General features: G+C 37.0%; 1 protein-coding gene across 1 annotated transcript; it reads left to right on the forward strand.

The window, feature by feature from the left end:
* Positions 1–125429: 125429 nt before the first annotated feature.
* FKBP1C (FKBP prolyl isomerase family member 1C) lies at positions 125430–126541 on the forward strand. Its single transcript, XM_054557060.2, is given in 1 exon segment — positions 125430–126541. A coding segment is annotated over 1 exon segment (435 nt). The 3' UTR covers positions 125865–126541.
* Positions 126542–144179: the final 17638 nt, after the last annotated feature.

Below are 144179 nucleotides of genomic sequence, written 5' to 3' on the forward strand. Positions count from 1 at the left end.
ATCTATTGAGATAATCATGTGGTTTTTGTCTTTGGTTCTGTTTATATACTGGATTACATTTATTGATTTGCGTATATTGAACCAGCCTTGCATCCCAGGGATGAAGCCCACTTGATCATGGTGGATAAGCTTTTTGATGTGCTGCTGGATTCTGTTTGCCAGTATTTTATTGAGAATTTTTGCATCAATGTTCATCAAGGATATTGGTCTAAAATTCTCTTTTTTTGGTTGTGTCTCTGCCTGGCTTTGGTATCAGGATGATGCTGGCCTCATAAAATGAGTTAGGGAGGATTCCCTCTTTTTCTATTGATTGGAATAGTTTCAGAAGGAATGGTACCAGTTCCTCCTTGTACCTCTGGTAGAATTCGGCTGTGAATCCGTGTGGTCCTGGACTCTTTTTGGTTGGTAAACTATTGATTATTGCCACAATTTCAGAGCCTGTTATTGGTCTATTCAGAGATTCAAATTCTTCCTGGTTTAGTCTTGGGAGGGTGTATGTGTTGAGGAATTTATCCATTTCTTCTAGATTTTCTAGTTTATTTGCGTAGAGGTGTTTGTAGTATTCTCTGATGGTAGTTTGTATTTCTGTGGGATTGGTGGTGATATCCCCTTTATCATTTTTTATTGCGTCTATTTGATTCTTCTCTCTTTTTTTCTTTATTAATCTTGCTAGCAGTCTATCAATTTTGTCAATCCTTTCAAAAAACCAGCTCCTGGATTCAGTAATTTTTTGAAGGGTTTTTTGTATCTCTATTTCCTTCAGTTCTGCTCTGATTTTAGGTATTCCTTGCCTTCTGCTAGCATTTGACTGTGTTTGCTCTTGCTTTTCTAGTTCTTTTAATTGTGATGTTAGGGTGTCAACTTTGGATCTCTCCTGCTTTCTCTTGTGGGCATTTAGTGCTATAAATTTCCCTCTACACACTGCTTTGAATGTGTCCCAGAGATTCTGGTATGTTGTGTCTTTGTTCTCATTGGTATCAAAGAACATCTTTATTTCGGCCTTCATTTCTTTATGTACCCAGTAGTCATTCAGGAGCAGGTTGTTCAGTTTCAATGTAGTTGAGCAGTTTTGAGTTTCTTAATCCTGAGTTCTAGTTTGATTGCACTGTGGTCTGAGAGAGAGTTTGTTATAATTTCTGTTCTTTTACATTTACTGAGGAGGGCTTTACTTCCAAGTATGTGGTCAATTTTGGAATAGGTGTGGTGTGGTGCTGAAAAAAATGTACATTCTATTGATTTGAGGTGGAGAGTTCTGTAGATGTCTATTAGGTCTGCTTGGTGCAGAGCTGAGTTCAATTCCTGGGTATCCTTGTGAACTTTCTGTCTCATTGATCTTTCTAATGTTGACAGTGGGGTGTTAAAGTCTCCCATTATTATTGTGTGGGAGTCTAAGTCTCTTTGTAGGTCACTCAGAACTTGCTTTATGAATCTGGGTGCTCCTGTATTGGGTGCATATATATTTAGGATAGTTAGCTCTTCTTGTTGAATTGATTCCTTTACCATTATGTAATGGCCTTCTTTGTCTCTTTTGATCTTTGTTGGTTTAAAGTCTGTTTTATCAGAGACTAGGATTGCAACCCCTGCCTTTTTTTTTTGTTTTCCATTTGCTTGGTAGATCTTCCTCCATTCTTTTATTTTGAGCCTATGTGTGTCTCTGCACTTGAGATAGGTTTCCTGAATACAGCACACTGATGGGTCTTGACTCTTTACCCAATTTGCCAGTCTGTGGTCAGCCCAAAATCTCCTTAAGCTGATAAGCAACTTCAGCAAAGTCTCACAATACAAAATCAATGTACAAAAATCACAAGCATACTTATACACCAATAACAGACAAACAGAGAGCCAAATCATGAGTGAACTCCCATTCACAATTGCTTCAAAGAGAATAAAATACCTAGGAATCAAACTTACAAGGGATGTGAAGGACCTCTTCAAGGAGAACTACAAACCACTGCTCAATGAAATAAAAGAGGATACAAACAAATGGAAGAACATTCCTTGCTCATGGATAGGAAGAATCAATATCGTGAAAATGGCCATACTCCCCAAGGTAATTTATAGATTCAATGCCATCCCCATGAAGCTACCAATGACTTTCTTCACAGAATTGGAAAAAAACTACTTTAAAGTTCATATGGAACCAAAAAAGAGCCCTCATCACCAAGTCAATCCTAAGCCAAAAGAACAAAGCTGGAGGCATCACACTACCTGACTTCAAACTATACTAAAAGGCTACAGTAACCAAAACAGCATGGTACTGGTACCAAAACAGAGATGTAGATCAATGGAAAAGAACAGAGCCCTCAGAAATAATGCCACATATCTGCAACTAACTGATCTTTGACAAACCTGAGAAAAACAAGCAATGGGGAAAGGATTCCCTATTTAATCAATGGTGATGGGAAAACTGGCTAGCCATATGTAGAAAGCTGAAACTGGATCCCTTCCTTACACCTTATACAAAAATTAATTCAAGATGGATTAAAGACTTAAACGTTAGACCTAAAACCATAAAAACCCTAGAAGAAAACCTAGGCATTGCCATTCAGGACATAGGCATGGGCAAGGACTTCATGTCTAAAACACCAAAAGCAATGGCAACAAAAGCCAAAATTGACAAATGGAATCTAATTAAACTAAAGAGCTTCTGCACAGCAAAAGAAACTACCATCAGAGTGAACAGGCAACCTACAGAATGGGAGAAAATTTTTGCAACCTACTCACCTGACAAAGGGCTAATACCCAGAATCTACAATGAACTCAAACAAATTTACAAGAAAAAAACAACCCCATCAAAAAGTGGGCAAAGGACATGAGCAGACACTTCTCAAAAGAAGACATTTATGCAGGCAAAAAACACATGAAAAAATGCTCACCGTCACTGGCTATCAGAGAAATGCAAATCAAAATCACAATGAGATACCATCTCACACCAGTTAGAATGGTGATCATTAAAAAGTCAGGAAACAACAGGCTCTGGAGAGGATGTGGAGAAATAGGAACACTTTTACACTGTTTGTGGGACTGTAAACTAGTTCAACCATTGTGGAAGTCAGTGTGGTGATTCCTCAGGGATCTAGAACTAGAAATACCATTTGACCCAGTCATCCCATTACCGGGTATATATCCAAAGGACTATAAATCATGCTGCTCTAAAGACACATGCACACGTATGTTTATTGTGGCACTATTCACAATAGCAAAGACTTGGAACCAACCCAAATGTCCAACAATGATAGACTGGATTAAGAAAATGTGGCACATATACACCATGGAATACTATGCAGCCATGAAAAATGATGAGTTCATGTCCTTTGTAGGGACATGGATGAAATTGGAAATCATCGTTCTCAGTAAACTATCACAAGAATGAAAAACCAAACACCGCATATTCTCACTCATAGGTGGTAACTGAACAATGAGAACACATGGACACAGGAAGGGGAACATCACACTTTGGGGACTGTTGTGGGGTGAGGGAAGGGGGGAGGGATAGCATTGGGAGATATATCTAATGCTAGATGAAGAGTTATTGGGTGCAGTGCACCAGCATGACACATGTATACATATGTAACTAACCTGCACATTGTGCACATGTACCCTAAAACTTAAAGTATAATAATAATAAAAAAAGAACTTTTATTTTATTACATGGCCATTTGGATTAAAATAAAAACTATCTAACCTGTTTGTTATGATTCATACTGTATTATAATTTTTCAGTAAGTGGTAAAATTCTTGTGGTCAGAGTTGAAAACCACTGAAATATATTTTACATGCAGGTGGTTTCCTTCAATAGTCAGAATTTGAGCATGGTCATCTTTGTTTTCCTTCTGAGATGAAAGGAGATTTTGACTCCACATAAAGGAAATAGTTTTCTAACTGACAAATTATTAATTATTGGTTTATATTATCTCTATTGGAGCATCCTAAACTGGAGAGAAATACAACTTAAGTGCTACCTTTTATTTATTTCTACTTTTACCTCACTTTTACAACTTTCTCTATGCCTGTAAGAACACTCTTCCCCAAAGGTCTCAAAATAAGTACTTGAATAAAACTACATTCTAAGCATAGCTATAAAGAATGCATTTAATTTCAAGTGCTGCTATAAAAAATTTTACAAATGGCATGACAGGGTCCTTTTACTGTCCTCAATTTCATTACATAGCCTTCCTAACAGCCCTCCTGAGAGCAAAGCTAGTCTAGTGTCAATCTTTTTTATCAATTCACTCAGTTACCAAAGACGAACTTTATCCTGACATTATGGGTATTGTTCTACTTATTTTCAGTGTCCCTATTGTTACTTTCTCTGAAATATAGTGCTGAACACAGATGCAGTTTCTGAAGAACCTGCAAGTATTGTCAGCATTAATGATGTAAGTTCAAATTTTGTCCAAGTAAGCTAAAAGAAAACAACCCATTAGCTAAAATCAAATGTGTTCTGGAATCAGCACCAGTTCTCAGACAAGTTAGAAAGTGGTATTGCTTCCCTTCTTCTGAAAAAGTTTCTTAATGAAAGGCCCTTAGCAGGGCTTTTACTCATATACATTTGTCAATGCTAATTCAATTAGGTATTAGACAATTTCTTCTTTTAAGTCAATATATTCCAAACTGGGGTTTTCAGATTTCACATATCCACAGATGATTTATAATCATTAGAAAATTTTTAATTTTGTACTTTTGTGATGATTATAATCTAAAATTTAGACAAAAATGGTGGAAGAATTGCACAATAACAAGGCAAATGTTAATCTAGGAATGACAAATGCAACAAAGAATTGGCCTTTGTCATCAGTCTTGTGCTCATCTTTCCAGCAAACAAATGCATCTTAACAAAAACAAATAATTTGTTATATTACCAAAATATGGTTTGGGAGAATCTCAAAGAATATATACAGAGGGAAATAAAGAAGACACAAAAGCATGAACTACTCCATTTATATGAATTTCAGGAAGAAGCAAAGTTAATCTCCAACTGTCAGAGGTGTTTAAACCAGAGTGACTCCATCCTGAATACATGCTGGGTAAAATAAGGCTGAGACCTACTGCACTGCATTCCCAGAAGGTTAAGGCACTTTTAATCACAAGCTGAGATAGGAGGTCGACACAGGATGCCAGTCATAAAGACCTTGCTGATAAAACATCATGCGGTAAAGAAGCCAGCCAAATCCCACCAAAACTAATATGGCAACAAAAGTGACTTCCGGTCATCCTCATTGCTGATTACAAGCTAATTATAATGCATTAGCATGCTAAAAGACACTCCCACCAATGCCATGACAGTTCACAAATACCAAGGCAATGTCAGGAATACCTTATGTGGTCAAAAAGGGGGAGAAAACCTCAGTTCCAGGAATTGTCCACACCTTTCCCAGAAAACTCATGAATAACGCATCCCTTGTTTAGCATACAGTCAAGAAATAACTGTAAATATCTTTAGTCTAGCAGCCTCGGTTACTGCTCTGATTATGAAGTAGCCATTCTTTTATTCCTTTACTTTTTTTAAATTAATTAATTAATTTTTTTAATAAAACGGAGAATTAGTTATGAGTCCTGTAGCAATATATCATGGTTTGTCTAGATCAAATATAGAAAAAACCTACATTATTTGCATGTAATTTAAATAAAAATCAACCTTTTGATAGAACAGAGATAATATAAGTTGGTTATAAGATTTAAACCTTAAACACCACACACACATGCAATGTTTAGGTTACTTTGCACAAATGAATCTTTTTTTTTTTTTTTTGAGATGGAATAAGGTACACACACATACACACATACGATGTTTAGGTTACTTTGCATAGATAAATCTTTTTTTTATTTTTTATTTTTTGAGATGGAGTTTCACTCTTTTTGCCCAGGCTGCAGTGCAGTGGTGTGGTCTTGGCTCACTGCAACCTCCGCCTCCCGGGTTCAAGCGATTTTCCTGCCTCAGCCTTCTGAATAGCTGGGATTACAGGCTCAGCCACCATGCCCAGCTAATTTTTTGTATTTTTAGTAGAGGTGGGGTTTCACCATGTTGGCCAGGATGGTCTCCATCTCTTGACCTCATGATCCACCCACGTTGGCCTCCCAAAGTGTTGGGATTACAGGCATGAGCCACCATACCCAATCTTTTTTTCTTTTTCTTTTCTTTTCTTTTTTTTGAGATGAAGTCTCACTCTGTTGCTCAGACTGGGCTGCAGTGGTGCCATCTCGGCTCACTGCAACCTCTACTTCCCAGGTTCAAACAACTCTCCCGCCTCAGCCTCCTGAGTAGCTGGGTCTACAGGCACACACTGCCATGCCCAGCTAATTTATTTTGTATTTCAGTAGATACAGGGTTTCGCCGTGTTTCCCAGGCTAGTCTTGAACTCTTGAGCTCAGGCAAACCACCCACCTCTGCCTCCTAAAATGCTAGGATTACAGGCATGAGCCACTGCTCCCGGCCTATTCCTTTACTTTCTTAATAAGCTTGCTTTCACTTTACTGTATGGATTCACTTCAAATTCTTTCTTGCGTGAGATCCAGGAACCCTCTTTTGGGGTCTGGATTGTGAGCCATTTTCAGTAATAAAACTAGTGGTTACATCTGTGGCAAGGAGGTGGGTGGTGGACTGTGCAGACTGAGAAAGGGAATGAGGGAGTCATCAGGGGTTTTATATAGGCATGCCTCAGAGATATTGCCGGCTCAATTCCAGGCAACTGCAATTAAACAAAGTGAATCACACAAATTGTTTGCTTTCTAAATGCATATAAAAGTTTAGTCTAGTAAGTGTGTAATAACATTATATCTAAAAAGTACATATGTTAATTTTGAAATACTAGCAATCATCTGAGCCTTCAGCCCGTTGTAATGTTTTTACCTGTGGAAGGTCTCGTCTCAGTGTTGATGGCTGCTGACTCATAAGGGTGGTAGTCACTGACGGTTAGAGCATCTGTAGCAATTTCTGAAAAAATACACTGAGGTTTATGGCATCTATTGACTCTTCCTTTCAGAAAAGATTTCTCTGTAGCATGTGAAGCTATTTTATCCAGAGAAGAACGTGTTTCAAAATTGGAGTAAATCCTCTCAAACCCTGTTGCTGCTTTATGAACTAAGTTAACATAATACTCTAAATCCTTTGTTTTCATTGCAACAAGTTCACACATCTTCACCTGGAAGAGGTTCCATCTCAAGAAACTACTTTTTTGCTTATCCATAGTTAGCAAGTTTTCATTCACTCAAGTTTGATGATGAGATTGCAGCAATTCAGTCACATCTTCATGCTCCACTTCTCACTCTGCTTCTCTTGCTATTTCTATCACATTTGCAGTGATATCCACTGCTGAAATCTTGAACTCCTCAAAGTCATCTGTAAAGGTTACAATTAACTTATTCCAAATTCCTGTGCATGTGGGCATTTTGACCTCCTCTCATGAATCACTAATATTCTTAATGGCATGTAGAATGGTGAACAATTTCCAGGAGGTTTCAATTGACTTTCCCCAGACCCATCAGAGGAATCACCATCTATGGCAACTTACAGCCTTATGAAATGTATTTCTTAAATAATGAGACTTGAAAGTCAAAATTATGTTTTGATTCATGGGCTACAGAATGGATGTTTTTTCAGCAGACATAAAAACAACATTAAACTTCTTGTACATCCAAATTAAAGCCCTTAGGGCACCAGGTGCATTGTCAAAGCGCGGTAATATTGTAAAATGATTTTTTTCTCTGAGTAATGGGTCTCAACAGTGGGCTTAAAATATTTAGTAAACTATGCTTTAAACAGAAGTGCTGTCATCAAGACTTTATTGATCCACTTATAGGGTACAGGTAGAGTAGACTTATAATTATTAAGGGCCCTGCAATTTTTGGAATGGTAAATGAACATTGGCTTCAGCTTAGTCACCATCTAGCCCCTGAAAAGATTCAGCATGTCTTTTGAAGTTTTGAAGCCAGGCATTGACTTCTCCTCTCTAGTGTTAAAAGTACTCAATGGCATCTTTTTCCAATAGAAGGCTGTTTTGTTCACCTTGAATATCTGTTGTTTAGTGTAGCTACCTTCATCAATGATTTTAGCTAGATATTCTGGATAACTTGTTGCAGCTCCTCCTACATTAGCACTTCCTGCTGCTTCACTTTGCACTTTTATGTTATGGAGACGGCTTATTTCCTTAAACTTCATAGACCAACCTCTGCTAGCTTCGAACTTTTCTTCTGCAGCTTCTTCACTTCTATCAGCCTTCATGAATTAAAGAGAGTTATGACCTTGCTCTAAATTAGGCTTTGGCTTAAGGGAATATTGTCACTAGTTTGATCATCTACCCAAACTACTCAAACTTTCTCCAAATCAGCAATAAGGCTGTTTTGTTTTCTTATCATTTGTGTGTTCACTGGAGTAGCACTTTTAATTTCCTTTAAGAAATTTCCCCTTGAATTTATAACTTGACTAACTTTTTGACACAGGGCCTAGATTTCAACCTTTCTCAGTTTTCAACATGTCTTCCTCGCTAAGCTTAATCATTTCTAGCCTTTGATTTTAAGTGAGAGACATGCAACTCTTCATTTTGCTTGAGCACTTAGAGGTCATTGTAAGATTTTTGGGTGGGCTAATTTTAACATTGTATCTCAGGGAATAGAAAGGCTCCAAGAAGGAGAGAGATGGGAAAATGACTGGACAGTTGAGCAGTCAGAACACACACAATATTTCTTAAGTTTGCCATCTTACATGTGCATAGTCGTAGTACCTCAAAACAATTGCAATAGTAACATCAGAAATCACTGATCACAGATCACTATAACAGATATAATAATGAAAAGGTTTTAAATATTGTAAGAATTACTAAAATGTAACACAGAGACAAAGTAAACACATGCTCTTGGAAAAGTGGGACCAATAGATTTGCTTGATGCAGGGTTGCCACAAACTTTCAATTTGTAAAGAATTTTATATCTGCTAAGTGCAATAAAGTGAAGCACAATAAAACAAGGTATTTGTGTAAATATTTTGCATATTGACCCATGAGGTTATTACTCAGGTGAATATAAATATAAATAAGTGTGTATAAAATTTATATAACTTTACACATGATTTATATACATTATTGTATGTCTGTTGTCCTTCAATAAAACATTTTATTTTTTTATTTTTTTATTATACTTTAAGTTTTAGGGTACATGTGCACAACGTGCAGGTTAGTTACATATGTATACATGTGCCATGTTGGTGTGCTGCACCCATTAACTCATCATTTAACATTAGGTATATCTCCTAATGCTATCCCTCCCTGCTCCCCTCACCCCACAACAGGCCCCAGTGTGTGATGTTCCCCTTCCTGTGTCCATGTGTTCTCATTGTTCAATTCCCACCTGTGAGTGAGAACATGCGGTGTTTGGTTTTTTGTCCTTGCAATAGTTTGCTGACAGAATTTAAAAATATATGTTTACTGCATGAATTTTGTATAATCAGATATGCTAAACATTATAATATTGGGTTAAATAAAAATCCAAATTTGAGGACTTTGTTTTAGATAGCCTTTATATCAAATGCTTTTTTGACATCTATTGAAATAATTATATGGATTTTGTTCTTCACTCTGTTGGTATGATTTAGCACATTGATTGATTTGGAAATGTTGAACCATCCTTGCAACCCTAGTACAAATCTCACTTTATCACGATGAATAATCTTTTTTAAGTGTTGTTGAATTCAGTTTGCTAGTATTTTATGGAGGATTTTTGCATCCACGTTCATCAGAGATAGGGCTGTGTGGTTTTAAATTTTTGTTGTGTCTTTGGTATTGGTATCAAGGTAATACTGGCTTTGTAAATTGGGTCTGAAAATATTCTCTACTCTTTAATTTTTTGAAATAATACCTGGAGTAGGATTGGTATTTGGTTCTTTAAATATTTGCAGAATTCATAGGAACATCATCAGGTTCTGGGCTTTTGTTTGATAGGAGACTTTTTATTACTGCTTCTATCTTCTACTTGTTATTGGTCTGTTTATGTTTCAGATTTTTTCATGGTTCAATCTTCATAAGTTGTGTGTGTCTAGGAATTTATCCATCTCTTCTAGGTTTTCCAATTTATTAGCACACACTTGCTAATAATAGTTTCCAATGATCCTTTGAATTTCTTCTAACAGTTGTAATGTCTCCTTTTTCATGGTTTTTTAAGCTAGTCTGGCTGAAGTTTTGGCTATTATATCATTTCAAAAAAACAACCTTTTGTTTTATAGATATTTTGTATTTCTTTTCAGGCTCAATTTTATTTCTTCTCTGATCTTTTATTTCTTTTCTACTGATTTTGTGATTGCCTTGCTCTTGCTTTTCTGTTCATTAAGATGCATCATTAGGTTGTTTATTTACAGCTTTTTAATGTGCTTCCATTTTTATGGGTACATAGTAAGTGTATATATTTATGGGGTATATGAGATATTTTGATACAGGCATACTACATGAAATAATCACATCAGGGTAAATGGGGTATCCATCACCTGAAGCATTTGCTACTTCGCTGTGTTACAAACATCCCAATTATATTATATTGGTTATTTTAAAATATACAATAAATTATTGTTTATTGTAATTACCCTGTTGATATCAAATAATAGATCTTATTCATCTTATTTTTGTACCTACTAACTATCCGCACTCCCCTGCTACCATTCCCAGCCTCTGCTATCCATCATTTGACTCTCTATCTCCATGAGTTTAATTGTTTTAATTTTTAGCTCCCACAAATGAATGAGAACATGTGAAGTTTGTTTTTCTGTGCCTGGCTTATTTCACTTAACAGAATGACCTCCAGTTCCATCCACGTTGTTGCAAATGAGAGGATTTCATTCTTTTTATGGCTGAATAGTATTCCATTGTGTATATGTACCATATTTTTCTTCTTTTATTTTCTTTTTTTGGAAACAGGGTTTCTTTTTGTCACTCAGGCTGGAGTGCAGTGGTGAGATCACTGCTCGCTGTAGCCTCGACCTCTTAGACTCAATTGATCCACTTGCCTCAGCTTCCTGAGTAGCTGGGACAAGAGGCATGTGCCACTAACCTGGCTACTTTTTTTTAGAGGTGGGGTTTTTCCATGCTGCCCAGGGTGGTTTTGAACTCCTGGACTCAAGAAATCCACCTGCTTTGGCCTCCCAAAGTGTTGGGATTACAGGCATAAGCCACTGTCCCTGGCCACCATGTTTCCTTTATCCTTTGATCTATTGATGAACATTTAGGTGGCTTCCACATCCGGGCTATTGTGAACAGTGCTATATTAAACATGGAAATGCAGATATCTCTTCCATATACTGACTTCCTTTCTTTTGGGTATATGTCCAGGAATGGGATTGCTGGATGATGTTATAGCTCTATTTTTAGTTTTTTGAGGAACTTCCATAGTGTTCTCCATAGTGGATGTACTAATTTACATTCCCACCAACAGTGTACAAGGGTTCCTTTTCTCCACACCCTCACCAGCATTCATTATTGCCTACCTTTTAGATAAAAGCCATTTTAACTAGGGTGAGATGATATTTCATTGTAGTTTTGATTTGCATTTCTCAGATGATCGGTGATGTTGATCACCTTTTCATATATCTTTTTGACATTTGTATGTCTTCTTTTGAGAAATATCTATTCCAATCTTTTGCTTATTTTTTAGTCAGATTATTAGATTTTTTTTTCTACTGAGTTGTTTAAGCTTTTTATATATTCTGGTATATGTTAATTCCCTGTAAGACAAATAACGTGCAAATATTTTCACCCATTCTGTGGGTTGCATCTTCACTTTGTTGATTGTTTCCCTTGCCGTGCAGAAGCTTTTTAACTTGTGATAGCATTTGTCCATTTTTGCCTGTGCTTTTGGGGTATTACTCAAGAAATCTTTGCCCAGACCAATTTCCTGGAGAATTTTTCAAAGGTTTTCCTTTAGTGGTTTCATAGCTTCAAGTCTTATATTTCAGATTTTAGTCGATTTTCATTTAATTATTGTATATGGTGAGAGATAGGGGTCTACTTTCATTCTCCTGCATATGGATAGCCCATTTTCCCAGGGTCATTTATTGATGAGATTGTCCTTTAACCAATATATTTTCTTGGGTTAGTTATTGAAAATGGCTTTGCTGTAGATGTATGGATTTATTTCTGAGCTCTGTATTCTGTTCCACTGGTCTATGTGTCTGTTTTTATGCCAGTACAATGCCATTTTTGTTACTATAGCTTTGTAGTATAATTTTAAGTAAGGTAATGTGATTCCTTCAGTTTTGTTCCTTTTGCTCAGGATGACTTTCATTATTCTGTTTCTTTTGTGGTTCCATATAAATTTAAGATAATTTCTTTCCATTTTTTTGAAGAATGTTATTGGTAACTTAATAGAAATTGCATTGAATCTGCACCTTGCTTTATGTAGTACTTTAACAATTTTGATTCTTCCAATCCATGAACATAAAATATTTTTCCATTTTCTTATGTCTTCTTCAATATCTTGCATCAGTGTTTTATAGTTTTCATTGTAGAGATCTTTCACTTCTTTTGTTAAGTTTAGTCCTAAGTATTTTATTTTATTTGCATCTATTATAAATAGGATTGTTTTCTTAATTTTTTAAACAGATTGTTCACTGTTGCATATAGAAATGCTATTGATTTTTGTATATTGATTTTGCATCCTGCAACTTTACTGAATTTATCAGTTCCAGTAGTTTTTTGGTGGAGTCTTTAGTTATTTCCAAATATAAGATAGTATCCATCTGCAAACTAAGATAATTTGACTTCTTTCCTTCCAATTTGGATGCTTTTTATTTCTTTCTCTTGTCTGATTGCTCTACCTAAGACTTCCAATACTAGGTTGAATAAAAGTAGTGAAAGTGGGCATCCTTCTGTTCCAGATCTTACAGGAAAAGCTTTCAATTTTTACCCATTCAGTGTGATACTAGCTGCGAATCTGTTATATATTGCTTTTATTGTGTTGAGGTATGTTCCTTCTACATCAGTTTTTTTTTGGAGGGTTTTGTCATGAAGGGATGTTAAATTTTATCAAATGCTTTTTCAACATCAATTAAAATGATCGTATAATTTTCCTCCTTCATGCTGATGATATGATGTATTATGTTGATTGAATTGCATATGTTGAACCATCCTTGCATCCCTGAGATAAATCCCACTTGGTCATCATGAATGATCTTTTTTTAAAAAAATTTTACTTGAAGTTCTGGGATACATGTGCAGAATGTGCAGGTTTGTTACACAGGTATACATGTGCCATGGTGGTTTGCTGCTCCCATCAACCCGTTATCTAGGTTTTAAGCCTCTCATGCATTAGGTATTTGTCCTAATGCTCTCCCTCCCCTTGCCCCCCACCTGCCATCTGGCCCGAGTGTGTGATGTTCCCCTCCCAGTGTCCATGTGTTCTCATTTTTCAACTCCTACTTATGAGTGAGAACATGCAGTGTTTGGTCTCCTGTTCCTGTTTTAGTTTGCTGAGAATGATGGTTTCCACCTTCATCCATGTCCCTGCAAAGAATATGAACTCATTCTTTTTTATGGCTGCATAGTATTCCATGGTGTATATGGGCCACATTTTCTTTATCCAGCCTATCATTGATGGACTTTTCAGTTGGTTCCAAGTCTTTGCTATTGTGAATAGTGCTGCAGTAAACATACGTTTGCATGTGTCTTTATAGTAGAATGATTTATAATCTTTTGGTTAAATACCCAGTAATGGGATTGCTGGGTCAAATGGTATTTCTGGTTCTAGATCCTTGAGTAATCACCACACTGTCTTACACAGTGGTTGAACTAATTTACACTCCCACCAACAGTGTAAAAGCATTCCTATTTCTGCACAGTCTCACCAGCATCTGTTGTTTCCTGTCTTTTTAATAATCTCCATGATAAATGATCTTTTTAATGTACTGTTGAATTTGATTTGCTAGTACTTTGTTGCAGATTTTTTAATCAATGTTCATTAAATATATTGGTCTGTAGTTTTCTTTTTTTTCATGTGTCTTTTTCTGGTTTTGCTATCAAAATATACTCATAGAATGAGTTTGGAAGTATTTCCTCCTTCTCTATATTTTTGAATAATTTGAGTAGAATTTGCTATTAGTTCTTCTTTAAATGTTTGATAGAATTCAGCGGTGAAGCCATTGGGTCCCAGACTTTTCCTTGCTGGGAAACTTTTTATTACAGCTTCCATCTGGTTATTAGTGTAGTCAAGTTATGGATTTCTTCATTTTCAATGTCATAAGTTGTATGAGTCTAAGAATTTATCCATTTTTTCTAAATTTTTTATTTATTGGCATATAGTTGCTCATAGTAGTCTCTAATGATCTTTTGGATTTCTTTGGTATCAGTTGTAATGTCTCCTTTTTCATCCTTGATTTTATTTACTTGAGTCTTCTCTCTCTTTTCTTAGTCTAGCAAAATTACTGTTCGTTTTGCTTATCTTTTCAAAAAACCAACTTTTCATTTTATTGACTTTTTAGTTGTTTTTTATTGTCTCATTTTTAAAATTTTTATTCTAATATTTATTATAACTTTTCCTCTACTACTTTTGCCTCATTTGCTCTTGCTTTTCTAGTTCTTTAAGATGCATCAATAGGTTACTTATTGGCGAATTTCCTACTTTTTAAATGGAGGTGCTTATTGCTATTAACTTTTCTGTTAATACCGCTTTCTCCATGACCTATACATTTTTGATATGTGTGTTACCATTAACATTTATTTCAAAAAATTGTTTAGATTTCTTCTTAATTTCTTCACTTGTCATTCAAGAGCAAATTGTTTAATTTCCATGTGTCTGTATAGTTTTCAAAGTTTTTTCTGTTACTGATTTCTAGTTTTATTCCACTGTGGTCAGAAAAGATATGTGATATTATTTTAATTTTTATAATTTTTAGAACTTGTTTTTGGCCTAACATATGGTCTATCTTTGAGAATGATCCATATGCTGACAAAAAGAATATGTATTCTTGAGCCATTGAATGAAATGTTCTTAGATGAGGTAGTTGGATGAAATATCTATTGGGTTCATTAGAACTAGAGTGCCAACTACATTTTATGTTTCTTTGTTGATTTTCTGTCTAGATGATCTTTCCAATGCTGAAAATGGGGTTTTGAAGTCTCCAGTTATTATTGTATTGGGGTATATCTCTCTCTTTAGCTCTAATAATTTTTGCTTTATATATCTGGGTCCTCTAGTGCTGGGTGCATATATATTTACAAATGTTATATCCTCTTGCTGAATTTACCCCTTTTATCATGATATAACAACCTCTTTGTCTCTTTTTACACTTTTTCTCTTAAAATCTATTTTGTCTGATAAGTATAATTACTCCTGTTCTTTTTCAGTTTCCATTTGTGTGGAATATCTTTCTCCATCCCTTTGTTTTTAGCTTATGTGTGTCTTTATAGATGAGGTGTGTTTCTTATAGCAGCAGATTGCTGGGTCCTGTTTTTATACCCATTCAGTCCCTCTATGTCTTTTGATTGGAGTGTTCAGTTCATTCACATTCAAATTTTTTTTTTTTTTTTAGTAGAGACAGGGTTTTACTATGTTAGCCAGGATGGTCTCGATCTCCTGACCTCATGATCCACCCGCCTTGGCTTCCCAAAGTGCTGGGATTACAGGCTTGAGCCCAGCCCAGTGTTATTAGTAAGGACTTACTCCTGCCATTTTGTTGTTTTCTGGATTGTTTTGTTGTATTTTTTTCCTTCCTTCTTTCCTTCCTTTTTCCTTCCTTCCTTTCTGTCTTCCTTTTTATAAAAGTGATTTTCTCTAGTCATATGTTTTAATTTCTTTCTTTGTATCTGTTGTAGGTTTTTTGTTTTGAGGTTATCATGAGACTTGCAAGTAACATCTTATAGCCCATTATTTTAAACTGATTACAACATAGCACTAATTGTAACAAAAACAAACTAACAAAGAGAAAAACTAATAAAAATTCTACACTTAACTTCATCCTCCTTCTCACTTTTTACCTTTTGTTGTATCTGTTTATATTGTACGATACTCCCTATGTCTTAAAAAGTTATTGTAGTTACTATTTTTGGTAGGTTCTTCTTTTAGTCTTTCTACTTAATATATGAGTAGTTTACAAACACCACAATTATGGTATCATAATGTTCTGTATATCTCTGTGGACTATTACCAATAAGTTTTGCATCTTCAAATGATTTCTTACTGCTCATTAACATCCTTTTATTTCAGATTGAATAACTCCAGTTAGCATTTCTTTTAGGACAGCTTCAGTGTTAATAAAATCCATCATCTTTTGTTTGTCTGGAAAATTATTTATTTCTCCCTCATGTTTGAAGGATATTTTCTCTGGATATACTATTTTAGGATAAAAGAATTTTTCTTCAGCACTTTAAATATGTCATGACTCTCTCTCAGCCTGTAAATTTCCCACTGAGAAGTCTGCTGCCAAATATATTGGAGCTACTTTGTATGTTAGTTGCTTCTTTTCTCTTACTGCTTTTAGGATCCTTTCCTTATCCTTGACATCTGGAATTTTGATTATTAAATGTCCTGCATAGTCTTAATGGGGTCAAATCTGCTTTGTATCCTGTAGCTTTTTTGTACTCAAATATTGATATCTTTCTCTAAATTGGGAAAGTTTTCTTTTATTATCCCTTTAAATAAAATTTTTAACCCTATCTGTCTCTCTACCTTGTCTGTAAGGCCAATAACTGGTAGATTAGTCATTTTGAGCCTATTTTCTAGGTTTTGTAGTTATCTTTCATTCTTGTTTAGCCTTTTTTCTTTTGCTCCTCTGTGTATGCTCAAATAGCTTGTCTTCAAGTTCACTGATTCTTTCTTCTGCTTGATCAATTCTGCTAATGACAGTCCCTAATGCATTCTTCTATATGTCAATTAAATTTTTCAGCTCTAGCATATCTGCTTGATATTTTTTAAATTATTTACATCTCTTTGTTAAATTTCTGTGATAGAATTTTGAATTTCTCCTTTAGGTTACCTTGAATTTTGTTGAGCTGCCTCAAAACAGCTATTTTGCATTCCCTGTCTGAAAGGTTATGTATCTTTGTCACTCTAGGATTGGTTGCTTCTGCCTTATTTAGTTCATTTGGTGAGGTCATATTTTCCTGGATTATCTTGATGCTTGTTGATGTTCATGGCATCTGGGTATTGAAGAGATGGGTATTCATTGTCATCTCTGCAGTCTGGACTTGTTTGTACCCATCTTTCTTGGGAAGGCTTTCCAAGCACTCAAAGGAAATTGAGTGTCGCGATGTAAGGCTTTGGTTACTGCACACATATCTGCCTTAGGGGGTACCCCAAGCCCAGTGACACTGTGACTCTTACAGACTACTAAAGGTACCATCTTGGTGGTCTTAGGTGAGATTGGAGAGAATTCCTGGATTACCAAGCATAGTCTCTTGTTCTCATCCATTACTTTTCCCCAAATGAACAGCCTTTTTCTCTATCCTAAGCTGCCTGAGACTAAGGAAGGGATGACACAAACACCCTGGTGGCAACCACCACTGAGACTGTGCTGGGTCAGTCCTGAAACAACCGCAATATTGAGTTTTGCATAGGGATTGTGGTGACTGCAGCCTGGCTGCCAATGCTGTTCACTCAAGGTCCAAGGGCTCTTCAGGCAACAGGTAGTTGTGGTAAATTCAGCTAGATTTGTGTCCTTCCCTTCAGGACAGCAAGCTCCCCTCCCAAGCTCATATCAAGTCTAGAAATTCTGTCTGGGAGCCATGACCTGGAGTCAGCAACCTTAGGACTCTACTTGGTGCTCTATTCCACTGAAGCTGATCTGGTACCCAACCTACAAGACAAGATACTTGCCTCTCTTTGCTCCCCTTTCCACAAGCAGAGGATTGTCTCCCCAGGGTCACTACAACTCCAGGTTCGTGGAGAGTACTACCTGGCTACCGCTGATGTTCACTCAAGGCCCAAGGGCTCTTCAGTTAGTTGTCAGTTGCTGCCAGGTCTTCAGAAAGTTACTAGCATGTCTGAGCCTCTCCCTTCAGGAAAGTGGGTTCCCCCCGGCACAGGGCAAGTCCAGAAATGCCATACAGGGGTCAATGCCTGGTGTCAAGGACCCCAAAAGCCTATGTGGTGCTCTATTGCACTGTGGCAGAGCTGGTACCCAAGCACAGGGCAAAGTCCCCTTTAAGTCTTCTCTCTCCTTTCCTTGAGCAGAAGGAGTCTCCCTGTAGCCACCACCATTTGGAATGTGCTAGGTCATGCCTTAAGTCAGCATGGCACTGGATCTTACCCAAGTCCTGTGGCAAGTGCTGCCTGGCTATCATTGATATTTATTCAAGGCCCAAGGTCTCTTTATTCAGCAAATTATGAATCCTGCAGGAACTGGGTTCTTCCCTTCAAGGCAGTGGGCTCCCTTCTGTCACAAGGTGTGTCTATAAATGTCATCTGGGAGCTAGAGCAGAGAACACAGGTCTCAGGACTCTCCCTGGTGCCCTATTCTACTGTAGGGCTGAGCTGGTACCCAAGTTGCAAGACAAAGTCCTCTTTATTTAACCCCCTCTCCTCCTCAATCAGAAGAAAGGAGTGTCTCCTTGGGCTTCATGAAGGAAGTGACCCTTTAAGATTTTCCTTTTAGTGTGAGTAAGACATTGACAGGGGGAGAATAACAAACAAAAAATACATTGATGGAAACATGCAATGTATATTTAGGGAACGGTCAGCAGGCCTACCTCACTGTAGCAGAGTAGAGTTAGATTCAATAAAATATTTTGGAAAATGGATTAGAGCATAAAGGGACTAGAACTAGAACTATTTATTCATAATCCAGATCAAGAACACTGCAGAAGAATATGGCAATGGAATGGAAGCCTAAAGTCAGATCTAGAGACATTACAAAAGGAGAATTACAAAATTTGGTCACTAGTTAGTCATAGGCATGGATGATAAAGAATTAAAGATGAGGCCACGGTTTTGAACTTCAGTGACCAGCAAAATTGTAGTATCATTAACAAAAATAAGAAACTGCAAATTTTGAAAGTCAAAGAGAATTTAAACATCACTTATTTGAGAACTTTGTCTTCATTTGTGTGTTATTATGTGGTCCTGCAACAGTTTAAGATACAGGGATTGGGCCGAGCACGGTGGCTCATGCCTGTAATCCTAGCACTTTGGGAGGCTGAGATGGGTTGATTGCCTGAGCTCAGGAGTTCAAGACCAGCCTGGGCAACATAGTGAAACCCCATCTCTACTAAAATACAAAAAAAAAAAAAAAAAAATCAGCCGGGAGTGGTGGCGGGCGCCTATAATCCCAGCTACATGGGAGGCTGAGCACGAGAATTGCTTGAACCCAGGAGGCGGAGGTTGCAGTGAGCCGATACCGTGCCACTGCACTCCAACCTAGGCAACAAAGTGAAATTCTGTCTCAAAAAAAAAAAAAAAAGATACAGAGATTGGAGAAAGAGTATTCAAATTGTAATCCTGTTTCTGCCATTTGGTAGCTGTGTCACCTTGGGCAAATTATATAAACTCTCTTGTTTCAGCTCTATCATCTGTAAAAATGAATAATAATAATAACCTTCCCTACTTCAGAGGGCTGTAAAGTACATTGTCTGACACATCCTTGTCAAGTGGTCAATAAGTGTTACCTAGCATTATTATTACTACTTTAGCAAAAATTTATAATACAGTGTTTGACAGATATTTGAGATATGCATTCCATAGACATGGACTATAAGGTGAGACGATACTACTGCCCCCCAAAGTAAGTATTCCACCTTTCAAAGAGACTACAGCCCAAACAATGAAAACCATGACAACTTTCAGTTGAGAAATTACAGTCACATAGACAATCAGTCAAATGTTTAAAATGGCATATGAAGAATCAGGAGTTGAATCTAAGTGTATTTTAAATAAGTAGAAGAGATTCAAAGGGTAAAAGGAAGCAATTTCACAAGTATAAGAAATAAGTATTCTTTCATCTCAGTAAATTCACATATCAACCCTTTAAATCCTGCTGCTGGAAGCTGGTTCCAATTAAATACACCTGTGGTTTTTCAGATTTTCAAGATTAATTCTTCTATCTGAACCCTGCATAACTTTTATATTCTTTGCTCATGGTCTGCATCATACTATACACTAAAGTGTTTTTCCATCAGTTTACTGTTCTCCAAGAATATCAACAGTTTTTGTCATTGAATATCATATTAGTAGTGCTACTGAAGGAGAAGTGATGTTCTAGAGACTGTCATTCTATGTTATCAAGGATTTTGTATTATTAAAAATAAATTCAATGGTCTTTTTATTTTTGTTCATAATCAGTGTCTTGGGGAATGGTCACATTTTCAAAAGCTGTGGAATAGATAATCCTCTTTCATGGTAACTATGCCACACATCTTAACAAATTCCATGGCTGTGTGCTTTGTACTGATTCATCAGACCATGGAGATGTAGACACAACTCAGTTGTAATTTAGTGCCAACAAAATTCTTCTACTCTTTGGAAAAATTTTTTTTGAAATCAGTTCTCTCCTGATTTGTACACTTTTCATTAGCTTTGAAAATACCTACTCCTCTGTGTTCACCAATATGAACATCTGGAATATTGAATTAGTGATGCATTTAGTTTCTTTTAAAAATAAAAACTTTTCAGATACATGAAAATTATTATAACTTACGAAAGCATAAGTAAAAGTGTAATGTTCAGTATAAGCATCCAGATGGACATGACTTTAACAATTTGGGACTTTGGCAGTGACTACCAATGGGTAGTTTCCTTTGAAAAAATGATGGTAAACACTCCATTTCCCCTTCATTAAGTAAAAAGTGGTTGAGTCAAAGTCACTTCTCATCAATTTCTACAACTCGATATTGAACTAAGCAAGAAAAAAATTAGAAATTTAAGATGTTTGCTGTTCTTTGAATTAGAATCATACAAGCCTCTACTTGAAGTCTGGGAATTTGGTTTACAAAAATAATATAAGTAGTCAAAATGGATAATTCAGAAAAAAAATTCTTTTTTCCTAAATATTTCCACACCCATTACTCTTAGCTTTCATTTCCTCCCCCAGACTCTCCTGATTTGTAATCAGAAAAAGTAATTGGACAATAAAATATTATTGACAAAGATTTATGCATCTCTCTAGGCATTTACTGTGTTAAAAGCAGAATAATCTTGGACAAAGAAATATTTTATCTAAACAATTATTTCAGTTTAGTTTGAGTTTATAGAGAACATAAATTTTTCCATGGATTAGATGAATATATGCAAGTCATGTAAAAATAAATTAAAATGGACTACAAAATATTATCTGCAATTCATTAATGCTATAGGTTTAAAAAAAACAAGAAGTTAAAAATTTCTAAAAACACAAGTTGGCTATTATCACTAAAATGAACACTTTATTTGTGGGTCATACAGTCACCCTGTGAATTATAAATGAGGCACTGGCCTGAGAATTGAAAGGTTATTTGAATGTGTGTTATCTTGCTGAACATGATGATGTTTAAACCGGTTTCCACTGAATTGTAATCTGCTCCCAGCAAAAAAAAAAAAAAAAAAAAAAAAAAAAAGATCCTTTTTCTGTAGAAAAGGGGCATCCATTTACACTGTGCTTTTTAGTTGGAGAGAGGGGAAGAGGTCAGTGGCCCATCATGTTTTAGTGTGCCTGGGTGTACGGGTAATGTAATGGAGCTGTCAACAAACATTGCTTGGGGAACATACTGTGTGTTCATTTTCATGCCTTGTATGAGATAAAAATTCCTGTACTCTTATAAGAAAGATATAAATTTCCCAGTGATTTTATAAACTCAATGATGAGATGATAGACTGTCTGAGCTCACTGCAATACAATGTCTATAAACATTTTTTAAATGTCTGTTTTGTAAGAGGCTGAACTACACGAAGATGAAATAGCAATAACAAATTTTAGTACATGTAAAAATATTGTATTTATTTATATATTATTTCACATAATAAATATAAATAGTGCTATTCTAGGTATTTAGTATCTGAAATTTACATATCTTTATGTCAGGGACTCTGTAAATTAGGTTAACTAATTTCATTTGCCTTAATTGCTTCTATAATATAACAGTCTCTTGATAAAGGTTAAGGCTTGGTCTTGACTATTAAGTGCTCTTAGACTGGTTAATTGAGCCTACATTTGAAGTATATATAAATGTAGGATATTTCCCTCTAATGCTTATGGTGACTTGAGCAATCCAAAAGACTTTAGAATCTGACTGGAGATCCCTAGAGTATACTCACTGGTGTGGAATGGTATTAAATGTCTACAAACCTTATCTCCAGTGAGAGCAAGGGAGGCAGAGAAGATGAGTGGTAGCATTTGCTTATTTCTGTGATATAAATACTCCCAACATGGACAACTTTATGCCGCTAACATTACGTCATGGAACCCAGAATTGAGAGATCATGCCAATGTGAGCTGACCTCACTGACCTCTCTTATTTTGTAACCTCAATGCCTGATGGTAATGACATGCAGTTGATGTTTGCAGGGGAGGACACTGAAAGCAGGATCTCACCTATTCTCTAACAGAAATATTCAAAGTTAGCCAGGCACAGTGGCTCACACCTGTAATCCCAACACGTTGGGAGGCCAAGGCTAGTGAATTACTTGAGGTCAGGAATTCAAGACCAACCTGGCCAACATGGTGAAACACCTTCTCTGCTAAAAATACAAAAATTAGCCGGGCGTCATGGCACGCGCCTGTAATTCCAGCTATTCCCAAGGCTGAGGCAGGAGAATCGCTTGAACCCCAGAGGAGGAGGTTGCAGTGAGTCGAGATGGCACCACTGCACTCCAGACTGGGTGACAGAGCAAGACTCCGATTCAAAAATAAATAAATAAATAAATATAATATTACAAAATTGTTAATATGTTTCGTCTCCCAAGACAGAGAGTAAGAGATATAAGAAATTCTATAGAACCCTTCATACATTTCTTTCTTTTGTTATTGCCTTACACTATCATATTCTAGGAATGCCGGTGACACTTTATGAAGCTCATCTTCCTCCAGATGAAGAAAAGGTTGCTATTTGACCAATGGTGATAGGCGTCCCCTCACCACCAGCATTAGCATACAATATTGAATTTTCCAAAGGTTTTCTCACATAGGAGTTACTCTTGGCCTCGTGAAAATCAAGAAAAAGCATTGGTAAAACTAGATAATTTACCCAAAGCTTCAAGTTCAGATATACCTGACTGAAAATCTGGAGCTTTTGACCCTTATGTAATTGAGAAACCTGCACTGGGGTCTACACTGGCCACACTGTTATCATTTTGACCTGGAATTTGATTTAACTCTGGCTTAAAATTGATTCTGGTATCACTAGATCTTAGCTATTTATGCTTTCTTGATAAAGTGTTAAGACTGTCCACCTTTTATATAAATAATTGTATAGCTATTACTTTTCCCCAAAAGGTTTTATTGTCACCAAGTGTTTTTTACCTCCTGAAATTATTCAATTTGTTAAGGAGAATGCCTCTACAAACAAAGAATCATGGCAGTAAACACCTTGTGCTTGCATAGATATCAGTAACTTCTGTACTAAAAGTGTTATTATCTAAGGCCATTATTTAATAGTATGTATTTTTCTTTGTTATCTCTTCTAAGAAAACTTTGAATAAAATAAAATATCAAGAAACCAGTAAGTGATTCAACAAATGGGAGAGAGACGATTTCTAGTGGATGTTCTAGAGTTCATTCAGATTAAGAATCTCATTTCTAAGACACTGATACTAATAATGATAATTCTGGTGTATGACAGAATCTTGATTTATCAAATAAGATGCTTACACTCAGAAATTACCAAGGCAGGTATATAATATTAAAACTTCTAGAAGTATTTTCAGCTCCATACACTGAAACAAAAATTTTTTTTCTGGTTAATTATATGATAATCAGTAAATATTATCAACTAAAAATTTCCTGTCCTTAGGAGCACTAAAGTTTACATTTTTTTGTAAATCATTTAGAACAGGCATGACAAATATGTGGCATGCCTGCAAGTACTCTCCTGTCTTACATCCACTTCAGGCATCACTAATCAATCAACTTCCTGCTGAGCCTAGATGTAGTCTCAGAAAACAATTTTTCAGAAAGTACCAGAGAGCTTCAGCCATTGATGAAAACTTACTTGCTATTCCTAGTCATAATTCAATATTAAGAGTTTATGTAACATCCAGTCAGTTTCTGATCATTAAAGTATTTCTCTGAATATATTAAAGAAGGAAAAATTATATTACTAATCAGGGAATCTCTAAGCATTTTAGTTGCTAAAAAATAAAGTATGTCAATACTTAATAGTATTTAATGCACACACAAGTTATTTTTAAAATATAATAATTACATATCAGAATATATAAAAGAAAAAAACTCTAAAAATAGCACAGAAAGAAAAACTTGTCAATAGTGCTAGTAAAAAATAGAGGTAAAATATGTTAGAAGAAGTGAGAGTCAAAAACTTATGGCATCGTTGTGTAAAATACATTATGTTAACAAAATAAGCATTTTACATTTAGAAATGTATTTTTTCTATATGTAAACATTATTTGCTTATTAAATATATGTATATTTCTTTTTATCATATAATGGCAAAGAAAAATGTAACTTTATTTTTTAATTTATAAGTTATCAATTCTCAATAAACTAATTTTTTAAAATATTTTTTACTGATACAAAAAAAGGAATTGCAATTAGAAGCTATATCATTATTTTAATATTCTCTATTATATTAGAAGGCTTAAATAACTTCCCCAACTTTAATAATCATCTTACTTAAATGTCATCAGAATTTTTGGAATGAATTGTCCTTGGTTTTTGAATTTAATCTCCATTAGGTAGAATATTACATGGAATGCTCCCTCAATTAGGAGTCAGAAGATCTGGGTTTTAAACCAAGCTCTACCATAAATTACTTATATGAACAAGGAGAGGCTAGTCCTCTGTAAAATGTATGGGTTGGGCTAGAAAATCTCTAAGACCCTTTCAAGTTCTAAAATGCCTTTTTATTATACTTAATTTATCTATACATTTTCAGTATTTTAACCATCAAGGAAAATTGACATTGTATTCTGTAGTATCTGTATGGACCTAGTTGTTTTGGGTTTTTAAAAATAAGATGTATTTTTATGTGGTGATGTGTAAACAAAAAAAAATTTAATTGAAATGATTTAATGCTACTTTAATTTTGTTTAATTATTGAGGATCATAACATAGTATTGTTGGACTAAAAGTCAATGATACACTTCAGGAACAGCATGTGTGAGTCTGCTGAAATCGTTAGCAAAATTATTTGCATGTTTGTTCACATAGTGTTCATTAAGTAATTAATAGGGCCCATGATCCAGAAAAAGTATAAATGCTATCTGGGTCAGACTGTCATGCTTTGAAGGCATAGTATCAAATCTATAGATTGTCCTGACTTCAAGAATATATAGGTCAGTAGACTTAGATTCAGAATATATACCCCTGCAGTTAGCAGAAAAATGCCCCTGAACACATGAACATCATCTGTCTAATAGAATAATTAGCCATTCTGAGCACTTCATTACTATTAGTGATCCACATGAATGGAACAATGCAGCTTCCTGTTGATCAACAGGCATTTAAAAAAACATTACCTGATTTGGAATCCGGAAGGTAAGGATTTGAATTTTTACCCTATTGCTTGCTTGTTGTGTGATCATAGGCAAATTAATCTTTCTGAGTCTCAGTTATGTCTCTTCTAAAATGTAGCAATACAAATTTTATCACCTGCTATTAATTTTTAATCTCCCAAACATTTCTACATTTCTCAAATTACACTCTACCCACCAATGCCCACCCACTCTTTGATCACTATCACCTCTTGCTTCACTGCAGCCCTTTCACTGGTCTCCCTGCTTCCACTGTGGTGTGTAGCTTCTCTCTAACCATTAGTGTGCTAGCAAATAGCTTACACACAAAAAGTTAATAAAATGAAATTAAAATTAAAATCCTCATTTCTAGCGTTTGCCAGTTTCAGCAATATAAATACTCCTGCTATGGCTACCAATGTGATGTCGCTGAACATAGAGTTAAGAAGAAATGCACTCAACTGGCTCTGAAGACATAGTATAAGTGGATTCCTCATGCTACCAACCAGGAAAAGCACCTCATCTCTCTCCTCATGTATTAATAAGCTTAGTATCAAGAGACATGACTGTGCATAAAACTCAGTCAGCCCTTCCAATTCTTGAGACAAAAGAAAGAAACCTCACCAACAGAAGACACAAAAACCAACATAAGAAATATCAGATTCTTACTTAATGTTATCTTTGATAGAAAATAAATGCAATTACTTAGAAAATCCTATTGCCTGATTTCAGTCAGTTGGAAGTTATGAATATTTTAGCTCAGTGCCCTATTTTTAAAAAGAATAAATTAATTAATTGACTGAGGCCAAACACAATGCTTTCTAATATTATTATAAGCAATTAGAGAAATAGAATGCATTACAATGTTTAACAAATTATCTAGTACATAAGGAGAAATCAATAAATGATTTTAGTGATTATAATTCTTATATTCTCTGTAAAGTTTCCCACAAACAAAAAACAAGTTCTCCAAAATAAAATAGACAAGTGGAAAGTGGACCAGGGGTGAAAAAAAAAAAAAACAAAAACAAAAAAAAACATGCTCATTACACATCTTGGCTTTGCTTCATTAAATATAGCCTAACTTTTTTAACAAAGATAGAATAAACTATCCATTTTCCACAATATCTATGTCCTGACTTAGCAAAACAGGGCCTGTATAAACCTGAAAATAGGAAAACACATCTCTCTAAATTCTAGGTGGTGATTTGTGAGTCAAAGAATACCTTTCCCATAAATATGCCTTCACCCTTCTACCTCTTACAGAAAAAGATTTATATATCAAAGCATGAGCTTAAAACCCTAGAAAAACAGGCCGGGCATGGTGGCTCATGCCTGTAATCCCAACACTTTGGGAGGCCAAGTCGGGTGGATCACTTGATGTCAGGAGTTCGAGACCAGCCTGACCAAAATGGTGAAACCCTGTCTCTACTAAAAAAAAAGAAAAAATTAGCGGGGGGTGGTGGCGTGCACCTGTAATCCCAGCTACTCAGGAGCCCAAGGCAGATTGCTTGAATCTGGGAGGCAGAGGTTGCAGTGAGGTGAGATCGTGCCACTGCACTCCAGCCTGGGCGACAGACTAAGACTACATCTCAAAAACAAACAGCAACAACAACAAAACCCTAGAAAAACAAGAGGAATGTTTAAAAAACAAGGTTAAGGAGAAAGAGAAAAGAGCACATTGCATTCTTGTTCATTGAGCAGTCCCCTTCTCACAGCCCCAGAAAACTTCATCCTGTGTATTACCATCACAGTATATTTTTTAATGTTTTATTTCTTCAATTACATTGGGACAAAAAATGAAATGTTAATGTAAGCAACAACATTTTTTATCTCTGTCTTTTAATTTGGGAACCAATATTAGGAATTTGATGCATGTGCTGGATTTCTCCATATGTTCCATGATGTAAACTCTGATACTTCTCTGGTCTGCATCAATGAGCTCCCTTGTAGTTCAGCATTTGGGTGGGTTTGGCCAGGGAAACATGAAGGAGAGATTGGAAAGCAAGAGGAAAGATGTATATTTCTCTATCTGGCTCCCTCCCTGACTCTCCATGTGCTTATATTCAAAAGTCACAGTTACTGTCCAGCAACCTTCCTCTGTAGCTACACATGAGACATCTGGTAAGAAAAGATGACCACTGAAATAGAGTAAGTAATAAGAGTATATGAAGGAATGATATATAAGGAGGTATACAAATTTAAAGGAAACTAACAAAGGATGATGAAACACCCTAAAGATAGCAATAGTGAGGAGCCTTTACCCCCCTTGGCCTGGAAGCACGAAGAGAGAGAGCAGTTACATGTGCATACCCCTAGATGTAGCTGTAGCTGTGACTGTAGGACAGGGGCATATGAAGTCATTGCCAATCCATAGCCAGGTAAGTGGAGTGCTAATGAAATAAATACCCCAACCTCACACTTTAGTAATTATTCTTCCACCATGTAATTCTTAAAGATATCATATTATAATGACATTATATAAGAAATGATAGGTATTCTTCAATAACAGAGAATGGTCGCAGTATATTGTTAAATAAAATAAGCCCTTCAAAAGGGTGACAGTGTTGGGTACAGGAATTTGATAAACATTCTTTAAGTTTCTAATAAATTGTCCTTCCTCTCTCTTTTTCTTTGTTTTTCCAAAGTCTACAAAGTCCAAAGAATTAGAGACCAATTATAGAAAGTAATTTTTTAAATTTTCTAAGAAAATAGGCAGAAGCAGTGGCTCATGCCTGTAATCCCAGCACTGTGGAAAGCAAAGGCAGACAGATGGTTTGACTCCAGGAGTTTGAGACCAACCTGGGCAGCATGGTGAAACTCCATCTCTACAAAAACTACAAAAATTAGCTGGGCATGGTGGTGCATGTCTGTTGTCCCAGCTAGCCAGGAGGCTGAGGCAGGAGGTTCAGCTGAGCCCAGGAGGTTGAGGCTGTAGTAAGCCATGATTGTACCACTGTATGCCAACCTGGGTGACAGAATGAGACTCTGTCTCACAAAAGAAAAGAAAAGAAAAGAAAAAAATATACAGAACAACTTTGTAACCTTAGGCAGAAGAAGAAAATCTGTAAATCATATTTTTAAATGTTAATAAATTAGACTATATTAAAATTTTAAATTAGATACAAAATATACATAGAGGGTTAAAAGACGAGTCACAATCTAGAAGAAAGTGTTGGTGATGTATGTTATTGATAAGGTAACTAAAATGCATATAAAACTCCCACAGTCAAACAAATAATGCAATACAAAATGAGATGCCATTAACAGTAACAACTAAAATTATACTAAAAAGTAGCAAAAATTTTAAAAAGTGGAACTATTTCATTTAGCACAGTGGTTAAAGTATACATTCTGGATACAAAGGGTCTGAGTTTGAATCCCAGTCATATCAATTATTAACTGAGTAACTTTGGTCAAACTATTTACTTTTTCTGTACCTTTATTTGTTCATCTGAAACAATATCAGATAATAAAAGCATTTGATTGGTAAAGTTTTTGTGATGGGGAAGGGAATTAATAATTTATGTAAAAATGCTTAGAAAAATCACTAGCTCATAGAGCCATATAAGTGCTAGTTTTTAACTTTTCTATTATTTTTATGATTGAACCTTCCTTTGGGGATCTCAAAAATTATTCTAAAAGGTATATGAAAGACTAAAAGTCCACAGATTCCTAAGCCAAATATGAAAAGAAAAAAAAGAGTGAGAATTGACCTCCTAAATGCTAAAACATACTGCAAAGAAATTATAATCAAAATATTATACAGAAAAAAATACAAATGAGCCAATGAAAAAGTTGATGTGTAATTTTTCAAAGACACAGGGAAATGAACCACTTAGGGGCATCAGGAACTATACAGACATCAGTGTTCGTGTGGCCAAACTATGCAATAAGTTTTCCAAAACCTTTAATCAGGGAACTCTTGTGTGAGAGTGTAGGATTTCACCACAATCCCTAGTCTATAGAAAATGGTGTAGGGCCCCTGACCTGGATGCAACTGTCAAGAAATTAAACTCTAGCAATGTTCCCAACCTTGTGCTAAAACATGCCATCTTAGAGGAATATCAATAAACTTTTTCACACATATTGGGGCACTAAATCATCTATCTTCCTTCATATAATTCATGTAGACCAATATTTCTAAAATGAAGACAATTTTCCTCCCTGGTTTCTCTTACATAAAAAGAGGGATTAGTAGTTCTAAACAAAAGGACATATTCTATAACCAACTGCAAATCTGTAACTATTGTAAAAGAAATCATTGATAGATTGCTCTGCCAATAGGTTGAACTACCATGTCAGCTATCCCTAAACATTCCTTCTCTATCACAAAAAAAGCAAAGTAAAAATTCTCCTTTGAGGTGCCCTCAGTTTTTAGCTGTATTATAATGGAAATGTGGTTTGCCAAAATGTATTGGGTCTCTGACATTACATCAAAAACATAGCAATCCAAAGGGATCTGCTGCTAAATTTACTTTATATATATCCCAAACTATAACTCATAAAGACTGCTGATGGAACCATGGCTGTTTCTCGCTTGTCTACAAGTAAAGGGCTCATGTTTACTGTGATTATGAATAGTGTCACCAGTAGGGCATAGATGGCTACAAAACAGTGGCAGAGGTGCGCTTATGCACTCAGGGGATAGTGGTGAACATTATCTCCAGTTATTTATTCTCTCTGCCAAATGGCATGAAGAGATACAAGATATGCAAGAAAATCAACGTGTAGAAACATGTTCCTAACAAGTCTCTGCCAGCTAGACAAATTGCCTTACCTTTTTTGGTGGGAAATAATGAAGAGTGATAAACCAAACAAGTTTCTCCAGATACAGGGAATATCCCTGTTCATTAGCACTAAGTGGATAGGTATCTACATTTATCATGCAATCCCAGAAAAGCAAAATCTTGAGGAGCAATAATTTTCTTAATTAAGGCAAGCAGTGGTAGAAAGGACAATCTTGAATTTTGTATCTGAATTAAATCAACCACCACAGATCCTTGCTGGATGTGTACAATAGTGAATTAATGCATGGATTAAAGAGCTAAAGAAAGTAAAGAAAAAGTGGTGTAACATTGTCTCCTGGTGCACATCAAATATCCCTATGATCCTCCATATTGTGGAACCTCACATCTAGTTAGGTATGGGTCATGTGATCATCTCTGTCTAACCAAGTGTGAACAGAAATAGCTTATGTCATTTCTAGGCCAAGATAGTAAAGGATCTACATCCTTCCTCTATTTACCTCTTCCTTTTTTGTAGTAGTTTGTAAGCCCTGTGTTCCAAATGGCACACTTACAAGATTGAGAACTGCCTCACCCACATCAGATCTTGTTTGAAGAAAATGTAAACTTTTACTCTACTAATTTACTAGGATACTGAAGTCTATTTGTTTCTGCAGCACGACATAGTCTGCCTTTACTAATACAATGGGTACTAGCCTTATAACCTGTCCATGGGAAAGAACCTTGTAACTATGAACCTGAAGACAGAAGCTATTAAAAGAGAGATTTGATTACATAAAATCTGTTACTATTGTATGTCAAAAGTACTAAGAACAAAATTGAAAGATAAAACTGAGAAAAATATTTCATTCCTCTTGCTTTTTCTATCTCTCTATATATACATATATACATATATATACATGCACACATATATGTAACAAATCTATACATGTAGCAAAAAAGTATTGCTATCTTTAACATGTGAAGAATTCCTAATGATCAATAAAAATTACAAAAAGGAATATAGGCAATGAAGATTAATAGATGTATCACAGATTTCATCTTATTGCTAATAACAGAGACCAAGATTAAGCAAATTAGAATTTCATCCTTTATGTAAAAGAAATCTGGAGATAAGAGATCCAGGACTGTTAAGGCATTTGGGTACAGATATGGCTTGTCTATGTGTCCCACTTAAATTTCATGTTGAATTGTAATTTCTAGTGTTGGAGGTGAGGCCTTGTGGAAGGTGATTGGGCCATAGTGGTGGTTTCTAATGGTTTAGCACTGTCCCCCTAGTTCTGTCTTACAATAGAGTTCTCAAAAGATCTGGTTGTTTATAAAAGTGTATAGTACCTCCCCCTTCTCTCTCTTTCTTTCACTCTCTCTCTCTCTCTCTCTCCTGCCAGCCATGTGAAGATCATGCCTGCTTCCCCTTCCCCTTCTGCCATGATTGTAAGTTTCCTGAGGCCTCTCCAGAAGCAGAAGCCTGTACAGCCCACAGAACCATTAGCCAATTCAACCTCCTTTCTTTATAAATTACACAGGCTCAGGTACATCTTTATAGCCATGTGATAACTGACATACAAGTATTATCACGGACCCAAGCTCTTTCTTTCTGTTTTTCCGTTCTTAGTATGTGGCTTCCATTCACAAGGTCAATATTGATTTAATTTAGCTACTAGAGCTTAAACCATCTTGTCTACATTTCAAGTAACTGTACCAAGAATTTTCCAAAGCTTATATGTACATCTCATTGGCCACCTCTATATCCAGGGCTGATGAAAAATTTCCAGTGTTATGTTAGTAATGAAGGAAAGAACAGACATGGTATAGATAAAGTTCCCCCTTTGTCCAACCAAGCACTCATGCCCTCTTTTCCTATAAGAAGAACACACACTTTCTCCTTCCTTAAACAAGTAGCCCCAATGTTATATTCAGTTGCAGCATCCATACCAATACCCAGAACCTCTAGTCAACCCTCAGTCTCTTCCATTGGGTCCCAAGGGGTTGTTTTATGGTCAGGCAACCTGTAGACTAAAATATGTTACCTATACTCAAGACTGACAAACAATGGTTATGAAGGAATAAGATACCCTGAAGGACACACACACACACACACACACACACACACACAAAAAAAAAAAAACACCTTCTTAACATAAAGAGTGAGAGTAGGGAAACATGGTAATCTCTGGTCCTGTTGGGCAGGAGTAAGAAAAGGTCCCAGTCCTGGCATGAAGGGAGTGCCTAATTAGCCAGTGGGAAACTCCTGGTAATTCCTCTAAGAGGATCTCCTTGGTTCATTGTTCTCCATGGCCTCTGGTTTGGGGGGGACACAGGTGGGTTCCTGGGAGTACTTTCTTTCTGGTGCTTACACAATTTCTAGCCCTTGTTGGAACTTATTGCACAAACCACAGATTGTTTTAGAAGGTAAGACACTGGCTGTTGCAGGAAAAATTTTTGGGTTTTCTGGCAAGACAGTTCTCTAAAAATATATTAGGCTTCTTATCCCTTAGCTTCTAATTGGTTCCATGTGTTTGGCCATAGTTTTTATATTTGAAGATTCTGACTTTTAATTTTCAAACTCTGTGCTTGGCTTCAGTGGGAACACATTATCATTCATTCTTAATTTTAACGCAGGTTTATGGTAAGTGCCTTGCAAAAATTCAGACTGCCAAAAGTAAAGGATAAGATAAATGAAAAGTTTAGACAAATGATAAATGAAAAGTTTAGATAAATGATAAATGACAACAAAAATGATAAAAATTAGACAAATGATAAATATCTAGGCAGTGGGTTCATGGAGGTTTTTTAAATTATTTTGTCTACTAATGTATGTATTTGACATTTTTCATGATAAAAGGTTTTTTTTTTTAACAAAACAAAAATAAAGAGGAAAGAAGATACTCATTTATTCTCCTAAAAAAAATAATGCAGGCTCAGGACCTGTACAAGACCAACTGAATAAAAATCTCTGGGTGAGCATTTTTAATAAGTGTCTCTGCTGAGTCTTCTGCACCCTAAAATTGAAAAATACTACATTAAAAAGGTAAGGAGAAACCATTTACAGTTTTATTCCTCATTTAACAATGTGTCACACATATTTTACAAAACTCTAGAGTATTTACATTTATCACTTTATTTTATTTGCCTCTTCTTTTTTCCATAAGTTATTGGGGTACAGGTGGTATTTGGTTACATGAGTAAGTTCTTTAGTGGTTATTTGTGAGATTTTGGTGCACCCATCACCTGAGCAATATACACTGCACCACATTTGTAGTCTTTTATCCCTTGTCCCCCTCCCACTCTTCCCCCCAAGTCCCCAAAGTCTATTGTATCATTCTTATGCCTTTGCGTTCTCATAGCTTAGCATCTGTGTTCATCAGGGATACTGGTCTGTAGTTTTCTTTTTTTGTTATGTCTTCCCTGGTTCTGGTATTAGGGTGACACTGGCTTCAAAGAATTATTTAGGGAGGATTCCTCCTTTCACTCTCCCGTGGAATAGTGTCAATAAAATTGGTACCAATTCTTTGAATGTCTGATAGAATTCAGCTGTGAATCTATCTGGTCCTGGCCTTCTATTTTTGGCAATTTTATTGTTACCATTTTGATCTTGTGACCTTTATTATTGGTCTCTTCAGAGTTTCTATATTTTCTTGGTTTCATCTAGGAGGCTGTTATATTTCCAGAAATTTATCCATCTCCTCTCAGTTTTCTAGTTTATGCATGTAAAGGTGTTCTTAGTAGCCTTGAACAATCTTTTGTATTTCTGCAGTATTAGTAGTAATATCTCCCATTTCATTTCTAATTGAGCTTATTTGGATCTTCTTTTTTCTTTTCTTTGTTAGTGTCACTAATGGCCTACCAATTTTATTTATCTTTTCAAAGAACCAGCACTATGTTTCATTTATCTGTTGTAATTTTTTTTGTTGTTGTTGTTGTTGCTGTTTCAATTTCATTTAGTTTTGCTCTGATTTTTGTTATTTCTTTTATTCAGGAGGCTTGGGCTTGGATTGTTCTTCTTTCTCCAGTTTCATGAAGTGTGACCTTAGATTGTCTTCTTGTGCTCTTGCAGACTTTTTGAAGTAGGCATTTAATGCTACGAACTTTCGTCTTACCACCACTTTTGTTGTATCCCTGAGGTTTTGATAGATTGTGTCACTATTATCATTCAGTTCAAATAACTTTTTAATTTCCATCTTGATTTCACTGTGTACCCAATGATCGTTCAGGAATAGGTTATTTAATTTTCATGTATCTGCAAGGTTTGAGGGTTCCTTTTCAAGTTGATTTCCAATTTTATTCTGCTGTGCTCAGAGAGAGTACTTGATATAATTTTTGATTTTCTTAAATTTACTGAGACCTCTTTTGTGGCCTATCATATGGTCTATCTTGAAGAATGTTCCACGTGCTGATGAATAGAATGTATATTCTGCAGTTGTTGGGTAGAATGTTCTGTAAATATCTGTTAATCCATTTGTTCTAGGGTATAGATTAAGTCCATTGTTTCCTCATTGACTTTCTGTCTTGATGAGTGTCTAGTGCTGTCAGTGGAGCATTAAAGTTCCCCACCATTATTGTGTTGCCATCTATCTCATTTCTTAGGCCTAGTAGTAATTGTCTTATAAATTTGGGTGCTCCAGTGTTAGGTGCATATATATGTAGAACTGTGATATTTTCCTGTTGGACTAGTCATGTTATCACTATATAATGTCCCTCTTTGTCTTGTTTAATTGCTGTTGCTTTAAAGTGTATTTTGTCTGATATAAGAATAGCTCCTCTGGCTCACTTTTGGTGTCCATTTGCACAGAATATCTTTTTCCATCCCCTTAACTTACGTTTATGTGAGTCCTATGTCTCAGGTGGGTCTCCTAAATCAGCAGAAAGTTGATTGGTAAATTCTCATTTAACATTAGCATTGAGATATGAGATAATATTCTATTCATCATGCTATTGGTTGCCTGAATACCTTGTTTATTCTGTTGTGTTATTGTTTTATAGGTCCTGTGAGATTTATTCTTTAAGAAGATTCTACTTTTGTATATATTGAGAATTTATTTGTAAATCTAGAGCTCCTCTTAGCAGTTCTTTTTTTATTTTATTATTATTATACTTTAAGTTTTAGGGTACATGTGCACAATGTGCAGGTTAGTTACATATGTATACATGTGCCATGATGGTGTGCTGCACCCATTAACTCATCATTCAGGATTAGGTATATCTCCTAATGCTATCCCTCCCCCATCCCCTCACCCCACAACAGTCCCCAGAGTGTGATGTTCCCCTTCCTGTGTCCATGTGTTCTCATTGTTCAATACCCACCTATGAGTGAGAATATGTGGTGCTTGGTTTTTTGTTCTTGTGATAGTTTACTGGGAATGATGATTTCCAATTTCATCCATGTCCCTACAAAGACATGAACTCATCATTTTTTATGGCTGCATAGTATTCCATGGTGTATATATGCCACATTTTCTTCATCCAGTCTATCATTGTTGGACATTTGGCTTGGTTTCAAGTCTTTGCTATTGTGAATAAAGCCACAATAAAAACACGTGTGCATGTGTCTTTATAGCAGCATGATTTATAGTCCTTTGGGTATATACCCAGTAATGGAATGGCTGGGTCAAATGGTATTTCTAGTTCTAGATCCCTGAGAAATCACCACACTGACTTCCAAAATGGTTGAACTAGTTTACAGTCCCACCAACAGTGTAAAAGTGTTCCCATTTCTCCACATCCTCTCCAGCACCTGTTGTTTCCTGACTTTTTAATGACTGTCATTCTAACTGGTGTGAGATGGTATCTCATTGTGGTTTTGATTTGCATTTCTCTGATCGCCAGTGATCAGTCACCATTAGAAAAAATGGTGAGCATTTTTTCATGTATTTTTTGGCTGCATAAATGTCTTCTTTTGAGAAGGGTCTGTTCATGTCCTTCGCCCACTTTTTGATGGGGTTGTTTTTCTCTTGTAAATTTGTTGGAGTTCATTGTAGAGTTTGGATATTAGCCCTTTGTCAGATGAGTAGGTTGTGAAAATTTTCTCCCATTTTGTAGGTTGCCTGCTCACTCTGATGGTAGTTTCTTTTGCTGTGCAGAACCTTTTTAGTTTAATTAGATCCCATTTGTCAATTATGGCTTTTGTTGCCATTACTTTTGGTGTTTTAGACATAAAGTCCTTGCCCATGCCTATGTCCTGAATGGTAATGCCTAGGTTTTCTTCTAGGGTTTTTATGGTTTTAGGTCTAATGTGGTCTTTAATTTAGGTCAAGATGGTCTTTAATCCATCTTGAATTAATTTTTGTATAAGGTGTAAGGAAGGGATCCAGTTTCAGCTTTCTACATATGGCTAGCCAGTTTTCCCAGCACCATTTATTAAATAGGGAATCCTTTCCCCATTGCTTGTTTTTCTCAGGTTTGTCAAAGATCAGATAGTTGTAGATATGCGGCATTATTTCTGAGGGCTCTGTTCTGTTCCATTGATCTATATCTCTGTTTTGGTAACAGAACCATGCTGTTTAGGTTACTGTAGCCTTGTAGTATAGTTTGAAGTCAGGTAGTGTGAGGCCTCCAGCTTTGTTCTTTTGGCTTAAGATTGACTTGGCGATGAGGGCTCTTTTTTGGTTCCATATGAACTTTAAAGTAGTTTTTTCCAATTCCGTGAAGAAAGTCATTGGTAGCTTGATGGGGATGGCATTGACTCTGTAAATTACGTTGGGCAGTATGTCCATTTTCACGATATTGATTCTTCCTACCCATGAGCATGGAATGTTCTTCCATTTGTTTGTATCCTCTTTTATTTCACTGAGCAGTGGTTTGTAGTTCTCCTAGAAGAGGACCTTCACGTCCCTTGTAAGTTGGATTCCTAGGTATTTTATTCTCTTTGAAGCAATTGTCAATGGGGGTTCACTCATGATTTGGCTCTCTGTTTGTCTCTTATTGGTGTATAAGAATGGTTGTGATTTTTGTACATTGATTTTGTATCCTGAGACTTTGCTGAAGTTGCTTATCAGCTTAAGGAGATTTTGGGCTGAGATGATGGGGTGTTCTAGATATACAATCATGTCATCTGCAAACAGGGACAATTTGGCTTCCTCTTTTCCTAATTGAATACCCTTTATTTCCTTCTCCTGCCTAATTGCCCTGGTGAGATCTTCCAACACTATGTTGAATAGGAGTGGTGAGAGAGGGCATCCCTGTCTTGTTCCAGTTTTCAATGGTAATGCTTCCAGTTTTTGCCCATTCAGTATGATCTTGGCTGTGGGTTTGTCATAGATAGCTCTTATTATTTTGAGATACATCCCATCAATACCTAATTTATTGAGAGCTTTTAGCATGAAGCGTTGTAGAATTTTGTCAAAGGCCTTTTCTGCATCTATTGAGATAATCATGTAGTTTTTGTCTTTGGTTCTGTTTATATGCTGGATTACATTTATTGATTTGCGTATGTTGAACCAACCTTGCATCCCAGGGATGAAGCCCACTTGATCATGGTGGATAAGCTTTTTGATGTGCTACTGGATTTGGTTTGCCAGTATTTTATTGAGGATTATTGCATCAATGTTCATCAAGGATATTGGTCTAAAGTTCTCTTTTTTTGTTGTGTCTCTGCCAGGCTTTGGTATCAGGATGATGCTGGCCTCATAAAATGAGTTAGGGAGGATTCCCTCTTTTTCTATTGATTGGAATAGTTTCAGAAGGAATGGTACCAGTTCCTCCTTGTACCTGTGGTAGAATTCGGCTATGAATCCATGTGGTCCTGGACTCTTGTTGGTTGGTAAGCTATTGATTATTGCCACAATTTCAGAGCCTGTTATTGGTCTATTCAGAGATTCAACTTCTTCCTGGTTTAATCTTGGGAGAGTGTATGCATCGAGGAATTTATCCATTTCTTCTAGATTTTCTAGTTTATTTGCATAGAGGTGTTTATAGTATTCTCTGATGGTAGTTTGTATTTCTGTGGGATCGGTGGTGATATCCCCTTTAACATTTTTTATTGCATTTATTTGATTCTTCTCTCTTTTTTTCTTTGTTAGTCTTGCTAGCAGTCTATCAATTTTGTTGATCCTTTCAAAAAACCAGCTCCTGGATTCATTAATTTTTTGAAGGGTTTTTTGTGTCTCTATTTCCTTCAGTTCTGCTCTGATTTTAGTTATTTCTTGCCTTCTGCTAGCATTTGAATGTGTTTGCTCTAGCTTTTCTAGTTCTTTTAATTGTGATATTAGGGTGTCAATTTTGGATCTTTCCTGCTTTCTCTTGTGGGCATTTAGTGCTATAAATTTCCCTCTACACACTGCTTTAAATGTGTCCCAGAGATTCTGGTATGTTATGTCTTTGTTCTCGTTGGTTTCAAAGAAAATCTTTAATTCTGCCTTCATTTCTTTATGTACCCAGTAGTCATTCAGGAGCAGGTTGTTCAGTTTCCATGTAGTTGAGCGGTTTTGAGTGAGTTTCTTAATCCTGAGTTCTAGTTTGATTGCACTGTGGTCTGAGAGAGAGTTTGTTGTTCTTTTACATTTACTGAGGAGGACTTTACTTCCAAGTATGTGGTCAATTTTGGAATAGGTGTGGTGTGCTGCTGAAAAAAATGTATATTCTTTTGATTTGGGGTGGAGAGTTCTGTAGTTGTCTATTAGGTCCCCTTGGTGCAGAGCTGTGTTCAATTCCTGGGTATCTTTGTTAACTTTCTGTCTCGTTGATCTGTCTAATGTTGACAGTGGGGTGTTAACATATCCCATTATTATTGTGTGGGAGTCTACGTCTCTTTGTAGGTGACTCAGGACTTGCTTTATGAATCTGGGTGCTCCTATATTGAGTGCATATATATTTAGGATAGTTAGCTCTACTTGTTGAATTGATTCCTTTACCATTATGTAATGGCCTTCTTTGTCTCTTTTGGTCTTTTTTGGTTTAAAGTCTGTTTTATCAGAGACTAGGATTGCAACCCCTGCCTTTTTTTGTTTTCCATTTGCTTGGCAGATCTTCCTCCATCCTTTTATTTTGAGCCTATGTGTGTCTCTGCACGTGAGATGGGTTTCCTGAATACAGCACACTGATGGGTCTTGACTCTTTATCCAAACTGCCAGTCTGTGTCTTTTAATTGGAGCATTTAGTCCATTTACATTTAAAGTTAATATTGTTATGTTTGAATTTCATCCTGTCCTTATGATGTTAGCCAGTTATTTTGTGCGTTAGTTGACGCAGTTTCTTCCTAGCCTTGATGGTCTTTACAATTTACCATGATTTTGCAGTGGCTGGTACCAGTTTTTCCTTTCCATGTTTAGTGCTTCCTTCAGGAGCTCTTTTAGGGCAGGCCTGGTGGTGACAAAATCTCTCAGCATTTGCTTGTCTGTAAAGGATTTTATTTCTCCTTCACTTATGAAGCTTAGTTTGGCTGGATATGAAATTCTGGGTTGAAAATTCTTGTCTTTAAGAATGTTGAATATTGGCCCCCACTCTCTTCTGGCTTGTAGAGTTTCTGCTGGGAGATCCGCTGTTAGTCTGATGGGCTTCCCTTTGTGGGTAACCCGACCTTTCTCTCTGGCTGCCCTTAATATTTTTTCCTTCATTTCAACTTTGGTGAATCTGACAATTATGTGTCTTGGAGTTGCTCTTCTTGAGGAGTATCTTTGTGGCGTTCTCTTTATTTCCTGAATCTGAATGTTGGCCTGCCTTGCTAGATTGGGGAAGTTCTCCTGGATAATATCTTGCAGAGTGTTTTCCAACTTGGTTCCATTCTCCACGTCACTTTCAGGTACACCAATCAGACATAGATTTGGTCTTTTCACATAGTCCCATATTTCTTGGAGGCTTTGTTCATTTCTTTTTATTCTTTTTTCTCTAAACTTTCCCTCTCACTTCATTTCATTCATTTCATCTTCCATCACTGATACCCTTTCTTCCAGTTGATTGCATCGACTCCTCAGGCTTCTGCATTATTCACGTAGTTCTCGAGCCTTGGCTTTCAGCTCCATCAGTTCCTTTAAGCACTTCTCTGTATTGGTTATTCTAGTTATACATTCGTCTAAATTTTTTCAAAGTTTTTAACTTCTTTGCCTTTGGTTTGAATTTCCTCCTGTAGCTCGGAGTAGTTTGATCATCTGAAGCCTTCTTCTCTCAACTCGTCAAAGTCATTCTCCATCCATCTTTGTTCCATTGCTGGTGAGGAACTGCGTTCCTTTGGAGAAGAAGAGGTGCTCTGCTTTTTAGAGTTTCCAGTTTTTCTGCTCTGTTTTTTCCCCATCTTTGTGGTTTTATCTACTTTTGGTCTTTGATGATGGTGATGTACAGATGGGTTTTTGGTGTGGATGTCCTTTCTGTTTGTTAGTTTTCCTTCTAACAGACAGGACCCTCAGCTGCAGGTCTGTTGGAGTGCTAGAGATCCACTCCAGACCCTGTTTGCCTGGGTATCTGCAGTGGTGGCTGCAGAACAGTGGATTTTCGTGAACCGTGAATGCTGCTGTCTGATCATTCCTCTGGAAGTTTTGTCTCAGAGGAGTACCCGGCCGTGTGAAGTGTCAGTCTACCCCTACTGGGAGGTGCCTCCCAGTTAGGCTGCTTGGGGGTCAGGGGTCTGGGACCCACTTGAGGAGGCAGTCTGCCCATTCTCAGATCTCCAGCTGTGTGCTGGGAGAACCACTGCTCTCTTCAAAGCTGTCAGACAGGGACATTTAAGTCTGCAGAGGTTACTGCTGTCTTTATGTTTGTCTGTGCCCTCCCCCGAGAGGTGGAGCCTACAGAGGCAGGCAGGCCTCCTTGAGCTGTGGTGGGCTCCACCCAGTTCGAGCTTCCTGGCTGCTTTCTTTACCTAAGCAAGCCTAGGCAATTGCTGGCACCCCTCTCCCAGCCTCGCTGCTGCCTTGCAGTTTGATCTCAGACTGCTGTGCTAGCAATCAGTGAGATTCCATGGGCGTAGGACCATCAGAGCCAGGTGTGGGATATAATCTGGTGTGCCGTTTTTTAAGCCCGTCGGAAAAGCGCAGTATTAAGGTGGGAGTGACCTGATTTTCCAGGTGCCATCTGTCACCCTTTTCTTTGACTAGGAAAGGGAACTCCCTGATCTCTTGTGCTTCCTGAGTGAGGCAATGCCTCGCCCTGCTTCGGCTCGCTCACGGTGTGCTGCACCCACTGTCCTGTGCCCACTGTCTGGCACTCCCTATTGAGATGAACCCGGTACCTCAGATGGAAATGCAGAAATCACCTGTCTTCTGCGTCGCTCACACTGGGAGCTGTAGACCAGAGCTGTTCCTATTCAGCCATCTTGGCTGCCCTCTGATAGTATATCAGCCATTCTTATAGTGCTGGCTTGGTAGTGGCAAATTCTCTCAGCATTCATTTGTTTGGAAAAGACTGTATTTTTTCTTCTTTTGTGAATCTTAGTTTCATTGGAAACAAAATCCTTAGCTGATCATTGTTTTGCTTGAGGGGGCTAAAAATAGAGCCCCAATCCCTTCCAGCTGGTAGGATTTCTGCTGAGAAATCTGCAGTTAATCTGATAGGTTTTTCTTTATAGGTTTCCTGATGCTTTTTCCTCACAGCTCTTAAGATTATTTCCTTTGTCTTGACTTTAGATAACCTAATGACTATGAGCCTAGGTGATGATCTTATGATGAATTTCCCAGGTGTTCTTTGAGCTTCTTGTATTCAGATGTCTAGATTTCTAGCAAGAATGGGGAAGTTTTCCTTCCTTATTCTCTTATATATGTTATCCAAACTTTCAGATTTATCTTCTTGCTTGGGAGCACCAATTATTCTTAGGTTTGGATGTTTCACATAGTTCCAAACTTCTTGGAAGATTTGTTCATTTTTTTTAATATTTTTTATTTTGTTTGATGGATTGGGTTAATTCAAAAGCCTTGTCTTTGAGTTCTGAAGTTCTTTCTTCTGCTTGTTTGATTCTATTGCTGAGAATTTCCAGTGCATTTTGCATTTCTCCATGTCCTTGATTTCCAGACATTGTGATTTTTTTATTTATGCTCTCTATTTCACTGAATAATTTTTCTTCTGTATCCTATATCATGTTTTTTATTTATTTAAGTTGAACTTCACTTTCTCTTGTGCCTCCTTGATCAGCATAATAATCAACCTTCTGAAATCCTTTTCTGTCAATTCAGTGATTTTGTCTTGGCTTAGATCCATTGCTGGTGTGATCTTTTGGGGGTGTTAAATAACCTTGTTTTGTCATATTACCAGAATTGTTTTTCTGGTTTCTTCTCATTTGGGTAGACTAGGTCACAAGGAAGAGCTGGGACTCAAGGGCTGCTGTTCAAATTCTTTTGTCCCGTGGGGTGCTCCCTTGATGTGTTCTCCCTCTTCCCCTAAGGATGGAGCTTCCTGAGAGCCAAACTCCAGTGATTGTTTTTCCTCCTCTAGCCACCCAGCAGAGCTACTGGCCTCCAGGCTGGTACTGGAAATTATCTGCAAAGAGTCCCGTGATGTGATCTATCTTCAAATCTTGCAGCCATGGATACCAGCACCTGCTCCAGTGGAAGCAGCTGGGTAGTAAAGTGGAATCAGTGAGGGTCTTTGGTTGTATTTTTTGGTTTAGTATGCTGGTTTTGTGTTCATTGGTCACTAGCCAGGAGGTGGCGTTTTGAAGAGCCCATCAGGTGTGGTACTATAGGGAGGATGCAAACTTGCCTTAGGGTCACCTGGTTAAGTATTCAGATTTCTCCGGTGGTGGGAAGAGCCACAGACCTCCCAAGAAATTATGTCTTTTGTCTTCAGCCAACAGGATGGGTGGAGAAAGACTACCAGGTGGAGGCAGAGATAGGCATGCCTGAGCCCAGACTTTCCTTGGGCAGGGCTTGCTGCAGCTGCTGTGGGGGTGGGGGTATAATTCCCAAGGGAATGGTATAATACCCATGGGAATGGAGTTATATTCCCATGGGTATTACATTTTCAATAAAGTTCATTTATCTTACATAAGGCCAAAGTTATATATTTATAAAATTAGTTCTTACCAAAAAATATCAACCCAGTAGGGTATGAAGATTCATAATTTTTCAAAGTAGTAACTATAAAAGCTAATGGTTTGTGAGAGAGAAACTGCAGGAACACTTGTTTAGAAGGTCAACTATTCTTAAGACACAACTATTTTTACATTCAGAAAACTAAGGTATTAATTCACATTATATACATTTTTTCAGTATAATTTTAAAATAATTACTTCAAATTAGCCGTATCTAAGCAACTGTCTCTTTCTTCGTCTCATAACTCTAAATATTACCAAATAAAACTACATTTTTCATTAATAGTGGCATTAAAGTATGATATTAACAATGTGATAAACACAACCATGATTGTTTCCAATTTCTTCATGGCCATTTGGGCATGCCCAGTTTTACACCTTTAATAAGGCACACAATACATGTTTATTTCAATTAAAGAATTTAATATCTATTCCAACTTTATGTCTTGAGACAAAAAATAACGAAATAAAATTATGGAAAATATGATATGAAGTAGTTTGTTTTTAAATGATCAATCTTTTTTCACAGATTATGTCAATAGGAGAGTAAATTCATTATATTGACTTAAATCATTATTTTTTCAGTGAAATCAGCCAAATTGAGTTGTTTTGATATGGCCATGAAATAAAATTTTCACGCTAAAGTTTAAAAAGCACTGCATTAATTTTCTCTAATTTAAAGGGAAATAAACAATAATACATAAAACAAGCTTAGTTTATATAAAATATATAAATACATGCTGTATTATTTTGCTAGAGCTGCCACAACAAACTGTCACAAACTGGTTGGCCTCAACAACAGAGATATATTGTATCACAATTGTGGAGGATAGAAGTTCAAGATTAAAATATGTCAGCAGGGTGGGTTCCCTCTGGGTACTGTGAGGGAAAATCTGTTCCATGTCTCTCTCTTAACTTATGATAGTTTTCTGATCATTTTTGTCATTCCATAGCTTAAAGATTTATTACTCTGTTCTCTGCTTTTATTTCACATGTTGGTTTCCTTCTGTTTATATTTATGAGTACAAATTTCCTAGGGAAACCAGTTGTTTTAAATGAGATCCCACTCTAATGACCTCATTTTAACTTGATAACCTCGTTTAACTTGATTGCCTCTGTAAAGTCCCTATTTTCAAATAAGGTGCCTTAGGGCTCTCTAGAGGGACAGAACTAATATATATATTATATGTGTGTTTGTGTATGTATATAATATACTATTATACTAATAGTGTATACATATAGTTTATATATACACAGAGTATATATATAATGTGTTTGTGTATATATGTGTATATATATTTATGGGGGAGTTTATTAAATATTAACACACATGTTCACAAGGTCCCACAATAGGCAGTCTGCGAGCTGAGAAAGAAGTAGAGCCAATCCGAGTCCCAGAACTGAAGAACTTAAAGTCTGATGTTCGAAGGCAGGAAGCATCCAGCATGGGACAAAGATGTAGGCTGGAAGGCTAGGCCAGTCTAGACCTTTCACTTTTTTCTTCCTGCTTTTTATATTCTAACCACATTGTCAGCTGATTAGATGGTGCCCAGCCAGATTAAGGGTGGGTCTTCCTTTCCCAGCTCACTGACTCAAATGTTAATCTCCTTTGGCAACACCCTCACAGACACACCCAGGAGCAATACTTTGCACCCTTCAATCTAACAAGTTGACACTCAGTATTAACCATCACAAGTCCACCCCTTGTCAACTTGAACCCATACACATCTCGGGAGATCATACATAATCTTCAAATAAAGACAATAATAAGGTTATAATTATGCCTAACATAATGCAGCTATCCTTGGTACAACCAGAAATGCATCAATCCCCAACCAAAATACTATTACATAAAGTTAACAACACTTAAGTATTGATATGAAGTTAATAAATCTTATGTCATATCATAAAGAAAAAAGAAAATAAAACGAAGATATTTTCTTAGTACAAGTGTATGTATTCACAACCATGTTTTTAACAAAAGAAGGAGGAAATACGCATGACAATTACAGTCCTCATTTTTGTAGCTGGTCAGGTGGTCATAGCTGGTATTGATGACTACCTTATTCTACTACCCATTCTGTATTGCCTTTGCCTTCAGAAAGCACCTCAGCAGGTCATGTTTTTTACTGGGTGGAGTGACCCAAACCTTCATTCTTGAAGAGTCTGGGCCATTTGTAATCCTGCCTGGATTGGGCTGTTGTAGTTTCCCATTGACCTTAATCACAAAGTATGATTAATACTAAGAAACACTCTAATGGGTCTCCTGTATCCCATGCATACTCTTCCTTACTTCCATTGTGGAGTAGTAGACTGATTTTGTCATGATAGCTGTGGTCAATCACCCTAGCCAACACTGTAACTCCTTTCTTAGCCTGTTGACTTAAAGGTAAGAGGAGCCCAAAGTGTCCGGGTGGCAACCTTTACTTCCAGTTTAATTGAATAATTGTGTCTCCTGGTGGCAGCATTCCTTCCTCTGTAACTAAGACTTCTAGGTGAGCAGAATGTAATGTCATGGAAACAGGAAGCAAAAATTTTGCTAGTGGTTCACTAGAGGTTATAGTGTGTGGTTCCACTTCCACCTCCACCTCTTGATTCCTGGACCCATAAATCCTAGCTATGAGAGAAAGAGTACCATATATTGGACACTGATACAGAACATACAAGGCCTTCTGGAGAACTTCGACTCAGCCCTGCAAAGTATTGTCACCTAGTTGGTGTGTAATTGTGACTTCAAAGAGCATTGCACCATTCTATCAATTCAGCTACTTCAGGATGATGGAGAACATGGTAAGACCAGTGAAGCTCATGCTTCCATAAGCATGAGCCCACTGCCACATGTCTTTAGCTGTAAAGTAAGTGCCTTCATCAAAGACAATGCTATATGAAACAGCATGATGGTGGATAAGGCATTCCGTGATTCCATAGATGGTAGTCTTGGCAGAAGCATTGTGTGCAGGATAGGCAAACCCATATTCGGAGTGTCTATTCTAGTGAGGACAAACCTTTGCCCTTTCCATGATGGAAGAGTTCCAATATTATCAACCTGCTACCAGGTCACTGGCTGATCACCACGAGGAATGGTGTCATATCGAGAGCTCAGTGTTGGTCTCTGCTGCTGGCAAATTGGGCACTCAGCAGTGGCCATAGCCAGGTGAGACTTGGTGAGTGGACGTTCACGTTGCTGAGCCCATGCATAACCTCCATCCCTGCCACCATGGCCACTTTGTTCATGGGACCATTGGGCAATGACAGGGATAGCTGGGGAAAGAGGCTGAGTGGTATCCATAGAACCGGTCATCCTATCCACATGATAATTAAAATCCTCCTCTGCTGAGGTCACCTGTTGCTGAGCATTCACATGGGATACAAATGTCTTCACAGTGTTTGAACACTCAGAGAGGTCCATCCCCATACCATTTCCCCAAATTTCTTTGTCACCAATTTTCCAATCATGGGTTCTTCTAAGTCCCGGCCATCCAGCCAAACCGTTGGCTACAGCCCATGAATCAGTATATAATCACACATCTGGGCATTTCTCCTTCTATACAAAGTGCACAACTAGGTGCACTGCTCAAAGTTCTGCCCATTGGGAAGATTTTCCTTCACTGCTTCCCTTCAGGAATGTCCTAGAAAGGGGTTGTAGTGCCAAAGCTCTCCACTTCTGGGTGGTGCTTGCATATTGTACAGAAACACCTGTGAACTAGGCCCTAGTCCTCTCTTCCTCTGTCAACTGATCATAGGGAATTCCCCATGAGACCATCAGTGCAGGCTGGGGGAGAGAAGGCAGGGTGGCAAGAGTGGACACCATGGGCATTTGAGCCACTTTCTCATCTAACTTAATTGTGCCTTCAGGACCTGCTCAAGCCCAGTCACATATATACCACTTCCATTTAATGATGGAATGCTTCTGTGCATGACCCACTTTATGACTAGATGGGTCAGAAAGCACCCAGTTCATGACAGGCGGTTCAGGTCACAAGGTGACTTAATGACCCATAGTCAAATGTTCAGTCTCCACCAAAGCCCAGTAACAGGCCAAAAGCTGTCTCTCAAAACAAGGGTAGTTATCTGCAGAAGATGACAGGGCCTTGATCCAAATTCCTATGGGCCTCCACTTTGATTTTCCTAAGGGGACTTGCCAAAGGCCCCAAACAGCATCCCTATCTGTCACTGACACCTCAAGCACCATTGGATTTGCTGGGTCATATGGCCCAAGTGGCAGAACAGCTTGCACAGCAGCCTGGACCTGTTGCAGAACCTTCTCCTGTTCTGGGCACCACTCAAAACTGGCAGCGTTACAGGTCACTCAATAAATAGGCTGGAGTAACACACCCAAATGAGGATTGTGTTGCCTCCAAAATCCAAATAGACCCACTAGACATTGTGCTTCTTTCTTGCTTGTAGAAAGGGCCAAATACAGCCACTTATCCTTCACCTTAGAAGGAATATCTCAACAGGCCCCACCCCACTGGACCCCTAGAAATTTTACTAAAGTAGAAAGTCCCTGAATTTTAGACAGATTTATTTCCCATCCTCTGGCATGCAAATGTCTCACCAATAAGTCCAGTGTGTTTGCTACTCCTTGCTCACTGGATCCAATCAGCATAACGTAATCAATGTAATGGACCAGTGTGATCTCTTACAGAAATGAAAAGTAATCAAGATCTCCCTGAATAAGATTATGACACAAAGCCCAGAAAGTTGATATACCCCTGAGGTAGGACAATAAAGATATATTGCTGGCCTTACCAGCTGAAGGCAAGTTGCTTCTGATAGGCCTTATGGACAGGAATGGAGAAAAAGTCATTTGCTAAGTCATTGGCTGCATAGCAGGTACTAGGGGATGTGTTAATCTGCTCAAGCAATAAAACCACATCTGGGACAGCAGCTGCAATTGGAGTCACCACTTTGTTAAGCTTACAATAATCCACTGTTATTCTTCGAGATCCATCTGTCTTTTGCACAGAGCAAATGGGAGAGTTGAATGGAGATGTAGTGAGAATCACCACCCTGCATCTTTTAAGTCCTTGATGGTGGCAGTAATCTCTCCAATCCCTCCAGGGATGTGATATTGTTTTTGATTTACTATTTTTCTAGATAGAAGCAGCTCTAATGGCTTTCATTTGGCCTTTCCCACAATAATAGCCCTTACGCTACCAGTCAGGGAGCCAATGTAAGGGTTCTGCCAGCTACTAAGTATGTCTATGCCAATTATGCATTCTGGCACTGGGGAAATGACTACAGGATGAGTCTGAGGACCCACTGGACCCATTATAAGTCTAATGAGCTAAAACTCCATTAATTACCTGACCTCCATAAGCCCCTCCTTTAATTGGAAGACAACAATGATGTTTTGGGTCCCCTGGAATCAACATCAGCTAAGAACCAATGTCCAGTAGTCCCCAAAATGTCTGATTATTTCCCTTTTCCCAATGCACAGTTACCCTGGTGAAAGGCTGGAGGTCTCCTTGGGGTGGCGGGGGTTGGGGGGAATGGGAGAAAGATTAACAGCATAAATTGTCAGTAGTGTAGTGGGGTTCTTCCTCCAGGGGACACGGCCTCCTCTTCATTCAAGGGATTCTGGGCCTACAAACTGGCTCAAGTCTGGAAATTAATTGAAGAGCCATGATTCTCTGCTTTTATAATTCAAATTAGTCTTTTGCCCATTCAACCTAGCAATTTTCTGCTTATATAAATTAAGCAGGAATTCAGCAGGCTTTCCATCAATTTTGCTTCTAGGAACACCATATTAATTGTCCAGTGGCAGAGCTCTACACAAGTCAGACTATTCTGATCGCTGCTTTAACTTTTCTGTCCATTAGAGTAGCTATGCCAACCTTGCCTTTGATGGTTGAGTGCCTCCACTTGGCCCCTGCCACCTCAGGATCCAATTATTCCCACTCTATTTAAATTCTGTTGTTGAGTGACTGTGTTAGATTTGACACACAGAGGAGAGAAATTACAAGGCACTTCAAAGATGCAGGTGCTGCCCTCACAAATCTATTTTGCAAGGCATTGGTCAAGGGTATATCATCTGGACCCTCCTAGCTGGGATGAGTAGGTCTAAAGTGACTAATCCACTTCACCATCCCAATCTCTCTAAGCCTTTGGATCCCTTCCTCTACATTAAACCAAGGAAGACCAGCTCACTCACAGTTGGCCATCTTTTCATCCATATTTCAGTTAACCAAACAAGTAAACTATTAGAACCTTTTTAACTCCCTGAGCTGCAACATTAAAGGCAGAGTCCCTACTTAATGGGCCCAAATCAATAAATTCACCCTATCCAACTCTGTGTTTCTTCCACCATTATCCCACACTCTGTATACCCATTCCCATGCCTGTTCTTCAGATATCTGTTTATATAAATTTAAAAACTCAAGCAGGTCTTTTTGAGTGTAGCACACCCTCCTCGTGGGTCACACTCTCCACCTGGGACTTCAGTCTATTTATAGGTCTAGAAGCAAACAGGAACTTTGGGGGTGGCTCCTGGGGAGAATCAACATTATCTTGCCTGACAACTGTCTTGGGGAGGCCGTCATTGTTGCCTCAGGCAGTGCAGGGTTCATCTCCTCAGACAAAGGTGGAAAGGCTGATGGCAGCATGGGTCAGGGAGGGATGTTGTCACTACTGGGGATGGGGAAGCTTTTTCTTCTGGCAAAAATTTCATCAGAGTTTACAAACTCAGTGTCTCCAGCTTCATCAGTGTTCTCCCACACATCCCCATTCCAAGTTTTAGGGTCCCATTCTTTTCCAATCAATATCTTCATTTTAACAGTAGGTACCTGGTGAGGCTGTGCATGCACCTTTTATTTCAGGTCAGCCACTGTCATGATAAAGGCTTCTGTCTGTTTTTTCACAATTTCAGCTCTTTCTCTACAGGAGATAATACTCTCACTCAGGGCAACCTTAGTAGATTTGAGGCTCAGTATCTACCTCTGAATCCAGTTAGAATCCCTGAGTTCATTATTTTCTTTTATTGCTTTGTCCAGTGAACTTAGGAGCAACCAACCAGCCTCATTATGTTCCTTGGTTCTCCACATGTAGTCAAAGGTATTATGTATAGAGTCACTAAACTTGCCTCTCACAAGCAGTGGATCAGCAGTGTCAAATATGTTTATTTTGCATGACTCTGTAAACAGTTCACACCAAGAACTAACAATGTTCTCCATACTATTAGAAGTAGAGTCCTTAGAATTTGAGGTCTAATTATGTTAAGCAGCCAACTCCAGAAACCCCAAAACCAATGAAAGAACTCCATCCTTAATATTCTGTTCTTCTAGAGCCACACCTGGTACCAAAATCTGCATAGTCAGAGTTCTCTAGAGGGACAGAACTAATGGAATATATATATATATATACACACATATATGTACGTATATGTATATACATATATGTATATATATACACACACACATATAATATATATACACACATATTATATATATACACACACATATAATATATATATATATAAAGTGAAGTTTATTAAGTATTAACACATGATCACAATGTCCCACAATAGGCCATCTGCAAGCTGAGGAGCAAGAAGAGCCAGTCCAAGTCCCAAAACTAAAGAATTTAGAGTCTGATGTTTGAGGGCAAGAAGCATCCAGCACAGGAGAAAGATGTAGTCTGGGAAGCTAAGCCAGTCTAGTCTTTTCACATTTTTTCTGCCTGCTTTTTATATTCTAGCCATGCTGGAAGCTGATTTGATTGTGTCCACCCCCCAGATTAAATGTGGTTCTGCCTTTCCCAGCTCACTACCTGAAATGTTAATCTCCTTTGGCAACACCATCACAGACACACCCGGGATCAATTCTTTGCATCCTTCAATCAAATCAAATTGACAGTCAGTATTAGCCATCACATAAACTGACATTCTGAAGTACTGAGGGTTAGAACATTAACATATCCCTTTTAGAGGAACACAATTCAACTGATAACATATGCATATACTTATAAAATATTAAATATAGGTGCACTATAAAAATTAGTCCCATAGAGTATATGATTTCCTCATGGACATATCTCCTGAGTTCTTTAATCTACTAAAAATAAATACTGGAGAAAGAATAGCCACTGAGGAATCTGAATTCAGCTTCTCTGCACTCACTTACTCTATGATAGGGAAAAATTATAACTTCCTTGAACCTGTTTCCTTATTTTTAAAAAGGAAGAGATTGGCATAGATAATTTCCAAGATGTTATAAATATATATACTTCTAGGTTATTTTTTCAATTTAAAAACTAATATACAGATGTGGTTTTATATAATAAGTTAAACATCATAAAAGGCTTTGTTATGAAATACAAGATTTTTTCCCATTCAAAATTCTTCAGAAGAGGCAGAGAAAGACGGTGGAATAGAAGGCTCCACAAATTATTCCCTTGGCAAGGACACCAACTTAACAACTATCTACACAGGATAAAAACACCTTTAAAAGAATCAAAAATCAGGTGAGCCCCATAGTACCTTGCTTTACCTTTGCATCACTGAAAGAGGCACTGAAGAAATAGGAAAAAAAGTCTGAAATCACCAATGCCATCCAACCACCATCTCCCCCACCCACCCCAGCCACAGTGGTGTGAAGTGAAGTGGTGTGATGTGAAGTGGTGTGATGAAGTGGTGTGATGTGAAGAGTGTCTGTGCAGAGTGATGTGAAGAGTGTGATGTGAAGAGACACTCTGGGCACTGTGGGAGGCAGAACACAGCAATTGTGAGGCATTGGACTCAGTGCAGTCCTGTTAGAGCATAAAGAAAACCTAGACAAAACTCAGTTGACACCCGCCCATGAAGGGAACATTTAAACCATCCCTAGCCAGAGGAAAATTGCTGATCCCAGCAGTCCAAACCTTGCCATGGAGGGATAAATTGCTCTGGGTCTCTAAGTAATCCTGAAATCACTCTAGGCCACAAAGACTGCAATTCTTAGGCAAGTCCTGGTGCTGAACTGGGCCCAGAGACAGTGGACTTGGGGTGGGGTGAGGGGAAGCATGTGACCTACTGAGACAGCAGCTGGGGCAGCTAAGAGAGTACTGGCATCACCTCTCCCTTAACTCCTGGCTACACAGCTTATGGCTCCAAAAGAGATCCCTTCCTTCTGCTTGAGGAGAGAAGAGATAAAAATAGGGAGGACTTTGTTTTGCATCTCAGATACCATCTCAACCACAGCAGGATACAGCACTGGTCAGAGCAACGAGGCCCCCATTGCAGCCCCTAGCTCCTGGATGACATTTCTTGATATAACTTGGGCCAGAAGGGAACCCATTGCCTTAAAGGGAAAGACCCAGTCCTGGCAGCATTCATTTCCTGCTAACTGAAGAGCCCTTTGGCCATGAATAACCAGCAGTGATAACCAGGTCAATGGCCTTGGGTGAACCTCTGAGATGTACTGTCTTCAGGTAGCAGCACAGCCACAGAGAAGTAGAGCACCAACCAGGTTTTTGGGGTCCTCAATTCCAAGACTTGACTCTTGGATGGCATTTCTGAACCTGCTTTACATCACAGATGATCCCACTGCCCTGAAATGGCAAGGGTGTTCGCAGGCCAAGTAACATTCATCAGAAGCTGACTTAAGAGTTTATGGGCTCTAAAGGAACATCAGTGATAGTCTGGCAGTATTCTCTATGGCCTGTGGTGGCAGTAGCTACAGGACAAGGTATTTGTCCCTTTGGAAAGAGAAGGGAAGAGGGGAAGGACTGTATCTTGTAATTTGAATGTCAGCTCAGCTCAGCTGCAGTATAGTAGAACACCAGGTAGATTTCCAAGGTTTTTTACTCTAGTCCTTGATTCCCAGAAAGCACTTCCAGACTCACTTCAGGCCTGATATAACTCAGCATCTTTAATGGAAAGACATTGGCCTGGCTGGCGTTGCCACTTGTTGATTGCAGAGAAAGCCTTGTGGCCTTGAGCAAACATAGGCAGTGGATGGAGAGTGCTTATAGCAGGCCTTGGGTGAGACCCAGTGCTGTGGTGGCTTCAGGTATGATCTAGCATTGTCATAGTGGTGGTGGCCACAAGGGTACTTGCATCACTCAGCTCCCAGCTTTATGTGCCTCAGAACAGAGAGAGAGAAAGACTCTGTTTGCCTGAAAGAAAGGAAGAGAAGAGAACAAGAGTCTCTGCCCAGTAATTCAGAGAATTATCCTGGATCTTGTCCAAGACAATCAAGAAAGTACCTCCACAAGCCTGCAAGAACCACAGCATTACTGGGCTTGGAGTGGCCTCTAGAGCAGCTCCAGTTTAGATCACAATACCCAAGTTGGTTAAATATCTGGAAAGTCTTTTCAAGAAGGACAGGTACCAATAAGCCTAGATAGTGAAGACTACAACATATACAAAACACTTTAATACCCAGACACTGAAGAACATTTATTAATATCAACACCATCCAGGAAAACATGACAGAGAAAAATTAAATAAGGCACCAGGGACCAATCCTGGAGAAACAGATATAGGCAACCTTTCAGACAGGAAACTCAAAATAGCTATTTGAGGAAATCCAAAGAAATTCAAGATAAAACAGACAGGTCAGGTAATTCAGAATTCCATCAGATAATATTTTTAAAGATTTAAATAATTAAGAGGAATAAAGCAGAAATTCTGGAGCTGAAAAATGCAAGGGGCATACTGAAGAATACATCAGAATCTTTTAATAGCAGAATTGATCAAGCAGAAGAAAGAACAAGTGAGCTTGAAGACAGTCTATTTGGAAATACACTGTCAGAGAAGAAAAAAGAAAAAAATAAAAAACAATGAAGCACTGAGCCATGACCTAGAAAATAGCCTTGAAAGAACAAATCTAGGTGATATTGGCCTTGAAGAGGAAGTACAAAAAGAGATGGGGTAGAAAGTTTATTCAAATGGATAATAACAGGCTGGGCACAGTGGCTCATGCCTGTAATCCCAGCACTTTGAGAGGTCGAGGCGGGCAGATCATGAGGTCAGGAGATCAAGACTGTCCTGGCTAACATGGTGAAACCCCATCTTTACTAAAAATACAAAAAGTTAGCCAGACATGGTGGCAGGCACCTGTAGTCCCAGCTACTCAGGAGGCTGAGGCAGGAGAATGGTGGGAGGCAGAGCTTGCAGTGAGCTGAGATCACACCACTGTACTCCAGCCTAGGCAACAGAGCAAGACTCCATCTCAAAAAAAAAAAAAAAAAAAAAAAAAAAAAAGGATAACACAGAACTTCTCAAACCTGCAGAAAACTATCAGTGGCTAAGTAAAACAGGGTTATAGAACACTAAGCAGATTTAGTCCAAAGAAGACTACCTCAAGGCATTAAATAAACTCCCAAAGATCAAGAATAAAGAAAAGATTCTTAAAGCAGCAAGAGAAAAGAAGTAAATAACTTACAATGAAGCTGCAATACATCTGGCAGCAGACTTTTCAGTGGGAACCTTACAAACCAGGAGAGATTGGAATAACATATTTAAACAGCTAAGGGAAAAAAACTTTTACCCTAAAATAGTATAGCTAGTGAAAATATTCTTCAAACATGAAAAAGAAATAAACACTTTCCCAGAAAAACAAAAGCTGAGAGATTTCACCAACACCAGACCTGTCCTGCAAGAAATGCTAAAGAGAGCACTTCAATCAGAAAGAAAGGACATTAATGAGCAATAAGAAATCAAATGAAGGAAAAAAAATTCTCACTAGTAATGGTAAGTATACAGAAAAACACAGAATATTATAATACTGTAACTGTGGTGTGTAAACTACTCATCTTTTGTAGAAAGACTAAATGATGAACATATCAAAAATAATAACTAAAACAAGTTTTCAAGACATAGACAGTACAGTAAGATATAAATAGAAACAACATAAAGTTAAAAAGCAAAGGAAAAAAGTTAAAGCGTACAATTTTTATTTTCTTTTTGCTTTTCTGTTTGTTTATGCAATCAGTGAAGTTTTTATCAGGTTAAAATTATAAGTTATAAGCTAGTATTCATAAGTCACATGGTAATCTGAAACCAAAAAATATAAAATGAATACACAAAAATATAAAAAGCAAGAAATTAAATCATCTCACCAGAAAAATATCACCTTCACTAGAGGAAGTCAGGAAGAAAAGAAAGAAGGAAGAGAAGACCACAAAACAACCAGAAAACAAGTAACAAAATGGCAGGAGTAAGTTTGTATTTATCAATAATAACATTAAATGCAAATGAACTAAACTCTCCAATCAAAAGACATAGACTGGCTGGAATGATGAAAAAACAAGACTTGTTGATCTGTTGCCTATAAGGAAAAAAACTTCACCTACGAAGACACACATAAATTGATAATAAAGAGATTGAAAAAGGTATTCCATGCCAATGGAAATGAAAATAAAAGATCAGGAGTCATTATACTTATATCAAACAAATAGATTTTCAGGCAAAAACTATAAGAAGAGAAAAAGGATGTCACTATATAATGATAAAGTGGTCAATTCAACAATAGGATACAATAATTTTAAATATATATGCACCCAAAACTGGAACACCCAGATATATAAAATAAATATTATTAAAGCTAAAGAGATAGGCCCCACTACAATAATAGCTGGAGACTTCAATACCCTACTTTTAGCATTGAACTACACTTCCAGACAGAAAATCAACAAAGAAACATCAGATTTAATCTACACTGTGGACCAACTGGATCTAATTGATATTTATAAAACATTGCATTCAATAGCTGAGGAACACACATCCTTTTCCTCAGCACATGGATGATGTTCAAGGATATACCTTACATTAGGTAACAAAACAAGTCTTAAAACATTTTTAAAAATTGAAATAACATCAAGCATCTTCTTTGACCACAATGGACTAAAACTAGAAATCAATAACTAGGGAAACTATAGAAACTATACAAATATGTGGAAATCAAACAATATGCTCCTGAAGAACCAGTGGATCAATAAAGAAATTAAAAAGAAAATCAAAAAATGTATTGAAACAAGTGATAAGGGAAACACATCATACCAAAACCCATGGGATACAGCAAAAGTAATACTAACAGGGAGGTCTATAGCTGTAAGTACCTACCTCAAAAAAGAGGAAAAACTTGAAATTAATATCTAATGATGAATCTTAAAGAACTAGAAAAGTGATAGTAAACTGAACCAAAAATTAGTATAAAGAAAGAAATAATAAAGATTAGAGCAGAAACACATGAGTGAAGAAAGCAATTCAAAGGCTCAATGAAACAAAAGGGTGGTATTTAGAAAGGTTAAATAAAATTGACAAAGCTTTAGCCAGACTAAGATAAAAGCAAAGAAGATCCAAATAAATACAATCAAAAATTTTAAAAAAGAGATATTACAGCTGATACTGCAGATGTAATGACTTCCAGGTGTTAAAAATATTTTTTTAAATTAGTAACTGTTACTGCAGAAATTCAAAGGATTATCAGTGGCTACTTTGAGTAATTATATGCCAATAAATTGGAAAATCTAAAAGAAATGGAAAAATTTCTAAAAACATACAACCTACCAAGATTGAACTAGGAAGAAATCTGAAACCCCTAAATAGACTGATAACAAGTAATGAAGTAAAAGCCATAGTAAAAAGCCTCCTAGGAAAAAAAAAAAAAAAAAAAAAAAAGCCCAGGACCTGATGGCTTAATTGCTGAATTCTACCAAACATTTAATGAAAAACAATTAATACCAATTAATATGGTTAGGCTTTATGTTCCATCTCTCATCATAATCTTCATAATCCCCACGTGTCAATGGAGAAACCAGGTGCAGGTAGTTGAATCATGAGGACAGTTGCCTCCGTGATGTTCTCATGATAGTGAGTTCTCAAAAGATCTGATGGTTTCATAAGGGGCTCCTCCCCCTTCACTCAGCATTTCTCCTTCCTGCCACCTTGTGAAGAAGGTGCCTTGCTTCCCCTTTGCCTTCACTATGATATTAAGTTTCCTGAGGCCTCCCCAGCCATGCTGAACTGTGAGTCAATTAAACCTCTTTCCTTCAGGAAATTACCCAAATTTGGGCAGTTCTTTAAACCAGTGTGAAAATTGACTAATACAGTAAATTGGTACAGAAGTAGTGGGGCACTACTATAAAGATATCAAAAAAGCAGTTTTGGAACTGGGTAACAAGCAGATGTTGGAACAGTTTGGAGGGCTCAGAAGAAGACAAGATGTGGCTGAGGTGGTCTCAGATGGAGATGAGGAACTTGTTGAGAACTAGAATAATGGTGACTCTCACTATGCTTTAGCAAAGAGACTGGTGGCATTTTGCCCTGCCCTAGAGATCTGTGGAACTTTGGACTTGAGAGAGATGATTTAGGGTGTCTGGTAGAAGAAATTTCTAAGCAGCAAAGCATTCAAGATTTAACTTGTGTGCTCTTAAAAGCATTCAGTTCTATGCACTCTCAAAGAGATGGTTTGGAATTGGAACTTATATTTGAAAGTGAAGCAGAGCATAAAAGTTTAAAATGTGCAGCCTGATGATGCAATAGAAAAAAAAAAAACATTTTCTGGGGAGAAATTTAGGCTGGTGGCAGAAATTTGCATAAGTAGAGAGGTAATGCAATTGTAAATTGCCAAGACAACGGGGAAAATTTCTTCAAAGCATGTCAGAGGTCTGCACAACATCCACGCCCATCAAGTCTGGGAGGCCTAGGAGAAAAAAATAGTTTGATGGACAAAGCTTTGTGCAGTCTCAGGACTTGGTGTTCTGCATCTTAGCCATAGCTAAAAGGGGCCAATGTACAGCTCAAGCTGTTGCATCAGAGGGAACATGGCCCAAGCCTTGCTGGTTTATTCATGTGTTAGGCCTTTCAGTGCACAAAAGTCAAGAACTGAGGTTTGGGAACCTCCAACTAGATTTCAGAGGATGTATGGAAAGGCCTGGATGTTCAGGCAGAGGTGTGCTGCAGTGACAGAGTCCTCATGGAGAACCTCTGCTAGGGCAGTACAGGAGGGAAATATGAGGTGAGAGGCCTCACACAGAGACCCCACTGAGCACTACCTAATGAAGCTGTGAGAAGAGGGCTACCATCGTCCAGACCCCAGAATGGTAGAGTCACTGACAGCTTGCACCACACACCTGGAAAAGCTGCAGACACTCCAGACACTCAACAACAGTGAGGGAAAGCAGCCAGGACTAGGGGTTGTATTCTGCAAAGCCACAGGAGCAGAGCTGCCCAAGACCATGGGAGTCTACCTCTTACATCAGCATGACCTGGATATGAGACATGGAGTCGAAGGAGGTTATTTTGGAGCTTTAAGATTTGACTGCCCTGCTGGATTTTGGACTTGCCTGGGTCCTGTAGCCCCTTCATTTTGGCCAGTTTCTCCCATTTGGAATGAATATACTTATTCAATGCCTGTAACCACATTGTATCTGTGAAGTAACTAACTTGCTTTCGATTTTACTGGTTCATAAGTGGAAGAGACTTGCCTTGTCTCAGATGAGACTTTGAACTTGGACTTTTGGGTTAATGCTGGAATGAATTAAGACTTTGGTGGACTGTTGGGAAGGCACTGATTGGTTTTGAAACATAAAAGGGACATGAGATTTGGGAGGAGCCAGGGTGGAATGATATGGCTAGACATTATGTTCCCACTCAAATCTAATCTTGAATTGTGATCCCCATAATCCCCACGTGTCAATGGAGAAACCAGGTGGAGGTAATTGAAAAATGGGGCGGTTTCCCCTATGCTGTTATCATGATAGTGAGTGAGTTCTCACAAGATCTGATGGTTTTATAAGGGTCTCTTCCCCCTTCACTTGCTCACTCTTCTTCTTGCCACCTTGTGAAGAAGGTGCCTTTCTTCCCCTTTGACTTCTGCCATGATGTTAAGTTTCCCGAGGCCTCTCTAGCCATGCAGAACTGTGAGTCAATTAAACCTCTTTCCTTTATAAATTAACCAGTCTCAGAAAGTTCTTTATAGGAGTATGAAAACACACTAATATAGCAATCTATAGACGCAATGAAATCCTTGTTAAGATACCAATGACACTCTTCACACACAAAAAATTATAAACTTTATATAGAACCACAAGAGATCCAGAATAGCCATAGCCACCCTAAGCAAAAAGAACAAAACTAGAGGAATCACATTAACTGACTTCAAATTATGCTACAGAGGTATGGTAACCAAAACAGCATGGTTCTGGCATAGAAACGGACACATAGACCAATGAAACAGAATAGAGAATCCAGAAACAAATCCACACAATTACAGAGACCTCATTTTCGACAAAGGTGCCAAGAACATACATTTGGGAACAGTCTCTTCAATAAACAGCACTGAGAAAACTGGATATCCACATACAGAAAAATGAAACTATATCCCTATCTCTCACCATATACAAAAAAAAAATCAAAATGGATTAAAGACTTTAATCTAAGACCTCAAACTATGAAACTACTTCAAAAAACCACTGGGGAAAATCTCCAGGACATTGGTCTGGGAAAAAAAATCTCTTGAGCAATACCCCACAAGCACCGGCAACCAAAGCAAAAATTGATCAATTGGATCACATTACATTAAAAAGCTTCTGCACAACAAAGGAAACAATCAGCAAAGTAAACAGACAACCTATGGAATGGGAGAAAATATTTGCAAACTATCCATATTACAAGGAATTAATAACCAGTATGTGCAAGCAGCTCAAATAGCTCTGCAGGAAAAAAATGTACTAATTCAATCAAAAACTAGGCAAAAGGTTTGAATAGATATTTCTCAAAAGAAGACATGCAAATGGCAAACAGGCATATGAAAATGTGCTCAACATCATTTATCACCAGAAAAATGCAAATCAAAACTACAGTGAGATATGGCCTATATCCAAAAGATAGGAAATTTAAAATGGCTTATATCCAAAAGATAGGCAATAATAAATGCTGGTGAGGATGTAGAGAAAAGGGAACCTCCTTATACACTGTTGGTGGGGATGTACCAGATGGTTCAGCAATCCCCCTGCTGGATATATACCCAAAAGAAGGGAAATCAGTATATCAAAGAGATATCTGCACTCCCAAGTTTGTTGCAACACTGTTCACAATAGCTAATATTTAGAAACAATCTAAGTCTTCATCAACAGATGAATGAATTAAAATTAGTGGTAAACACAATGGAATACTATTCTACCATTAAAAAAAATAGGATCCTGTTATTTGCAACAATATGGATGGAACTGAAGATGATTATGTTAAGCCAGACACAGAAAGACAAACATCGCATGTTCTCACTTATTTGTGGGATCTAAAATTCAAAACAATTGAACTCATGGACATAGAGTAGAATGACGGTTACCAGAGGCTGGGAAGGGTAGAGGGAGGGCTTGAAGGAAGGTAGGAATAGTTAATGTGTAGAAAAATATAGTTATAAAGAATGAATAAGACCTACTATTTGATAGCACAACAGGGTGACTATAATCAATAACAACTTAACTGTACATTTTAAAATAACTAAAACAGTATAACTGGGTTGTTTGTAATTCAAAGGATAAATGTTTGAGGGGATGGATACCCCATTCTCCATGATATGATTATTTCACATTTCATGCCTGTATCCAAACGTAACCACAAAAGTTAAAAAACTCTCAGCACCGCACAGTCACTATGAAGAGTTTTATGGATCACTTTAAAAACATCAGCCTGGTGCAGTGGCTCATGACTATAATCCCAGCACTGTGGGAGGCCTAGGCAGGTGGGTGGCTTGGGCCCAGGAGTTTGAGACCAGCCTGGGCAACATGGAAAAACCCCATCTCTACAAAAAATACAAAAATTAGCCGGGTGCAGTGGTGCATGCCTGTAGTTTCAGCTACTTAGGAGGCTGAGGTGAAAAGATCACTTCAGCCCAGGAAGCAGAGCTTGCAGTTAGCTTGCCACTGCACTCAAGCCTGGACAACAGAGCAAGACCTGTCTCAGAAAAAAAAAAGGACAAACAAAAAACATTCTGTGTATACATAGGTACATATAAGTACATATTTCCTTTCCACAAATGATAGTATAGTAGTCACACTATTCTGAGCCTTGCTTCTTTGAGTCTTTCTTGCAGCAGCAGAACAATTATCTATTGCATTTAAGTATATTTAGACAAAAACATCCTTAGAATATTCTGGAATAGCTTACACCTATAATCTCAGCCTTTTAGGAGGTCAAGGCAAGAGGATTGCTTGAGGCTAAAAGTGCAAGGTCAACCTGAGCAACATAGCGACACCTAATCTCTACAAAATTTTTAAAAATAGTCTGGTGTGGTGGCATGTAGCTCCAGTCCTAGCTGCTTGGGAGGATGGAGCAGGAAGAATACCTTGAGCACAGGAGCTTTAGATTACAGTGAGTTATGATCACACCACTGAACTCCAACCTATGTGACAGAGTGAGAAACTGTCTCTTAAGAAAGAAAAGAGAAGAATATTCTGGAATAGTTGTGTAAAAGGACAGTAATCTTCCATGTTTCTTTAAAGGATTAAAAATTATGATCACCTTAATGTGTATTTTTATTTTAAAAAATGATGAAGGATATAATTTTGCTCCAAAGTCATAATAGATGAGTGATAATTAGTTTTGTGATAATAGTTTTGTAATAATTTGCTTCAAAGAGTTTTTTGAATTATAATAGTGTATAAGAAAGGATTCTTCAGTGATATTTTTACACAAAAACTGATTTTCCTGTCATCCAAAAGGCAAAGGGGTTTAAGCCAGTAGACTTCAGTCAATAAACTAAAGCAAGAAACAGTCAAGCATGAGGTTGAGGTAGGATGTGAAACTTAAATAGCTTGGGAATAAAGACTTGACCACCTAACCTAATGCAATTAGCTTAGAGAAGACTTAAGCTGAGGCCTAATCAGTAGGTGATAAGAAGCAGGGGGTTAGGGATATGGAGAGTTGATTCCCCATGATCCTGATTGTTTAAAAAGACTTTTCTAAATCCTCAAAATCTTCCTCAGAAGTCTTTTACCTCTAGTGCTCCTAACCCTGTCAGTTACACAAAACCATGGGCTCTGGGATAGGGCATCTACTATCATGTTTGCTTATATAATAGACATCTGGTTAATATATGTTGGCCACATGAATGAACAAATGGAAAACACTGGTATCTGCATACTCGACAGCAATTTTAATAAAGTTGAACATTGTCCTCACTGTTAATGTTTAATACAATCTCATGCACTTGATTTTATGGGCCTTCTGGGAGAAACAGGCCTAATATGTTGTTAACTCAGATGAATAGCTGCCTAAAGAAGGCTATTAGACTCATAATAAAGAATTTTCAGTGTGGTTTGGAGCTAAGAAACAGAGGCATAATGGGATTTTCCACTCAATATCTTTATTTTCAACAAATAAAAAATATGTAATTATGATAGCATAGGAGTTTGGAGCAAATGGAACAAAAGCATGGGAAAATCTTCAACGCTACATATGCATGTTAATTCTAAGTGATGAACTTGTATATGATTTTATTTAAGTTTGTAACTTTTACAAAAATGTTTCATTGATACTTTAAGAAGTTTCAAGATGTTTGCGCAGAAGCAAAAATATGATATCAAAAATTTTTGAATAGGTTAACCAGATAAAGCTTATTCTGTTTTCCATGGGTGATGAGACCTATTTTCACATATTAACTGATGAATATTTCTTCTTCTGCTCTATGTGTTTATAGTATATAGTAGTATATAGCATCTGATTTTACAGTTGGCATTAGGCTTAATATATATATTAAGACTACCAACTCAGCAAAAATGGGTAAATTGCTTTTATTTTCCTATCTCTGCATATCACCTCTACTTCTAGCCCTCATTTTACATAATTGAAGTCTTTTTCCCCACTCTCCCTAGGGTTATTTCTAAATTCTAAGAGCCTATATAATGTATATATATATATATTATATATAATGTCATGAGGTTTTGCTGAGATGGAGGGGCGAGTGACAGAGAATCTGTTTTTCTATCATCATCTCTCCACAGGGACATATGATGATGTGCATATCAACCAACCTAGTCCTTCACAAGGAAACACAGATTGCTACTGTGTCTCCAGTTTTGAAAACTTATTTTGAACCTCATTCTGAGAATTGCCTTGTTCTTTCTTTGGTTCTGTGGTATCATCCCCTTTCTGAAACAGGGAAATAATTTGGTCTAACATCTTGGACAAAAGAAAGGCTACAACAGCACTGGAGAAGAGCAGAAAAAGGAATATTCATCAGTTAATATGTAAAAATAGGTCTCATCACCCATGGAAAACAGAATAAGCTTTATCTGGTAAACCTATTCAAAAATTTTTGATACCATATTTTTGCTTCTGTGCAAACATCTTGAAACTTCTAAAAGTATCAATGAAACATTTTTGTAAAAGTTACAAACTTAAATAAAACCATGTACAAGTTCATCACCTAGAATTAACATACATATGTAGCGCTGCAGATTTTCCCATGCTTATGCATGCACATGCAGATACATAATTAATTGATTTTTATAAAAATTGAATCATACTGTATGTAATTATTTTGTAACTTGGCTTTTGAAGCTCATATTGATATCTAATATTTTGGAATCAGCTTGATGAAGAAAATTGTAAGATCAGTATGTTACCTCATTGTATTCAAGTGCCAAATACAAATTTAATACCAAGTTTTTAGATAGCCAGTACAGAAAATTCAATGATATGCATTTTTGCCCCCAAAATTAATTTATTGCTTTTTTTCAATTGCTCTTCAGGAAACTGTAGTTAAAATAATCTTAACAAACATCTACTAACATAAACAGGGTAGACCAAGATAGTACTGTGAAGGAAGGTGTCTACCTTCATTCATTTCACTGACAAAGACTACTTACATTTTACAATTTATGCAAGAGAAGTTCTCACAACCTGATTGGTCATCTACTTCATCCTGCTGCCTCCAGCTTGCCTTGCTGATGGAAGTGTCCAACCCTTCATTTCTCTAAACTTTTGAATTCTTAATTTCCACCCTAGCCAAGACAAGATCTACAGTGAGAAAGTGACAATGAAAAGATTACATAAGCAATGACTATCTCCCTGCATATAACTCTCCCTCAGCAAACAACTGAAGCTCCATGTCAGCTCATTGGCGTCCTCAAAAAGCAGAAGCATTTTATCTCTCCTTTGTAAAAAGAGCCATAATTTCCCCCATATATACCTTTGACTGTGGACAAATTTTAGAAGAAAATGAGATAATCATCTTGCCCCTGGGTATTTCTTTCTTGTTATGGCACTAACTGCCTTAGAAATTTCCAAATGGAAGAGTGCTTGCTTTGGGCTTAGGTAGAACCACTGACAGTATTCTGCTTCCTACAAGTCCAGGGAATACTCAAAAACTTGGTCCAATATCATATTGGGAAAAGAGAGACAAAAAGCAGGTAATCCACTGGAGCAAAGAGAAAAGGAAATGAAAACGCAACTTAACAGATGCCTTTTCAGTTTTAAATAAGCAACATCTCAATATTTCCATTTCCACATGTATATTTGTCACCTATTTTCATAATTATTTTTAATTTTAAATCATAGAAGTTACATTTTAAAATAGTTTTGGTTAAAGGACCACAATAATTTCTTGAGGCTTAAAAAAATCAAAATTTTCAAATAAATCCAATTCGGATATTAAAAACCTAATTACTTCCTTAGGCTTAAGGAGGATCAATCTGAAATGTTCTTTAAAAAAAGAGTTCCTTTTATTTGTATCACTTTGTTAAAGTAAGAATATGTTACCCTCAAGTTATTTCATGTATTTTAAATTTTTAGGTAATTTTAGGTAATTACATAAACTATAATAATAAAAAATTATGGTTTATTCATTTGTATAGTTAATTGACTTTTACTACATATCTACCATATGTCAAGTGTTGTGCTAAATGCTATTGGAAACACTAAGAAGAGAAAAATTCCAGACTTCTTTTCAAAAGTTATTTGCTCTTTCAAATCGAAGCAGTGGCCAGTAAATAAAGGCAGATATTAGAACTAGGATGAGCAAAGATGAAAAATATAGAAGAGATTATAAAAACAACAAACTGGAAATTGAAAATTTATGGGTGTCATAGCAGGAGATGTTTCCAAGTGGGGTAGTAATTTTGAAACAATCAAAATGTAACTGATATCTAGTCTAATAAGTACAGTTGTTGTTGTTGTTGTTGTGTTTTGTTTTTTGTTTTTTGTTTTTTTGGGGACGAAGTTTTGCTCTTGTTGCCCAGGCTAGAGTGCAATGGCACAATCTTGGCTCACCACAACCTCCGCCTCCTGGGTTCAAGTGATTCTCCTGCCTCAGCCTCCCGAGTAGCTGGGATTACAGGTGTGTGCCACCACATCTGGCTAATTTTGTATTTTTAGTAGAGATGGGTTTTCTCCATGTTGATCAGGCTGGCCTCAGACTCCTGATTTCAGGTGATCCACCTGCCTTGGCCTCCCAAAGTGCTGGGATTACAGGCATGAGCCACCATGCCTGGCGCATGAGTATGTTTTAATAAGAGATTTAATATATTATAAGGAGAATTGTGGTATTGAAATAATCTGAAAGTTTTGACAGTCCCAATTATCTCTGCCTTACACCAAATTGGATCTCATTTCAAAACAAAAGCCATGAGAAAATAGTTCAGAGTTTGGGACATATAGATAGATTCTTTGAGCACACTGGCTTAAATAATTCATAGTAATAAGCATCAGTAATAAGCAAATTAGCAGATTAAGCCTGTGTTTTTGTCACATTTGAAGGCAGGGGCCTATCTTGAGTTTCTCTCATCCCTAAAACCTCACATTAGAGACTGGCACATTATCAGGGCTCAACAGCTGATTAATTGACTGATTAGTTCTTAACAGCTAGAATGCAAACTTTGTGTGAGTAAGGATGGTTGCTTGTTTGTTTGTTTTCCTGCTTTGTTTATTGACAAATTCTTACTGCCTTGATGACTATCTGGTGCACAGTCAGCACTCAATAAATATTAGCTGAATAAATTTAACTACTGGTTTGTAAACTTTACTCCTACATTAGGTACTTTTTGCACATCTATAAAATATTGGGAAATAGTATTAATGGTCTTGAAATAAACACAAAACACAAATCCAAATTAATCCAATCAAAATCAGTTTTGAATATTTGTATTAACAAATAAGAGAAGCCATAAATTTTTATAATTTTTTCAGATCATCTTCCCATTTTCTGGTCACTCATGAATATAAACCTGCTGATGGAAAAATCTAAAATATATTTATTCATTTAAAACTGTGAAAGTCGCTGGGCATGGTGGCTCATGCCTGCAACCCCAGCACTTTGGGAGGCCAAGGTGGGTGGATCACCTGAGGTCAGGAGTTCTAGACCAGCCTGGCCAGTGGATCACCTGAGGTCAGGAGTTCTAGACCAGCCTGGCCAACGTGGTGAAACCCCATCTCTACTAAAAATACAAAAATTAGCCCAGTGTGGTGGCAGACATCTGTAGTCCCAGCTACTAGGCAGGCTGAGGCAGGAGAATTGCTTGAGCCTGGGAGGCAGAGGTTGCAGTGAGCCGAGATTGTGCCACTGGGCTCTAGCCTGGCTGATAAAGTGAGACTCTGTCTCAAAAAAAAACAAATAAACAAAAAACTTATGAAAGTCAATTGTACAAAGTGGGTCATTCTTGTCATAGCCGACTAAAGCAGAGTTGAGAAGTGAGTAGAAAAAGCACTCAGGGCACAAAACATTGCTCCAAAAATGTAAAATGTAATACTTTGCCAGCCTGGCAGCTGACTGCCTGGAGTAACCTAAACTAGTTTTATCTAATGAGTGCTGAAACAACCTGCAGCAGCTCAGACTAATTTTGTCCACCACCTTCACGTCAGAGCTTCCCAGTTCCTCAAAACCTTACTAGTGCCAACGAAATTTCTCAAAGAGCAATACCTAACACGTATTTATTTATGAAAATAAAACCTCTAAACTTCTCTTCGTTCTTTGGAGAGAGCGCTTTCAGTTCACACCAGACAATATTTCTCCCTAACTTATAAACAGATATTACCAATAAAACTCTCTTTTCCACTATGTAGCAGTCCTATTGGTCCTTTGGATGACAAAATTTACTGAGTACATGCTTTCTATGTTTGCTTATCAGTCAGAGAAGCAGAACCCATTGGAAAGAAACAGATGAAAAGGAGATTTATTACAAGGAATTCTCATATGCAATTGTAGGGTCTGGCTAAGCAAACTGAAAGTCCACAGGGCAGGCTGTCAGGAAAGGAAGTACAGCAGGCTGGAGATGCATAGGCACTTGCTGAAACTTGTAGTCTCTGAACTCAAAGAGGACCTGTGTCCCATTCTAGAGAGCTTCTTACTAAATAGGAATATGCAGTAGTTTCCATTTTAATTAAATTAAAGTGAACTAGATTAGAGAATTTAATAACATCTGAAAAATCCCTTCACAGCAACACCTAAATTAGTGTTTGTTTGAAATACTGGGAGAAGGTGTTTTTTACTATAAAATGGCCACTGCCTCCCTTCTGTTCCCCAACACTTACTAGAAAACATCACTTGTAGTCCACTCTATCTGGAAACGCATTAGAATAGGATCCTGGAAAATATAGTTCAGCCTAGCTAAATTAACAAAACAGAAATTGTGGAGGGAAAATAGCAGGTAAGAGGCAGGACAACTTACAGCTCCCACTCAGACAGACAGAGCAGTGTGTGGAGACCCACGCTGTGAACTTTTGCACTAAGAACTACCACAGGAACATACCAGCAAAGCTAAGAGAATCCACAGACTCTTTGAAGGAGGTGGATTGCTGCTGCAGGCCCCATGAGACACCCAAGGAACTCCAAAGACAAAGGACATCATCTCTTGAAAGCTCTATAACTGCACCTCCTGCCTCATCCTATACTATCTCAGCTGATGCGCTCTTGAAAGAGCCACCTCCTGGCTGGAGGCCAATCAACCCAAGACCAGTGCACTTAACAAAAATACAACTGAGGACCCTCACAGAGTCCACTTCACTCCCCTGCTACCTCCACTGGAGCACATGTTTGTATACATGGATGAAAGACCTGAAGACAGAACACATTACTCCTGTCTGACACTCCACAGTACCAGCCCAGAGCCTGGTAGCTCCACTGGGTGGTTAGATACAGAAGACAAATAACAATCACTGTAATTTAGCTATAAGGAAACCTCATCCCTAGGGGAAAGAGGAGAGCACCACTTCAAGAGAGCACCCCTGGAAAAAAAGTATCTGCCCAAGAGCCCTTGAGTCCCAGGTCCTCACTCGTAGTCTACCTATGTGAGAATAAACCAGAAAGACAATTCTGGTAAGATGACAAAACAAGGTTATTTAACACTCCCAAAAGATCACACCAGCTCACCAGAAATGGATCCAAACCAAGATGAATTCTCTGAACTACCAGAAAAAACACTCTGAAGGTCAACTATTAAGCCAATCAGGGAAGCACAAAAGAAAGGCTAGGTCCAAATTAAGGAAATAATAATTTAAAAAAAGATACAGCATATGAATGGGAAAATCTCCAGTGAAATAGATAGGATAAATAAAAACTAGTTACAAATTCTGGAAATGAAGGACACACTTAGAGAAAGGCAAAATGTATTGGAAAGTCTTGGCAAAATAATTGAACAAGTAGAAGAAGAACTTTAGAGCTTAAAGACAAGGTTTTTGAAATAACCTAATCCAACAAAGGTAAAGAAAAAAGAATTTAAAGAATGAGCAAAGCCTCCAAGAAGTTTTGGATTATATTAAACAACCAACCTAAAAATCACTGGTGTTCCTGAAAAAGAAGGGAAATCTAAAAGCCTCAAAAACATATTTGAGAAAATAATCGAGGAAAACTTCCCCAGCCTAGCTAGACATCTAGACATCTGAATACAAGAAGCTCAAAGAACACCTGGGAAATTTATTGCAAAAAGATCATCACCTATGCACATATTCATCAGGTTATCTGAAGTCAAGAGTAAGGAAAGAATCTTAAGAGCTGTGAGGCAAAAGTATCCGGTAACCTGTAAAGGAAAACCTATGATCAGATTAACAGATTTCTCAACAGAAACCCTACAATCTGGAAGGGATTAGGGTCCTATCATTAGCATCCTTAAACACAAAGGCAAATGATACAATGGCGAATGATATCATTAGCCTCCTTAAACACAAACACGAATGACACAATGGGAGTTCGCAACTAGCCTGGCCAACATGGTGAAACTTCATCACTACTAAAAGTAACAAAAAAATTAGCTAGGCATGGTGATGGGCACCTGTAATCCCAGCTACACAGGTGGCTGAGGCAGGAGAATCACTTGAATCCAGCAGACGGAGGTTGCAATGGGCTGAGACGGCACCACTGCACTCCAGCCTGGGCAACAAAAGCAAAACTCCATCTCAAAAAAAAAAAAAATGATACAATGGACTTTGGGGACTCAGGGGAAAAGGTGACAAGGGGGTGAGGGATAAAAGACAATACCTTCAGCAGAAACAACAGTGCTCGGGTTATGGGTACACCAAAATCTCAGAAATCACCATTAAAGAACTTATTCCCATGACCAAACATCACCTGTTCCCAAAAACCTATTGAAATAAACTAATAATAATAATAATAGTACATATTTTTTAAAAAGTGGTTACTTTGAAAAAACAAAAAATAAATTTCTAATTTTTTAAATTAACAAATCATGAGACCATCTCCTGTGAGCAGACAATGAAAACACAATAGTGACCATGACAAGGACTCAGCCTTCAAAAGGCTCAGTTTATTAGAAAAGACTCACATGCATTCAAACAATTATGCATAGAGGCAGTATCAAGCTCTGATTGTGATACCTTAAAGATACTGTAGTAGGAAAGAGGAAAGTTTAAATTTATTTACATTATAAATTATATCATGGCTTGATCTCTTTCAGCATCATCTCCCAAGTCTAGCCAACTTGACCTGCTTGCCTATCCCTAGATGAACCAGGCCATTGTATGCCTCTATGTATTATATACTTATTAGGCTTTGCGGCCCCACCCAAATCTTATCTTAAATTGTAATCCCCCAAATCCCCATAATCCCACATGTCAAAGGAGAACCAAGGTGGAGGTAATTGAATCATGGGGATGGCTTCCCTCATGCTGTCCTCATAACAGTGAGTGAGTACTCATGAGACCTGATGGTTTTATAAGGGACTCTTCCCCCTTCACTTGCTTACTCTTCATCTTCCTGTCATCTTGTGAAGAAGGTACCTTGCTTCCCTTCACCTTCTGCCATGATTGTAAGTTTCCTGAGGCCTCCTCAGCCATGCTGAACTCCGAGTCAACCCTGTTTCCTTTATAAATTTCTCAGTCTTGGGCAGTTCTTTATAGCTGTATGAAAATGGACTACTACAGGCTGCCATAGAAAAGACAGGTAGGAATTGGATGTTAAGGCAAAAAAAGAGAATTAACACATTTGTCCAAACAGAGTAGTAGAAAGGTTTTTATAATCATAGAATCTTATAGCTTGAACAACCATCACAATCATTTCTATCAATTGCTCATTTTACCAACACAGAAATTAAGAAACAGAGAAATGAATCATCTTCTCTATGATTACCTAACTAGCCTAACTAATTATCAGTAAAGAGAAGGGAACAAGAAAGTCAAGTATGCTAGGATGCTATGATAAAATGTTGTGATATTGTATAACACGTGTAACTCTACATAAAATTTTCCACAACAACTTACTAAAGCATACCAAACACTTTTATTTTAACTTGATGTATCTTTGCTTTGTAAGTTTTGATTGAAGCTGTGCCTCATACAAGGGAATTTTATCATTCATTGGCATTATTGAAGCATTATTTGGTAGTATTAAAGCATTCAGCCCAATAATTTTTATATAGGTTCTCCTTTATCAAATAAGAGGTATATTGGGGAAAAAAATCAAATAACTCTGCATCCAAGAAAAAATAAATATAAAAAAATGTAAACTCAAGTTTAATTTCTTTAAAATAATATCTTTGATAAAATTGACATAAAATTTTGACAAAACTAAGACAATGTCTATTGCAAAGAAGCTGAGAGTATGTGTATTTCTATAAGAAAACAAGCTACTATAAAAATTCTTGGCTTGTCTATAATTGGAAGGATTAAATATAAAATGTTTATTTTCAGTATGGCAGCAATAGAATGAAATACACTTTCAACTAAAATAGTACTGTTTGCAGAACATAAACATAGTATTCCACTTTGCAAACTAATTTTCTTTTATTTTCTTTTGTATTGTCTAAGACCATGTATTTATTACCAGAATTTATTACACCCTTTTTGACAAAAGGTGTGGTTCCGTTGGTCTTTTGCAAGAGGTCACTCACTACAACATGATTTAACTTTCTGTACTATAAATGAATGAGAAATTGCTATCAAAATAAAAAAATGTAACTATGAAGCATAAAAAGAAAAATTTACGTGAGAGAAAAAAATGTCTAAAGTTGTATGCTCATGTAATGTTAACTCCCAATGTTGAACAAATACCTTGGCAGTTGTAAACCCGATTTGATCCATAATTGCAATAGGATATTTTAATATATCTTCTCAGTAAATGAGACAATAACATTTGTTACTATATAACAAACATACTATATATATAATATACATAATATATAAATATATACTATATTTGTTATATATAAATATATATACAAATATAGTATGTAACAGTTATATACTATATAACTCTTTGAAAACAGTTAATAAACAATATTTAAGATACATTTAAGATTTTTTTTTCCAAGACAGAGTCTTGCTCTGTCGCTCAGGCCAGAGGTGCAATGGCATGATCTTGGCTCACTGCTACCTCGGCCTCCTGGGGTCAAGCAATTCTCCTGCCTCAGCCTCCCTAGAAGCTGGGATGACAGGTGCCCATCACCATGCTGGGCTAATTTTTGTATTTTTAGTAGAGATGGGGTTTCACCATGTTGGCCAGGCTGGTGTTGAACTCCTGACCTCAAGTGATCCTCCTGCCTCGGCCTCCCAAAGTGCTGGGATTACAGGCATGAGCCACCACACCCAGCCTACACATTGTTTTTAATCACATGGAATCAAACTGTTGAAAATGAATGGAGGCAGTACATTCAGCTGTAATGGGAAACACTTGTAATCTGCAATCTTCCTGATATGAGGAAGGTGCTTATTCTCACATGAAAGGACAGGATGAGATCAGGAGCTGCACAGTGTGGCAGAGCAAAAAGCTCCCATCTAGTTGGTTTTGATAGAATCATTTTAGCTTAGACTCACTTTCTAATGTCAATTATAATGCTTGTATTACACCAACTCACTCCTGGTTGCCAAAAGCAATAAAATGCTTGTGTAATCTGGCTTAAACACTGCACTTAGTCTTTTACTTAAAAATCTAGAGGTTGGAGGATCCAGTGATATTCAACTACTCAATAATATTGTGGTCCTGGTGTCACATATCTGAGGTTCTCTTGGCCTTCTCCTTATGGTAATGGCTCCAACCATCAAGTCCTAAGACATTTGAAAGCAATAAGAAAGAGGTGAAGTAGAACATAATTTTTTCACTTGAGTAACTCTTTCAAACAGAAAAGAAAAAATATCTTCCCAGATGCATCCTCCTATGGTGGATGGTAACAATGGCCACAGTTCACTGCAGTTCCTTCTATCAAGAGGTGGACTCTATTTCCCTGATCCAAAAATTTGTGCTATCTGTGGTTTGCTTTGGTCAATAGAATGCACACATGTGATGCTGTTAGAGTTTCAAGGCTGGACCTCAAGAAACTTGTACATTTCATCTCCTGGTTTATTAAATATTACAATTGTCATGTGAAAATGCCTGCCCTAGTCTGCTGGATGGTGAGAGACATGGGGCCTAATTATTCATTTTGCCCTGGTTGACAGACTGCCAAACACTAGACATGTGAATGTGGTCATGCTAGATCATACAACCACCCACCCACCTGCCATGTGAACACAGAATCATGAGCAAGCCCAGGCCATATCAGTGGAGCCTATCTTCACAAGAAGAAACACCCAGTCAAATCATAAAACCATGAGTTAAATAAATCTTTAGTTTTTTAAAACCACTACATTTAAGAGTGGTCTGTTACGCAGCAAGAATTACCTAATACATCTCCCATCATCCTTATCCTGAAATCTATTTGGTCAGAAATCAAGTTGCATCTCCACACCTAGACCAAGCATGGAAAAAAGGAAATTATAATGACTGAAATAGGCACACAATGCTTTATCCCCTGGCACTGGACACACTGCCACCCAAATAAGAGAGAGTTTCATTAGCAAGGAAGTAAAAGGATTGGCTTTGGCTAAGCAAACAACAGTATCATCCACTGACATACTGAGGTCTTCAGAAAAAATGAAAGAGAGAAGATGTTAGAGGTGATTAAGAAGTCAGGAATTTAACTTTGACATAATATCAGATATGAGCCTAAATATAGAATAAGCAGCTTCAATGTGCCATAATTTAGATTCTAGAGATATTTAATTATTGGAATTTATCTTAACCTCTAAAGGCAGTTACTCTTTGCTATTTCTAGATGATCAGATTTAATTTGAATTCAATTTCTTCCAAGGGCTGAGATTAAGATGTCTATTTAGATATGAGCAGCCATAGACATATTTTTTGGAGAAAAGATTCAGCTATATACATCCATACACATAAATCATTTTCCTGTAGTACTTCTCTTGAAATTCAATTTCTTATTTAGCATACTTCATTTACTTGAAAATTCAATATCCTATTTAACATGCTTAATTTTTTCCTCTTAATCTTCAGTGTTCAATAAATATGGTCAATAAATTTTTTATGATAAAATACAGTCATCATGATGATAAAATTTGTTAGCTTTGTCCTGACTGTATATGTAGCTTTATTTGTATTATTTAGTTTTCCACATACTACATCCTATCTTTGTAAGAGAAGTTCCTAAATTTTGGGTGGTGCATAATTCCAAGACACAGTATTGTAAATAGCCTAAATTATAATAATTTAAAGTGATATCTCTTTCCCAAATTTCCCTTTTAAATGTACATACTTTATCTGCTTAATTCTTATTAATTTAAGTGCCAGCTGTACTATATATTAGCAAAATTGGTAGAAAGTACATTTTTAAAGAAAGAATACACTAAATGTAGAAGGCCAAAGATTTCACAACTGCAGTTTGAAGGAGTAAAAGAAATTACCTTCATTGTATAGCATTAAAAATGAAATGAGACTGCTACTGTATTTTGAGAACAAAATAAATGTACTGCCAAATACTCTTTTATCTTATTTTAAAACATCAGAATTGTGCATATTTTTAGAAAACACAAAATGTTGAGCATCTATGAACATCAGAAGAAAATGATGATATAGATTATGTTAAATGTTAGTTTAAACTATAGATGGCTGCAAGTTGATTATCCAAATCAAATACAGCATGACCTTCCTGGATGGACATCAGTTCTCATTAATGCTCATATATTAAGAAATTTTTGGAGTGGAGTCTAGGAGTAAAATTTATTCTGTTATAATTAGTTGCACCTGAAATGCTCTTCAATTAGCTAGTGTAAATTAATCAAGGGCTTATATCCAGGATACTGAAGTATTCAGAGTAATAAATGGCCTCTGCATTTGATTAAATGCAAAATGAAGCTGATGTGTTTAATCAACCACAAATGCCTTTTTACAGCAAATAAGTACTCTCTAACACATGGGCCGTTTTAACTTCCCTTCTAGCAAGAGAAAACTTTCAGTGTGTTCATCTGGCTGATAATGAAAATACCATCCTACTGTAAAGGAGTTGCTTCTGCCTTTTGCTGCTTACAGTAGCATCCACACAATACTACCTAAATTATTATTTTGCTAAATTGAGCAAAATATACAACTGCTTTTTCTATAAAATTGCAGATATTTTTACCCTTAGATTAGTGAAGTGAAGCTTAGTAGAATAAAAATCCATAAGTAGTAAAATGTCATCTAAACCAATAAAGATAATTAAATCAAGCAAATGATCTGAAATGGTTAAACATCAAAAAAGTACAAAAGCAATACATAAAGTGATGAATTGTCCTTCTCTTTTTCAGGAGAGGAAGATCAATCTTGTCACAGGCCATAGTGTTCTATTTTTCCACTCCTTCTCACTATTTATTAAAAATCTAGGACTGTTCTGAGAGACTGTGTTCTCTTCACTCTTGATTGTCTCTGTTTGACCTGGGACACAGCTAATAAAACCAACCCAACATCACTCAAGTTCATGTTTGCTCATTGACTCTGGCTGTCAACATTAGAAAATCCTCTTCCTCAAATGTGATTTTCCTCTCTGCAGATTGTTTATTCCTTATAGAGAACATAGAAAATTTCAAAACATTCATACTGATAGTTTATTCCTCTAAGACCTATGTAATCTATCCTTTTTAAGTGGTATAAAGGGCCTAAAATTCTCTGTGCAACATCCCTACTGGAGACAGGAACTGAATCCAATCCTATGAAAAAAGCAGAACATTCTTAGAGAACAGCTAAAATGACATATGTGTTATCTCCACTTTCACATTAAGTATTTATTTCCATTTAAAGAAGACTTTTTTTAGCTATACTGTATATTTGACTTCAAATTAATACAACTGGGTGGCTTAAAACAATGGAAATGTATTCTTGGGTGGCCAGAAGTCTGAAATGAAGGATCACCAGCATGTTAGCATTCCTCTGGAGCCTCAAAGAATAACACATTCTTTGCCTCTTCTAGCTATTGGTGACTGTCAATGTTCCTTTACTATGGCCACATCACTCCAGTCTCTGCCTCCTCCATAGCCACATTGCTTCCTTCTCTTCTGTCTGTCAAATATTTCTCTGCTTCAATTTTATAAAGATACTTACTGTATATTTAAGGCCTACCTAAATAACCTAGGATAAAATTCTCCCCACAAGAGTGTTAAGTTAATCACATCTGTCATATTAGGAAATATTCACTCTTTTACGACATAAAGTAATATTTTCAGGTTGTGGGGATTAGGACATGAGCATATCTTTTGGAGGCCACCATTGGGCCCACTACATACAGGGATATATGCTCATGTGGATATCCAAAAATTTCTTTCAAATGAACTTATTCAATTGTCTCTTTTCAGCCCTTCTTTCTTTGACTTCCTTGCTTCTGGATATTTCTTTCTTCTTTTTACATTTATAAATCCCCGGTTTTTTCTGAGTCAGAGTCTCACTTTGTCGCCCAGGCTGGAGTGCAGTGGCACTATCTTGGCTCACTGCATGTTCCGCCTCCCAGGTTCACGCCGTTCTCCTGCCTCAGCCACCCATGTAGCTGGGACTACAGGCGCCCATCACCATACCTGGCTAATTTTTTGTATTTTTAGTAGAGACGGGGTTTCTTCATATTAGCCAGGATGGTGTCGACCTCCTGACTTCCTGATCCACCCACCTTGGCCTCCCAAATTGCTGAGATTACAGGTGTAAGCCACTGCACCCAGCCCAAATCCCTGGATTTTTGATACTTAGTAACCTGGTTTTCCCAGGCCTACCAGAAACTTTAACATTTAGAGGAAACATCAGTGTGAAAATGAAAATAGAATTGTCAAAGATTCAGTCCTTTGTTCCCTATACGTCATCTCTGCCTTGCCCCATGTTCTTCATTGAGTTACTCAAAGAAATAATCTAGCAATGAGTTTTAAGTTTTCAGAATACATAATCTATAGCTTTAACTTTGGCCTTTCTTTTTTACTGTATACTAAATATTTTTGTTTTCAAGACCACCATTTCTTTTAACTGGACATGCTTAAACACAGCATGCATCTAATCCAAGAGCAGTTATGTCCCTCAAGTTGTTTAAAATTTTTATTGGGCAGCTTATCACTCTCCAAATTAACCTAGTTATAACCCTAGAAGGAAATCCTCTGTTTACAATAATGTTTATTTATCTCCCCTTTTCAAATACTTTTCCTTCTTTCTATTCCAACTTTTACCACCTGAGAGAAAGAAGTTAAAACATACGACTTGTGATCTGCTTTTTTTTTTTTTCCTGGAGATATACTCCAGGCAGGTAGAATTAAAAAGGCCAGTGCCAGGGGGTGTTCCAAGATGGCCGAATAGGAACAGCTCTGGTCTACAGTTCCCAAGGTGATTGACACAGAAGACAGGTGATTTCTGCACTTCCAACTGAGTTACCTGGTTCATCTCACTGGGACTCGTTGGACAGTAAGTGCAACGCAGAGGATTAGCCAAAGCAGGGCAGGGTATCACCTCACCCAGAAAGCAAAAGGGGTGGGGGGATTTCCCTTTCCTAGGCAAGGGAAGCTGTGACAGACTACCTGGAAAAACAGGGCACTCCTGCCCAAACACTGCACTTTTCCCAAGGTCTCAGCAACTGGCAGACAAGGTGATTCTCTCCCATGCCTGGCTCAGTGGCTCCCACATCCACGAGGCTTGCTAACTGCTAGCACAGCAGTCTAAGATTGATCTGTGAGACTGCAGCCTGGCTGAGGGAGGGGCTTCCACCATTGCTGAGGCTTGAGTATGTAAACAAGGCAGTCAGGAACCTCGAACTGGCCAGAGCCCACCACAGCTCAACAAGGCCTACTGCCTCTGGACTCCATCTCTGTGGGCAGGGCATAGCTGAACAAAAGGCAGCAGATAACTTCTGCAGACTTAAACGTCCCTGTCTGACAACTCTGAAGAGAGCAGTGATTCTCTTAGCATGGCATTTGAGCTCTGAGAACAGACACATTGCCTCCTCAAGTGGGTCCCTGATGCCCGTGTAGCCTAACTGGGAGACACCATCTAGTAGGGGCCAACAGACACCTCATATAGGTAGGTGCCCCTCTGGGATGAAGCTTCCAGAGGAAGAGTCAGGCAGAAATATTTGCTGTTCTGCAGCCTCCACTGGTGATACCCAGGCAAACAGGGTCTGGAGTGGAACTCCAGCAAACTCCAAAAGACCTGCAGCTGAGGGACCTGACTGTTAGAAGGAAAACTAACAAACAGAAAGGAATAGTGTAAACATCAACAAAAAGGTCATCTACACCAAAACCCCACCTGTAGGTCACCAACATCAAAGACCAAAGGAAGATAAAAACACAAAGATGGGGAGAAACCAGAGCAAAAAAGCTGAGAATTCTAAAAATTGGAGCACCTTTTCTTCTCCAAAAGATCGCAGCTCCTTGCCCCCAATGGAATGATAATGACTTTGATGAGTCAACAGAAGTAGGCTTCAGAAGGTTGGTAATAACAAACTTCTCTGAGCTAAAGGAAGATGCTCAGACCCACTGCAAGGAAGCTAAAAACCTTGAAAAAAAATTAGATAAATGGCTAACTAGAATCAACAGTGTAGAGAAGAACTTAAATGACCTGATGGAGCTGAAAATCATGACATGAGAAGTTCGTGACACATGCACAAACTTCAATAGCTGATTTGATCAAGTGGAAGAAAGGGTATCAGTGATTGAAGACCAAATTAATGAAATAAAGTGAGAAGACAAGGTTAGAGAAAAAAGAGTAGAAAGAAATGAACAAAGCCTCCAAGAAATATGGGACTATATGAAAAGACCAAATCTACATTTGATTGGTGTACCTGAAAGTGATAGGGGGAATGGAACCAAGCTGGAATACACTCTTCAGGATATTATCCAGGAGAACTTCCTCAACATAGCAAGGCAAGCCAACATTCAAATTCAGGAAATACAGAGAACACCACAAAGATACTCCTCGAGAAGAGCAACCCCAAGACACATAATTGTCAGATTCACCAAAGTTGAAATGAAAGAAAAAGTATTAAGGGCAGCAAGAGAGAAAGGTCAAGTTACCCACAAAGGGAAGCCCATCAGACTAATAGCACATCTCTCAGCAGAAACCCTACAAGCCAGAAGAGAGTGGGGACTGATATTTAACATTCTTAAAGAAAAGAATTTTCAACCCATAATCTCATATCCAGCCAAACTAAGCTTCGTAAGTGAAAGAGAAATAAAATCCTTTACAGACAAGCAAATGCTGAGAGGTTTTGTCACCACCAGGCCTGCCTTACAGGAGGTCCTGAAGGAAGCCCTAAACGTGGAAAGAAATAACTGGTATCAGCCACTGGAAAAACAGGTCAAATTGTAAAGACCATTGATGCTATGAAGAAACTGCATCACTTAACTGGGAAAATAACCAGCGAGCATCATAATGACAGGATCAAATTCACACATAGCAATATTAACCTTAAATGTAGATGGGCTAAATGCCCCAATTAAAAGACACAGACTGGCAAATTGGATAAAGAGTCAAGACTGATCAGTGTGCTGTATTGAGGAGACCCATCTCATGTGCAAAGATGCACAAAGGCTCAAAATAAAGGGATGGAGGAAGATCTACCAAGCAAATGGAAAGCAAAAAAAAAGCAGGCATTTCAATCCTAGTCTCTGATAAAATAGACTTTAAACCAACAAAGATCAAAAGAGACAAAGAAGGCCACTACATAATGGTAAAGGGATCAACTCAACAGAAAGAGCTAACTATACTAAATATATATGCACCCAATACAGGAGCACCCAGATTCATAAAACAAGTCCTTAGAGAACTACAAAGAGACTTATACTCCCACACAATAAAAATAGAGATTTAGCACCCCACTGTCACTATTTGACAGATCAATGAAACAGAAGGTTAACAAGGATATCCAGGAATTGAACTCAGCTCTGCACCAAGTGGACCTAATAGACATCTGCAGAACTCTCCACCCCAAATCAACAGAATATACATTCTTCTCAGCACCACATCGCACTTAAAATTGACCACATAGTTCGAAGTAAAGCACTCCTCAGCAAATGTAAAAGAACAGAAATAACAACAAACCATCTCTCAGACCACAGTGCAATCAAATTAGAACTCAGGATTAAGAAACTCACTCAAAACCACTCAACAACATGGAAACTGAACAACTTGCTCTGGAATGACTACTGGGTAAATAACAAAATGAAAGCAGAAATAAAGATGTTCTTCAAAACCAATGAGAACAAAGACACAACATATCAGAATCTCTGGGACACATTTAAAGCAGTGTGTAGAGGGAAATTTACAGCACTAAATGCCCACAAGAGAAAGCAGGAAAGATCTAAAATTGACACCCTAACATCACAATTAAAAGAACTAGAGAAGCAAGAGCAAACACATTCAAATGCTAGCAGAAGGCAAGAAATAATTAAGATCAGATCAGAACTGAAAGAGATAGAGACACAAAAAAACCTTCAAAAAATCAATAAATCTAGGAGCTGGTTTTTTGAAAAGATCAACAAAATTTATAGACAGCTATCAAGACTAATAAAGAAGAAAAGATAGAAGAATCAAATAGATGCAATAAAAAATGATAAAGGGGATATCAATACTGATCCCACAGAAATAGAAACTACCATCAGAGAATACTATAAACACCTCTATGCAAATAAACTAGAAAATCTAGAAGAAATGGATAAATTCCCGGACACACACACCCTCTCGAGACTAAACCAGGAAGAAATTGAATCTCTGAATAGACCAATAATGCATTCTGAAATTGAGGCAATAATTAACAGCTTACCAACCAAATAAAGTCCAGGACCAGATGGATTAACAGCTAAATTCTATCAGTGGTACAAAGAGGAGCTCATACCATTCCTTCTGAAATTATTCCAACCAATAGAAAAAGAGTGAATTCTCCCTAACTCATTTTATGAGGCCAACATCATCCTGATACCAAAGCCTGGCAGAGACACAACAAAAAAGAGAATTTTAGACCAATATCCCTGATGGGCATCGAGGCAAAAAACCTTAATAAAATTCTGGCAAACTGAATCCAGCAGCATATCAAGAAGCTTATCCACCACAATCAAGTCAGCTTCATCCCTGGGATGCAAGGCTGGTTCAACATATGCAAATCAATAAATGCAATCCATCACATAAACAGAACCAACAACAAAAACCACATGATTATCTCAATAGATGCAGAAAACATCATTTACAAAATTCAACAGCCATTCATGCTAAAAATTCTCAATAAACTAGGTATTGATGGAATGTATCTCAAAATAATAAGAGCTATTTACAGCAAACCCACAGCCAATATCATACTGAATGGGCAAAAACTGGAAGCGTTCACTTTGAAAACCAGCACAAGACAAGGATGCCCTCTCTCACCACTCCTATTCAACATAGTTTTGGAAGTTCTGGCCAGGGCAATCAATCAAGAGAAAGAAATAAAGGGTATTCAACTAGGAAAAGAGGAAGTCAAATTGTCCCTATTTGCAGATGACATGATTGTATATTTAGAAAACCCCATCGTCTCAGCCCAAAATCTTCTTAAGCTGATAAGCAACTTCAGCAAAGTCTCAGGACACAAAATCAGTGTGCGAAAATCACAAGCATTCCTATACACCATTAACAGACAAACAGAGGGCCAAATCATGAGTGAACTCCCATTCACAATTGCTACAAAGAGAATAAAATACCTAGGAATCCAACTTACAAGGGATGTGAAGGACCTCTTCAAGGAGAACTACAAACCACTGCTCAACAAAATCAAAGAGGACACAAACAAATGGAAGAATATTCCATGCTCATGGATAGGAAGAATCAATATCATGAAAATGGCCATAATACCCAAAGTAATTTATAGATTCGATGCCATCCCCATCAAGTTACCAATGACTTTCTTCACAGAATTGAAAAAAAAACGACTTTAAAGTTCATATGGAACCAAAAAAGAGCCCACATTGCCAAGACAATCCTAAGCCAAAAGAACAAAGCTGGAGGCATCATGCTACCTGACTTCAAACTATACTACAAGGCTACAGTAACCAAAACAGCATGGTACTGGTACCAACACAGATATATAGACCAATGGAACAGAACAGAGCCCTCAGAAATAACACTACGTATCTACAACCATCTGATCTTTGACAAACCTGACAAAAACAAGAAATGGGGAAAGGATTCCCTATTTAATAAATGGTGCTGGGAAAACTGGCTAGTCATATGTAGAAAGCTGAAACTGGATCCCTTCCTTACACTTTATATAAAAATTAATTCAAGATGGATTAAAGACTTAAATGTTAGACCTAAAACCATAAAATCCATAGAAGAAAACCTAGGCAATACCATTCAGGACATAGGCATGGCAACAAATTCATGATTAAAACACCAAAAGCAATGGCAACAAAAGCCAAAATAGACAAATGGGATCTAATTAAACTAAAGAGCTTCTGCAGGGCAAAAGAAACTACCATCAGAGTGAACAGGCAACCTATAGAATGGAGGACAATTTTTGCAGCCTACCCATCTGACAAAGGCCTAATATCCACAATCTACAAAGAACTCAAACAAATTTACAAGAAAAAAACAAAAACCCCATCAAAAAGTGGGCAAAGGATATGAACAGACGCTTCTCAAAAGAAGACATCTATGCAGCCAACAGACACATTAAAAAATGCTCATCATCACTGGTCATCAGAGAAATGCAAATCAAAACCACAACGAAATACCGTCTCATGCCAGTTAGAAGAGCAATCCCTAAAAAGTCAGGAAACAACAGATGCTGGAGATGATGTGGAGAAATAGGAATGCTTTTACACTGTTGGTGGGAGTGTAAATTAGTTCAACCATTGTGGAAGACAATGTGGCGATTCCTCAAGGATCTAGAACTAGAATTACCATTTGATCCAGTAATCTCATTATTGGGTATATACCCAAAGGATTATAAATCATGCTACTATAAAGACACATTCACATGTATTTTTATTGTGGCACTATGCACAATAGCAAAGACTTGGAACAAACCCAAAAGTCCATCAATGATAGACTGGATTAAGAAAATGTGGCACATATATACCATGGAATACTATGCAGCCATAAAAAGGATGTGTTCATGTCCTTTGCAGGGACATGGATGAAGCTGGAAACCATCATTCTTAGCAAACTGTCACAAGGACAGAAAACCAAACACAGCATGTTCTGACTCAGGTGGGAATTGAACAATGAGATCACTTGGACACAGAGCAGGGAACATCACACACCAGGGCCTGTCAGGGGGTGGAGGACTGGGGAAGGGATAGCATTAGGAGAAATACCTAATGTAAATGATGAATTGATGGGTGCAGCAAACCAATATGGCACATGTATACCTATGTATCAAACCTGCACGTTGTGCACATGTACCCTAGAACTTAAAGTATAATTATAATAAAATAAAATAAAATAAAATAAAAAAGATTTTGGAGCTACATCATGCCAGCACTTCAGAGCATGAGGGGAAAAAAAAGGCCAGTGCCCCCTGTTCAATCTCCTTCATAATTGTACTTCTGGATAAGGAGACTAACAATATTTGCTAGGAAGAAGAAGCTTTAATCTTTGAAATGCTTTTGGCAGAATGTTCTTGGCAAAGCATTATCTATAGCAAGTGGAAACCCAGATCTATGAATATGGCTTTCTGGAGATATCAGGTAGACAACATAACTCTCTGGAGTATAAAACAGAGGTGTTTTGTAATTAAATGCTGCTAGCATGTGAGATGATCATGTGCCCCTCACATAAAGACCTCACCTATTCCAGGACAGAGGAAAGGACATGAAGAGCTCCCCTTGACATCCCAGATTTCTCCCTCTTTCCTCTGGGCTCTTTGATTGCTTGTATCTTTGATATTATTTTTTAAGCTTGATAGTGTGTAAAATTTATGATTCATGGGAGTCTGATTTGACAATTGGATTCTGTGTGTTGACTCATCACCTATTATTTACTTTTTCTAATAGTGTTTCCTATGGCTTCTCATCCTCTATGAAATATTACAGATAAATCATTCTCAATTGTCATTTTTCAATTATGTCTCTTTCTGGCTCAGATATCACTGGTGGATGCCCATGGCCTAAACGTTAATTCCAAAGTCTTTATCCTAAAAAATGAAGGGTAGTTCTATAATAATAAATATTTGCATTGTGCAAGTAGTGGGCTACTCTGGTCTCATCTAGGTGTATTTGAGCACTTAGAAAATTAGAAAAAGCCCATCCTGAATACAATGAATATTTAAATGTGAAAGGCAAAAATAAAAACTTATAGAAGTATGGAAATAAAAACTTAAAAAAATACAATAGTTTAAAATGCTATCTCCATGTGTGTTTTTTTAAAAAATGATTAATTTGGGAATAAAAAAAGTTAATATAGATGTTAGCTTAAGATTTAATCACTCCCTTTACTGAGGAAATATGTACTCCAAGGAGAGAAGGATTGATTAAACAAAAGCACTACTAATAAAAAAAAAGGGATGATACACTTCTTTATCCTAAGGTATGATAAAGAGCATAAAAAGACAAGCCACCAGCTGAGAAAATATATTTTCAACACATAAAAACATTCCATAAACAGAATGCACTAATAAACATGTTAGGCTGGTGCAAAAGTAATTGCGGTTTTTGCCATTACTTTTAATATAACAACTACTGACTATTAATATAGAAACGTAAAATCAGAGATATCATTTTATAACTACTGGATTGGCAAAAGTTTTAAATTTTGACATTTTCAGGATTTGGAGAAGATACACAGGGAAACAATTCTTAAACATTTCTAGTGGGAACAATAATTGTCATAACAACTTTGGAAAATAATTTGGCATTATATAAGAAAATAGAATATAGGCATTGCTACTATTCAGCAGTTCCCCTCCTAGTGATATGTTCTAAGGAAGAGCTTGCTCTTACACAGGAGGTGGGAGCCAAAACATTCACTGAAACAAATAAAAGACGAAAAAAGAGAGAAATAACCCAATGTACATTTGTGTTAAAAATACATGCATAAAATGTGGTATATTGATTTATAAAATCTACTGTAGAAAATATCTCAACAGTGAATCTCAAAAACACAATGTTGAGGGAAAGAAAGTCAAGACTCTGAAGAATATATAATGTGATTTCATTAAGTGAAGTTCAAAATCAGTTTTAAAATCTAACTGTATTCTCTCTACTACATTCATAGATAGTGGAATTAAGGGGAAATCAAGGAAATAGCAAACAAAATGTATCATATCAGTTACCTCTAGGTATAGGGAATCTTGGGGAAGGGAATTGGTATGGGAACATAGGTTTCAAAGGAATGGTAAAGTTTCATTTATTAAACTGGGTAAGAAGTATGCAGAGCTCATTTTATTATTATTATTGATATTCTGCATAAGTAATAGAAATATCATTTTGTATATTTAATTTTCAATACAATAAATTGCAAATAAATTTTAGAGTCCTGTGTGGTGACCCAACAACATAAAATGTATTAAAATAATTAACAATCACACGTGAAAATTTGTACAAAGTCAACATATTTTACAAAGATTAATCTGTGGTGGGTTCTTCCTCTAGTCATCCCTTAGAATTCAAGGCTAAAAGTGGGTGTTTCCAGTGTTCTGCACTTGGCACTTCTCATTCTTCATGTTCTTCACTTGTATTCTCCTCCACGCTCATGGCTTTAACCACCACCACTGATGGTCCCCAAAAGATGTTTTTCCTCTATGTTTCAGACACATTTATTCAAATGGATCTAAGACAACTTCTCTTGATGGTTAATGAACATCTCAAAGGCAGTATGTATAAATGTATTTAACTTCCTCTACTCTGGACATATTCTCATCTACTGTTCCCTTTCACAGTTCATGTTCTCTTTCATTGGACAACACAGTCAGAAACTTGAAAGTCATCTAAGATTCCTCATCCACCCTCCCCTGAACAATCAGTCACTAAAATTACTAATTTTACTTTCTTGCTGTTTGTTAAATTTGTCCTCTATCCTCCACTCATTGTACAAGGACATGTTAGTAAGGGCCTCATCTATGTCAGTGGATGTATGACTGTAATTGTGTATATATATACACACACACACACACAAACATATATATATATACACACATATATATATATAGAGAGAGAGAGCACACTTTACAACCCCCTTCTCTTTAGTCTTACCCATCTAAAATCCATCTGTCACACTGCTTTGAATATGGTCTATCCAAAAGCATATTGCTTTCCTCCTTAAAACCTTCATTGGCTTCACTATTTAGACAATAAAAGCCATAATATGTGTTTCCTTTCCTAATCCTGCCTTTCCTATTGCTATAAATTTATTTGCCATGGCTTAGTTTCTGTTTATATTCTAATTATAGTGCATCCATGAGCCTTTGTTTTCTTATGCCTGGAATATACTTCTTTATACTTTACCTACTAATAGCTACTCACCCTTGAGGCTTATTGTCTCTGGAAACTTAAGGCCACCAATCCTTTCCACTGCTATATACCTCATATTTCTATTAGAAAACTTCCCATATTTTACATGACATATTTACATCTCTGTCTTCTCCTCTATGCTGCAATGTCTTCAAATACACAGACTGTAATTCATCTTTGCATGTCTCCGTACATAGCACAGGTTGATTCATGGTACGTGCTTCACAAACATTAATTTAAATGTACTATGTAGATGTTAAACAATTAGACTTAGTTACATGAGAAATAGCCTCACTTTGTTTCCATAGCCCCTTTGAGCCTGTAACTTAGAATTCATGTTTTGAATTATCTTTGTATCCTGGTCTACTGAGAGGGAGCAGTTCTTGTATTCCAAAACATGTGTTTTAACTTCTTTTGATTGGAGGATTAACTTCTTAAATGGGATGAGGGAGGCAGGGAACTATTTTGGAAAACAGAAGCCCCTATTGACCAAGGTTAAAGATACCGTGACATTTCTTTTGTATAACCATTAACTTCTCCCTGATTGTGAAATTTCAGTATATTAAAATTTAATTACTTCATGATGACAATTGAGAAATAGCTCACCTTAAATTTTATGTCGTGTCTTTAACATTGTAGAAGTTTAGTAAAACTGGAACTAGAAGCTGTGGTATACTTGAACACTTGAATTGGTGAAGATTATGAGTTTTGGAATTAAATAAAATGAGATTCAAATTTTTTTTACAATTTGAACTTTCATTTTAGATTTGGGGGTGCATGTGCAGGTTTGTTACCTGGGTATACTGCATGATGCTTAGGCTTGGGATCTCGTCACCCAGGTCGTGAGCATAGTACCCAACAGTTAGTGTTTTAATCCTTTCTTCCTTCCCTCTATCCCCCATTTAGTAGTCCCCAGTGTCTATTGTTGGCATTTTTATTCCATGAATATCCAATGTTTAGCTCCCACTTATAAGTGAGAACATGCGATATTTGGTTTTCTGTACCTGCATAATTCACTTAGGATAATGGCCTCCAGCTGCATCCATGTTGTTGCAAAGGACATGATTTTATTCCTTTTATGGCTGCATAGTATTTCAAGGTGTGTATGTACCACATTTTCTATACCCATCCACCACTGATGAGCACTGGGGTTGATTCCATGCCTTTGCTATGGTGAATAGTGCTGCAATGAACATATGAGGGCATGAGTCTTTTGGGTAGAGAAGCCCAAATCTTGATTATTACCAATTATACGACTTTGGGTAAGTTATTTACTTCCAGAGTCATTTTTCCCATCTGCTAAGTGAAGGACTTGATACCTAACTTTAAATGTTGTACCAGATAGTGTTATAGGCAAATTTTATCGATCATTCAATAATAGGTCAATCCAACCTTACACCAACTTTTTCATATAATAAAAAAAGGAGTGACATTTCCTGTGTCTGCAGGTCCCCAAGACCACACCCAGGTTTGGTTATTCACTAGGAAAATTCACAGGACTCAGCATAAATTCATATTTCTGGCTGTGATTTATTTTAGTGAATGGATAAAAAATCCAAAAAAGGAAAAGGTGCATAGAATGACATCTAGAGAAAAACCAGGTGTAAATTTCCAAGAGTCCTTTGTCAGAGGAGTTGCATAGGACATGATTAATTTTTTTTTTTTTTAGACGGAGTCTCACTCTTAAAAGTGCAGTGTGCAGTGGCGTTGGCAAGATCTTCATTCACTGCAACCTCCGCTTCCCGAGCTCAAGCGATCCTTTCACCTCAGCCTCTTGATTAGTAGCTGGGATTACATGTGTGTGTTACCACACCCAGCTAATTTTTGTATTTTTAGTAGAGATGGTGTTTCACCATGTTGACCAGGCTGGCCTTGAACTCCCCACCTCAGGTGATCCTCCCACCTCGGCCTCCCAAAGTGCTGGGATTACAGGCATGAGCCACCCTGCCCAGCTGGACATGCTTAATTCTTTTGGAAACTGAAAGTTGTGACAAAAATTGTGAAATTTTGTCTACGAAAAAAGGCCTTTAGAGACTCAATGCCCGAAGTTTTATTGGAGGCTAATTGTAGACACAATCTGCCTAGCACATACCAAAATTCTAGATTCTCAGAAGGAAAGCAAGTGTTCAGAATATGCCATATTGTTTAGACACAGTGAGCTGCACTTATTCATCTAGGCAAAGTTATTATCAGCATAAGGGACAGTTTACCATTCAAGTGCCCAGATGCCAGCCAAGGGCCAATCCAGCAAGCAGATCTTTCTAAGGAGAACAACCTGAGGCTCACTATCTTAACTCTTTTCTGCACATTTGCCAAATTATTTTGTAAAACTAATATTATGACAGTGATTAATGGCACAACTATAGTGCCAAAGACCATGTTTAAACACCAGATTTGTTACCCTATCCTCTGTGTGCCCTAATTTTCCTATAAGTAAAATGGAGATATTAACAGAGTATTTGTCTCATATAGTTGTTGTGAGGGTTTCTTGAGCTATTACATGTGCTGTATTTAGAAGTGGCGTTGGCAAATAAAAAGTAATACCAGAAGCACCAGTGACAGTACTAGTGGTGTAACATTGATTCCAACATCAAACAAGGACTGAATTACAGGTCAATTTTGATCATAAACTTAGATGCAAAATTTTTCTACAAAATATTAGAAAACTAAAGTTAGCAATGCATAGAAAGCATAAAATATCTTCACAAATCAGGTTTACTCGAGAAATGCATGATGACCCCCCACATAGAAAGCATATTACTGTATCTCAATAGGTAAAAAAGAATTTTGATAAAATTTAACATCCACTTATGATTTTAAAGGCTGTAAGCTAGTGAGAAATAGAAGACATTTCTTAACCTAAAAGTCACCTACAAAATAATGCAGAAGATAGTAAAGTATTAAAAAAATTAAAAGGATTTTTAAAAATAAGAAACACGGCATATTTTCTCTTTATTAGAACTTTTGTTTAATGTTGTACTGGAGTTTTCAGGTAGCACAATAAAAGAGAGAAAAATAAAAAATGTAAGAAATAGAAATAGAGAAACCAAACTGTTACTGTTATTCGCATTGATGAAATAATCTAAGAATTATTAGAACTGGTGAGAAGTTAACAAAGTTTCAACATGTAAATTAATTAGTTCATAGATCAATTGTTTTCTATATGTCAGGAAAATAAAGTTGAGAAATTAAAAAAATGTAAGGTACACAGAAATAAATATAACCAAAGATCTTCTTTATGTAGGAAATTTTAAGACTTCTGAAAGACATCAAAGAAAAGTGAAATACCTGAAGAGATGTAGAGATTCATGACTCATGACATAGAATATTGTAAAAAACAGAATGCATGTAATATCTATCAAAAATCCTAAGAGAGCATTTCATGAAACTTATGAAGTTGATTTTAAAATTTTATGGAAGAGACAAGGTACTGATGAAGAAAAAGAAGAAAGTAATAGGACTTGCTATATCAAAAACTAACTATATAAACTATTATAATTAAAATGGTGTAGTATTATTCTAAGAAACAGGCAAATTGACTGATGTAATTGAATACTGAGTACTAAAACAGGCTCTTACATACAGAGGAATTTACTATTTGATAGAACCAATAGTACAGATCAGGTGGAGAAAGGTGATTTTTAATATATTGGTTATTTTTATCAGAAAAAAATATAACTGGATACCCCTACTCACGCCATGCACAAAAGTGAAATGCATTTAAGAACTTAAATATGAATGGTAAAACCATAAAACATTTGTTAAAATATACAGGCAATATCTTTACAAACTTGAAATTGTACTGTTCAGAAATCTAAAGGAGTGAATGTATAGATACATGGTAGAATAAACTATAAAGGAAGGAACAAAAAGCACAATTTTCAGAATAGTGATTTATCTGAGGGAGAAGGATGAGATTAGGAATATCAGAGACATCAAAGATATTTCAAGAATGATGGTCTCTGGTGAGTGATAGCGGTCCCCTGTAATCCCAACACTTTGGAAGCCAAGGTGGGAGGATCGCTTGAGGCCCAGAGTTCAAGACATATTCTGGCAACATAGTGAGACCCCCATCTCTACACCAAAATAAAAATTTAAAAATTATCTGGGCATGGTGGTGAGCATCTGTAGTCCCAGTTACTCAGGAGGCTGAGGTGGGAGGACTGCTTGAGCCCAGGAGTTCAAGGCGATAGTGAACTATATCATGCCACTACACTCTAGCCTGGGCAACACAGCAAGACCCTGTCCAAAGGAAGGGAAAGGAGGTCAGGGGAGGGGAGGGGGAAGGGGAGGGGAGGGAGAGAGAGACAGAAAAAAGAAAAGAGAAAGAATAGAAGAAAAAAGAAAAAGGTGTACTTTCCTGAATGTATGTTCTTGTCAACTTTGTCAAAGATCATTTGGATGTGAATATGCAGCTTTATTTCTCAGTTCTCTATTTTATCCCATTGACCTATATGTCTATTTTTGTACCAGTATCATGCTGTTTTGATTACTATAGCCTTGTAATGTAATTTGAAGTCAGGTAATGTGATGCCTCCAGCTTTGTTCTTTTTGCTTAGGATTGCTTTAATGATTCACACTCCTTTTTAGTTCCATATGAATTTTAGGATTACTTTTATTTAAAAGTAATGGCAAAAATCACAATTACTTTTGTACCAACCTAATATTAACATTTCCCTGACATATTTTTTTAACATGCTGTGCCAAAGAACAAGTATAGAGATAAAGTAACATAAAACCCAATTTTTGTTTCTGAAAATTTATTTTAACCAACACATAAAAGATGAAAAAAATGGGTTTACTAATTTTCAATTTAAACATAGTTTTAACGTTCATCCACATTACAACCATCAGCAGGGCAGCATGCATTACTTTCCTGAAAGTAAATAAATTATTATGTGAAAATTCTGAACTTTTTCAAAAAATTTTCCACAGAATTTAAAACTCAGCCCGCTTCAATTTCAAGTGTTCCTGCTATACAATTCAGATGAGTTCTTTAGTGTCTACAGAGCTAGTGCTTGAAAATGTCCAACCCAAGAATAAAAATTAAAACACCCTCAAAGAGATAGGCTTTATAAATGCTTTCAGTGAGAAAATAGAAATTTAATCAAAACAGCCTTTACCTAATAAGCACCTTCTGTTTCATTTACTATGGGTAATCAGGGTGAGTGTGACTTTGCTGAAAGCTGGGTTCTCCATCGTAGGTTTATGTAGTTCAGTTCTGCTGTTACTGTGACCCCATTAGAATTCACTTCATTGAAAATATATAATTAATACTTAACACATCTTTTCTAGATAATCTACAAGACTATAAACTGTCTACATCCTCAAACATGTGTGAAAATGGTCCACCATATTGTACTGAGGGACTCTGGTGAAACTGAAACCTTTTCTTCAACATGTGAGATACAATTAAATTGCAATCTGTATCAGATTACTGCCATCCACAGAGCATAGCACTTTGAATACTCTAAGATGTAAGATCTACAAGAGTGTTCCATAAATGTTAAGTTAAATATAGAATTTAATCGAATTCCTAATATTCATAAGGAATTCTCAAACAGAAAACAATATTCTAGACCCTTAATGTGACCAGCTGAGAATTTTCTAAAATAAGGGGAAAGTACAACATATCCCAGTGCTTCTTTATTCTCCAGTAAACTACAAGGTTATAGATTGGTCAATCTGATAAATCCACTGATGGTTTTATGGTTCTATGATCAGTGTGTAAGGATTTTTATAGCTCAGTAAAACACAAGACAGTTTTACGCCCAAGACTAAACTTGTGATAAAGAGAAAAAGAAAAAAAAGCACACACATATTAAATAAAAACATTCAAATGTCACAGAAGTTTACATATTAAAATCACACACATCAAATATCCAAACCACTGCAAAATAAAGTGAAAATTTTTTCTAAAGTGTGAAACACACATAGCTGATATTCATTATAATGACTTTAAAGGTTTGCTTGATCCTAAATGCCTAGAGGAGATAAAACATAAGTTAAATCCTGTATAATATGATTATAATGGTTTTTGTTTGTTTCTTTTTCTTTTTTTGTTTTTTGTTTTGTTTTGTTTTGTTTTTTTCTTTGAGATGGAGTTTCACTTTTGTTGCCCAGACTGGAGTGCAATGGTGTGATCTCTGCTCACTGCCTCCCGGGCTCAGGCAAGTCTCCTGCTTCAGCCTCCCAAGTAGCTGAGATAACAGGCATGTGCCACCACGCCTGGCTGATTTTGTATTTTTACTTAAGAGGGGGTTTGGCCAGGTCGGCCAGGGTGATCTCGAACTCATGACCCCAGGTGATCCACCCGCCTTGACCTCCCAAAATGCTGGGATTACAGACGTGAGCTACTGCACCTGGCCTATAATGTTAATTGTATTTTATTATATGCTAATTTCTTCAAAACTTAAAATTATATCTTATAATAGTTAATAGGAAAATTCAGTTAAACATTGTATCTTATTTTTAACATTTAGGAGTAATAAGAGTTACTTCATTAAGAAATTTGAGGGAGGTAGTCTAAAGATGCCTTTCCAAAGGAAGAAGAAGAAGAAAAAGGAGGAGGAGAAGGAGGTGGAAGAGGAGGAGAAGGAGAAGCCATGGCAAGGACAACCTGCTACTTCATGTTTTTTTCAAAAGGCCTATGGTCTTTTAAGGTGACAATTTTAGCCTCTATGTCCACTAATTTTCAAATACTTGTGCAAATTTGAAAATTATATTGAAGTGTTCATTTATTTTGGGCATGTTTGCTTTTTTCATCAATTTGCTATATGAAATGCAAGACCAGGTAAAATATTATGTGTTTATATTTGTATTTTTATATTTTCAAAGAATAATTATCTGGAAGATGACACTTTTATATACCATTATTTTAGCTAGTATTTTTTAAAAACAAAACAAGTTTAAGAATTTGCACACCAGCAATCCAGCTATTCAAGTAAAAAGGCAGCTTCATGTTGAAATTTGTTTCAGTATCACTTAACATAAACTTGAAATGAGATAGCATTCAGTTTGCATATGTTATTTGAATTATGAAATTTTTTATCCTAACTATCTAATAAAAGTAAGTGATTTTGATCACAGAATGCAACCAGGAAAGCTATCATATTAAATGATAGAAGTTCCCAGAATTCCTTTGAATAAAATGTCCATTATTCTTTGGATTATTAATAACTCTATACTACTGAAAAATAATGCCCCAGAATGCTTTGTGTTCTCTCTAGAGATAAACTGATTACTCAGAACACTGAAGACATCTATTTTACTGAATAGAAATGAATCACCTAGAGGAACCAAGAACTCACTGCTTGGAAGAAGTATTGTTCATACATATTTATTCCTGTTAGAAAATTCAACATGCTTGCCTTATAACATCACCATCATGTTAGATTAAATCAGAGGGGACTGCTTTTTTTTATGATACTGCTTTTGCTTTTCTTATTTATACTTTATGTAATTCACACTTTTACTTTAAATTCCACTTTAGGAGATATTATAAATTAGGTTGTCAAAAACAGTTCAAATCAGAAAATTTTGATATTATATTTACAATGAAGCTGATACACTTAAATTTGTCCTACAAAGATCCATTAGACAAAACATATACCATACGGCACACCACAGGAGTTGTATCCTAAATCTTGCTTCTATTTTTCCTCACTGAATATGATATTAACATTCTCTTGAGCCTCTTGAGCTTGAATCACTTTATAATTGGATGGGGGGGGAGAATTTGATATTTCTAAAAATAGCTTGATACATATATATTTTGAAATAAGGTAATTTGCAACAAAATGAGTTAAATAAAATAACTTGGGAATTTTCAGGCTCTCATCCTGGATTGAGTTTAATTTCATAATCTAAACTTCTAAACACTTGTCAGTGTCTCTCAACAGGCTGCATCCTCTCTGGAATAAAAGGGAACAATGCCAATTTTAACTCATATTTTGGTAACAAATATCTTCCAATTTTGTAGTTGATTGGTTCACAAAACAAAACAATGAACTCACAAGAAGTTTGTGTTGGTTTGTTTGTTTGTTTGTTTGTTTTTTGTTACAGAGTCTCTCTCTGTTGCACAGACTGGAGTGCAGGGGCTTGATCTTGGCTCATTGCAACCTTCACCTCAAATGATCCACCCACTTCAGCCTCCCAAAGTCTGAGGATTACAGGTATGAGCCACCGTGCCTGGCCACAAGAAAGATTTCGTTTCATTTTTGTCTCATATTTCTAGACTATAAACATATTTACATAAATTTCTACAGAAGAGCATGGAGATTGTGATTCTTTTATTCTCTATTTTTTTCAAGTTACATACTACTATACTTCATGGTGCTCTTCATTGAATTATTTTCCTCCTCAAAGTATTTTTTTAATTTCCATATAAAACAGTTAATATAATTTTTTAAAACAGTCATGAAATGCAATGCTAATTCTCAGTCACAATTTTCATTGTATTTAAGTCTTGGTTTTAAAAAGTCAATTAAATGAAAGTATATACATGACTGAAAATAAATCTATCAACACCACTGGAAAAAATTTAAAATATAGTTCCACCTAAAGCCATCTTTGAATATAATTATCAACATTATCTAAACTGACAACATAATGTTGAGATATGATTAATGGAATCAGTAGGATATTTTTCTAAAATATTTTTAATATTATAATTTAAATTTATCAGCTTTCTTTTTTTTTTGCTCACATTCCACAATGGCAAAATGGTAAGAAAAAGCAGCAAACTTCCCAATATCTCAAAGTTTTTATACTTAAGATTAAGTCAAATCATACTTAAAGTTGTTTTTATGGTCTCAGACAGACTTACTTGGATTTCAATTTTGGTTTAGTTGCATGATCTCAAACACATTAGTTACTCAATCCATTTCCTTATCAATAAGATAAAGTTTGTGAGTGTGTGTGTGTTTGTGTGTATGTCGTGGTAATGGTGATGGTGGTAGTGGTTCACAGTTTAAGTAAGAATGGAAGCACAATAAGGTAGTCTCTACTGGCTTAATTGGGATGTGAATGTCATTAGAAGAAACATACCTCACCTCTCATTCAATGTTCCTCAACTCTTCACCTCCCTGAAATAAAAGAAGAGGGAGGAGGATACATAGGATTTTACAGAGCCTATTCTTCAGCTGGTGCATGGACTAGGTAAACTCTTGTGATTAAATAACAGAGGATGGGCAGCTGATATACTAACTGATGCAATTGGTAAGATTGTGGGCACAGACATAGGTGCTTTTAAGAAAACAAAAGTGTGGCAAATAATTGAGGAGAAGTCTATTCTCCTAATTCTTCAGTAATAATGACTGAAGTCTTCCAAGACTAGAAGTCTTGAAAGATATCATTCAGAGTCAGGTTACTTAATACTGACATTGGAGGTCCCAATACAGGCAGTGGCCAATTGGCTTCTCAGGCAGTGTAGGTAGACAAAAGAGAAACAGAAAAGGATGAGAAAAGTAATACCCTTAATAACTGTAGCTGACTGGATGAATTGTAAGAATATCTGCAGTCTCATTTAAGTACTTTTGAAAATAACAAGAAATACATTGAGAGAGGTTAACATTCAGCCTCCTAGAGAGATGGAGTTTCAGTCCATGGAAACCTAACTTGGATATAAGAAATTTTACTGTTTTTCATAGACATCAGCTGGTAAAGCCTAAGCCATAATATTATTTGTGACTGACTCTTATTGTTCTTTCTTTACAATTATCCTGTAAATAATTATCATATCTTCTCCCCTTTATATCCTGAAATACAGAAGGAATTGAGACTTTGACAAGTTATATGGACCAATATTTTGTCTCCAGACTAAACTATACTTTAAAACTGACACGTGTATTATTCCCAACTGAGAGGTAGAAACTTTGCAATGATTGCTAAGATATTGATACTGTCTTATAACAGCTGGATAAAGAAAAAGCAGTCACACAGTTTCACAATGTTGTCATCTTTCTTACCATGAGTTATGAATTTTGTAATCACTCATCTTTCATGGACGAAATGTGATATGGTTTGGCTGTGTCCCCACCCAAATCTCGTCTTGATTATAGTTTCCATAATCCCCATGTATCATGGGAGGGACCCAGTGAAGGTGTTTCATCATGAGGACAGTTACCCTCATGCTATTCTCATGATAGTGAGTGAGTTCTAACTTATTTTATAAGGGGCCTTCCCCTGCCCCTTTACTCTGCACTTCCCCTCGCTGCCGTCATGTGCAGAAGGACAAGTTAGCTTCCCCTTCTGCCATGATTGTAAGTTTCCTGAGGCCTCCCCAGCCATACAGAACTGTGAATCAATTAAACCTCTTTTCTTTATAAATTACTCAGTCTTGGGTATGTCTTCATTAGCAGTGTGAGAATGAGCTAATACAAAATGTCAATGTATTTTTGTTAACCACACAGTGTTCAAAACTGAATAAGGAGTTTTATTACAGTGCAGAATGTGACAATTCCAAATTTTCAAAGCCATATTAAATCTTCACCTAAAAAAATTTCCAAATAGCCTAGCACACTCAGAAATATATATAAAGAAATGAACATTGTCATCATTATATCATCAAGAAATTCTGAACAATTTAGCAACAAACTCTGGCACCTACCAAGGGTGTATCTAATCTCTAACAATTTTTTCCACACAGACATAAGTGCAAATCCATTGCTATTTTAATTATTTAATTCATTATACTTAAGGCTTTCCTCCCTTACTAACAACTGGAGTTCTCTGATCTCATGCAAATATGAAATGGGAATACATCATAAGGGCTTCTTGGGGATTCAAACGATATATATAATTTTTTCAGGACACAGGCACTCATATAAAAATAAATTTCAAAAGTGGCACTCCTGTCTCATGGTAATTGCTAGTCCTCTCAATTTCCCATCATCTACATCCTGTAATTCTTAATGTTTATGAAATATGAGCCCCTGTCATTCTATTAAAGCTGGCTTCTTTCCCATTTTCTTAACACAGGAATACATATGCCAAACCCTGAGAAGTAATTTCAGTGTCGCTGATGCTTTATTTTTTCTTGATGTATTCAGGAATCTCACTATGACATCTTATTGTATTCATGCAGTCTATCCATGAGACAGTGTTATAATGAGGTTACACTGTGCAATGGACTAAATACTGGTGTCCCCCTGAAGTTCCTATGATGATATCCTAATCCCCAATATGATGGTTATGGAGGTAGGGCCTTGGCAGGTGATTAGGTTATGAGGGTGGAGCCCTCATGAATAAGGTTAGTGCCAGCCCTTATGAAAAAGACCCTAGAGAAGTCCCTTGCCCCTCCTGCCATGCAAGGTTACAATGGAAGGCAGGTGTCAATGAGGAAGCAGACATTCTCCAGTCAACCAATCTTCTAGTGCCTTCATCTTCACCTTTCCACTGTCTGTAACTATGAGAAATAAGTGTTTATTGTTTATGAGTCACCCAGTCTATGTTATTTTATTATAGCAGTCCAAATTGAATTAGACACACTGTCTCTGCCATTGATCTTTAAGTGCTTGAAAAACAAACAATTGTTCAAAATAAATTTGTGACTTTCTAAATTTTACTAAGGAAAAAAATGAACCATTATATAGGGCCATATTGTAACATGTTTTTTACAAAAATTCCATTACATAACATCAAAATGTAAGGAATAACTATGTGTCTTCAAACAAACAATTGTTCAAAATAAATTTGTGACTTTCTAAATTTTACTAAGGAAAAAAATGAACCATTATGTAGGGCCACATTGTAACATGTTTTTTACAAAAATTCCATTACATAACATCAAAATGTAAGGAATAACTATGTGTCTTCAAAATGTGAAGTAATAATAATAAACACAACTGGTAAATTAAGAATCCAGGATTTGAACTAAGATCTGTCATAGTGCCCTGACAAATTTCACCCCAGAAACAGGATAGTTAATGCCACAGGGGCAACCTTCAACCAATGGGTGTAAGGGATGGTGGAAAACTGTCTCCCAATTTTTCTGGATGGGTAATTCTGGTAAGCCTCCTGCCCATTTCTCAGGATATTCCAGTGGAATCAAACCCACATTCCTCAGTAAAGTAGCCCTGGAAATATACCATAAAATTGTTTTTCCTTCTGCCCTATCTCATTTTCCCCAGCTCTCACTCTTGCTTCCTTGGACCACCTCCACAATAAGCCACCTGCACCCAAGTCCTCATTCTCAGGCTCTGTTTTGGGGGAAATGTAAACTGATATGATCATGTGTGCATCACCATAGCCTGCTACTTCCTCTAAAGACTGACCCCAAAAGGCCTGTGTTGATTTAATTTTGCATACTTCTGAAAGTTATATGTTGCAAAAACACAAGATGTTATACAGGCAAAGGAAAGAGTGCTGGCAGAGTGAATAGCTTTTGAATATCTAAATGTTTCTTGATCAGTCCATCACAACTTGGCCTCAGTTTCCTCATCTAGAATGATACGACAACATGGTCTATAAATTACTTCCTTCCCAGAACCTAAATTCACTTACCTTAAAGTCTCATGAGTAAGAAAGAGATGTTTGATTAAGCAATCTGTACAACTTAAATTAGCCCAAACTGGAATGCTGAAATGAAAAAGCTAGTTCTTCTTTATGGTTAGTCAATGACCCATGGTCTAAGCGATATGACATGAGAACATTTTGCTAATTACTGAACACTATTTTGAGAGCTTTTTTTTTGGCAGCTGCTGTATAATTCAGAGGATTCTATTCCTACTGACATTACCTAAGATAATTGCTCTCTACAGCTATACAGAAAGAGAAATGCTGCAATGAGATGATATACCTAAAGGTAAGCATGAGAAAATCTAAATTTAGAAGGATATTTATTTTTCCTATACAGGAAATTTTTGCTGATTATTGAGATGGCAAAAGAAATTTTAAAAGGCAATGTTCTTTCTGTAACCTGTGCATTTTAAGCACTCTTACCATTGAGAGCCTTAAACCAGTCCAAATTTGGAAAAAAGAGGAAGTGGGTGAAGGAATCATTAACCTCATTGTTTCCTAGGTTTTCTCTAGTGTGTCATAAGTGAATAGGACTTCCTATCTGATTGGAATAAGTCCGTTCCCACAAGGCAAGATGATGATAAACTAGACAAATTATAATGGTCTCTTTCATCACACTGCTTCTAAAATAAACTATAAAAATATTTTGAATTATTGGAATATTATACATAAATGGTATTTTGTATTTTAAAATGTGGTCCTTTCATAATATTATTTACCTATAGCACATTTATGATGTTCCCATTATAAATTAAATTTCTGAAATTTACATCTCTACTCCCAATCGCTTTCCTCTGTTCCATATTTATAGACCCAATTTCATGCCAAACATCTTTACTTACGAACTTCAACTTTGCAAATGTCCCCCACTCCAATATGTTCCAAAGGACTAATCATCATTGCTCTTCAAAACTTTCCCTCTTTTCTTCTCACAATTTTCTTTCTTCTAACAATTCCTCTCCTGGAAAATTACACCCACCTTGAAATTTTTTAGAAACTTCTGAATAATCCCTACAACCCTCCTCATTATCTATCTTAGTCTGCTCAGGCTGCTATAACAAAATAACATAGATTGGATGGCTTAAACAACAGACATTTATTTCTCACAGTTCCTGAGGCTAAAAAGTCCAAGGTCAAAGTGCCAATCAATATAGTTTCTGTTGATGACTCTTCCTGTCTTGCAGATGGTCCCCTTCTCATTGTGTCCTCACATAGTGAAGGGGGACAGGGAGTGAATTCTGGTCTCTTTTCTCTCCTTATAAGGATACTAAGTCCATCGTGGGAGGGCTCTCACATGACCTCATCTAAATTTAATCATCCCCCAAAGGCCCTTCTTCCAAACACTATAAATACTAAACATTTGGGAGTTAGGGCTTCAACATATGATTTTGTAAGGACACAAATGTTCACTGTATAACATTATAACCCTGATTTCTAAAATGTATAATCTTCTTGCATACAAAATATATCCATTCCATCTCAAAAGCCCCAAAAATCTTAACTTGCTTCAGCATCAACTCTAAAGTTCAAAGTTTTATATAAATATCATCCAAATCAGATATAAGACATGAAGTACAATTTATCCTGAGGCTAAAATCCTCTACAGCTGTGAACCTGTGATGCAAGACAAATTATGTCCTTCCAAAATACAGTGGTAGGACAGGCATAAACTAGACACTCTTATTCCTAAAAAAAAAAAGAAAGAAATCAGAAGGAAGAAAGGGGAGATGGGTGCCAAGCAAGCACCAAAACTAGCAAGGTAAATGGTAAATACCATTAGATCTTAAGGCTCAAGAATAATTCTTTGGTTCTGGGGCTTTTGTCCCACCTCTGTGGCTCTGCGAGGCTCCAGGCAACTGCTTTCTGGCCTGTTGAAACCCAGATGGTCCCTTACCTTCCACTCACTACTTTGAAACTGAGGAGATTACTCCAATGATCTTTGAATTGCCTTTGGAGTCTTTCTTTCCTGTTTGAAGAATAGTGAGTATTCACAGCCAAATAGCTCTATGATCTGGTCCTGTAGAGTCTAAAAGAATCAACATCATTCCTTCATCTTGTTCCATCTCTGTTTTCTCCTGTTCAGCATGGCAGTGTTTCTGCTGTGGTGGTTGATTAAGTCCACAGTTCACACTCAGCCCAATGTTATTATTAAACTGTTGTTTGCTATATGGATAGGCTGATAATTTTCCAAGTCTTAAAGTTCAGGTTGCTTTGTGCTTAATAGTTCCTTCTTCACTTTCTTTCTCTCTCTCATCTTTTACTATAGGAAGTCAGGAAGAACCAAGCCATTTCTTCAATACTTGGCTTAGAAATTTTAGCTAAATATACAGTTTCACCATTCACAAATTCTACCTTCCACAAAACATTAGAACACAGTCCAGCCAAATTATTTGCCACTTTATAACAATAATGTGCACCCATTTACAACTAAGACCTCACCAGAGTAAACTTTGCCAGCATTTCTACCAACATCTTGTTTATAATTATATATGTATTCACTAAGAATAGATGCTCTATCTACAGATGTTCTCTTTTCTTTCTGAGCCCTCATCAGAATCTCTCCACAATCCTTAACAATCCTTTCATAACAATCTCAGCTTTTCTAGCACATACCTTAAAACTTTTTCAGCCTCTGCCCATTACCCAGTTCCAAAGCCACTACAACATTTTTCAGTATTTGTTACAGTAGCACCCCACTTCTCAGTACCAAAATGTGTATTAGTCATGATTCTCCAGAGAAACAGAACCAATAGGATATGGGGAGAGAGAGACAGAGAGAGAGATTTATCATAAGGAATTGGCTTATGCAATCATGGAGGCTGAGAAGTCTAAACCCGAGAAAGGCAATAGTATAGTTCCAGTCCAAAATAGAATTACTGAAAAGCCTATTTGATAGCACAACAGAATGACTAAAGTCAATACTAACTTAGTTGTACATTTTTAAAAAACTAAAAGGGTATAAGTGGATTGTTTGTAACACAAAATATAAATGCTTGAGGGAATGGATACCCCATTCTCCACGATGTGATTATTATGCATTGAGTGCCATCCAGCTGGGATTTTTATTTCTTTAAGTAATCTCCATACTCTTTCCCATAGCAGTTGTACTAGTTTACATTTTCACCAGCAGCATAGAAGTGTTCCCTGTTCACCGCATCCACAGCAACATCTACTATTTTTGATTTTTTGATTATGGCCATTCTTGCGGAAGTAAGGTGGTATCGCATTGTGGTTTTAATTTGCATTTCCCTGATCATTAGTGATGCTGTGCATTTTTTCATATGATTGTTGGCCATTTGCATATCTTCTTTTGAGATTATCTATTCATGTCCTTAGCCCGCTTTTTGATGAGATTTTTTTGTTTGTTTTTCCTTATGGATTTATTTGAGTTCATTGTAGACTCTGGATATTAGTCCTTTGTCAGATGTATAGATTGTGAAGATTTTCTCCCACTCTGGGGGTTGTCTGCTTACTCTGCTGACTGTTCATTTTGCCATGAAAAAGCTCTTTAATTAGACCCCAGCTATTAATCTTTGTTTTTATTGCATTTGCTTTTGGGTTCCTCGTCATGAAGTCTTTGCCTAAGACAATATCTAGAAGGGTTTTTCCAATGTTATCTTCTAGAATTTTTAGTTTCAGGTCTTAGATTTAAGTCCTTAATCCACCTTGAGTTGATTTTTGCTTAAGGTGAGAGATGAGGAGAGAGTTTCATTCTCCTACATGTGGCTAGCCAATTATCCCAACACTATTTGTTGAAAAGGGTGTCCTTTCCCCACTTTATGTTTTTGTTTGCTTTGTTGAAGATCAGTTGGCTGTAAGTATTTGGGTTTATTTCTGTATTCTCTATTCTGTTCTATTGGTCTATGTGCTTATTTTTATACCAGTAACATGCTGTTTTGGTGACTATGGCCTTATAGTATAGTTCAAAATCAGGTAATGTGATGCCTCCAGATTTGTTCTTTTTGCTTAGCTTTGCTTTGGCTATACAGGTTCTATTTTGGTTTCATATGAATTTTTAAATTGTTTTTTCTAATTCTGTGAAGAATGATGGTGGTATTCTGATGGGAATTGCATTAAATTTGTAGATTGCTTTTGGCAATATGGTCATTTTCACAATATTGATTCTGCCCATCCATAAGTATGGGATGTGTTTCCATTTGTTTGTATTATCTATGATTTCTTTCAACAGTGTTTTGTAGTTTTCCTTGTAGAGGTCTTTCACCTCCTTAATTAAGTATATTGCCAAGTATTTTACTTTTTTTGCAGCTATTGTAAAAGAGGTTGAGTTCTTAATTTGATTCTCTGCTTGGTCACTGTTGGTGTATACAAGAGCTACTGATTTGTTTACATTAATTTTGTATCCTTAAACTTTGCTGAATTCTTTTATCAGTTCTAGGAGCTTTCTGGAGGAGACTTTAAGGTTTTCTAGATAAGCAATCATATCATCAGCAAACAGTGACAGTTTGACTTCCTCTTTACAAATATGGATGCTCTTTATTTCTTCCTCTTGTCTGATTGGTCTGGCTAGGACTTCCAGTACTATGTTGGAGTGGTGACAGTGGGCATCCTAGTCTTGTTCCCATTCTCAGAGGGAATGCTTTCAAGTTTTCCCCATTCAGTATTATGTTGGCTGTGTGTTTGTCATAGATGGCTTTTATTACCTTGAGGTATTTCCCTTGTATGCAAATTTTGCTGAGAGTTTTAATCATAAAAGAATGCTGGATTTTGTCAAATGCTTTTTCTGCATCTATTGAGATGATCATGTGATTTTTGTTTTTAATTCCGTTTATGCAGTGTATCATATTTATTGACTTGTGAATGTTAAGCCAGCTCTTGCAGCAGGTTCTCTTAAAGGGAAAAAAACTTTATACTACATCCACCATGATGGTTTACACAGATTTCCATTCCACCCCTGCATTTTCACATCTGTCCATAAAGCAGACTTATAAGTGTAACCACACACACACACAAGTTGAGAACTCTTAGTATAAAACAGTACACATACAAATATATTTGTTTTCTTTTTCAAGCCAGGGTCTCACTCTGTCACCCAGACTGGAGTGCAGTGGCATGATCTCAGCTTACCACTGCCTCCGCCTCCCAGGCTCAAGGGATTCTCCCACCTCAGCCTCCCGAGAAGCTGGGATTACAAGCATGCACCACCACCACCTGGCTAATTTTTGTATTTTTAGTAGAGATGAGGTTTCACCATGTTGGCCAGGCTGGTCTTGAACTCCTGACCTCAAATGATCCACCAGCCTCGTCCTCCCAAAGTGCTGGGATTACAGGCATGAGCCACTAGTTCATGTATTTTAAATGAATAAGTCTAACTATCAAATCACTACAAATTTTGCATTTTCTTATATGTAGCAGTTTAATTTTTAAATATCAGCATTTATAAAATACAGGTCAGGTGTGGTGACTCATGCCTGTAATCCCAGCACTTTGGCAGGATGAGATGGGTGGATCACTTGAGCTTAAGAGTTCAAGACCAGCCTGGCCAACATGGTGAAACCCTATCTCTAATAAAAATACAAAAATTAGCCAGGCATGGTGGCGGGCACCTGTAATTCCAGCTATTTGGGAGGCTGAAGAAGGAGAATTGTCTGACCCCGGGAGTTGGAGGTTGCAGTGAGTCAAAATCATGTCATTGCACTCCAGCCTGGAGACAGAGCAAGAATCTGTAAAAAAAAAAAAAAAAAAAAAAATTGTAAGATACTTAAAATTACGATGTAAAAAAATCACTGTCAAGTTAAAAATATCTGAAGAAAGACATTGTTTTTCACAAACTTTAAGGTACAAATGAGCAAAACTTGTAAAAAATTATTAAACTAAATGTTGTCTAAGATCATTTCTGAAACCATGATTCCATGCAATATTATGCTCAATGATATTGCTACTATTCAGCTATAATTGTTTGAGCTAAAGAAATATTATGCTATAATGATAAGCTATTAGCAGAAAGCAAACTACCATAAGGATATATCCATATATTTCTGAAAGGTAATACATTATGTGTAGCAATTTTCCATGGTATAGGGTTGAAAGATCCTTTATGTTAAGAATTAAGAAAAACCCAAAGCTCGATTTGAGTGCTCATGAGTATCTTTCAGAAATTTTAGAGACAACAAAAGGGATTTGAGAGCATTTCATTGTTTGAAATGTTATTAAGCAAAATTATACTTCCCCGTTCTTTGCCTTCTGTCTTTTTCCTAACACATCCCCCAGGAGGATCTGTAAATAAACATTCCCAGCAAAAATTGTCATTCCATTGGAAACAGTAAATTCTTTTTTTTTTTTTTCATTGCCAGGGTTTGGGGTTAAAAAATATAATATATTTTTCTATTCCAAACTCTTAGATTGATTGGAAACTGTATACTGTCAACTGTAATGAAAAATCTTTCTCCTTCTTCAACAAATGCCATGGTTTTTATTTTATTGCTTAATAAACTATGTTGTAATATAATATTAAAATGTTTGCTTATGAATATAAAATATTTATAAGTAACATATTTATGCAAAGTACAGTTTCACAAATTATATGAGATGAATGCCTGTGTGTTTAACATAAATTATAATTTAGTTTCTTTGTGCTCTTAAGTGGCTAATACAGAGTTAATAATTCAGACTGTTCAATTGTATTTGTTGTATTTTTCCTCAAGTTTTTATTACATATTTGTCAAAATTTCTTCATCTAATTTTCTGTTAATAAGGGGGTTTAAATTATACTGAAAGCTCACTAGCAAGGGAATTCAATGGGATGTTAGCAATATCCAATCATACATGTCCAGAGTTCTCTTCAATCATAAAACACATGAGATCTATAATTTCAGCACTGGTGCATGACTGTAGAAATTCTAAGATTAAAAAGCCCCCAGGTACTACTGAGTTCATTATAGAAAGCTGACAGTGCTTCTTTCAGCAGATAAAAGAAATATAATTATGGCTCTGTCCAATAGACAGTTTATGTCTACTTTGAATGTTATAGGTGTGATGTTTGCTTTCAGATTTTTTATAACCTGTCTTCTTACTAATTCTCTATAGCAACATAGTTCTCCAAATTAATCTTGTATTTCAGGCAACAGTATTTTCAAAAATCAATCACTTTAGCAAAATGTCTCTTTTTTTATTTCTTTATCGCATAATAAATATGAACTACCCCCTTCAAAATCTACTTAAGACTGATAGTAGAATTTCAAAGACTTTTACTCACTTTCGATTTTTATCAAAGTTGTAACTACGGTGCTCACTGGCTTTTGTATAAAATGCTGAGAAGAACAGAATTGAAAACTGTGAGAAATGCTGACTTTTATTTCTAGTGTTTTTAGGGATTTTTAAGAAAAATAATAATATAAGGTTTAAATGAATGCTTTCTTTTCTTTGAAGGAAACAATGTTATTGAATCAAGAATTGAATGCCTGATAAGAAAACTCTAATCTGATAATACCTTTCCCAAAGAAATTAGACTGTTTCAAAAAATGATACATACTTTTTAAATTCATTATGCCTCCCCTGGACTATAAATACGATTAATGAAAGTATTCACCAGAGAAAGTAAGTATTGAAAGTACTCACCTCCAAATTATTGAAAGCAATAATTATTGCCCTCATTAGAAAACATCTAAGTATGTGTTATTTTTTCTGTATTTTCACATTTTGCCATAATTAGATTAAACAGAACATATTAGTAATATTTGCATAGTAATTTAGATTTGCTTTCATTGACAGTAATAAAATAAAAGGAACTAAGTAAACACATCTTCTTCAGGGTATAGACAAGAATGCTATATCCACAAAGTCAAACATCTACCCGTGGAGTAGATTGTTTTACTATGAGTCATAGAACTGACTTTTTTGTGGAATTGAAGTAGATTCTTCAATTTTCAAACAAGTACATTGTTAACCTAAAGAAGTCATGTATCCTCTTCAAAACCAAATGTTACACAAAATGATATGCAACTTTTAATACTTTTCATATGAAATATTAGGCAAGACATTACATAATTATGTTTTCTACTTGGACCCATTTAATCTATAAGTTTTTAGAATTTCCACTATGGATTAATAACTAACCTAGCAGAAAGCACTGTGAAAATACTAATTGTCCACCTCATCAAATAAAATGAGTCATTTTTGGCAGATACTAAGTAAAGCATTCCATCCATGAAAAGACTAATTTCAGGAGAGGCAAAGCTACTGGGGTATTCAAAAGAACATGATAGTAGGCAATGAGACACCTGGGAGTCATCATAGGTATGCCATCAACTCAGCATTTTACCTCTCTAGGCCTCTGTTTTCTCCATCATCAAAAGGATGAGTTTAATAAATGAGCTTTAATAACATGCCATTCAAGCCACACAGCAGAACTCTTCAAATAGGTAGATGCATAGTAGTCACTATCCTTGTTTTTTAGCAGATACTACACTAATAATTCAACATTCATCTATCTTCTTATTCTCAACCTCTCTGTGCCAACTCCTACCTCTCCAAAAAATGTAGAGGACAGGAATATGGAAACTGTCTGGTAACTGTTTGGGAGAGTGAGTTATACAAAGACTCTTAGGAAATACTTGGGTATTGGGTAGTGGGTACTCCCAGCATATTAGAAAATCAAATATTTCAATTGCCTATCCCAGTTTTTTTCATAATAAATCTCTCATAGGGTAGGTAGCTTTTACTTCTAAGAAGCACCTAACTTACATCTTCTGGTGACTGTATTAGCTGATCTTGCACTGGAGAGGGAGACACTGACGTATAGCATGACAATACCTGTGTCTAGCACTTCTCTCTGCTTAAGCTGATTACTCCATCACAAACAAGAATTAAAGAAATAGGCAAAAATAACTCATAATTTGTCATGTAGGATCAATACAGAAAAAAATTTCGAGGCTACTGTGGGGAGGGTGTATCTATGTGTATGAGTAAGTGAGTTGCTTTATACAGTTAAATTTAAAAAGAAATAAAGAGGTCATATTATCTAGTGGCTAAAGTGGATTCTCTGAAACCAGAAGACATGGGCTTGAATACTAGATCTGCCACTAACTGTGTAACATTGGCCAAGTAGTTTAGCTTCTTCATTCCTTAGCAAAGCTGCAATTTCATTTTATACTGTGCCCAACAAATTATGTAACCAGTCCTGCATGTTAGCTGTAATTTATCTAACTCTATTACTGTAGAGTAATAAATTACAGCTAATATTTAGTCACCCCTACTGTACTTTTGCAATCACCCTTACTGTACTATTTACCCTTGAAGGTAGAAAATAAGTTTTGTTTATTCTACATCATAACAAAATAATTATTCCTTGGTGAGTCAACAGAATATAGCATGTTTTCTGAATTCCAATAACTTATAGAGCAAATCCCCATGATAAATCGAATTGAGATATGTCTCAATTGTGATTGGCACCCATCATGCACCTAATACCCATTCTCCAGTGGGGAAAGACTCAAGTTCTAATCTTCTGTGGGGAGATAGAAACATAAAAGGAAAGATTACCCCAAAGAAATAACAAGTGATGTGTCTCAGGATATGGCAAGAGAATGTGGAAAAGCAGAAAGTAGTTCTTTTCCTGCACCAAGGAATTGGAAGATTTCTAGAATCACTACTACTGTACTGGACATCCCAGTCAATATCAAGACTCATAATCCTTCTCACTAATATTTCAAATAAGTCAGATAATTGCCACCAGGTAACACCAAAATACAACAGAGATTGGACTTGTCCCAGGTCCATATTAATTTGAGGTCTTCCAGAACTTGAGGTCATCAAGCTCATTCACTTCATTAATTTCAAAATATGCCCATTCATTTAAATAATCTCACAACAATCTATTTTTGGACCCAGGTTATTGTATTTGGTAGGGATTTTGTGGCTGGAAAAAAATAACTTATAATTGAATGGCTTCTTTAAGTGTGTTTCACAGAATATGAATCCTGTGAAATATATTTTTTTCTAAAATAGTTAGTACATACTATTCTCCCTTACTTCATGAGTCTCACTACCAAACAACATAGTAAATATTGAAAATTCTTACAGAAAAGGAAGTTATTTAGTTGTGTTTAACCCCATATATTTTCAAGTTACACTTATTAGCATTCTCATACTGGTTTCTGCAGAAAATATCTAAGAGAAAGTTAAAATACTTTCATAAGAGATGAGAACACAAAGACAGGAACATCTGTGTGGCCTAGGAGAGTAAGAAAAATATTCAAGTTTAACATCTTGTATCTCTGTTATCACTTCAAATCCTTCATGCAACAAGAAGTACTTTGCCATATTCTCTGAAACATCCACTTCAACAACACATTCTTTTTTTTTTTTTTTTTTTTTTTTTTTTTTTCTTTTATTGTAATTATTATTATTATTATTATTATTATACTTTAGGTTTTATGGTACATGTGCCCAATGTGCAGTAAGTTACATATGTATACATGTGCCATGCTGGTGCACTGCACCCACCAACTCGTCATCTAGCATTAGGTATATCTCCCAATGTTATCCCTCCCCCCTCCCCCCAACCCACAACAGTCCCTGAAGTGTGATGTTCCCCTTCCTGTGTCCATGTGTTCTCATTGTTCAATTCCCACCTATGAGTGAGAATATGCGGTGTTTGGTTTTTTGTTCTTGCGATAGTTTACTGAGAATGATGATTTCCAATTTCATCCATGTCCCTACAAAGGACATGAACTCATCATTTCTTATGGCTGCATAGTATTCCATGGTGTAGATGTGCCACATTTTCTTAATCCAGTCTATCATTGTTGGACATTTGGGTTGGTTCCAAGTCTTTGCTATTGTGAATAATGCGGCAATAAACATACGTGTGCATGTGTCTTTATAGCAGCATGATTTATAATCCTTTGGGTATATACCCAGTAATGGGATGGCTGGGTCGAATGGAATTTCTAGTTCTAGATCCCTGAGGAATCGCCACACTGACTTCCACAAGGGTTGAATTAGTTTACAGTCCCACCAACAGTGTAAAAGTGTTCCTATTTCTCCACATCCTCTCCAGCACCTGTTGTTTCCTGACTTTTTAATGATCGCCATTCTAACTGGTGTGAGATGGTATCTCATTGTGGTTTTGATTTGCATTTCTCTGATGGCCAGTGATGGTGAGCATTTTTTCATGTGTCTTTTGGCTGCATAAATGTCTTCTTTTGAGAAGTGTCTGTTCATGTCCTTCGCCCACTTTTTGATGGGGTTGTTTGTTTTTTTCTTGTAAATTTGTTGGAGTTCATTGTAGATTCTGGATATTAGCCCTTTGTCAGATGAGGAGGTTGCGAAAATTTTCTCCCATTTTGTAGGTTGCCTGTTCACTCTGATGGTAGTTTCCTTTGCTGTGCAGAAGCTCTTTAGTTTAATTAGATCCCATTTGTCAATTTTGGCTTTTGTTGCCATTGCTTTTGGTGTTTTAGACATGAAGTCCTTGCCCATGCCTATGTCCTGAATGGTATTGCCTAGGTTTTCTTCTAGGGTTTTTATGGTTTTAGGTCTAACATTTAAGTCTTTAATCCATCTTGAATTGATTTTTGTATAAGGTGTAAGGAAGGGATCCAGTTTCAGCTTTCTACATATGGCTAGCCAGTTTTCCCAGCACCATTTATTAAATAGGGAATCCTTTCCCCATTTCTTGTTTTTCTCAGGTTTGTCAAAGATCAGATGGTTGTAGATATGTGGCATTATTTCTGACGGCTCTGTTCTGTTCCATTGATCTATATCTCTGTTTTGGTACCAGTACCATGCTGTTTTGGTTACTGTAGCCTTGTAGTATAGTTTGAAGTCAGGTAGCGTGATGCCTCCAGCTTTGTTCTTTTGGCTTAGGATTGACTTGGCGATGCGGGCTCTTTTTTGGTTCCATATGAACTTTAAAGTAGTTTTTTCCAATTCTGTGAAGAAAGTCATTGGTAGCTTGATGGGGATGGCATTGAATCTGTAAATTACCTTGGGAAGGATGGCCATTTTCATGATATTGATTCTTCCTACCCATGAGCATGGAATGTTCTTCCATTTGTTTGTATCCTCTTTTATTTCCTTGAGCAGTGGTTTGTAGTTCTCCTTGAAGAGGTCTTTCACATCCCTTGTAAGTTGGATTCCTAGGTATTTTATTCTCTTTGAAGCAATTGTGAATGGGAGTTCACTCATGATTTGGCTCTCTGTTTGTCTGTTATTGATGTATAAGAATGCTTGTGATTTTTGCACATTGATTTTGTATCCTGAGACTTTGCTGAAGTTGCTTATCAGCTTAAGGAGATTTTGGGCTGAGACAATGGGGTTTTCTAGATATACTATCATGTCATCTGCAAACAGGGACAATTTGACTTCCTCTTTTCCTAATTGAATACCCTTGATTTCCTTCTCCTGCCTAATTGCCCTGGCCAGAACTTCCAACACTATGTTGAATAGAAGTGGCGAGAGAGGGCATCCCTGTCTTGTGCCAGTTTTCAAAGGGAATGCTTTCAGTTTTTGCCCATTCAGTATGATATTGGCTGTGGGTTTGTCATAAATAGCTCTTATTATTTTGAGATACGTCCCATCAATTCCTAATTTATTGAGAGTTTTTAGCATGAAGGGTTGTTGAATTTTGTCAAAGGCCTTTTCTGCATCTATTGAGATAATCATGTGGTTTTTGTCTTTCGTTCTGTTTATATGCTGGATTACATTTATTGATTTGCGTATATTGAACCAGCCTTGCATCCCAGGGATGAAGCCCACTTGATCATGGTGGATAAGCTTTTTGATGTGCTGCTGGATTCTGTTTGCCAGTATTTTATTGAGGATTTTTGCATCAATGTTCATCAAGGATATTGGTCTAAAATTCTCTTTTTTTGTTGTGTCTCTGCCAGGCTTTGGTATCAGGATGATGCTGGCCTCATAAAATGAGTTAGGGAGGATTCCCTCTTTTTCTATTGATTGGAATAGTTTCAGAAGGAATGGTACCAGCTCCTCCTTGTACCTCTGGTAGAATTCGGCTGTGAACCCATCTGGTCCTGGACTTTTTTTGGTTGGTAAGCTATTGATTATTGCCATAATTTCAGCTCCTGTTATTGGTCTATTCAGAGATTGAACTTCTTCTTGGTTTAGTCTTGGGAGGGTGTATGTGTTGAGGAATGTATCCATTTCTTCTAGATTTTCTAGTTTATTTGCATAGAGGTGTTTGTAATATTCTCTGATGGTAGTTTGTATTTCTGTGGGATCAGTGGTGATATCCCCTTTATCATTTTTTATTGCATCTATTTGATTCTTCTCTCTTTTTTTCTTTATTAATCTTGCTAGCGGTCTATCAATTTTGTTGATCCTTTCAAAAAACCAGCTCCTGGATTCATTTATTTTTTGAAGGGTTTTTTGTGTCTCTATTTCCTTCAGTTCTGCTCTGATTTTAGTTATTTCTTGCCTTCTGCTAGCTTTTGAATGTGTTTGCTCTTGCTTTTCTAGTTCTTTTAATTGTGATGTTAGGGTGTCAATTTTGGATCTTTCCTGCTTTCTCTTGTGGGCATTTAGTGCTATAAATTTCCCTCTACACACTGCTTTGAATGCATCCCAGAGATTCTGGTATGTTGTGTCTTGGTTCTCGTTGGTTTCAAAGAACATCTTTATTTCTGCCTTCATTTCGTTATGTACCCAGTAGTCATTCAGGAGCAGGTTGTTCAGTTTCCACGTAAGTGAGCGGTTTTGAGTGAGATTCTTAATCCTGAGTTCTAGCTTGATTGCACTGTGATCTGAGAGACAGTTTGTTACAATTTCTGTTCTTTTACATTTATTGAGGAGAGCTTTACTTCCAAGGATATGGTCAATTTTGGAATAGGTGTGGTGTGGTGCTGAAAAAAATGTATATTCTGTTGATTTGGGGTGGAGAGTTCTGTAGATGTCTATTAGGTCTGCTTGGTGCAGAGCTGAGTTCAATTCCTGGGTATCCTTGTTGACTTTCTGTCTCGTTGATCTGTCTAATGTTGACAGTGGGGTGTTAAAATCTCCCATTATTAATGTGTGGGAGTCTAAGTCTCTTTGTAGGTCACTCAGGACTTGCTTTATGAATCTGGGTGCTCCTGTATTGGGTGCATATATATTTAGGATAGTTAGCTCTTCTTGTTGAATTAATCCCTTTACCATTATGTAATGGCCTTCTTTGTCTCTTTTGATCTTTGTTGGTTTAAAGTCTGTTTTATCAGAGACTAGGATTGCAACCCCTGCCTTTTTTTGTTTTCCATTTGCTTGGTAGATCTTCCGCCATCCTTTTATTTTGAGCCTATGTGTGTCTCTGCACGTGAGATGGGTTTCCTGAATACAGCACACTGATGGGTCTTGAGTCTTTATCCAATTTGCCAGTCTGTGTCTTTTAATTGGACCATTTAGTCCATTTACATTTAAAGTTAATATTGTTATGTGTGAATTTGATCCTGTCATTATGATGTTAGCTCGATGTTTTGCTCGTTAGTTGATGCAGTCTCTTCCTAGTCTCAATGGTCTTTACATTTCGGTATGATTTTGCAGTGGCTGGTACCGGTTGTGCCTTTCCATGTTTAGCGCTTCCTTCAAGAGCTCTTTTAGGGCAGGCCTGGTGGTGACAAAATCTCTCAGCATTTGCTTGTCTGTAAAGTATTTTATTTCTCCTTCACTTATGAAGCTTAGTTTGGCAGGATATGAAATTCTGGGTTGAAAATTCTTTTCTTTAAGAATGTTGAATATTGGCCCCCACTCTCTTCTGGCTTGTAGGGTTTCTGCCGAGAGATCCGCTGTTAGTCTGATGGGCTTCCCTTTGATGGTAACCCGTCCTTTCTCTCTGGCTGCCCTTAACATTTTTTCCTTCATTTCAACTTTGGTGAATCTGACAATTATGTGTCTTGGAGTTGCTCTTCTCGAAGAGTATCTTTGTGGCGTTCTCTGTATTTCCTGAATCTGAATGTTGGCCTGCCTTGCTAGATTGGGGAAGTTCTCCTGGATAATATCCTGCAGAGTGTTTTCCAACTTGGTTCCATTCTCCCCATCACTTTCAGGTACACCAATCAGACGTAGATTTGGTCTTTTCACATAGTCCCACATTTCTTGGAGGCTTTGCTCGTTTCTTTTTATTCTTTTTTCTCTAAACTTCCCTTCTCGCTTCATTTCATTCATTTCATCTTCCAGGGCTGATACCCTTTCTTCCATTTGATCGCATCGGCTCCTGAGGCTTCTGCATTCTTCACGTAGTTCTCGAGCCTTGGTTTTCAGCTCCATCAGCTCCTTTAAGCACTTCTCTGTATTGGTTATTCTAGTTATACATTCTTCTAAATTTTTTTCAAAGTTTTCAACTTCTTTGCCTTTGGATTGAATATCCTCCCGTAGCTCGGAGTAATTTGATCGTCTGAAGCCTTCTTCTCTCAGCTCGTCAAAGTCATTCTCCGTCCAGCTTTGTTCCGTTGCTGGTGAGGAACTGCGTTCCTTTGGAGGAGGAGAGGTACTCTGGTTTTTAGAGTTTCCAGTTTTTCTGCTCTGTTTTTTCCCCATCTTTGTGGTTTTATCTACTTTTGGTCTTTGATGATGGTGATGTACAGATGGGTTTTTGGTGTGGATGTCCTTTCTGTTAGTTTTCCTTCTAACAGACAGAACCCTCAGCTGCAGGTCTGTTGGAGTACCTGGCGGGCCGTGTGAGGTGTCAGTCTGCCCCTGCTGGGGGGTGCCTCCCAGTTAGGCTGCTCGGGGGTCAGGGGTCAGGGACCCACTTGAGGAGGCAGTCAGCCCGTTCTCAGATCTCCAGCTGTGTGCTGGGAGAACCACTGCTCTCCTCACAGCTGTCAGACAGGGACATTTAAGTCTGCAGAGGTTACTGCTGTCTTTTTGTTTGTCTGTGCCCTGCCCCCAGAGGTGGAGCCTACAGAGGCAGGCAGGCCTCCTTGAGCTGTGGTGGGCTCCACCCAGTTCAAGCTTCCAGGCTGCTTTGTTTACCTAAGCGAGCCTGGGCAATGGCGGGCGCCCCTCCCCCAGCCTCGCTGCCGACTTGCTGCTTGATCTCAGACTGCTGTGCTAGCAATCAGCGAGACTCCGTGGGCGTAGGACCCTCTGAGCCAGGTGCGGGCTATACTCTCCTGGGGCACCGTTTCCTAAGCCCGTCGGAAAAGCACAGTATTCGGGTGGGAGTGGCCCGATTTTCCAGGTGCCGTCTGTCACCTCTGGAAGGGGAACTCCCTGACCCCTTGCGCTTCCCGAGTGAGGCAATGCCTCACCCCTGCTTCGGCTGGCGCACGGTGCGCTCACCCACTGACCTGCGCCCACTGTCTGGCACTCCCTAGTGAGATGAACACGGTACCTCAGATGGAAATGCAGAAATCACCCGTCTTCTGCGTCGCTCGCGCTGGGAGCTGTAGACCGGAGCTGTTCCTATTCGGCCATCTTGGCTCCTCCCCCAACAACACATTCTTAAAATAGCTATTTCACTGACTATTTTATGAGAATATTGGAGCGAAAACATTTTCATCATATATAACACAGTAAAAACTTAATAAAATTCCCTAATAGACATTTCTATTTCTCATTCTTTCCTGCTAAATTCTTCTTCCAACCTTGCCACTTATTTCTTTTCCTTTTCCTACACAGAGTTTCCAAGAAACATCCACAATTGTGTTTCCTAAACTTACTTACCCTCTTCCACAAAATAGTCGTTTACTAATTACACAGAAAGTAAATAGTAACCATTTATGTTTCTTCAAGCTTTGACTCCCTATGGAGATGGCTTATCAAAGCACTTGCTTAGAAAGTCTCTTTGCTGCAAAAATCTATTACTAAGAAAATAAGATTCCCTTCATATTAAATATATACATATTTAAAGAAGAATTATCTGATATCTTAACCTAAGGATAAAAGGCAGAGCCTAAGCCATTTTTTATGGAGGTGTTGGGGAAGAATTAAAAGGGGCAAGAGGCTAGGCGTGGTGGCTCATGCCTGTAATCCCAGCACTTTGGGAGGCCCAGGTGGGCGGATCACGAGGTCGGGAGATTAAGACTATCCTTGCTAACATGGTGAAACATTGTCTCTACTAAAAATACAAAAAAAAATTAGCCAGGCGTGGTGGAGGGCACCTGTAGTCCCAGCTACTCAGGAGGCTGAGGCAGGAGAATGGTGTGAACCCGGGAGGTGGAGCTTGCAGTGAGCAGAGACTGCGCCACTGCACTCCAGCCCTGGGAGACGGAGCAAGACTTTGTATCAAAAAAAAAAAAAAAAGGTGAGGGGGGGAAAAGAGTACTCGTGACTATTTAATGTATGTACCTATGTAACAAACACTAAGGAAGCATATGTCAGGCATTTTTCTACATGCTTTACAAACATTAACTCATTTAAAACATAGGCTTGCAAATAGCAACTGCAATCCCAAAAGGCAGTAATCGGACCTCCTCATGTCTGCCTCTTTCTATCATGCAGTGTTTAAATTGGGATCCTCACCAGAGTGCTGCTGGGAAAGTCACTTACATTTCGGGCTACATCTTCCTAAACTCTGTCTTATTGGTCAATACTCCTCTGTAGCTCTTTAGTTACCCAAAAAACATCTCATAGCTTAGCACTGGAGTGTCCAGAAGCTTTGTCCTTGGACTGAGCTTTTTCTCAGTTTATAATTACCCTCTTGATAATTTCATTCCTTCACTTGGTTTTAAATATATCCATATGCTGATGACTTCCAACTTATGCCTCAAAAAGAAACCGCTCCTCTGAGCCCCAATTTCTTTCATCTCAGTTTCCTTCTTGACATTGCCAATTAGATGAATAATAGACTTTTCTAATTTAATGGTTCCAAAACTGAACTCTTAATCATTCTCCTAAACCCGTGCCTTCCACAGACTTTCCCATCTCAGCAATGGCAACTCCATCCTGTCGGTTGCTATATTAGTTTGTTTTCACCCTGCTGATATAGACATACCCAAGACTGGGAAATTTACAAAAAAAAAAGAGGTTCATTGTACTTACAGTTCCATGTGGCTGAGGAGGCCTCACAATCATGCCTGTCTCACATGATGGCAGACAAGAGAAGAAACCTTGTGCGAGGAAACTCCCCTTTCTAAAATCATCAGATCTCATGAGACATATTACTCTTATGAGAATAGCATAGGAAAAACATGCTCCCATGATTCAATCGCCTCCCACTGAGTCCCTCCCACAACATGTGGGAATTGTGGGAACTACAATTCAAGATGAGATTTGGGTGGGGACACAGCCAAACCATATCATTCCACCCCTGGCCCTTCCAAATATCATGTCCTCACATTTCAAAACCAATCATGCCTTCGCAATAGTCCCCCAAAGTCTTAACTCACTTCAGCATTAACTTGAAAGTCACAGTCAAAGTCTCTCATCCAAGATAAGGCAAGTCCCTTCTGCCTATTAGCCTGTAAAATCAAAAGCAAGTTAGTTACTTCCTAGATAAAATGGGGGTACAGGCATTGGGGAAATATGGCTGTTCCAAATGGGAGAAATTGGCCGCAACAAACGGGCTACAAGCCCCATGCAAATCTGAAATCCAGTGGGGCAGTCAAATCTTACATTTCACAAATTATCTCCTTTGGCTCCAGGTCTCACATCCAGGTCACACTGATGCAAAAGGTGGGTTCCCATGGTATTAAGCAGCTCTGTCCCTGTGGCTTTGCATGGTACAGCCTCCCTCCCATCTGCTTTCAAGGGCTGGCATTGAGTATCTGCAGATTTTCCAGGTGCACAATGCAAGCTGTCAGCAGCTGTACCATCCTGGGGTCTGGGGTATGGTGGCCCTCTTCTCACAGCTCCACTAGGCAGTGCCCAAGTAGGGACTTTGTGTGGAGGCTCCAGCCCCACATTTCCCTTCTGTGCTGCCCAAGCAGAGGTTCTCCATGAGGACCCCACCCCTGCAGCAAACTTCTGCCTGGACATCCAGGAGTTTCCCTACATCTTCTGAAATCTAGGCAGAGATTCCCAAACCCCCATTCTTGACTTCTGTGCACTTGCAGCCTCAATACCATGTGGAAGCTGCCAAGACTTGAGGCTTGCATCCTCTGAAGCCAGGGTCCACCCTCTACATTGGCCCCTTTCAGCCATGGCGGGAGTGGCTGGGACACAGGGCACCAAGTCCCTAGGCAGCACACAACACGAGGACCCTGGGCCCAGCCTGCAAACCACTTTTTCCTTCTAGGCCTGTGGGCCTGCGATGGGAGGGGCTGCCATGAAGACCTCTGACATTTCCTGGAGACATTATCTCCATAGTCTTGGTGATTAACATTGGACTCCTCGTTACTTGAGCAAATTTCTGCATTTGGCTTAAATTTCTCCTCAGAAACTGGGATTTTCTTTTCTATCACATTGTCAGGCTGCAAATTTTCCAAATTTTTATGCTCTGCTTACCTTATAAAACTAATGCCTTTAAGAACACCCAAGTCACTTCTTGAACACTTTGCTGCTTAGAAATTTCTTCTGCCAGATACCCTAAATCATCTCTCTCAGTTCAAAGTACCACAAATGTCTAGGGCAGGAGCAAAATGTCACCAGTCTTTTTGCTAAAACATAACAAGAGTCACCTTTGCTCCAGTTCCCAACAAGTTCCTTATCTCCATCTGAGACGACCTAAGCCTGGGCCTTATTGTTCATGTCACTATCAGCAGTTTTGTTCAAGCTATTCAATAAGTCTCTAGGAAGTTACAAACTTCCCAACATTTTTCTGTCTTCTTTTGAGCCCTCTAAACTATTCTGACCTCTGCCTCTTACCCAGTTCCACAGTCGCTTCTAAATTTTCAGGTATCTTTCCAGGTGCATTGTGTACCTAGAAAAGCTGCAGATACTCCTGGTGCAAATTTACTGTATTAGTCCATTTTCACACTGCTGATAAAGACATATGCAAGACTGGAAAATTTACAAAAAAAAAAAAAAAGAGGTTTATTGGGCTTACAGTTCCATGTGGCTGGGGAGGCCTCACAATCATGGTGGAAGATGAAAGGCATTTCTCACATGACAGCAGACAAGAGAAGAAAGCTTGTGTGGTTAAACTCCCCTTTTTAAAACCATCAGATCTTGTGAGATATATTCCCTATTGTGAGAATAGCATGGAAAAGACCCACCCCCAAGATTCAATTTCCTCCCACTGGGTCCTTCCCACAACACATGGGAGTTGTGGGAGTTAAAATTCAAGATGAGATGTAGGTAGTGGCACAGCCAAACCAGATCAGTTGCTCAGGCCAAAAATCTTGGAGTCATCCTTGACTCCTCTCTTTTTTAACACTCCTCACTTCATCCACCCTGTAACAAATTATCTTGGTCCATGCTACCATCTCTCACCTGGATTACTGCAATAGCTTCCCAAGTGCTCTTCTCCTCTTCATCCTTGTTTCCCTTCCATTTATTCTTAAAGTAGCATCCAAAGGGATCTTTTAAAAATATAAGTCACATGTCATTTCTCACTCAAAACAAAAACCAAAGCTCCTATTATCTGAACTTATTTTCTATGACTTTTACTTTTGCTCATGCTGCATTGGCCTCCTGTAGTTCCTCAGACCCACAAGGCATACTTCTGCCTCAGGACCTCAGCACTGGCTGTTTCTTCTGCCTAAAATACTCCTCCTTCAGATATTTGCAAGCTCAGTTTCTGTCCTTCATTTGTCTCTTCTCAAATATCAGCTTCTCAATGAGATGTGACCGCTCTGACATCCCCATCTCTCTTACTCACCCCATAATACAATTTAACCCATGATTTAATTTACTAATTCATTGTTTTTATTGTCCATCATTCTGTACCAAAATGCAAACTCTTTAAGAGCAAGGATTTTTGGTCACTGAGTATCTTTTGAATTTTTGTCAATAAAATCGAAAATGTCAGTTGTTACATTTCCTATTGATATGGTTTGGTTGTGTTCCCGCTAAAATCTCAACCTGAATTGTATCTCCCAGAATTCCCACGTGTTGTGGGAGAGATCCAGGGGAGGTAATTGAATCATGGGGGCCCATCTTTTCCATGCTATTCTCATGATAGTGGATAAGTCTCATGAGATTTGATGGGCTTATCAGGGGTTTCCACTTTTGCTTCTTCCTCATTTTTCTCTTGCCACTGCCATGTAAGAAGTGCCTTTCACCTCCCACCATAATTCTGAGGCTTTCCCAGCCTTGTGGAACTGTAAGTCAAATTAAACCTCTTTTTGTTCCAAGTTTCAGGTATGTCTTTATCAGCAGCATGAAAATGAACTAATACAGTAAATTGGTACCAGTAGAGTGGAGCATTGCTAAAAAGATACCTAAAAATGTGGAAGTGACTTTGTAACAGGGTAACAGGCAGAGGTTGGACTAGTTTAGAGGGCTCAAAAGAAGACAGGAAAATGTGAGACAGTTTGGAACTTTCTGGAGACTTGAATGGCTTTGCTCAAAATGCTGATAGTGATATGGACAATAAGGTCCAGGCTGAGATGGTCGTAAATTGATATGATGAACTTTTTGGGAAATGGAGTAAAGGTGACTCTTGTTATGTTTTACCAAAAGACTGGTGGCATTTTGCCCCATCCTAGATATTTGTGGAACTTTCGACTTGAGAAAGATGATTTAGGGTATCTGGCAGAAGAAATTTCTAAAATGCAAAGCATTCAAGAGGTGACTTGGGTGCTGGTAAAGGCTTTCAGTTTTATAAGGGAAGCAAAGTATAAAAGTCTGGAAAATGTGCAGCCTGATAATGCTACAGAAAAGAAAAACCCATTTTCTGAGGAGAAATTGAAGACAGCTTCAGAAATTGGCATAAGTAGCAAGAAGCCTAATGTTAATCCCCAAGACCCTAGGTAAAATGTCTCTAGGCCATGTCAGAGACCTCCATGGCAACCCCTCTCATCACAGACCTAGAGGCTCAGGAGGAAAAAACGGTTTTGTGCTCCAGGCCCAGAGTCCCATGCTATTTGCAGCCTAGGGACTTGATGCTCTGTGTCCCAGCCGCTCCAGCCATGGCTGAAATATGCCAATGTACAGCTCAGGCCATGGCTTCAGAGGGTGGAACCCTCAATCCTTAGCAGCTTCCACATGGTGTTGAGCTTGAGGGTGCACAGAAGTCAATAATTGAGGTTTGGGAACCTCTGCCTAGATTTCAGAAGATGTAGGGAAACGCCTGGATGCCCAGGCAAGTTTTTTGCAGGAGTGGTGCCCTCATAGGAAACCTCTACTAGGGCAATGCAGAAGGGAAATATGGGGTCAGAGCCCCCACACAGAGTCCCTACTGGGACACTGCCTAGTGGATCTCTGAGAAGAGGACCACTGTCCTCCAGACTCCAGAATAGTAGCTGGGAGGGAGGCTGTACCCTGCAAAGCCACAGGGGCAGAGCTGCCCAAGACCATGGAAACTCACCTTTTGCATCAGCATGACCTAGATGGGAGACCTGGAGTCAAATGAGATTATTTTGGAGCTTTAATATTTGACTGCCGTGCTGGATTTTTGATTGCATGGGCCCTGTAACCCCTTGGTTTTGGCCTATTTCTCCCATTTGGAATGGCTGTATTTACCCAATACTTGTACCCCCATTGTATCTAGGAAGTAACTAGCTTGCTCTTGATTTTACAGGCTCATAGGCAGAAGGGACTTGCCTTGTATCAGATGAGAATTTGGACTGTGGACTTTTGGGTTAATGCTGAAATAAGACTTTGGGGGACTGTTGGGAAGGCATGATTGGTTTTGAAATGTGAGCACATGAGATTTGGAGGGGCCAGGGTGGAATGATATGGTTTGGCTGTGTCCCTACCAAAATCTCAGTTTGAATTGTATATCCAAGAATTCCCAAGTGTTATTGGAGAGACCCAGGGGGAGGTAATTGAATCATGTGGCCCAGTCTTTCCTGTGCTATTCTTGTGATAGTGAATAAGTCTCATGAGATCTGATGGGTTTTTCAGGGGTTTCTGTTTTTGCTTCTTCCTCATTTTTCTCTTGCTGCCACCATATAAGAAGTGCCTTTCACCTCCCATGATAGTTCTGAGGCTTTCCCAGCAGTGTGGAACTGTAAGTCCAATTAAACCTCTTTTTGTTCCCAGTTTTGGTATGTCTTTATCAGCAGTGTGAAAATAAACTAATACACCTATCGTTTCAATACCACCTTCAATGGAATAGTGACAGAGAGAAGAGAGGGACACCTTGTCCAGCACTTTGAACCAAATATAGGATAGTCATTTACATAGCAATTTGCTTTTTATGAGGGAAACAAAAATTCTCAAAGAAATTATCTCTTCAAAATCAGTTTATAAACTGCATTTCTTTTTGTCTCTTTTAAACAGATTAATCATTCAAACACAGAGAAAAAAATATCTTTCATGTTTCCTCCACAATCCAGAGGTCAAACTTCAATTGTTTTTATTACTTGTACAAATGTTTAATTCCATAGCACCAAATTTGTCATTATGTACACAATTTACAATAATAATGACAGTTTTAAGTCATGTGAGATTTCAGTCTGTACTTAAAAACTCTGATGTTTAAAGGGCATAGTACTTGTCTCTTAAATTTTAGGACTAACAAGTTCATTTCTGAATCAATGTACTAGAGTCATTGAGTAATACTATCCTTCTCGGAGTCTAAAATTTGAAAGTCAACCAGTAGTAATGATAATGGATGATAAAACTAAACCCACAATTTTCTCTATGATAGAGTCACTGAGTGTGTGCAGTTGAGCCCAATCATGCAAGCATTCAGTACATTGCAGGTGACAAAGTACTCGAATTAAAACTATTTCAATCAAAATGATAAAATAGTTTTGTATATTCAAAAGTCAGTTTCTCTGAAGGACCATTAAGGTTAATGGAAACAATACTTTAACATTAAAGAATAATATCTGTGAGTTTTGGAAATATACTTTTGATAAGCTCTACCTCAAGAGCCTTATGAAATAAAATGAGAAAATAAATAATATAAGGTATAATCATATAAATGATGTAAGTAAGTGGAATGCCACTACATGGTGAATATATGTAAGTCATTAATTCACCAAACCAACTATGAGAGAAAGCAATTAAGGAAGTTGAATAATGAAAAGTATATTTTCAGATTAGATTTGAAAAGCAAAATAACAAGTTGACAAGATGTTCTTAGACCTTCCTGGAGTCAACACAGAAATCCTTGTGCATCTACAGGTGGACACATGAATGGCAGAGTCCTTATATGCTCAGAAAATAAATGTAGGAATATTCAGATCTCTGTAACTTAAGACAAAATTGGATATCTCACTTAAAGACTTTAATAAACCTCAACTTTGTTTCAATCCCCTTATTTTTTTCATTTTCTTCAACAGCTTTTTTCTTAGATTGTTCTTTCAGTTTCCCTATGTGTAACATTTCTAATATTTCAATCTCTTGCTCACTAAACTGCTTTTTTCTTCTTCCTTCTTACTTTTATTATTTTCCTATCTTAAATTCTTCTTCAAGTTGTCAAAGGATAGTATCAAACGAAAAAAAGTTAAAGTACTACATTTTGATATTGGTTTTAAAATATTTATTTGTTAACAAAATCACATGAAATGATATCAGTTTTGTATTATTAGTCAATTTAATTATTAATAATTGTGTCTTTGCTGAGATAACCCTAGATACAGATAAAATAACTCTCCACATCTTGAATTTTCTGTCAGGAAAAACAACATACCTTAAGAATCATATTGTTCAAAATCCCAAGGTTTCAGATAATAAGTACTATTGGCGTTATTGGTAAATAACCCAAATAAATTCCCAGTTGATATGCCTTCCTTCTGATTACGTTTTGGAGAGCAGTTAATTCTTCAAAGAGGGAAACTTAATGAGACGTTGTGTGTGTGATGGAAATGTGATGTAGATGAGTTTATGCTTACAAAATAATCAATAACTGCAGTGTAAAATCAACACTCAATCCTTGTAAGACCACAGTATGAAAATTTCTACTTTCCTTCAAAAAGGGTTTGTAAAAGATTTTAAAAGAAGAAACAGCAGCCTTGACTCTTAGAAAATTTAACTAGATAAATTTGCACATTACAAGTCTTAAAACTAGAAACCATATTATTAACTGTGAAACTATGTAATTAGTTTCTTTATGAGCTTTCAATTTTTTGCTAGATAAAATTAAAATTGCCACCAAAAATTGAGGCCATTATGAACATGACAGGTCATTTGTTGAGAAAAGGGTTATGTAGAAATAGCATCTGATAATTTGTTGGAAATATTAGCATATAGATGGCTATGAAATGTGTGAAGTATTATCAGAAGAATTCTAATCAAAAATTTTTGCAATGTAAGTCGACTATTGTTCTATTTCAAATGTAGTTAGGTTCTTAGCCCTAATGGCAAGCAGAGGCTACACTAAATGTATTTAACCTAAAGACACGTTGATAAGAAATTTATAATTCCACTGTTTTTTAAAAATTACAAAAATAAAAGGTATACACACATAACATCTACAGCAACAAAGAATGAAAAAACATTCTTTTCACATAGAAAGAGTTAAATATACATGCTTTCAAGAACAATAGCAGCTTCTCTTAAACTTTCTTAACTTACCTAGTGTTTTCTATCACTAAAAAAGCTGTACGTAAATAATTAAGTTTAGACTACTGAATCTATATTGGTCTTTGTAAACCAGACTAAAAGCATATTTATTTTTAAGTTAACATGAACATAATAGAACACACAGAAAGAAAAATATAACTGTGAGTTTATATGGAAAGCACTGGACAACTCTAAAATGTATACATCTACATCCTTCCTTTTTTCTTTAAAATGTCTCTCTACACTGATACTTCTGGCACAAACCTGATAATAGTGGCTACACTAATCGTAGTATACTATTTAGATGGACAACAGTTAATTCATTTGAGCAAAAGTTTTAGAGATCTGTTTTAGACCTTTAAATCAAATTCCAGGTATATACAATAGTATCCCTTATCCACAGTTTTGCTTTCTGCAGTTTCAGTTACCCATGGCCAATAGTGGTCTGCAAATATTAAATTGAAAACTTCAGAAATAAACAATTCATAAGTTTTAAATTGCACACCATTCTGAGTAGTGTGAAGAAATCTCAAGCCATCCCGTTCCACTCTCACCTGACTGAGACATGAATTATCCCATTGTCCACCATCTCCACACTGTATACCCTCCCTGTCTGTTAGTCACTTAGTAGCTGTCTTGGTTATCAGATCAATTGTAAAGTACCTCAGAGCTTGTGTTTAATATGTACCCCTTATTTTACTTCATAATGGCCTCAAAGTGCAAGAGTAATGATGCTTTTATATTGTTATAACTGTTCTATTTCATTATTAGTCATTGTTTTTAGTCTCTTGCTGTGCCTAATTTATAAACTAAATTTTATCATAGGTATGTATGTACAGGAAAAATTATAGTATATATAGGGTTCTGTACTATCTGCGGTTCTGTGGTTACAGGCACCCACTAGGGATCTTGGAACGTAGCCTCCACAGATAATGGGAGACTAAACACAGTGTTAACAAGGTAATGGTAACACTTCCAGTACAGGAAAAAAAAAGCCTATTTAGAGATTTTTAAGTGACTCATTCAACACATTTGCCCAGAAGGCACTAATACAGAATTTGTAGACTAAAAATACAGTATGGGCAGGTGACGCGCCGAGGGACTAGGCAGAGCCTTGGAACTGCCGCCAGGTCGCTGTCGGTCCATGCCCCCCATAGCGCTGCCCGCCCGCTCAGTGTCGGCCACCGCCATTGGAGTGCACGTGGAAACCATCTCCCCAGGAGACTGGCGCACCTTCCCGAAGCGCAGCCAGACCTGCGTGGTGCACTACACCGGGATGCTTGAAGATGGAAAGAAATTTGATTCCTCCCAGGACAGAAACAAGCCCTTTAAGTTTATGCTAGGCAAGCAGGAGGTGATCCGAGGCTGGGAAGGAGTTGCCCAGATGAGTGTGGGTCAGAGAGCCAAACTGACTATATCTCCAGATTATGCCTATGGTGCCACTGGGCACCCAGGCATCATCCCACCACATGCCACTCTCGTCTTCGATATGGAGCTTCTAAAACTGGAATGACAGGAATGGCCTCCTCCCTTAGCTCCCTGTTCTTGGATCTGCCATGGAGGGATCTGGTGCCTCCAGACGTGTGCACATGAATCCATATGGAGCTTTTCCTGATGTTCCACTCCACTTTGTATAGACATCTGCCCTGACTGAATGTGTTCTGTCACTCAGCTTTGCTTCCGACACCTCCGTTTCCTCTTCCCCTTTCTCCTGGTATGTGTATTTACCTAAACTATATGCCATAAACCTCAAGTTATTCATTTTATTTTGTTTTCATTTTGGAGTGAAGATTCAGTTTCAGTCTTTTGGATATAGGTTTCCAATTAAGTACATGGTCAAGTATTAACAGCGCAAGTGATAGGTTAACGTTAGAATGGGAATTGGTGTTGGGGGGGTTGCAATAATATTTTATTTTAATTTTTCGGATGAAATTTTTATCTATTATATATTAAACATTCTTGCTGCTGCACTGCAAAGCCATAGCAGATTTGAGGCCCTGTTGAGGATTGAATTATTCTCCAAGTTGAGTGATGTCCTTGGGTTAAATTAAAAGCCCTACCTAAAACTGAGGTGGGGATGGGGAGAGGCTTTGCCTCCACCATTCCCACCCCACCCTCCCCTTAAACCCTCTGCCTTTGAAAGCAGATCATGTTCACTGCGATGCTGGACACTACAGGTATCTGTCCCTGGGCCAGCAGGGATCTCTGAAGCCTTCCTTGTGGCCTGACTTTTTTTTTTTTTTTCATCCTGTGGTTTTTCTAATGGACTTTCAGGAATTTTGTAATCTCATAACTTTCCAAGCTCCACCACTTCCTAAATCTTAAGAACTTTAATTGGCAGTTTCAATTGAAGGTGCTGTTTGTAGACTTAATACCCAGTGAAAGCCCAGCCATCATGACAAATCCTTGAATGTTCTCTTAAGAAAATAATGCTGGTCATCGCAGCTTCAGCATTTCCTGTTTTTTGATGCTTGGCTCTGTCTGCTGATTTCTGAGTTTCCTGGCTTTTCCTCCCTCAGCCCCTTCTCACCCCTTTGCCGTCCTGTGCAGTGATTTGGTGAGAGAAATCTTTGCTGCCCCCTTCCCGCAGCACCATATATGAGTCTCAAGTTTTATTATTGCAATAAAAGTGCTTTATGCCAGCTTTTCTCAAAAATAAATAAATAAATAAAATAAAAATACAGTATGCACCTGTTCACCAAAAATCTATGGAAATAAAAAAATTAAATAAATAACTAAATATAAATAAAAATATGGTATGGAACCAGCCTAATTACTCATAGAACTGCTGTTTATGGTTTCTTTTGAATAAACATAAAAATCGAGACTCCCATCTTAAAACTTGAGAAAGTTACATTTGTCTTATCCAGGTTCCTTTCTCAGGAAACCACCAGTCAGGTCTCCCAGACAGTATCAAGGAACGGAAACTTACCAGATCACCACATCTGGACAATAAGATAAAAGACTCCTCACCTGTCATGATCGCCTAAGTGACCACCTGCTTCCTGTTTACCAACTCCTCTTCTTTACCCCTCCCGAATTCCTGTTTTCCCACACATAGTTACATTTCTTCCCTGCTATACAAGCCCTTAGTTTTAGTTGATTGAGGTGACTAATTTAAGGCTGATCTCCCATTCTCCTCAGCTGTAGCACCCAAATAAAGCCTTCTTCCCTGGAAATTCTCATTGTCTCAGTGATTGGCTTTCAGGGTGGTGAGCTGCAGGACCTAGACCAAAACCCTGGCATTTTTATAACAGTATGAATTTTCAGTTGTACAATTCTTGTAATGAAGAGTGGTAATGTAACTTATAGGTGACTTGGATTAAAACTATTGACTGGACTTTTTAGTTTCAATTACTTAACACTCTAAATCATAGTATATTTAAATGTAAATTAAATGTCTGCAGCTAAAAACGCATCTTAATTCATATTATAGCAGCTTCAAGTTATGCTTTATTGATCTCCATCCTTTAGTATTTATATGCAACTATAAGATAAATTTTAAAATTGTGAAATAATTAAAGGCAAATGGGACAGACTGTTTGTTCCTGCCCCCAAAAAATCTATTCTTCTCTTTTTTCTTTTCTTTCTTTTTTTTTTTTTTTTTTTTGAGATGGAGTTTCACTCTTATTGCCCAGGCTGGAGTGCAATGGCATGATCTCGGCTCACCGCATCCTCCACCTCCCATGTTCATGCAATTCTCCTGCCTCAGCCACTCAAGTAGCTGGGATTACAGGCATGCACCACCACACCTGGATAATTTTGCATTTTTAGTAGAGATGGGGTTTCTCCATTTTGATCAGGCTGTTCTCAAATGCCCAACCCCAGGTGATCCACAAGCCTTGGCCTCCCAAAGTGCTGGGATTACAGCAGTGCGACACCATGCCTGGCCCTCCTTTTTTCTTTTGCGATAACATTTCAACAATGCACATAGCTGCCCAGATTGTATTACCTGGCTTCTCTCAGAGGTATGGCTAGCTATGTATCCTATTTCTTACCAGTGAACTGTGTGAGAGAGAAATGCACGATTCCTGCATCTTGCACTTGCCTTAAAGAAAGATCACTTTCCCTTCCCTTCCCCTCTCCTTTTCTTTCCAGTTGTAAATGGTGCAGTAACATTGAAACCCTCATTATGCAGGAGCAACCAAGTCAGCCTGAAACCTTGGCTTACCTCAAGAAGTAGAGCCCACATGCCCACTGACTGCTAAAAGGAATAATGTGCTTTCTGGTTTGAGCCTTTTCATTTTGGGACCTCTTTGTTATCATAGTTTAGCCTATCTCTAATCTATGTCATCCAATTATATGTAGATTTTTAAAATTATTGTAAAAATTTTAAGTTCTGAGTATTAAAAAATATGTTGTTCTCCACTCTTTGTTACTGAAGCAGAAGTTAAAAGAGAAAAACAAGTTTTCCTGTACTTGGCTGACTCACTCCAAGGCCAGCAATAGGCAGGGCCCTGGCCGACATGTGATAACACTATCTAGGAAGCCAGAGTCCACAAGAATGAGCCCCAAAGACTCTCCCAACACCCCCCTCAGAGCAAGGACAAGAAAACAAATTCCTTTGCTATCTCTTCATCCCCTTACTGTTTCTCAATTTCCCAAGTTTTGTAAGTTCCTGTTTTTCTTTCAATGCAGCTACAAGGTCACAAGCTTAACCCTGTCACTGTTTGATTAACTGTGTTTGTTCTGCTTCTGTAAGCCCGCTTGCCTGCACCATGAGTTTCATGCCATTAGACTCCCGCCACCCCAATCAAACTAGCCAGTCCCTTTCATGTGTATGTATAAAAGTCAAGCCCTGTCTTTGTTCAGGGCTCAGCTTTTGGATGTGAATCTGCTGGGTGAGTGGCCACTTAAATAAAATCCTCCTGTTTCACCCATTGGTCTCTCTGGTCCTCCTGATTCCTGCAACATTACAAATTCACTTGTAAGGCTACACATTTATACTTCACTATTATTCACCATGATTGTACAATTTTCTTAACAAGACTATTTCAGATTTCAAAATTATGAGCCTCATTTCAAAGAAAAAATTTAATTGATTGTGTTTAAAAGCAAAAGATTCTTCCTGAATCTGTGGCCAGAAAAGTTCTATTTTCTCATTTCTAATCTTCATTTAGAATATAGAGTAGCATGATAAATAGATGAATAATCTTGTATGAATTATGCATAAAGAGGAAAAGAAAGAAAAGGCAAGGAAGAATTGCCCTTTCAATTTAAGAAGTGTTAGTAAGTGTTGCTGACCTGATGAAGCACTTTGGTGCAAAGCCCTTGAGCCTTAGTTGATGCTCTACATGAACTGCATCACCTCAAGAAGAGTAAAAATATATATCTGGTATCAAAGGTAAAGAATTCAGGTAGATCCCCCGAGAGACTACCACTTTGCCATGTGAATGCAGCTAAAATCATCTTAATAATCCCCCTCCCACATCCATCACCCTCCAGCCCCCAGCACTTTGCTCTATGTGACTGTTGGAAGACCCTAAGCTAATTCTTACAAGTCAAATTTTTAAAAAATATATAATAATTGACTATTATTTCTTTAAAAAGAAAAGACACAAATATGTGTACTTGTTAAACTATGTAGACATGTAAATAAAATATGGTAAGAAACATAGAATGAACTCATTTTTACCTGACATTCTCTATGGAGGTTATACCATGATCTTTCAGTAGCCACAATTTATAATATTAAATTACAGGGACATACTTGAGCATTTGCCCCTAACAAACTTAACAATTGTATACTGAGATGAAAATTCAAGTTAGTCACTTGCGTAATTTTGGGAAAATTAGAAATCCCTTCATATCCTCAATATATGAAGAATGGAGAGGATTGCTTTAAAGTTGAAATTTGTAAAGTAGTTAGTGTAAGTCTTAGCATATAGTATACACAGCACATCTTGGTGATTATTTAGTTGCACAAATTGGAACTTGGTTCTTGCATTGTCTTGAACTTTGTTCTTTTAACTCCCAACAATATACCATGAAGATATTTCCAAATCAGCACAAATATATTTGCTTCATCTTTTTGTAGTGAATCTATGATATTATATATACATAGATTACCAATATTTATGTAATTAGTGTTGACATTTATGTAGTTTCCAATATTTTTGTTACTATAGACAATGCTGCAGAAATATGAGTGTGAATGTGTGTTTATGTGTATGTGTATGTATATCTTGACATATGGTTTCAAATATATCAATTGGGGTAAATTTCTAACTGTGCAGCAGCTGGGTCAAAAATCATGTGACTTTTTTTATTGCACAGTTATTGCAAAATAGTCCTTCAAAAAGTTAGCAGAAGTATGCCTAACATACCAGATCTTCTTGCCAAATGTGGGTATTACTAAGCTCATTTAAAAAAAGAAAAAATGACAAATGGATTTTATTGCTTTAACTTGCAAATATTTAATTATGAGTGAGCCTTACTTAGCATCTTCTTATGTTGGTAAAATAGTTGCATTTTTTAACGAAATAGCTATGCATGTCTTCTTTTTTATTGAAAGATAATAGCTTCTTATATATTAAAGAATATGCACCTTTGCCAGTTGTCTTTAGACGTCATTCTTATTTTTCTTTGCAGATTTTTTTAATTTTGTGTAAGCACTTTTATCAACCTTTTTCTAATGTGTGTAGGTTTTGTCTTTCTCCATTTTTCTATTTTTTTGATTACAAGATTATTTTATAAAATTATTTATTTTACTTTTCAATATATTGTTTTGATATTTGCTATTTTTGGAATGTCCATTAATTATCTGGATGTTTGGATTCTATTCACCCTATCTAGAAACTTCAGAAATATGACTTCCATATTATATAATTGATATACATATCTAAATGTACAAGTATATATGAACAAATATACGTATCTATGTGTCTTCGTCTGTTTGAGCTGCTATAACAAAAGTACCATACACAGGAGGCTTAAACCACAAACATTTATTTCTTACAGTTCTGAAGGCTGGAAAGTCCAAGAACAAGGCACTGATAGGTTTGCTGTCTGGTAAGTGCCTGGCTCAGAGACAGTTGTCTTTTCCCTGTGCCCTCACAGTCCTCGCATGGCAGCAAAAGGACAAGAGACCTCTCTTGGGTATTTATTTATTTATTTATTTATTTATTTATTTATTTATTTATTTAGACAGGGTCTTACTTTGTCACTTTGTCACCCAGGCTAGAGTGCAGTGGCACAACATTGGCTCACTGTAGCCTTGACTTCCTGGGTTTCTCCTGCCTCAACCCCTCAAGTAGCCGGGACTACAAGCCAAGTACCACCACACCCAACTAATTTTTGTATTTTTTGTAGAGACATGGTATTGCCATGTTGCCGCCCAGGCTGGTATCAAACTCCTGAGCTTAAGCAGTCTGCCCACCTCAGCCACCCAAAGTGCTAGGATTATAGGCTTGAACCACAGCACTCAGCCTTGAGGTCTTTTTAATAAGGGAACTAATCCCATTTATTAGGGCTTTACCATCATAACCTAATTACCTCCCAAAAGTCCTCCTTCTAAACCATCATATTTAGGGTTAGAATTTCCATATAGAAATTTGGGGGTGGGAGACAAATATTTAGTTTATAGCACTGTGTATTCAGTGATAAGAAAAAGATTTTACTAATTGGCTAAATGTTATTCAGGTTATCTTCTGGGTCTAATTCGGATCTTTTAATATCTTAGAGCTATAATTTACTGCATATAAATAATTTGTATTACAGATACTATTAACCAAATGAAAATTTAATTTCTTACATTTTTCTTACATAACTCCTGACCACTGACCTTAGTGATCTAAAATATCACACATGGAAGTTGATCAAATAAAATACGGTTCAGTGTTGCTTAAACCTTTCTACAGACCTTTATTCCTTATCCTTCAGTAAATGATTATTAGTGCAAATGCAGGCAATATAACTTAGTCATGACAGGAGACAGATGCTCAAGCCCACAGAAATTAAAATCAAAAACTTCAAATAGCTAAAATTTTATAGCCAGCCTTATTATTTATATTTCCCCAAAGTAACAATAAAATTGCTATGTTTCAGAAATCTTCAGAAAGATATAGTTTATTCATATAAATTCATATTATATCCATTACTATAATACCAATAAAATATCAAATGTCATTAATTTACAGCAAAAATCATAAGCCAAGTTTTTATATCCTTTGTACTACGTAGTACAGAAATGTAAAAAAAAACATATATGCAGATTTGTACATGAAAGCAAATTTATATAACTATGGTAAATGTAACTAATTTTTAATCAGTATTAAGGGTCTGCTGTTCAGAGAAACCTATCAGTAAAGAAAACTTTCAGCACATCCTGAAATTGAATATAATTGCTCAACGTGTTCTCTAGAGAATTTACGTGAGTTTGGAAACTCTGGAAACAACCAGATTCATGTTATATTTATGCTGTTTCAAAAAGATTTTCTGTCCAGTAACGTAAAATGAACAGACTGCTAAACTCTCATTTGTTTTCCATATCCTTTCCCTGCTTTCTCTTCTACTTTCCCTGGTGAACAGATATTCATTTTTCAGATTCATAGAACAATTTGAGCCCCAGCTACTTTGTAAGTTACAAAGACCCAGAGGCTTGAGTTGTGGTTGTGAATTTTTCACTGTAGTTGTGTCTCAAGCAGATGCTAGCCTAGCAGCTATCCACAGCCATTAAGAACATAAAGAAAAATATAGCAGCCAATGGCTATAGGGAAAAAAAAAAACCTCATGATCAGCCAGCTGTTATACTTTGAATGCTGCTGAAATATGAGTACAGAAAGGACAATAAGAGGATTTCAAAATATTCACACACGTGTGTGGTGGAAAGATTTTCTATTTGAACCAATCGGGGAAGGGCTTGAAAGACTTGCCCCTAAGTTACAAAAACTGATATTTCAATTTCCTTGTGAATTGATTGAGATATGCCAAATTGGCCAAATCTTCAAATTACACTCTAAATTGCTGCATTTGTGGAAAGCTAGCCAAAATATTAGATGGAATAATGTTAAATATATTGTGTGTCATGTGTGATTCATTTTCCTACAATTATATCTTTATTGTTTCAATTAGTGTGTTTTCCCAGTTGATTCACATTTTTCTGACAATTGAATTGCTGAAGAAGAGGGATGTGTGATTGTCCAGCTTTTTTAAACTGTAAGAAATAATGTAATGTTTCTAAATTTGAAATATATCAGCCTTCCTAGATTAAAAGCTCCAAATATTTATGTTCACATTTTGACAATTCTCTGGTTTTGGTAATGTCTACAATGACATCAAAATTCAATTTTGTTCAAAACTTAGCCAGCTATTTTATAGAATTTTTGAGATTATTTTTGTCATCGTATGCAAACTGCTTAAGGAATATGACATATATCAACCTCCAATAATTTGTAAAATGTTATAAAATAATGATATCTTTTGTTTTTTAATCCATACAGATAAATCACTTATTTCACGATCTCTCATTTAAAAATATGTTGAGACTGCCTATGTAATTCATCAGGTCAACACTGGTTAACAAAATAAGTAGTAATTTGGTTAAATAACTGGCCAAAGAACACCTAGTTTGACTGAATAACTAAAATCTGGCTGCACATCATAGTGGTGAAACTAATTGAGAATTAAAGGACAAGGTCTAAAGTCATGGATAATTTGCAGTAATATAGTACAGCGATTTTCCACATTTTAAGAATCACTCACTTTCTTAAGTGGGTTGCTGGGTTTTTTTAACTGACTTTGTAATAAAATTATTTTCTTATGCAATTAATTTTCTATAACATTATATTTAATTTTTTAATTCTTTTATTTTTTGAGACAGAGTCTTGCTCTGTCACCCAGGCCAGAGTACAGTGGTACGATCTTACTGAATCCTCCGCCTCCTGGGTTCAAGCGATTCTCCTGCCTCGGCCTCCCTAGTAGCTGGGACTATAGGCGCCCGCCACCACACTCAGCTGATTTTTACAGACAGGGTTCACCGTGGTGGCCAGGCTCATCTTGAACTCCTGAGCTCCAGTGATCCACCCACCTCGGCCTTCCTAAGTACTAGGATCACAGACTTGAGCCACCGCACCTGGCTAATTTTTTAATTCTTCATGATGATGCATCATGTTGGTTAACTGACTGCATCATTTTCCACCAGCCACTTAATTTCACTGAGCCACACTTGTCTCATTTGCTACTTGGAAGTTGAAGTTGAATGTAATTTTCTCTCAAATGGCTTTTAGTTCTAACATTGTGGCATTCTCTTCCTTTTTTGGATTTATATTTATGAAAATTTTGATCTATGATCTACCTATATTTATGAAAATTTTTGTTTTCCCATTCGTATCATATTTGGTTTTTAAGATTATTTCACAAAACAAATTCCGAAATTTTTCATCTTTTTCTATGAACTGCAATAATTTAAATGCTGTATAAAACAGTATAGAATTATACTATGCAATTTCCATCAAAGCTTTATTTTTACTTCTTTGAACTTCACAGTCAATCTAGTTTGAAAACAACAACAAAAAGCAACAATAGCCACAATATTGGCCCAGGACCCTCACAAACCTGAAAGCAATAAGTACCAAATTCTTCTACTTAGAAAATGTTTCCTCAGAATGCAATTACATATGTATTTATACTTCCTTGGAAAGACTAACCATCACTTTAAATTTGTCCAGTGGGAACTAAAGTAAGAACATAATTGTGCTATAAGGAAAACACACTCCAAAAACAGGAAGCGTAAATAAAATCTTAAAAATAGATCCTAAACTAAATCCATGTCTCAAAATACTAAAGATTCACATGAATCACTAAAATTACTAAAGAAATCAGCTTAGAAATGCTGTAGCCCCAATTATTTTGCATGCCAACTATTCAGCTGAAAATTCAGCTTTTGGATTAAATCGAGCATTGAATGGATAATTTATCCCAAATCATGAATTATATTAGGCCTAAAAATGACAGAAAACAAAAAGTAAACTTACTTGTGGAATTTATTTCTGTGTTGTCATGGACAACATAAAAGCACTCATAAAATAAAAGCAGATATTTTTTCTGAATTATTTGGTAGAATTTGAAGTAATTTTTTTAAAAATAAAAGCACTTATAAATGTTTTATTTCATTGGTTGAAGGGAAATTTTATGAGATGTGAAAGAAATGTTAAATATGAATTTTGTCTGCTTTTGCCACTGGCCCTGTACTGTGTCCTGTCATATGATCAGCAGCAGATAACTATACTCTATATGAACCATATCACAGCTCATTCTGGCTTTATGGAATTACTTTTCCACCACAGTCAAGTTGGATCTCACTTCAAGGGTTGCTTCAATTTCAAGATTTCTGCATACATATTTCCACATGACTATAAAGTAAAAAATCCTCTATCCTCAAAGATATTTTTTAGTAGCTGAGAAACACTGTCACTAAAAACATTCTGTAAAGAACATCTTGGAGTAATTTATAATCACTAGCACAGATTGAGCACTTAATTTGTCATATGCCAGACCTATACTAAGCATTTTAACAAACATTATTTCAACTGTCCCTTTAAGGTAAGTAGGTAGTATCTCCATTTTACAGGTGAGGAAAATGAAGCTTACAATGGCTGATTAGTATGCTCAAGGTCACACAAGTAATAATTATAGCCCAGATGTGATGCTATACAGAATTTTGTTAAATTCTTAAAGCTCACTCCCTATTTCTATTATTTATACTGTGTAGCTCATCTTTAAAATCACCAATATTCAGTTGTACAGCTATGCTATCCTATTAACTACATTTTCCTTATATTTGCTTCCAGTTAATTGAATTGGCACTTACTAAAGAAACTAATTTGATCTTACTATTTGTAATTTCTCTTCCATTTACTGTCGTTATCTTAACATCTCAAATCCTGTTGACTGTGAATCTTCTAAACCCAGTTTTCTTATCTACCCAGGGAAAGTACAAAAAGAACAAAACCTACATATGCTACAGAACAAGTAATCTTATTCCAGGCTAAGGGTGAGTTACAAGGTGAGGATAAAAGTATAATTTCATGGAGAAAACAGGGCATTCTCATCACCTGTGGATTGGTATTACTGAGCGTAGTCTCACCATGAGGTAGCTTTACAGTGATGGGCATGTGTTCTTGGAAACTGATTACATGAGTTTGAATCCCAACTTCAACATTTGTGCCTCAACTTCCTCATCCATAAAATAGTATAATACCAAATATGAGATTGTTTAGAGGATAAAATGACTTCACAATATAAAAATACCTAGAATAGTACCCAGAACTGAATAAGCACACTATATAATACTATTATTGAAAAAAGAGTTCTGAAATACCTGCCACATATATATTCAAATAATTTCAAAAGAACATTTAAGAACACACATTAGTGTGTTTAAATGATCTGGTATTCTAAATTACGAATGTTGCTGCCCACCCCCTTTCTCATCCCCATTGGTACAGAAAATAATAGAGCTCACCAAATATGAGGACAACTGTTTATAACTCAACATCTACCATGTGGGTGAGTATTTTTGGGGTTGTATGATTAGTTTTACTGAGTTGACTGGTAAAATATTTCACAGACCCAGCCTCTGCATATCTACTAAGAACTTCTAGCTAAGTACAGACCCAAACACCAAAACATCACAGCCTATCCTGGTGCAAACTTTCCTGTGCTACAGCTGCTCCCAGGCTGAATTTTTAATTTTTAATTTTTAGTTTTTAGGAACTGAGATTCTGATTGTGCTGGATTTAATCCCTAGTCTTCCACTTAATTTCTGTGTGGTCTTTCACATGTTACTTAACCTCTCTTCTTATAGGATGTTGATAATGGTCCACCCTCAAACCAAAGTAAAACAAAACTGCCTTGTGAAGAACCTGTCCTTTGATGGAGTCTCTAAAAGTGAGTTCCTGTATTTACTATTCCTTTTGTCACCATCACCTCTAATTATCTTCATTCATGTTCCCAAGTCCTTTCAGGATCCTCCATTCTCTCTCAATCTAAAGAAATGAGCTTAAACTATCTGAAAGCACGTGGGGATTAAATAAAACACTGGAAAAACAGAAGGCAAGAATTATCAACTAATTCTTCCAGTTTCATTTCTCCAGTGCTTTCTCACAGATTCTAAAAGTTACTCACACTCTTTTTTTAACTTGCTAATTAACTGGCCTTCTTTGTTGTAGCTGGTGTCAACTAAATAGAAGGGGAAAATGAGAGATTCTTTACGCAGCCCAGAGAAGAGTTTATGGTCAAGTCCCTTTCCGAAGGGTACAATGTGGCAGGAAGGTATAGGGGAAATATGAAAATAATTTCAAAAGGATGAAAATTTAATATTGGACTATTATAAGTGTCAAGAAAAAAAGTAAATGACTTCTGTAAGGCAAAAAAAAAAAATTATTGGATGTTCTTTCAGTAGAATGCTGAAGGTTGTCTTAATTTTATAAGGATCTGCATCTTTCATTGTCTTTGACTAGAATATTCTATAGCTCTGTAGAGATGGAAGTTAACCTACAGAAAAGTAACGGTGCCACAGATATTCTTTGTCACAGTAACGCAGTTGGCTCCTGTTTATGGTAATGCAAATGAATTTGTTGAGTAGACACATAAATCTCCATTAGTTAAATTCTCATTTGAAGTGGTTATAACATCTTACTAATTTACTCATTAATTGATGAGTTAAATAAAATATTTTATATTTTTATGAGACACAATTTTATCATTTTGAAAGCTATCTTTTAGTATAGATACAAAATTAAGAGATATGATGAAATGACTAAATCTGCTGCAGTGAGAGAAAAGGTCAAGAAAGACTTCATGGAGAAAGTTAGCACAAAGAAAGTTAAAGAAAATAATTGAAAATTTCGTAGCAGACAAGTAGAATAGAATTCTAGGTAGGGGAAATCCAAGATAAAGACTCATAAATGTAGAATAGTACTTTTTTACTCAACACTAAGAAATGAGGTGAAAGATAGTTAAAATACAGTTCTGAGTGTCGGGAACTTTATAGATGAGTAGACAACAAACAATTAAACAAGACAGGTGTTATTCAGTATAATAAGCTAAAAAATGACAAAGGTGCTGTGACCACACAGACAAAGGGCATCAAATTTCTAAAGAGAAGCTAAGACGTATTTTGGAGGACTTACTGTTTGTGATGAATCGTGACAAATAAATATAAATTACCTAGATGAAGAAGGAAAGATGGACATTTGAAGCAGAGGAGAAAACATGTGGAAACATAAAATTCTGACTTTACAAATGCTAGTTCTTCACAAGTTTTCAACTAGAAGAAAAACGTTAAAAAATAAATGCTGTGCTACTTAATATATGCCCATAACATCCTAGACATGAATCATGTGCAATCCATTTCTCAGAAGTATACCTCAGTATGAAACAAATACCATGTACTTATTCCAAATGGTTTATTTACCTACACCGAGACCCAAGATTCAGTCAACTTAGCGTCTGCCTCAGCATCCATAAATTTTCCTCTTTCTGTATTCACTTTCCTCTGCACTTCTTGCTTCCTCAATTATCCTGTCCCTCAGGACCTTCTTGACCTTTTCTTCTTCTCTGCACTTCTCCCAGTTTTCCAGTTCCTCACTGAAGGCATTTTGTGAGGTCCCTAGTGTATGTGTCTGAGGGAAGTTAGGGTCTTCAAATTGAGGTTTCTATGAGACAAACAAAATTTTTGGGCTATATCAATTGCCTCTCCTAGAGTAGTTCAGGGTATTATTATGTTAATAAATTATCTGTCTTTAAAAATGCCTTTCTTTTCTGTTGGGAATAAAATCAAGAAGGAAAGATGGGGATAAAAAGAAAAGAATTTTATCTTCTTCCACCATACTCTCTAGTGATTCATGAAAACTATATTTATTCAGCCTGAAGTACTGTACTGATATTTGCTCTATATTAGCGAATTCGTGTGTGTGTGTGTGTGTGTGTGTGTGTGTGTTAAAATACTCTTTCTTTTATGGAACACTGGTTGTAGTTACTAGCAACATATTTTAATGCCTTTTTGGCAAAAGAGAAACTCACCAGCCTTCATTTTTTAATTTTAAATGAGAGTCAGCACTCTCATTTTTCTTTAATTCCTGTAGTGAAATCCATAAATTAAAGAACTAGACTAGATAATATTCAGATCTTCCAACAAGATCAAATGGTCAAATCATTCAGAGCCAAGACTATGATCCAAACTATTAGACTTTTGGTCCAGTGTTCTTTCTATCATTACATGCTAGAGGAATTCAAGGAATCTACAATATATCACCTACAACTGAAAAGTCGGTAAGGCAAACCATGTCAGTTCTAGCTCTGAGAAATAATGGTTTAAGATAAATTTTGATATTGTATTAATTGGTGTTAAAATTTTTAAGTCTAAAATTTATATTGAACATAACTTTTTATTCTCTGGACTGGAAAAACTAAATAATTTAGGTGATTATGCAATTTTACTTCAAGAACCCAAAGATAATATGTATGAATTATTCGTTTGCATTGAATCCTAATAAAATAAATAGAGTAGGTTACTTGTAAGGAAACTTTTACTTTCATTTAAAAAAAAAAAGCTTTCAAAACCTGAGCCACATTTTTTTTGTTTTTTTTTAAATTTTATTATTATTATACTTTAAGTTTTAGGGTACATGTGCATAACGTGCAGGTTTGTTACATATGTATACATGTGCCATGTTGGTGTGCCACACCTATTAACTTGTCATTTAGCATTAGGTATATCTCCTAATGCTGTCCCTCCCTCCTCCCCCCACCCCACATGTTTTATGAGAGCAAAAACATTATACTCACCCTTCACGGGTGAAATACTATGTATTTGTAATGACTCACAGAGCTACACTCAAGCAATTTAAAATGACAAAAGTGTGAAGAAACCAGCGCATTTAAATGAAAAATGAAGATAAATCCAAATGGCATGAATTGTATAATTTTAAAGAAAACTTATGAACATACGTGTGTTGACATGTTGAAACTGAATATTTTATTTGAATAATTGAAACATCATCTTGGTAAACAAATGGACTGGTTTTTTTTTTGGTTTTGGGTTTTCATTTTAAGCATTATAACCTCCCAACAGAAGATGGTTAAAAAGTGCTGTACCAAGCTCTGTCTAACCAGGAATCCGAGAGTCTCTCTTAAGCACTATGAACTCAATGAAAAAATTAAATGATGCCTCTGTTTTATCTGGAATGAAGGTCATTTCTTGCTATCTCATAATGCTACTCTTAAAATTTTCATTGGCAATTAAATTTCACTTAGCACACTAACAAAAAAAAATATGATATTATATAAAATGTTTTCCAGAAGATACTGTGAAGTGAAAAAAGTACAAAACACCATATGCTGTCTACCTTTTAAGAAGGAAAGGAAAATATAAAAATACAAATATATGTGCCCATCTCTACAAAAAGAAAACACTGAAAGGATAAATCAGAAAACTATAATGTTGTTTCCTACAAGGGGCAGGTGGGAAGCGGGCAGAAGGGTTATAGTTGAGACTGACACATTTTTGTAAATGCCTTTCAGAGCCTTAACTTTTAGAAATATATTAATCATCTGTATGTTAAAAAAATCAACAAGAATAAGAAATGGGTGAGGGGACTAAAACTGAAAGCAAATAAAATGAAACTAAAACAAATAAATGAATCCAAGTGTATTTCAAATGAATAAAATCTCAGAGAAAGGTGGGTTTGGGTGAAGGGACTCTAATGCAATTATCACTAAGGGGCGAGCAAGATATTTACATGATCTTAAAATGTCTGTCTGCACATTGCTTATTAGTTACAAAAGAACTACATAATTGAGAAATCACACAAGGCACTGAGTAGATAATCAGAATGAATATCACAAATGAACATCACAAATGGACACAGTTGTGGTGCTTTAGGAAGCATACAACCTCCCTTTTGTTATATTTCAAAAGGGAATGCATAATCTGAGCCTATTCATGAGGAAACATTAGTCAAACCTAAATTGTGAAATATTCTATTTTAAAATAAAGGGTGGATGGAGAGACCTGTACTCTTAAAAAATATCATGGTTATAAAAGTCAAAAGGCTGAGAAAAATACTTCTTTTTTATTATTATACTTTAAGATCTGGGATACATGTGCAGAACGTGCAGGTTTGTTACATAGGTATACATGTGCCATGGTGGTTTTCTGCATCCATCAGCCTGTCATCTACATTAAACATTTCTCCTAATGCTATCCCTCCCCTAGCCCCCCACCCCCGACAGGTCTCAGTATGTAATGTTCCCCTCCCTGTGTCCATGTGTTCTCATTGTTCAACTCCCACTTATGAGTGAGAACATGCAATGTTTGGTTTTCTGTTCCTGTTTGGGTTTGCTGAGAATGATGGTTTCCAGCTTCATCCACGTCCCTGCAAAGGACATGAACTCATCCTTTTTACGGCGGCATGTTATTCCATAGTGTATATGTGCCACATTTTCTTTATCCAATCTATCATTGATGGGCATTTGGGTTGGTTCCAAGCCTTTGCTATTGTGAATAGTGCTGCAATAAACATACGTGTGCATGTGTCTTTACAGTAGAATGATTTATAATTCTTTGAGTATATACCCAGTAATGGGATTGCTGGGGCAAATGGTATTTCTGGTTCTAGATCCTTGAGGAATTGCCACACTGTCTTCCACAACGGTTGAACCAATCTACACTCCCACCAACAGTATAAAAGCATTCCTATTTCTCCACATCCTCTCCAGCATCTATTGTTTCCTGACTTTTTAATGATCACCATTCTAACTGGCGTGAGATGGTATCTCTTTGTGGTTTTGATTTGCATTTCTCTAATGACCAGTGATTATAAGCTTTTTTTCACATTTGCTGGCCACATAAATGTCTTCTTTTTAGAAGTGTCTGTTTATATCCTTTGCCCACTTTTTGATGGAGTTGTTTGTCTTTTTCTTGTAAATTTGTTTAAGTTCCTTGGAGATTCTGGATATTAGCCCTCTGTCAGATAGAGAGATTGCAAAAATTTTCTCCCATTCTGTAGGTTGCCTGTTCACTCTGATGATAGTTTCTTTTGCTGCACAGAAGCTCTTTAGTTTAATTAAATCCTATTTGTCAATTTTGGCTTTTGTTGCCATTGCTTTTGGTGTTTTAGTCATGAAGTCTTTGCCCATGCCTATGTCCTGAATGGTAATGCCTAAGTTTTCTTCTAGGGTTTATATGGTTTTAGGTCTTATGTTTAAGTCTTTAATCCATCTTGAGTTAATTTTTGTATAAGGTGTAAGGAAGGGATCCAATTTCAATTTTCTGCATATGGCTAGCCAGTTTTCCCAACACCATTTATTAAATAGGGAATCCTTTCCCCATTGCTTGTTTTTGTCAGGGTTGTCAAAGATCAGATGGTTGTAGATGTGTGGCATTATTTCTGAGGCCTCTGTTCTGTTCCATTGGTCTATATATAACTGTTTTGCTACCAATATCATGTTGTTTTAGTTACTGTAGCCTTGTAGTAAGGTTTGAAGTCAGGTAGCGTGTTCTTTTTGCTTAGGATTGTCTTAGGATTGTCTTGGTTATAGGGGCTCTTTTTTTGGTTCCATATAAAATTTAAAGTAGTTTTTCTAATTCTGTGAAAAATGTAAATGGTAGATTGATGGGGATAGCATTGAATCTATAAATTACTTTAGGCAATATGGCCATTTTCACAATATTGATTTTTCCTATCCATGAGCATGGAATGTTTTCCCATTTGTTTGTGTCCTCTCTGATTTCCTTGAACAGTGGTTTATAGTTCTCCTTGAAGAGGTACTTCACATCACTTGTAAGTTGTATTCCTAGGTATTTTATTCTCTTTGTAGCAATTATGAATGGGAGTTCACTCATGATTTGGCTCTCTATTTGTCTATTATTGGTGTGTAGGAAGGCTTGTGATTTTTTGCACATTGATTTTGTATCCTGAGACTTTGCTGAAGTTGCTTATCAGCTTAAGGAGATTTTGGGCTGAGATGATGGGGTTTTCTAAATATACAATCATGTGATCTGCAAACAGAGACAATTTGACTTCCTGTCTTCCTACTTGAATATCTATTTCTTTCTCTTGCCTGATTGCCCCGGCCAGAACTTCCAATACTATGTTGAATAAGAGTGGTAAGAGATGGCATCCTTGTCTTGTGCTGATTTTCAAAGGCAATGCTTCCAGCTTTTGCCCATTCAATATGATATTGGCTGTGGGTTTGTCATAAATAGCTCTTATTATTTTGAGATACATTCCATCAATACCTAGTTTATCGAGAGTTTTTAGCATTAGGGGGTGTTGAATTTTATTGAAGGCCGTTTCTGCATCTATTGAGATAATCATGTGGTTTTTGTCATTGGTTCTGTTTAAGTAACAGATTACATTTATTGATTTCTGTATGTTGAACCAGCCTTGCACCCCAGGGATATAGCCAACTTGATCATGGTGAATAAGCTTTTTTATGTGCTGCTGGATTCAGTTTGCCAGTATTTTATTGATGATTTTTGCATCAATGTTCATCAGGGATATTGGCCTGAAATTTTCTTTTTTTGTTGTGTCTCTGCCGGGTTTTGGTATCAGGATGATCTTGGCCTCTAAAATGGATTAGGGAGGAGTCCCTCTTTTTCTTGTTTGGAATAGTTTCAGAAGTAATAGTACCAGCTCCTCTTTGTACCTCTGGTAGAATTTAGCTGTGAATCCGTCTGGTCCTGGGCTTTTTTGGTTGGTAGGCTATTAATTACTGCCTCAATTTCAGAACTTGTTATTGGTCTAGTAAGGGATTTGACTTTTTCCTGGTTTACTCTTGGGAGGGTGTATGTGTCCAGGAAGTTATCAATTTCTTCTAGATT

Source organism: Pongo abelii, chromosome 5, assembly GCF_028885655.2.
Source record: "Pongo abelii isolate AG06213 chromosome 5, NHGRI_mPonAbe1-v2.0_pri, whole genome shotgun sequence".
Lineage (NCBI taxonomy): Eukaryota > Metazoa > Chordata > Mammalia > Primates > Hominidae > Pongo > Pongo abelii.